General features: G+C 41.7%; 4 protein-coding genes across 4 annotated transcripts in view; 1 reads left to right on the top strand and 3 right to left on the bottom strand.

Annotated features, from left to right (window-relative positions):
* Nucleotides 1–23269, top strand: part of F12 (coagulation factor XII) — a 24002-nt gene extending 733 nt beyond the window's left edge. The window contains exons 2-15 of the mRNA XM_070937139.1: nt 2622–2658; nt 4746–4845; nt 5046–5116; nt 5354–5461; nt 6787–6921; nt 10029–10133; nt 11185–11356; nt 11987–12087; nt 12484–12570; nt 14599–14872; nt 15599–15735; nt 16308–16451; nt 19026–19174; nt 22799–23269. Coding sequence (XP_070793240.1) covers nt 2622–2658; nt 4746–4845; nt 5046–5116; nt 5354–5461; nt 6787–6921; nt 10029–10133; nt 11185–11356; nt 11987–12087; nt 12484–12570; nt 14599–14872; nt 15599–15735; nt 16308–16451; nt 19026–19174; nt 22799–22954 — 1776 coding nt within the window. The 3' untranslated portion in view covers nt 22955–23269. The remainder of the gene's footprint in view (nt 1–2621; nt 2659–4745; nt 4846–5045; nt 5117–5353; nt 5462–6786; nt 6922–10028; nt 10134–11184; nt 11357–11986; nt 12088–12483; nt 12571–14598; nt 14873–15598; nt 15736–16307; nt 16452–19025; nt 19175–22798) is intronic.
* A 9823-nt stretch (nt 23270–33092) lies between these two features.
* Nucleotides 33093–34841, bottom strand: LOC139312392 (alpha-2Da adrenergic receptor-like). The gene has a single exon (XM_070937138.1). It carries the CDS (start codon nt 34353–34355, stop codon nt 33147–33149), a length of 1209 nt encoding a protein of 402 aa, XP_070793239.1. The 5' UTR covers nt 34356–34841; the 3' UTR covers nt 33093–33146.
* A 5899-nt stretch (nt 34842–40740) lies between these two features.
* Nucleotides 40741–61299, bottom strand: SLC34A1 (solute carrier family 34 member 1). The gene is made up of 12 exons (XM_070933787.1): nt 61200–61299; nt 60519–60698; nt 52459–52587; nt 50465–50608; nt 49244–49355; nt 48637–48832; nt 47982–48077; nt 43998–44100; nt 43686–43853; nt 43406–43522; nt 41773–41897; nt 40741–41295 (listed from the first exon to the last, which is right to left on the bottom strand). Exons 1-12 carry the CDS (start codon nt 61297–61299, stop codon nt 40741–40743), a joined length of 2025 nt encoding a protein of 674 aa, XP_070789888.1.
* A 21530-nt stretch (nt 61300–82829) lies between these two features.
* RGS14 (regulator of G protein signaling 14) lies at nt 82830–108559 on the bottom strand. Its single transcript, XM_070933786.1, has 15 exons — nt 108429–108559; nt 102886–102907; nt 101248–101402; nt 100747–100839; nt 99712–99855; nt 99324–99473; nt 98852–98972; nt 98618–98736; nt 95524–95727; nt 93025–93101; nt 90712–90838; nt 89151–89232; nt 87871–87917; nt 87424–87535; nt 82830–83510 (listed from the first exon to the last, which is right to left on the bottom strand). Exons 1-15 carry the CDS (start codon nt 108471–108473, stop codon nt 83218–83220), a joined length of 1791 nt encoding a protein of 596 aa, XP_070789887.1. The 5' UTR covers nt 108474–108559; the 3' UTR covers nt 82830–83217.
* Nucleotides 108560–144179: the final 35620 nt, after the last annotated feature.

The raw sequence follows: 144179 nt of genomic DNA, 5'->3' as shown, positions 1-144179 counted from the left end.
CTCCTCCAAAATAAAACCACCCACACAGATACTAAATTCCAAATAAGAATTGGAAAACTTTCACAAGGCTATTTCCTCCTGCACAATGCTTTACTCTTTTGTGAGCTTTTTAAGAGCCATAATAGGTATGCGTGTTTTAAGAGGCATAATAGGTATGTGTGTTTTGCCTTCAGCAGAAGTGATCTCGCTATGCAATTTGAAAAGTAGCAGAAAAAGGGCTCCTGCGGCAAAAAGGCCATTAAGCTTCACATGTGTTCTATATGGGATGGAATTAGATAAGCAGACTGCTCAGTTCAACGTCCGTGCACGTGTTTATGCATATATGTATGAGTGGCGGGTGGTGGTTCTGTTTCTTCTCTCCGTAAGTGTCGGTCTTGTGAGGTAGTCCAGACAACAAGCATACCCAGGAGTACTAGTTTTGTTTTTATGGTAAGGTTATGTTAATAGAATCTTGCTGAAAGTATATCTCTTCCCCTTTTGCCTTTATACTCCAAGATATTAGGGAGCGTCTCTTCTGAGACTTTTGCACGTTCCCATTCTTTTTGCAGACTCAGCAGAAGGAATGAGATCCTGCAACTCCCAAGATCATTCCTTCATACCATTATATTAAGCCATAAGTTATTTTGCTGTCATCCTGTTTGCTTCTTTCCGGCTCTCTTCAGCTGGAGAAAGAAAAAGAGGTTTTATCTAGCAAGAATGGGAAATGTGTAGTTTCTGGCAGTGACATTATCTGCTGGATTCCACTTCCCTGCTACACAGCAGCTTTCTCTGACAGGGATGGAAATTGTACATGTCTATATTACGGAAGGCAGCTGTAAAAACAGCTTACAGAGACAGCTGTTACATATATTCACTTACTACATTAAAATTTACAGACAGCTGTAAGACTTTGTAAGTGGACAATATTTATTTATTTTAAAATTTTATATAGCCGCTCATTTTATAATCAACTCTGGGTGGCTCCCAACAACATAAAAATCATAATAAAACTATAAACAACTATAAAACTAAGCATGTTAAAAACACTGAAAACCTGGCGCCAAGTGATATCGTCTCTTATGCCAGCACTTCAGGGAAAAGCCAGATCTTCAAAGTTTTATGGAAGGCTAGGAGGGTGGATGTTAGCCGAACTTCTGGGAGAAGGGTATTCCATAGGACAGGGGCTGCCATGGAAAAGGTTTCCTAGCTTCCATCAGATATTTAGTGGAAGGGACTAGCTAGCAATATGCCCACTCTATCTGAGGAAATGTAGTTGTCCTTAAGGAAAGGTGATCCCACAGATAACCTGGCTGGACTAACCTGGACTTTAAAGGTGATGACCAGCAGCTTAAATTGCATCCACTAAGTCAGTGCAGTCCAAACAATGAAGATATTACATATATAAAACTAGCGGTCTCCATTGTGTGCGCACTGCTGCATTCTGAACCAGTTGCATTTTTTAAGTGGTTGCTTGCTTGTCTTAAAATAAAAGGATGCTACAAATGAACTGTAAAATACAGGTAGTTCTCACTTACCAACTGCAATTGGGACCTGCAGCTCCATTGCTAAATGACATGGGCATTAAATGAAACTTCCCATGATCATACTCAACGTATTACATTGATAAGTACATTTATATTTTATTCTCTCTATGGTTACATCAAAGTTTTCTTTTTTCCATATTCTACCTTTCTAATCAACACATCCATAAATCATCAGTTCATTTTTTAAATTTTTTCAACAAAAAGTCCATTAGGGATTTCCAGTCACTAATAAATGCAGTAGTTGATCTTTCTCTAAGCAAATGAGTTAATTTTGCCATCTCCACTAATTCTATCATCTTCACCAACCATTCCTCCATTTAAGGAAGAATCTTTCCATTTTTGCACATACAGTGGTCTCATAGCAATGGTCATATATAAAAATAATCTTCCTTGGCTTTTTTCAAGTTGGCTGACCATTAATCCCAACAAAAATGTTCTGCTTCCAGTTAAATCTTATTCTTTGGAATTCTTTATATCACTGTATATCATCTGAACTCAAAATTTGTATGTTTTTTTACAAGTCCATCAAGCATGATAAAATGACCCCTTATGTCGTCCACATTTCCAACATAAATTGCTGGTTTTCCTATTGGGAAGGTCACAAATCATGACTATGGGATGTTATGACTGTCATAAATAGGTGCTGGTTGTAAAACACCGTCCTTGTGATTATGTAACCATGGGGACACTGCAGTAATTGTAAATTCAAGGACCAATTGTAAGCATACTTTTCAGTGCTGTCATAATTTTCAACAGTTACTGAACTGAGGATTACCTCCAAGTTAGAAGAAATACTAAACAAAAATGTAAAATAATGTGGGACGTTTAATAAAAAACTGATAGCTTGTAGAAAGGGACAGGAGAGAAAATGTGTAAATACTTTATACTGCTTTTCTTACAAATAAAGTGGACAGCTTTTCAAGATAGATCTTACTGAAACCACGGATGATCTCTTTGTTCCTTTCCTAGTTCAGTGTAAGGCTCTTAGCATCTTTCAAGGTGTTTTGTTATCCTGGAAAGAATGGAAAGTTGCTTTGCACAGAATGTAAATCAAGTTTTGTAAGGTTGCCGTGACACGGCCATTTGCTTTTTTGGCAGGGTGTAATTGGTAAGCCCCAGAAGGCGAAACATGAATGTGAGTATGGCTTTCCTAGTCTATAACATGTCTGAAAGTTGGACATGATGGAAGGGGGAGGAGAGGGGGAGCGGAAGGGAGGGAGGGAGGGGGGAGAGAGATTTGTGTCAGTCAAAGAAAGAGAGCAATCCTAGAAAGTTCAAGCTTGGAGCTTCTGACTCCCTTCAGCTCAGCATAAAAGTGGGAGTTTCCCCAAAAACGTTTTCTTGAGGGCTGCACCACATCTTTCACTGTTGGATCACTACAACACCATGAGCAACACCAAGAAATTGGATCTTGCCTCCATCATCTCCCCATTAGAGTTGCTTGGAAATCAGGACAGTTAAAGCAAGAGTTGTGGCTAGGCCACATTTAATAGGAATAGAAGAAGGGGGCAAAGAGGGTGGGGCAGGAAGCAGGCCAATGTGCTGATATACCGGTAGCAGCCCAAAGTATCAGGAATAAGGCTGGGTTGCTTCTACTATCTCCCCACCATCACCACCACATTAGCACTTAAGAAATGCAACAATCTTTCACCAGGGAAAGATGTAAGGGAGTGGAAGCCTCATTACAGGATTGTTGCCTGTGTTTTTGAAAGAGCTGACTGTTTATGACTTCCTGCAAGCAGAGACCAAGTGGGGGCATTTTTGAAAATGGGAGAAGAAGGATCACTATTTATAGGTAAAGGAGGGATGGGGGGGGGGTATAAAAAGGTAAAAGGTTGGTGCTGGGAAAAGAATAACCTGCTGGTATTTTCTCTATGTCTCTCTGTCATTTATATTATTCATTCATCCATCCATCATCCATCCATCCACCTATCTGAACTTGTGAAATAATTGGCAGGAGATGGGATGGGGAGGGGAGATAATAAATGATCAAAATATTTTTAAAAAGAGCAAATGAATGATGCAGTTATTAAAGTGAGCGTTCTAGACTCCAAATCATGTTCGCTTCTGCAGTCTACAATTTCATGTTTTCTGCTCTTTCTGGCAGTCATTCTCAAAAGTCATTCTCATCCAACAAACTCATTTCTCATTGGCTGCTCGGATTTGCTCTTTACTAATTTTTATCCTATAATTTTGGGGTAATTTCTACTAAATTGAGGTCTCCGCCCCACCATTTGCCATGCTTCTATTATATGTATGGATTGTACTATTTGGGTTGCATCAGAATGGGCAGCCAATAATGGAGAGTATGAAAAGATATGTGGGGGAAGGATGACTCAGTCACAGCCATCCGTTCCTCCATGATGTTTGCTGCTGGCCCTTAAGTCAATTTTGCTGTGGATGCCTTTTGAGATCTGTTGTTGAGAAAATGTGATGCCCTTTCAGCAATTATGTTCAATGGAACCTGAATTCTATGAAATACAAGTTGTCCTCAACTTACAACAGTTCATTTAGTGACCATTCAAAGTTACAATGGCGCTGAAAAAGGTGACTTATGACCATTTTTCACACTTACAACCGTTGCAGTATCCCATAGTCACATGATCAAAATTCGGATGCTTGGCAACTGATTCATTATTTATGACGGTTGCAGTGCCCCAGTGTCATATGATCCCCTTTTGCGACCGTCTGACAAGTCAAGTCAATGGGGAAGCCAGATTCACTTAACAATTATGTTATTAAGTTGACATTTGCAATGATTCCAGTGGTGGGTTGCCCCCGGTTCACACCGGTTCACCGGGAGGCTCCGCCCACCAACCCCGACATCATCAAAATACTTCTGCGCATGCCCAGAAGAGAGCACGTGCGCACAAGCAAAGCGAGCACGCGTGTGTAGCCCCGCTGCGAACCGGTAGCAAAGGTAAGTAGAACCCATCCCTGAATGATTCACTTAACAACTGTGGCACAAAAGGTCATAAAATGAGGCAAAATTCACTTAACAAATATTTCACTTAGCAACAAAATTTTGGGGCTCAATTGTAGTCGTAAGCCGAGGGCTACCTGTAATAATTGCATAAAAAGACTTTGTCCTCTTGTTGTAATCAGAAGGTACATAGATATGAAGGGAAGCTAGATAGCCCTGTCACATCACTAGCAGAAATAGGATAGCTATAGGGCAGCCTTTTAGCACAAGAAATAGACCCATCTCCCTTTGCTTTGCAGTGACATCATCCAGTGAGGAATCCTGTCATTTCCTGTTCCGTTACCAACGCAAAATGCACTACTCCTGTCTTCCTGGTGGCTTTCTTAAATCTCAGCGCTGGTAAGTATTGATTAGTCAGAAAAGTATTGATTGCTCACAGAAATAATGAGAACTCGGGAACATGCAGGGAGCAGAAAAGAGGACACTTTGAGGCTTGATTGGCCTTAAACAAAAAAAAAAAAGTCGTCACAATGTGCAAATTGTGGCAGTGGCTCATCTTCCCTGAACACCTTGTATGAGACGAGACTCTTCCCTATCAGGTGCGCCACCACAGAAAACTATGACAGAGACCAACAATGGAAGATTTGTCAGAAAGAGGAAAGGCCAACAGGTGAGTCAGTGGTATTTATTTACTTGTTTAAGCCTGTGTATTATGGCCCAAACAAAGGATTTTTTTCAGGGGCAGCATTCCCTGTGAATGTACCTTACGTGAAACCGTATTTCTGATGTGGCTGCAATCCACGGTGTCAAATTTTACGCCCATGCTTTACTGTGGTTTTTACACAGTCAAATATTAGCTGTATCTATCAAGGATGATAGTTTATACTCCATAGTCATCTCTTTTCAGGGTACTGTGATCCTAACCCCTGCCAGAATGGGGGTGCCTGCGAAGCTAGGAAAGCTGGATTCCACTGCACCTGCACAGCTGGTTTCCATGGGAGACGCTGTGAGAAAGGTATGATTCTGGAGCTATAGCCCTGTCCCAGTGGTGAAATGTAAAATTTGTTACTTACGGTTCTGTGGGCGTGGCTTGGTGGTGGGGCGTGGCCAACTTTTTTTTTTTTTTACTTTTAAAGCCATTTTTTCTACAACCTCTTTGGCTGAAGAGGTTGTAAAAAAAAATGCTTTTAAAAGCCTCTGACAATCCCAGCTGACTTGCCTGATCAGCAGAAGCTTTTTTTCCTTTTAAAAAGATTTTTTCTATAACCTCTTTGGCCGAAGAGGTTGTAGAAAAAATGCTTTTAAAAGCCTCTGATGATCCCAGCTGAGCTGCGCAATCATCAGAGGCTTTTTTTTTTACTTTTAAAAGCATTTTTTCGGCCAAAGAGGTTGTAGAAAAAATGCTTTTAAAAATAAAAAAAAAGCCTCTGATGATTGTGCAGCTCAGCTGGGCAATTGGGGTGGGGAAGGGATTTTTGCTACTGGTTCTCCGAACCACCCACCTCCATCGTTACCGGATTGGGCGATCCAGACCAAACCGGGAGCATTTCACCCCTGCCCTGTCCCCTTCCTGTCAGGTATAGAGGTCTTTGCACAGGGTCAATGTAAGGTCAATGTAAGATCATGCTTTTCCTTCCTGGAGTCTACAGGAGCCTATGGCGTTTCAAATTCATTGACTGATGATAGCCATAACTCCCTCTTAGAAAGAACTCCTGGATTTCATACTATCATATTTTTCTTCCTGGCAGAATAGAGGGTCCAAAAGAAAAGAAAAAGAATTTTATGATGTAGTAATGGGGTTAATGATAGGGACACAGTGGCTAAGATGCTGAGCTTGTCGATTGAAAAGTCTGCAGTTCAGCGGTTCGAATCCCTAGTGCCACGTAATGGGGTGAGTTCCCATTACTTGTTCCAGCTTCTGCCAACCTAGCAGTTCGAAAGCACGTAAAAAATGCAAGTAGAAAAATAGGGACCACCTTTGGTGGGAAGGTAACAGCGTTCCATGCGCCTTTGAAGTTTAGTCATGCCGACCACATGACCACGGAGACGTCTTCGGACAGCGCTGGCTCTTCGGCTTTGAAACGGAGATGAGCACCGCCCCCTAGAGTCGGGAATGACTAGCACATATGTGCGAGGGGAAGCTTTATCTTTACCTAATGGGGTTTTAAGAAGCCGGACAACCTTTAAAGTCTTCCATATTCTAATGAGGCCATAGGCTTCCTCTGAACTGTAGGGTAGGGAGGGATGGGCTGTTTTTGTAAACCTCTCTGATGATCAGGCAGAATTGCTGAAGGTTAATATGAGCTGAGTCCAGTTTCACCCCGTGGCTTGACTTCACAGAAGGCTGCTTTGGATCACAAAGACGGTTGCATGTTGGCAAGAAGGAAACATGGCTGCAACATTTTCCCTTTACTGGACTGAAGGAATGCCACTGTAACAGAAAGAACATTCTCTGCAGGACAGTGCATGGAAAAGGTCAGAAGGCAGATGCAAGTTATGAACCAATTATGTTGAAATAAAGGGGAGAAATCTCTCCATTGAATGTTGCTCAAAGTATAAGCTTCACTTTCTAATGAAGTAGGATCACATAAAGACTTGAATAAAGTAAGGATTACATTTTTCACTGAGATTCAAATAGTAGGCAATACCAAAACTAATAGTTTTAATAGTAGCTGGTAGCATCTAACTGATTTTGGCTAATCTTAAAAAGGTAAGTAGGATTAGGCCTAGTTATTATTTGAGTGGAAGACCAGTAAGCAACCCTATGGCTATTGGCTAGACTGGGAAGTTGAAAAAAGATCAAATTTCAAACTAAAATTAGTCCCAGAAAACAAGCTTGATTTGAAGAAGTTTTATCTTTTTCATGTATCAAGTCAGATGGCACCATTACATTGACGACTAGAAGGCACCCTATGGCCAATTTTGTCTATTACTAGAACTCCTCAGACATGAGTAGCCAGATATTATTCTACCTATATTTGATGAGGCCCAAATGGGTGATACTGATTACATGGTCCTTCCTGGCGGTCAATGTAACTGAAAATTCCACATAGGATATACTCTGTATCCATGCAAGAAGCCATGTAAAACCTCATACATGAGGACATGACGTAATATAATGTTTGTATCAGTCTGCTGTGAGAGCTTAAGGGAAGGTGGACTGTATATATCAGTGTTTCTCAACCTTGGCAACTTTAAGACAGGTGGACTTCAACTCTCAGAATTACTCAGCCAGCAATTCTAGGAGTTGAAATCCACCTGTTGTCAGCATTCCAGAAAACTCCCAATTCCCAGTAAAAACGCGGAAGCAGGCATTTTCCAAAGTGCCTTTTACTAGAATAGGTATACTGGCACATCTGGGAAATCCCGAATCTGAAAAGCCCGGGCTTTCCTTCAGTAATACAAAGCTCCCAAAACCACCCCCTTTCTCCTCAATCAATCACATGCTCCAATCACCGTCCATTCCACCTCGACCCAGCCCCTGACCACTCCTCCTCCAGATGCTGGATCACCCTGACCTTGACCAATAGGAAGAATGCTATTAAGTCTACTAATTCCCCTCTCCTAAATCCCCCCTCCTACTTTCCCACACATGAGGAGGTGGCAGCATTGAAGCTTCCGGCCTAATATGGCTTCCGAGGCTGACACCTGTCTTATAGAGGCAAAGATTGAAATGTACAGGTATATACTATTATAATAGAAGTCATTGCGTGTGTATCTTTCGAAAAATCCCAGAGGGTATTTTTTTAAGAAAAAAATATTTGGGGCTTCATTGATCTGGAGATGTTTGCGTGAGAATGTTCTTACCCCTTTCAGTAGCCACCATCACTTCTCATCCTCTTCTTGAAAAAGTCTTTTTCTTTAAATTCATTAATGCGGAATTCATAGAAGAGGAGTCCTGCTGGATCAGGCTACTAGGATGCATTTGAGACACTCACCAGCCTGGATCAGGTGGACTATAGTCCCCTTCCCCTTTTACTTCTCAGGACCCTATTTAAGGCATCCTGCTGCCTACAACTTGGGAGGTAGTAAACAGCCACCAGTGATAGTGGCCATTTAGAAGCTGATGTTTCACAAAGCTGTTGAATCCGATTGTTGGCAGTAAATTCTGGCAGTAAATTCCGGAAAGCTTAACTGTGCTATATAAAATATTTCCTTCTGTCATTCCTGAATAACTTTGACAAGAGAGGGTGATAACCTTCCCTCTCACAATATGATTTCTGCCAGGCATGGATTTACTTAGTGTACCACTTCGCTCCTTGTTCCCTTTCATTCGAAGCTAAAGAGCCCTTCTTGCTGAATCCTTCCTCAGAGGGGAGCTGCTCCAGCCTCCTAGTTGTTTTGATTGCCCAATTTTGCACCTTTCCTACTTCCATGATACAACTCTTAAGGGGTGGGGACTGCATTCCAAGGGTGGTCTCACCATATATTTCCTTGAGGGTACAGTTTTACTGGCGGTCTTAGGTTTGAATCCCTTCGTAATATTCCAAGCATGGAATCTGCACTCTGTTTACAGCAGTGGCACACATTAAAAGACTGCTGTAATTTGTGCATTTGTTTGCAATGTGTACTTAGGCCCCAGTATTACAATAATGCTAATTATAGATCATGTTTGCACAACATTATTGAATAAACTGATTTTCTTGGTTTATACAATATATCGAATTGTGAGAGCCAGTTTGGTCTAGTGGTTAAAGTTCCAGACTAGAAACTAGGAGACCGGGTATTCTGGTCTCACCTTCAGCATGAAAGCCAGCTAGGTGACTTTGAGCCAGTTTCTCTCTCTCTCGCTCTCTCTCTCTCTGTGTGTGCATGATGTCAGCTCGGGCAACAAACTGGTCAGTCAGGGCTGCCTGCATATTAGGCAGTTGTATTAACCTCTGAGCCACAAGTTCTCCTCCCTTCACCAGTTTGAGCCAGGGGAAAGATTAAGTGTTTTTCTATTGAGGCACCTGGTCTACCCCAACGTATGGGAGGGGGCATTCTGCTCCCTTTCACCTTTCAGTTCCAAGCCAGGAGCTGAAAGGCGAAAGGGAAGCATAATGCTCCCTCCCACATGTTGGGGTAGACCAGGTGCCTCAATAGAAAAACATTTTATGTATGTATGTATGTATGTATGTATGTATGTATGTATGTATGTATGTATGTATATCTTCAACATAAGTATGTTCCCCTGGAGGTTCTCCACCACTTCAATTTAATTTTCTCCTTTTTTCCCTGTGTAAGTGGGCAACATGAGAGAAAGCCACCCATTAAATAATTTTGGAAGAAAGCCTCTAAATGTCTAGGTGGGCCAATGACATATTGGAAGTTCAAAGTGTTGCCTTGCTCTATAATGCTAGTTTCCCCCAGTTTTTAAAATAATATTATTTTTATTATTTTTATTATTTTAATATAAAAGAAAAAGTAATGAAATAAAATAAATCAGATCAGGAGTGGTAGAGGTCCTGGGAGGCCTCAAGAAAGGCGGGCTTGTTGGAAATCCAGGTGCTAAGTCAACACGAGCTACCAAATGTGAGGCCTACCATTGTTTGAGCTGGCATGACAGCTTCTTCTGTATCTTTCTCTATTGGGACCCACAGCTTGCAGAAGCAACCCCTGTCTGAATGGAGGTCAGTGCACACAGCTGGGTCAGAACTTGGTCTGCAGCTGCCCTGAAAATTTTTCTGGACCACTGTGTGACATAGGTATGTTTACAGTCTTATTTTTCATATATCCATCTTCCCAGCACTAAAGCTGTGCTAGAGAAAGGGCCAAAAAACCCAAAAACAAATTGGCAGATATGTCATATGCCAGCATAAAAGAAAAGAAAATAACAAAGGTGAAATTATGAGCCCACTGAGAAAAAATAAAATTGTTATATTTCTGTCTTGGTTTTGGCTTCTGTATAAAATATCTAGTCAATGCAATTATATTTTATAGTTTCCTAGGCTGATGTTATGGACAGATGGGCTTCCAGTGCTGGATGTATGATAAAGTCAAAGAAACTTTTGAGTTGTGGGCTTTGAGTTACGAAAGCGTGTTGTGTCCAATAAATGTAAAAGAAGAGGGGCAGAACTGATTAGGACGATCCATGTAATAGAAACACTCTAAATGAGGGCCAACTTTATTCCTCTGGCCCAGCATTAACATCCACTTTCTGTAAAGCTGTTTCAAAGAACAGAAAAATCAAGTGCCAGCACTATTAGCAGGCAGCAGAATGATTGCCTCAAATGGGGAAGGCTGGCAGTTGGTCATATAAAATGTTGACAAGGAAGAAAACAGAGGCATTTGTTCTACCCAACTGCTGTGGCCTAAAGGTAGAGCTCTTGCCTCACAATCAGGAGGTTGTGAGTTCGATCCTAAGTAGAGACAGATGTAGGGTCCCCTGCTTGGGCCCTTGGGCCTTCAAGGTCCCTTCCAACTCTGTTAATCTATTAAATTCCATATTCCTGATCAGATAGTACCTATTTATTGATTTAATTGCCAGTCAGAATCTGTATGTGGGCCATCACTTGAAGCCAGGGGCATTGTGTGTGTGTGTGGGGGGGGTTATTAAGAAAATCAAGGTCACAATCTTGGCCATCATCTTGACTTATTTGAGCCCTCCTTGTGGGTGCTCCTCTCTCAAGTAACAAAATATGCCCTCTGTATGTAACCCAGAAGATGGAGAACATTCTGAAATCATGGTAAGGAGTCAGATTCCTGACATTTTTCTTCAACATTTTACAATCCATCTCTGATCTCTTCATGCCCTAGATCACACTGAAATCTGCTACAGTGGGAATGGGCACCTATACCGAGGCATGGCTCAGAGTAGTTCCTCAGGGGCACCTTGCTTACCCTGGGACTCCCCGATCCTGCTTATGGAGTATTCCATCAAACTCAGGAATGCAGTAAGCCTGGGCCTAGGGGAACATGCCTTCTGCAGGTGAGACCAAGTTTTAGGGTGGACCTTTCCCCACTGGTGAGTTGAAGGATTATCCGCCTACCCTTGAGTTGTCATAAAACGATATTACCCCACTGCCAATCTTCTATTAGGTCTGTTTCAAGTCACTGCACCCACTTCACTGCCCTCTAAGGGTGACCAAGCCAAACAGAGTGTACATATTCTGAGGACATCCTTGAAAGGTGTCAGAATAAGGAGGGAAATACTTCTAGAGTAAGTCAGCTAAGGATGACCTAAGGCAGTCTCATCAATGAAATTGAGACTAGTTGAAGGGAACTTCATTGGAGCACAAGAAAAAAAACGACATTGATGGGACATGATGTATGCAGTAGTTAAAGGTACAAATGGGCAAAGTAGATCCATTTAATGAAAATCAAAGAAAGAGACAATATATTGTAAGCTGCCCAGAGCTACCGTGTGGTAAGATGTGCAGCTGATAAATTTGATAAAAGGGTTGAAAAAGGAAAGTATCCAGGGATGTAGAAAGTCCAACTGCTCCTAAGCAGTAGAACAGATTAAAGAAAATTTCAATGAAATTGTAAGAAAGGGAACACTATATTGTAAAGGAATGTTAGTCTAACCTGAAAAATCCTAAACATTTTCTTCGGGCAGAAATCCAGATAACGACACCCAGCCATGGTGTTTCTTGCTACAAGACAGAAGAATCACCTGGGAGTACTGTAACATTACCCGCTGTTACCCCCAAAGTGCTGGTAAGACACATCATTCTCTCTGAAAGAGCTGAGTATGGCTGAACCCCATAAGTGAATGAGTCGGGTGTGTTATATTGTATAGCTGAGGCAAGGACGAGGCGACTGAGGCATGAGTTAACGTTATTTATTAACAGGAACCAACAGCAACCGTACCGTAACAGAACTGCTTGTCTGTAGATGACAGCTCTTTTATACTCCGAGCTGTCAGCTAACTACCCAATCAGAACAGTCAGAACTCCCGCTTGTTTTTAGCCACTCCCCCTAGCCAATCCCTAGTCAGAGTTCTTGTTGTTAAGCCTCGGCGAATCACAACACTCCTTCACCCCTGGATGGAACATACGTAGTCTTTTAGGTATTCCGGGCGCTTACGCACTCGTGTCGATCGTCTCAGTGCAGGTGCGGTCGGAGAAGAGGCAGGTTCTGCTCCAGGAGGTGGCGCTGCGGATAACTCCCCCTGGTTGGTGGAAGGTGTGGTCACAGGCGGTAAGTCCCGAGATGCCTTTTGATTTTCTGGCGCGGAGGGTGGCTGGTCGGCAGCTGGAACTGGCAGGGGAGTAGGCTCCTCGTAGAAGGTTTCCCTGTCCTTGACCATCGGGCGTGTTGTTTGGCGTACCCTCAGTTGGTCCACGTGTCGGCGCCACATTCTGCCATCATTCAACAGTATCCTGTAAGAGCAGGGGCTGGTTACCACAGTCACTAGTCCTGGTAGCCATCGTGGCTCACCCCCAAAGTTCCGTGCGTATACTAAGTCGCCCTCTTTTAGTACCCGAACCCCCTCCCCGTTATAACAGTAACCCTCTGGGGCATAGGTGGGGTGTAGACGGTCTAAGACAGTACGTAATCGCCGACCCATTAATACTTCAGCGGGGCTTAGGTGGGTGGTAGGGCAAGGGGTCGTGTGTTGGGAGGATAAGTAAACGGCCACCTTTTCCTGCCAGTCGGCGGGTGATATCCGGGCGAGCGCCTCTTTGGCCAATATAACGGCCCGTTCAGCCAATCCGTTCCCCACCAGGTGATAAGGGGCAACCTGGGCATGGCGGATCCGTAACTCTGCTAAGAAGGATTGGAACGTGGCGGACATTAGTTTAGATAGTAGCCGATGAAGGGGTTCAGCTCCAGTGGCTTTATGGGGCAGGAACACATTATAAAAATTTAACAGCCCCAGGAAAGATTGTAACTCCGCACGGGAGGTAGGTGCGGCTGCGTGTTTGATTGCAGCCACCTTGGCCAGAGTGGGATGGATTCCGCTAGCATCGATGAGGTAACCAAGGAATTCAGTTTGGGTAACGCCAATTTCACATTTGCTCTTTTTTAATTTGAGGCCAGCTTCGCGGAAGCGTAGAAGGGCAGCCCTAACTCGCTCGATGAGCTCACTCCAACATGATGCAGAGATGAGCACATCATCGAAGTAGGGGACCACGCCTGTCAGGCCATGGAGCAACCTCTCCATAAGATTCTGAAACAGGCCTGGGGTCACGCTCACCCCAAACTGCAATCGACGACATTTAAACGCACCCCGGTGGGTTACGATGGTCTGAGCCTCAGCCGAGGCATCATCCACCGGGAGCTGCTGGTACACTTGGGCCAAATCCAATCTGGCTGGCCCAAGGGAATGAAGATGGAGCCTGGCCCAAGGGAATGAAGCAGATGTTGGACTACAGGGACAGGGTAGGGATTTGCCTGTAAGGCCCTATTTAGGGTACACTTAAAATCGGCGCAGATGCGCACAGAGCCATCGGGCTTGATGGGAACAACTATAGAGGTCTCCCATTTCAAATGGTCAGTTGGTTCTAGGACCCCCTGGGAGATGAGCTTGTCCAGCTCCGCGTCCACCTTTGGCCTGAGCGCAAAAGGGACTCTACGGGGTTTGAGCCGGATTGGGGCTACCTTCGGGTCTAGGTTGAGAGAAATGGGGGAACCCACATATTTCCCTAAGGTGCCATCCAAAACGTCGGCAAACTCATCCAACAGGCCATCAAACCCCTCCACCGACATAGAGGGCTCCCCTTGAAGAGCACTTGGAGGCTCCAACTGGTCCAGAATGCGGCCGCGTGGGTGGTTATGGGCGCAACTCGTTGTGCCCACGTGACATCCCTCCTGCGCGAGCTGCACTGGCTCCCAGTGGTCTTCCGGGTGCGATTCAAGGTGTTGGTTACCACCTTTAAAGCGCTCCATGGCATAGGACCCAGGTACCTTCGAGACCGTCTTCTGCCACCAATAGCCTCCCACTGGCCAGTCTGCTCCCACAGAGAGGGTCTCCTCAGGGTGCCATCGGCCAAGTTATGTCAGCTGGTGACACCCAGGGGGAGGGCCTTCTCTGTGGGAGCCCCAGCCCTGTGGAATGAACTGTCCCCGGAAATACGTAAGATCTCCAACCTCCGGGTGTTTCGCTGTGCACTGAAGACCCTGTTGTTCCGCCAGGCCGGGCTATCAACTCCCCCTAGCAAATCCCTAGTCAGCGTTCTTGTTGTCAAGCCTTGGCGAATCACAACAGGGTGGTTTTTCACACAGGTGAACTGATAACAAAAGCAACAGGAGCACCTCTGGAAGAGATGACCACGAGCCATGTGATTAGCAAACCCAAGTCTGCCACTCGCTCAGCTCCCGTTTGTGGACAACGCTATACAAAAGTTGTTTCCTCACGCAGCCGTATCGTAGGGGGTATGGTAGCACTTCCTGGTGCCCATCCCTATCTTGTTGCTCTCTACATTGGAGAGCAATTCTGTGGAGGAAGCCTCATTGATTCCTGTTGGATCCTGACTGCTGCACATTGTCTGGAATTCAGGCAAGTCTCAATGTCTTTTCCATGCTATGACTATTACTCACCTGTTAGGAACTTTGGAATTTCAGCAGGATCTTATTGATGATCTTGGTGACTAACCAAACCTGCAGTATAATAGCAAAGATAGACTGCCACAAGTTGTCCTAATTCTAAGTTGTTTAGGATCTACCTGATTCAATAGCTAACAGGCGGCCATGAACTTATTTTAGTTTTAGTGTAACTCCTGCACAGCTCTGCACAGCTAGGTGTCCTATTCACAACCTAGCTATCACATTCTACCTCAGCTGCAAGTTCCTGATCAACTGGAAGGACAACCCTGGCATTTAACATATGATAGTTATCTAAGCTTTGGATTACTGTTGTGTAAACAAAAGTAGCTGAGTGTCCCTGCCCCTTGGCCTAAGTAGATGAGGCCATTAGCCTAATTCAAAAGGCCTTGAAGCATTCATTTGAGATCTCTGGCATTACTGATCTTTTCCTTTCTTGATACATTGGGTGGAAAGATTAAAGGGAATATCTGCCCCCACTTTTAGCTTTGGCCCTGCTGATTTCCCCCTCCCTCAAAAGACTGTCTAATTCTGCTCCAGAGAAGTTTTCCATAACATGCTGCTCTCAAGATGTTGGAATCATGGGGTTTCTAATTAACACATCATGCATTGTTAAAGGCTCCTTTAGAGAATCTAGTTCTCACCTCAAAAATTTCTGCTGATCATACATTTTGTGCTGTAGGCCAGATGTGTCTAGAATTTCAGTGGTGCTTGGCCAGATCTTCTACAACACCAGCACTGAAGGCACTGTGAAGTTCCAGGTACAGAAGTATCAACTGCATGAGAATTATTCACAAATAACTAAGGAGCATGACATTGGTGAGGACCTCTTCTTTTAAATCCAGCCCTCAAGGGTTACAAATATCTATTTCATCCACACTCTTCAGCTTTGGAAATGAACATGTCTTAGCTTCCAGTGTCTCCCAGATTCAGTACAAGTTCATCTTAGATTATCAGATGAAGTACAAGTTACAAGTTCACCTTAGATTGTCCATAGAGTGTTCATTGCATATCTCAGTTTCTGTCAAGGGCAAGCAGCTTTCAGAAGCAATTCAAACCTAGTGGATGGATGATGAATCGATGGAATTATTTTGACTATGGTAGCTGGGTCTGATCAGAGTGATAATCATTATCTAGAATGGCACAGTTTTATTGTTGGACTCTAATCCATGCACTGTAGTTCTAGCATGCTATAGTAAAAATAATGCTGGGTTTTGCAGAACTCGTCGTATGCTTCTTGATGAAAGAATCTTATTTTGGTCTAAGTCTCCATGCCTTCAGCCATACTCCATTAGGAGCAAGACTAGCCTTTTTACTCTTTCATTCAGTCTGCCTGCTTCCTAAAATCTTCATATTTTAGCCCTAATTCAGTTTTGGCCTGTTATCCCCAGCTTTGGTGCAACTGAAGGAAAAGTCCCCAGGACATTGTATTGGATTTTCAAACTCCATTTCACCTATATGTCTGCCTGGTTCCTTGGAGACAGCTGACAGCAATGGACACTGCCAAATTGCAGGATGGGGACATATGTATGAAGGTAAGGAGGCAATGCTAAACAAATAACAGATAAGCTAGACTTGAGGGTGGCCTGATTGGCTGACCATCATTCTATATCAAGCTTCATCCATTCATTAACTTTGTTAGGGGAAAATTATGTTTTCTCATTTTGTCTCCAGACCCTTATAACCTGCTTGATGAGCCTATGTAACCCAATATTATGTTCCCAGATGCAGAGCCAGATAAAATGGCACAGGAGAACACAAGGGCCATAGCCTTCTTATGCTTGAGTTTTCCAGTAATTGGCATCCAGACGCAACTTGCTTTTGATTTAATATTAGACAAGGCATGTAGCCATTACTTTTATGGAAGCAGAACAAGATAGGGCTTACAGAATGCAATTTACAGAATGATTTTTCCAATCTTAAACTATACCAGTACAATGACTCATTGAAACTTGTTGGTCTTCTGCTGAGATATTTGCTTTCAGGTCTAGCACGCAATGTCCTTAAAACAGTTTTCCACTCTGATACTCCCTAGAAAACAAGTCCAATTTTGCTGTTTAACAAGTGTAGGAATACTAGATTGACACATCTAGAGAACACGATGTCAAAGAAAGGTGCTTTAAAAAGCAGCAGTCATTTCATTTACTGTCTGGTTAGTAAAAACATTTCCTGGAGAACTAAACTAAATTCTTCCTTACAAGAGCAGTGGTTTGAGTATTGAAATGTATGATACTCAAACACCACACCATCCACATAATGATATGTATAAATTAAAAAAACAACAAAAACTTGATGGAAAAAAAAAGAGCAGTGGTTTGAGGCTGTCAGCAGTCATATATTTTTGCAATGGCCATATGGTACAGTAAATGAAGTTGGTAGGGCCGAGCTGACTTAAAGGGGGTCATTTTTTCCCCCAGTGATGGATCCTGATACCCAACACTCTCTTAGGAGAATCTCCATGCAGTGGAGTTTTCATTTTGCAGTTTTCTCTGAGTATTTTCACGTGTTTTGTTTTGATTTTTTTCATTCCTGGAGACTTCAGAATTCCGAGAACAGGCTGAGAATACCAAGAGCCAAACAGTTCTCTTTTTTATTTCGTCAAGCATGTATTTTATGACAGATACAAGTGTAAACATAATTATAAATACATGAAAAGGATACAAATAAAAGAAAACATTAGGACAGGGATGGTAGGCACGCTGGTGCGCTTATGCACGCCCCTTACAGACCTCTTAGGAATGGGGTGAGGTCTATAGTAGACAGACTAAGATTAAAGTTTTGGGGATTTGGGGAAGAAACCACAGAGTCAGGTAGTGCATTCCAGGTGTTGACAACTCTGTTACTGAAGTCGTATTTTCTTCAGTCTACTTTGGATCTGTTTACCATGAGTTTGTATCTATTGTGTGCTCTTGTATTGTTTTGGTTGAAGCTGAAGTATTCATTGGCTAGTAGGACATTGTAGCAAATGATTTTATGTACTATGCTTAGGTCAGACTGAAGACGGCAAAGTTCTAAGTTGTCTAAGCCCAAAATTTCGAGTCTGGTGGCATAAGGTATTTTGTTGCGAGCAGAGGAGTGGAGGACTCTTCTTGCGAAATATTTCTGGACTCATTCAATTGTATCAATGTCCGATATGCAGTGCAGGTTCCAGACAGATGAGCTGTATTCAAGAATTGGTCTGGCAAAAGTTTTGTATGCCCTAGTTTGCAGTTCAATATTACCAGAGAAGAAGCTACACAAGATTAGGTTAACAACTCTTAATGCTTTTCTTATTAACCAATAGAAAAAAAGCAAAAATCATCCTTCAGTCAATGCCTCACCTTCTCTCTAGTTCCTAGAGTAAAAAAATTCCCCCCTTGTCCGTGTTCTCTGTAGAAGGGAAAACGAATAGCATCTATCTCTTCCCGGTCTCCCTGTTTCAGTTTTCATGCTGTCTGAGCAATTTGCAAACCTGACCTATGGGTGTGAAGAAAAAAATAGGCTGGCCCTCCTTCCTTCTCTTCTAGATAGATTTAAATTGAAAACTGTGATGATGGCATACTGCAAATTTGCACCCAGGTGTTTTCCTTAGCAGCTTCATCCATGAGTATAGGTTTCACTGAAGAGACTCTGTATATGTGTACGTGGGTGTTTCAGAGAGAACAATGGTTCATTTGAGCCCAGAAGCTGCAAGGCACGGTGAGACAGGACTTCAGTGCATCCTGTTTAAAGAAGCAAGGAATGTCAAGCTGGGTCATTTTTACAGAAAGTGTGAAGGAAAAACCTGATTAGAGAATTAGGACTGAACTTGCTAAAATATTGCTTATGAAACCTACCAGAGAGCTCTGAGGCCACGGGAGGTAGTGAGGCAAGATGTCTGGTGAACGGCAAAACAGCCCAACTCCTACAGTGCTGCAAATAGAAAAAGAGAAGATTTGCCCTTTGAGCTGCATTGCAGCCAAGCTAGAAGAAAAGGGGCTGATCAAGGGGGACAACTTTGTGGAACACAAATATGTGGGTCCAGTACCAAAACTGAATAAAGGCTACCAGTATGTGTGAGAGATCCTGACAAAAACTGGAGCAAGATCTTGTGTGTGTCAATGTGCTTCTTTCTTTGGCTTCCTCTTTAGGAGCTGACAAACTCTCTGTATATCTGCAGGAGGCAGATGTGCCCATCATTCCCCATGAGCAGTGCCGTTCCCCAGAGGTACATGGGTCCCAGATTACCCAACACATGCTATGTGCAGGGTATCTGGAAGGAAGAATTGATGCATGCCAGGTAAACCGATTCGAAGTAAAGCCAGCTTGCAGGGGAGAATTCTGAAAGTCTAGCCTTTGGGGCAGTGGTGGAATTCAAAATTTTTTTACTACTGGTTCTGTGGGCCTGGCTTGGTGGGCGTGGCTTGGTGGGCATGGCAGGGGAAGGATACTGCAAAATCTCCATTCCCACCGCACTCCAGGGGAAAGATGGCTGTGGCCAGGGGGGCTTTTTATCAGGTTCACCTGATCCACCAGTTGCATCCCTTTCTGGACCAGGACGCCTTGCGCATGGTCACTCACACCCTCATCACTTCCCATCTGGACTACTGTAATGCTCTCTACATGGGGCTCCCCTTGAAGAGCACCCGGAGGCTCCAGCTGGTCCAGAATGCGGCCACACGGGTGATTATGGGGGCGACTCGATGCTCCCATGTAATACCATTCCTGTGCAAGCTGCACTGGCTCCCGGTGGTCTTCCGGGTGCGATTCAAGGTATTGGTCGCCACCTTTAAAGCGCTCCATGGCATAGGACCTGGGTACTTATGAGACCGCCTTCTGCCTCCAATAGCCTCCCATCGACCAGTACGCTCCCACAGAGAGGGTCTCCTCAGGGTGCCGTCAGTTAGACAGTGTCGACTGGCGACCCCCAGGGCGAGAGCCTTCTGTGTGGGGGCACCTGCCCTCTGGAACAAGCTGCCCCCGGAGATTCGTCGGATTCCGGACCTTCGCACCTTTCGCCGCTCTCTTAAAACACTATTATTCCATCAATCAGGGCTGGCCTAAAGTATTATTTTAATGGGTTATTTTATTTTAGATTATTGGCCAAACTATTTAATAATTTTAAATTGTTTTTAACTTTTATATTGTTGGTTTTTATCTTGGCTGTACACCGCCCTGAGTCCTTCGGGAGAAGGGCGGTATAAAAATTTAATAAATAAATAAATAAATAAACAAATAATAAATAAATAAATAAATAAATAAATAAATAAATATACTGCGAAATCCCCATTCCCTCCCCCTCCAGGGGAAGGATACTGCAAAATCCCCATTCCCACCCCACTCCAGGGGAAGGATACTGCAAAATCCCCATTCCCACCCCACTCTGGGGCCAGCCAGAGGTGGTATTTGCCAATTCCCCAAACTACTACACAATTTCCGGTACCAGTTCTCCAGAACCTGTCAGAACCTGCTGAATAGCACCCCTGCTTTGGGGCAGAACCTGTCAAGTGGGCCAGGAAGGGTGTTTTTTTTGTGAACTTCCCATAGAGCCATACATTTGGAGCCCCTTGTTCAATCTTTGCATCTCAGTTCAATCTCAGTTTGCACCCAGAATGTATCTATTTATTATTTTTACTTATTTATTAAATTTATACGCTGCCCATCTCATGCTTTGAGGTGGAGAGAATAGAATAAAATAGATTTGAAGAAGAAAATGTTCCATATTATAACCTACATTTCAAAGACAGTCTTTCTGTAGCACTCTCTAGGGCTAATAGGCTACCTTGCACTTCTCTCCAATGTTATTCTTCCTTTTGAAGTTCTCAGCTAAATCCCACCATATCAACAAAATTATACTGTAGAAGTTTGTGGTGATATCAAGAAATGCTTATCCCAGTTCAGGTTCTTAATAGCTGCTTCAGACAAAACTTACATATTACAGAGAAGTGAAAAATGGGTCTTTCCCCGTAGTCAATTGAAGTGCTATTCACCTATCTCTGAACTGGCAGAAAACTCTAGAGCAGGAGTGACAAACTGGAATTCTTCAAGGGCCAGATCAGCATTGTAGTTCTCCGTGGGCTGGCTGGGGTGGGGGAGATGCGAGAGACGGGACAGGACGGACACCTCCTGCAGCACTCTGCCGGCCAAAACGGGGCAATGCGGGCTGGGTGTAGACATCCCGCACCTCATTTTTGGCCTGGATGGCCTCCTTCAGCACTTTGCCGGCCAAAACAGGGTGCAGGGGCTCTGTTTTGGTCAGCAGAGTGCTGCAGGAGGCCATCCAGGCAAAAAAAATGGGGTGTGGGGGGCTTATATGCACCTCCCCCCATGCCCCGTTTTGGCTGCCAGAGGCACTGTGGGCCGGTCTTTTGTTATTTCCAAGCTGGCCCTGTGGGCCAGATTTAGCCACCCCTCGGGCCGGATCTGACTCACAGGCCTTGAGTTTGACACCCGTGCTCTAGAGGCATAAAATCTTCTCTCCTCACTGCTGAATCTTATCCTGAATGTCTTCTTATTGGGTAGTGGCATTCTAATTTTTTCACACTTTCAGGAATGTAGGGTAGGATAAACTATTGGCTTATCCCTCTATCTTTGTGTTAATTTCCCTTTCTAAATGCCATTAGCTGGTAGGAAGCATTGTCTTTACTTATCAGATGAGAAGATCTGAGAGTTTACCATTGGTTAAAACCAGGTATCTCTCCCAGTACACTAAACAACTGACCTGTGGGTCATGAGTGCTTTAGTGAGTAATTCCCCCAGTAAACTGATTTGTTTGACAGTGGTTTCATTATTACTTTGTGCTGGTTCAGACACAATGGGGAACCTGTTGATATGTCACCCATGTTGTCCAATGGCTTCCGTAATGATCTCTGAGAATTTCCAGCTTTGGGATTGTTGTTTTTTGTTAGACTTCACTGGTTCAGGTCTTCATGTCTGCTAGGATAAGGATTCTTAGTAAATCAGAAAGCTAAGAGACTGAGCAGGCCAGATGATCCAGCGAGTTTTTGCTTCTGAGTGATTGTATAGGAAACCAGTAGTTGGAAGGATATGCATAATTCATTGCTGTGTGTGGTCGTATCATTTCATGGTATAGTTTGGATGGATTGCTACACCTCTCTATACCAGTTAGGATGGCCTGCCCCTAAAGACTTCAAGAATCAAAATGATTCTGGATGTTTTGGGGTTTTCCAATGTTCCTGGTGAAGCCCTATGGTGCATATGCTTTGCTTATGTTCACCTGTAGTAGTACTTTTTTGGCTTAATGTTACTAACCAAGTTGCTAAGAATAAAGAAGTTTATTATTAAATTATATTTCCACATTTGTAACTTCTGTGTTTATGAAGAGCTTTGAATACTCTGTAGCAGAAAGGATGATCTTATATTCTTGGAAGAATGGGTGTGAACTCTAAAAGTATGAATGGACCTAATATGGACCTAATATTTCATTTGCTGAAGCTTATGCATCAATGTTCCTTCATATTATCCCATTTTATCAATTACTTCTCCCATTTTTAATAAACCTATTTGATTTATCTTGTAGACATAAAGAGGTACAGAATTATTGCATACCTGCTGTTTTGGGATTTTGCTTCAGTGAAATCAGGCACCCTTTTAAGGTTTTCTGGGGACATAAGAAAAGATCCCGCTTAAGAACAAGCACTGCAGCAACTTCGTAGAGAGAGGACAGGGTTCAGTCTTGTTCAGTCGTGTGTGGAGTCTTGTTTTTGAAACAAAATTACGGCAATCAAAATCCCCACAGCCAGGAGCCACAAAATGGTAGTTTACCCTCAGAAAGTAAAGGGACTGAAGCAGACTAAGGCAGAAGGGTTTGCAACCCCTACCAATTTCATTAAGAAAAGTTGAAGGGGCAATACATTTGATGCTGCCCTTTGCTGATCTATCTTTCTCCCCTTCTGTGTTTTAGGGAGATTCTGGCGGGCCCCTGGTATGTGAAGAGCGAGGCAAGGCCACCATCCGTGGCATTGTCAGCTGGAGCACAGGCTGTGCCCAAAGGAGCAAACCTGGGGTTTACACCAATGTCGCTCGCTACCTCAGCTGGATTCAGAGCAACATGCATTAGCAAGCCAGAGAGTGGAAAGCCAGTGAAATTGAAATCCTGGGTCATGCGGCAGCTCTCCCCATGGGCTTGAACATCTTCTTCTCTCTTATTGTATGTGCAGTTCCCTAGGCTAGATGCTGAACGTTACAGAATCAGAGGATACCAGTTGTGTGGGTTACTTTTGGGGATAATAAATCAACCTGCACCAAATGTTCAGACTCCATGTTGTAGGCTGAAAAATGGGAGGCTTGAGTTCGACTGCTCCCTCCTCTCTGCTAGGAAGGCTATAAACGCCAGAAGGGTGGCTGCCTGCACTGTCTCCCGAAGCCTCACATTTGTTCTCCATGCCAAATACATCTCAGCAACAGGCATCTCTTTGGTGTCATTCTTGAGGAGACCCTGAAAAGGTAGGTTTTCCCTCCCATGGACAGAACCACGAAAGCTGGAGTTCAGTTAAATGAAGCCCTTGAATACTGAACACTGAACTCTCAGTAGAAGAACATTTTCACACAGGAATATCAAAATTATGAATCTACTTTGTGTTTTGAGTGACCAAGTTCAGCAAAATATGCTTTGGGTAGAAGGTGGGGGAAGGGAAGACAAAACATTTTTTTTCAACAGAGGTTATTAATCTCCATAGTCTCTAAACAGCAGAGGGCACCCCATGTCCATGTTAATTCTGTAAGGAAAACCAGACGCATGGAGAGCAAATTTTCTCTGGCCCTGATGAGAAACTCCTCAAAAGCAGGCTTTTTGCTTATCTCATGACATAAAACTAAGTCTTATGTTTGGCAAAGACCATGTAGGTTTTATGAGCTAGTTGTTTTCAAGTAACTGAGAGCTGCCACACAACATGGCTGGTTCCCTATCCAGAGAGCAGGAAAAAATGACACAATGGAAATAAATGGCAAGAAAAGGAAAGAGTGAACATTTTATTATAGTCATAAAAGTTAAAGCAACCAAATGCAATAGGAGAATGCAGAAAAATCTGATAAAGTAAGTAAATTACTTAGCACTGTTATTAGGGATCAGCATAGCCAGACCTTATGGCTTGGACAAAGAATTTAGCAAATGTATAAGTAATTTTGGAATGCTTATTTTAAAGAAAAAAAATCTAAATACCATTGGTCTGGAGGCAGCCTATCTATTAAGGATTAGTTGGGAGCACATTTGTCAAAAACTCAGAAAGCTATGTTCAAAGAGGTGCAGGGACATAGTCTGTGGGCAAGACAACAATCTAGCCAAATATTAGAAGAAACTTCCTACTGTATGACTTTTGAACAGGCAGATGTGAATGCACTAGGCTCTCCTTGTTTGGAGATATTTAGAGCAAGACCAGAGGGTCAAGTATGCAAGTATTTGTCTGCAGAAAGCGGATCTAGTATGGAAACTGGGGGTACAGACAAATTCCACTCCCAATGATCCTATGCTCTAGTGTCTTAGAAAGAACTTAACGGATTTAGTATAATGATATCCATTAATCATCACTGTGTGTGATCCGTCAATAAGCTTAGAATCTTATTACCTGCCAGTCAAATGCCTTGCAAGATAACTAGAAAAGTTACTGTATAAATCAGATGTTTGGATTAGATTATCTTCAAGATCAAGCCATCTCTACAGGTGTTTTCCATTACTAAGTGAAGAGATTGCTAAGTAGGAAATCATATGACTGCTTTCCTTTTCCTCACTTTTGGTGAGCATACCTTTTGGAATGCTCACCTCAGCTCTGGAATAATGATCAAGGAGAGTATTTTTGTTTGTATTTACATTCATTGGAGAGGAAGGGATTGCAATAGAGTAAGTAGGCACACAGTGGGGAATGCATATTGAAAGCAATGTAGTGGCTCTGTCAGCCCGAGCGTGCTCTGGGCTGGGAGCCTCAAGTTTACTGTGCAAACAGCTCTGTTTATTCTACATTGTGTGGCTGCTTATTCTCTTATAATCCCTTCTTTTCCAATCTCTTCACTCTGTAAAGCGGGTGCGGGGAGAAGAACAAAATGGGTCAGACACAATATAATGCACCCTGGTTGTAATAACAATCACTTGACTGAGGGATACTGCCAAGGTCATAAAGTTATATTTTCAGTACTATCATAACTTCCAACAATCCCTGAATAAGGCAGGTGGTAAGTGAGAATTATTTGTACTGTCAAGCACCAGGAAATTCATAAGATCCAGGCAGTTCAAACGGGTATAGAGATTTATTGCAAGCTTAAGCTCTCAACATTAATCTGAACTACTAACAGCCCAAGCAAACTGATTGTAGATAAGAGTCAATGAAATTCAAGATCGGCTGGACTTAAATCTCTTGCGGGTGTGAAGGGACTCATAACTAATGATGAGTTGACCATTTCCTCGGGCTCAGCCTGGTCATCTCCTACATTATTATTATTACATGATGTACAATATGGAGCTAAGCTACAGATTTTCTTGATCAAGGAATGCTGACAAATTTGATTTATTATTTGCTTATCATGTCAGGAGAATTCAATGTAAACATCTTATAAAATCAGGAGAATCCCTGTTTGCTGACCTGAGTACAACTTTCCAATTTTTCACTTATATTCTTCCCACCAATTATTAAAAAAATGTATATTATAGAAGTAGCAGAAAGTGGCACACCTACAACTGTAGTAGCTCAATGTGTGTGGGTGCATGAGGTGATTTTTGATTTGCTGCTGGTTCAACAGACATCTCATGTAAAATAATGTGAATATTTATGTTTGTTCTGAGTTGTGTCCAAAACATTTGGAACTACAATTGCATTTGGTTGTTGTATGCAGATGGCTGTGATCTTTGTTTTAGTTATGGTTACCTATAAACACCATGTAGATTATGAAACTTCTACATGATTTGTGCCTCAGATTCACATATTGGCTTCATATGGGGCCAACAATGTAGATCCAAACTTTTGTATATACAGTTTAATAGTATCAAAAACCAAAAACCCATAACAGATAAGGATTTTTCAGATAGCCCCTATATGTAAAACAAACCCATGAATCCAACTGTTACCCTGATAAAAGCACTCTGAGGAAAGTTTATACTTTATGGGAACTGATACCATGACCCTGTTGCGCAATAACTTTAACTGAGTCTAGTGAGAGCTAGTTTATTCTGTAAATAGTTAAATCCACTTGGTGTTGGGTTTAGAGCAGTGTTTCTCAACCTTGGCAACTTGAAGATGAGTGGACTTCAACTCCCAGAATTCCCCAGCCGGCTGGGGAATTCTGGGAGTTGAAGTCCACTCATCTTCAAGTTGCCAAGGTTGAGAAACACTGGTTTAGAGGGAATTTACAGGTAGTCCTCGACTTACAACAGTTCATTTAGTGACCGTTCAAAGTTACAACAGCACTGGAAAAAAATTACTTCTGACCATTTTTCACTCTTACGACCGTTGCAGCATCCCCATGGTCACGTGGTTTATATTCAAAAGCTTGACAACTGACTCACAGTTATGACGGTTGCAGTGTCCTGGAGTCATGTGATTCCTCTGGCGACCTTCTGACAAGCAAAGTCAATGGAGAAACCAGATTCACTTAACAATTGTGTTACTAATTTAAGAACTGCAGTGATTCACTTAACAAATGTGATGAGAAAAGGTGTAAAATGGGGTAAAACTCACTTAACGAATCTCACTTAACAACAAAAATTTGGGGCTCAATTGTGGACATAAATTGAGGACCACCTGTATTTTACTCCAAAACATCCCTGGGATTGTTTAATCTGTTCAATCTTAGCCATATGATAGAAATAGGAAAGGAAGGGTTAACAGAGGGTTAACAACTTTCTCTTCCTGCTGCTGGCAGACAGGGAGAGTCCTAGAACAACTCTGCAAAAAAAAAAAAAAAAGGAGCTGCTATAGCAATATTTTTATTCCTATTTTTCTTTTCATTCCCTTTTCAGTCACATGGAGGATAAAAAGGAATGCAATTGCTTTTTTTTCCAGTCATCCTTAAACACCACAACTGCCTTCACATTAATAGGCTTTCCCAGGTGAAATCATTTCACATTGCTAAACATATTCAGCTTCGTTAATGATCACCTTGGGTAGGTTCACATGAATCCGGAAATTTGGTTATTTCAGTTATCAAGTTAACTGTGTGGAATGAATGCGGCCTGTGGATATGGATATGTATGAATATTCTAAAGTGAAAGAAATGTTACTAAGGTTTGCTTACTGAGCTCCTCTATGATAATAACTGAAAGAGAGTGGAGTCCATCATCCAAGCCCAGCCTCAACCCAACTTGCACTCTGAGGGTTGTTCAGTACAATCTCCTCCCGAAGACCAGCGACTCAGACAAACAACTGCACAAAGCTTGGAAACTAAAGGGTGGGCTGGAGCTTGCAGTTAGGCCCTCTGGCTTGTGGAATCCAGCTCCCTTGGCGCCAACAGCTGTTTTTAGATAGGTTGAGGGTCAGTGTTTCAAGTTTTTCTATTTTCAGCCCCAAAGCTGGGGAAATTACTCTTGCCTCTGCATGTCTGAGCCAAGAGGGCTGGCCAGTCTGGTCCTTTCAGATCCAAATTGCATTCCACCCTGCCTCTTGAGGAGACTTTGCCTGCTCTGTCACTTAATCTTCTCATGCCCCTTTGCATCGCCGTCTTTCCACACATACATCACAGCCTCGTCAACTTCAGCTACATCGCCCTGGTGGAAATGTTGTGTGAGAAATCCCATGTCATTGGACTCTTTCAGAAAGCTGCAAGGTCTTCCCTCATAGGAATTCTGGCTGCCTCTCACCATCCATGTGCCACCTCACCATCTCTCACCTTCTGCCCTTCCAGCAGCTGCCTTACCAACAACTTCCTGGAATGGGACTTTGCTCCAAACACGGCCCAATGGCACCAATAGAAACAGCACAAAGTAGCTACAGTGCATCATCATCTAACTTCTTAATCTTCCATTTGGTGGAAATTAAAACAAAAACTCCTGGCAAATAGTTGGGGAAGAAATGGAGGTAATGACAGATTTATTTTCCTAGGCTCCAAGATCATGGCAGATGGGGACTGCAGCCAAGGAATTAAAAGACGCTTGATCCTGGGGAGGAAAGCTATGGCAAATCTAGACAGCATACTAAAAAGCAGAGACATCATCCTGCCAACAAAAGTGCGTATAGCCAAGGCTATGGTTTTCCCAGTTGCAATGTATGGCTGTGAAAGTTGGACCACAAGAAAGGCTCGATTCCCTTAGAAAAATGGCAACAAATGTGGGGGGGAAATATTAAAATGACTACGGCAACGTCTTTTAAGGAAAATGCATATGAAATGTTGTATAGGTGGCATCTCCCACCAGCAAGAATTGCTAAAATGTTTCCGGGTGCATCAGAGTTATGTTGGAAATGTGGGAAAACCAGAGGTACGTATTTCCGCTAATGGTGGTCTTGTATAATGGTGAAGAAGTATTGGAGAAGGATGAAGAATTGGATTAAGGAAATTATTAATGTGGACCTCCAATGGAAACCTGAGATATATTTACTAGGTATTTGCCCAGAGGGGCTGAATAAGAAAAAATGGTATCTCGCTCTACATATTTTAGTTGCAGCTAGAATAGTGTTCATCCAACAGTGGAAAGGAAAAGAGATACCAGCTAGTACCCAAATTATAAATAAAGTTTTAGAGTGCGCTGAGGCGGACAGAATGATGTTTATGTTGAAGAAAAAGAAGATTCCGAATTTTTTCAAAGTTGGGACAGTTGGTACTGGTGGTTGAATAAAATAATTGAGACGAAGTGAGGGCCTAGGCAATCATCAGGAGAGATATATTTATTTAGATTGAAAGATAATTGTATGAAAATAATATCTAGGGATTACTTACCCTACTCTTTGTTGTGGGCATAATTATTTACCAATGAGGGCAGGGACAATATCTGCCGGGATAGATGTGTTTGTATGTTTAGTGCTATGAATGGGTGGGGGAGGGAGGGAGGGGAATGTATGGTTGTTGTTTTTAGGTATAAATAATGTCTTTTTCTTGTGTTGATTTTAATCTGGATAAACTAATAAAATTTATTTTTTTAAAAAAAGAAAGGCTGAGCACCAAAGAATTGAGACCTTTGAACTAGGGTGCTGGAGAAGACTCCTGTGAGTCCCTTGGACTGCAAGGCGATCAAACTGGTCAGTCCTAGAGGAGATCAACCCTGACTGTTCTTTAGAAGGCCAGATCCTAAAGATGAAACTCAAATACTTTGGCCATCTAATGAGAAGGAAGGACTGGAGAAGAACCTAATGCTGGGAAAGATTGAGGGCAAAAGAAGAAGGGGACAGCAGAGAATGAGGTGGCTGGATGGAGTCACTGAAGCAGTCGGCGTAAGATTAAATGGTCTCCGGGGGATGGTAGAGGACAGGAATGCCTGGAGGAACATTGTCCATGGGGTTGCGATGGGTCAGACACGACTTTGCAACTAACAACAACAACAAAACAAAAATGGTTACAGCGATAATAACCCATCAACAGAAAAGAGAGGAAATGAGCTTGAAAAAGAAGAGTAAATATTCCCCCCCGCAACATACAGACACCCAAATTTCATCTTTAAAACAACTGCATGACTAGTCTTAATAGCCAAAGTCAAAACTGCAAAAAACTGGATTCCCCATTTCCCATCTTGGCCCAATGATGAAACTCAGGACTCTCTGTCCCAAGGTGATACTTCCATAGGGAAATTGAAGAATAGGGAGGGATATAAAATAACAACTGGATCAGGAAACATCCTGAGAACATACTTCTCTTTTTGCTTCCTTGCACCATCATTTTAATACAGCTCCCTAGGGTCCCATCTCCCTCCCTTTTAGATATCAAAATTCATTTCCAGCCCTATTCTCTCCAATGCCAGCTGGCTCCCTGTAACTCAGAGATGTCAGAATGGGGAAGGGCCGTTGCCATAAATGTTTTAATGCAACCCAAACAAGCTCCATCCTACTACCTAGGATACAAATTTATTTATACCTGCATGATCCAGGTATTTAATATTTGTCCAAATCCTGGACAATCCCAAGGGCCAGATGGAAATCACATGAAATGCAGCCTTTTCGCTTAATTTATACTTAAATCACAGAATGTAGGCAGGTCTAATTTGCCTATTAAAAAAATGAACAACCCCCATCCCATTGAAAATAGACCATAGACAATCCAGGAATTCATAGTTTCACAGAAGATGTGGTAGCAGGACTACATAATACACACAGAGTTTCAAAAGATAATCAGTGGAGATGATCTGGAGCACTGCTGTTTCCCCCCCTCCTTGGTGTTGCAAAGGCCATTCTGTAAAAAAAAAAAAAAAACCCAATTTTGCTAAACTGACCAACCACATAGTGGTTCTGGATGGAAGTCTGCATCCTTTAATGATTCCAAGTTCAGTCCTGTACCTCCTTGCCTTGATCCCAGCATAGCTCAGGGCAATACTCCATAGAAGATGCTTTCTGGACCTGTCCAGGCTGCCTTGAAAGGACTGTCCATCATGTTGATCAAATGCCAAAGTTGCTCCATTAAAAAAAAAACAGGGAAAAAAAACCCAAACAAAACAAAATTAGACCAACCCTTTATTAGGACTAAACAAAACATCATGGAAGAGTGCAAAATGTTAATCCTGCAGAATTAGTGGAAAAGGTACAGAGGAGACATCCCAGGAAGATGAAAGTGAAATGTGAGAGACATTTTAATGCACTTCTGGGTAGAAAGAATAAGCAGTGTAGACTTCCAGGCTGGGTGCTGGAGTTCATTTGAAGCATGGCAGGTAACATGCTTTATAATGAAAAGGTAACTTTTAGTGTCGGGGTTCATTGAGATGTTAGAAGAAACAAGCATTCTTTCTTTCAGGTTCTTTTTCCTTTCAGTTTATCTCAGTGGTCAATCTGTACATGAGAACATAGCTTACCCAAACTCTCTGAGAGATAATAGTTAGACACCAGCTGCCCTTCTAGGTGTCTGGAACTGGAATGAGTAATATGGAATTAAACGGGCCTATCTCCGTGGATACCTGCCTAATTTACGCCATCCTTGGTTTGCTCTGTTTTCTGGGAAGAATGAGCTGCCAGATGTCGCTCTATTAGCTGGCAGAAATGCTTGCCTTGTTTGTAGTTTTATTATTGGATTGGTCTCCTTAGCAACATAATCAGTAATGCTTACAGGAAGAGAGACTTCACATGAAATCACCCTCATTGATAACTATTTATCACAATAGAACAAGGCAGTAGACCTATTGGGGGCTTAAAGCCATGTCCACAGACTATTATCCAGTCACAGGTGACAGATGAGTAGAAAAGTCATTTTATATACAGGGAAGTGCATTAAAGAAGCAGTCCTGTGACTGCAAAGTATGCTCTGTGAATTGGCCTTGGGTTACAACTGTTGCCTCTTTTTCTGTCCTTAAACAGTCTCTAAGACATTAATTAAGTTCCTGGCAAACAGAACTTGCCTTGCTTCGCTGTCCACCCTGCTTCCTTACAGTACCAGGAAGAAAATATTATGTTGAATGCCTGTTAAAATTAAGGCTGGAATATGAGGCAGGAGCCCAGAACCTGAACTTGTGCCTCAGTTGTAATTCAGGGCAATGGCATGAGTTACCCTGCTAAGCATATGAGAGATTTTAAAAAGAGTTGATTGTTGGGGAGAAGTGCCTAAGAGATGGTAGGTGCTTGGCTATGGCACCAGCCTCAGCTTGAGAAACTAATCTCAACAAACTGGAACAACAGGAAAAATTTAATTGCTGGAGGCAATATGGAAGACACCTTTACTATGATTGACAGGAACCTCTTTGCCAAGATTTATGCCTGGCATCTGCCCAGAAACAGGATCAGGGTAATGTTTCCTCAAGCCAGATGGTTGAGTAAGCTTTGCAGTATGTCGCTTGTTTAGCTCAGCTTCCTCTGAGCTCGCAGGCAGGCTAGCCAGAGGACTCTGAAACCGGCAGCTTCACACCACCAAGTAATGTACCATCATCCACTGATTCTGCAGGAAATATTCTCCCTCTCCCTCTTGGTCTATCCATCTTTCTGCAATCCCAGGGCATCCCTAGGATAAGTCGGTTCCTTGGTCAAGTCATCTACTGTCCTTGGAAAAGTTCTTCCCATCCCATCAGCCTTCAAAATCCCCAATCAGTGAGACCAATGGCTGAGCATATGGGAGCTGTGATACAGAGGGCTCTGGGGATTGGGAAAAGTTATTTTAGGACGTCCATGATTTTGCTCCTTTCCTGTTCGTTCTTTCTGTGGAGGACATCAGCCAAACTTCAAACTGCTCAGACCCAAAGTAACAAGGAAATAATGTTCAGAAGCAGAATGCTTCTTGCTACAATTATGCAATGAGAGAAAACATGAGGATATCATTGTGATTATATCGCATTCTGTTTGTGAGTTTTTCCTTCAAGGCCCCCTAGCTGGCCAGTGTTTCTGATGGAGTACCAGACCACTAGATGGGTCTTCTTGTGATTTTAATAGGCCCCCAATTCCTCCAAATGCCCCCACCCTCGTTTGGACAAGGGACAATATACGTGAGACAGAAAAATACGCAGCTGTACATTTTTAGTTCCAGTACCAAAATAGTCAGCCTGCTGAATCCCCTTTAATAGAATCTGTTTCTGTTTCCCCTTCCCACAGAGCAGCTGGGATAAATGAACGTTCCTTCCAAAGCTTCTCTGAGTTAGAACTGGTTTTGGAGCAGACTTTCCATTTTAGGATTAAGGATAGAGCCCAACCACTGAGGTGGTTCAATATAAATGGCACCCTTAAACCAAGGATTAGGGTTAGCATAACCAAGAACATACATTTGCTGGTTTATTATAACAATGACCAAAATTTGGCGTACGTCTGCATCGGGAGTCAAAGCTGCTATAGTAGTCATTACTGTACATCAATAATTTTACCTCAGCCCCCCTCTGCTCCCACTACCTCAGTTAATTAGCTTAATTACCTGATTACCTGAACAACAGATCAGGCAACCAAGCAAGCTAGAGAAACAGGCAGGAGTGTGAAACTGACTCTCGCAAACCAACTGCATGCCAGTAAGTCACAGAAATCTTGCTTCTTGTGGCACTTCTGCCCTTCAAGCTACATGCAAGTCTGGGGTGGGAAAGTCTTCATTAAAAGGCAGCTGCGGAAATACTCAGCTCCCCAGCCTCCACTAGTTACCTTCCCTGGGACCCCTGAGGGATGTTCTGTAGCCATCGTGCCCTGTCCATCGTGCCTCTCTTGGGTTCCAATAACCCTCTAGCAGAGTCCTCATTTTTGGCATAGGAAGGAGTGGGCAGGGGACAGGAGTTGCTGGAAAGCTCTGCGGAAGTCCCGGTTAAAGACTGTATAGATGATGGGGTTGAAGCTGCTGTTGCAGTACCCAATCCAGAAGAAGAATTTGAAGAGAGGCTCGGAGATGCAGCAGCCTTCTCCAAGCACAGATTCCAGGCTGTAGGTAAAGAAGAATGGGAACCAACAGAGGACAAAAGCTCCAATGATAAAAGAAAGGACAAAGGTGAATCTGCGCTCCCGAGCCTGCATCAGCCGATTTGTGGAGAGGGACATGTCCCTGCTTCTGCGCTGATGGGGACTGGAGGGAAGTGACCAAGAAAGCCTTGGGGTCCTTGGTGGCCGAGCACTGCTGTTGCCACCGTCATCTACTCTCCACTGCCGAGAGAGCCGTGGCAAGCTAGGCTGGGGATGAGGAAGGTGGCCAGACTCCATTCCCACCTTCTGCGTTTCCCCAGGAGGCTGGGTGCTCTGCCTGCAGGGATTGTACTTGGCCACAGGGATGAAGTTGGGGTAGGACAGCCGCCGTGCTGCAATGACCATGGAGTTCCTGTGTTTGGCCACATGATAAATCCGGCAATAGACTGCAACCATGATGAGACAAGGGGCATAGAAGGAGGCAGTGCAAGAAGCCAGCACATACCAGGTGTCGTCATGCAGGAGGCAGACCTGATCCTGCTGTCTGGACTTAAACAGTGGTGGCAGGGATACAATGGCAGCAATGGCCCAGACAACCCCAATCATACATTTGACCCTCTGGGGGCTCCTTTTCAGATTATAGCGGGCAGCTCGGGTGACTGCCCAGTAGCGATCTAAGCTGATGGCACACAGATGCATTATGGAGGCGGTACAGAACAGGACATCCAGCGACAAGTAGAAACTGCACCAAAGACCCCCAAAACACCAATAGCCCATGATCTCATTGGCCAAGGAAAATGGGATAATGAGGGTGGCTACCAGGATATCGGCTGTAGCCATAGACACCAGGAAGAGATTCTGTGGGGCCCGAAGGGCACGGCTAGTGTACACAGCTAATACAACCAGCACATTCCCTGTAAACGTCACAAGAGCCACAGTCAGTCCTGCCACAAGGATGAGAGTTGTGGCCAGAGGTGAGTATGGAAAGATGGTGGGTCCCTGCTCACTCTGATTGCTAGATCCATTTTGCTGTGGCTCCATCCCATTCATCCCCAGACCAGGCCATACCCCGACTGCCTGCACAAGGTTCACCAGCTCCCAAGTCTTGCTCAGGTAGGGCAAATTGTATAGTCAGGACAGCTGCAGAAAAGGATGGCACTGCCACCAACCTTCTTCTCAGTAGGCACCATTCTAAGATAGGAGGCAACAGCACAAACCTGCAGTGGCACTGCAGAATCCAAGCTATCAGGTTGGATGTTGAAGCAGAATCACAGTCTTCAAGAAGGCATGACGGACCTTGAAGAGTAAAATGGATCCCGAAGAAGCCGTCTGGATTCCAGAATATTTTGAGATAGGCGGCAGATCTGATAGTTTCCCCAGCTCACTCCAGGTATTATCACCAGTTCTTCCTGTTGCTGTAACCTTTCCAGATTTGGGTTATTGGGAATATCCAAGACAATATTGGTGAGAAGACAGAAAACTCCAGTCTTCTTGGATACTTCCTTTTTGTTGAAATGATGTGAAGCTCAGCTGGACTGTTCCAGCTTGAGTCTCTCTGAGTCTGGTCTTTGCGCTCCCTGTAGAGGAGGGAAGGGAGGGGCTGACGGAGTTACTGTTCGGCCTGCAGGCACCCAGCCAGATTTCGCTGGTGGTGGGAGAGGCTATTTGCTACCAATGTTAATGAGCTTCAGAGAGTCTGAGTTGCTTAGTATTGCCCCACCTGGTAAGTGCAAACTGGCAGCAAAGGGGGAAGGACTGTGCCCAGCTGCCTCAGTCACCTATTCCAAGCTATTTTTGAAATTATAACTGTGCAGATCATTGTTCTCAACATAAAGCCCTTCTAAGAAAGTGTATTGGGATTTGCAATCCTTGTTTGTCCAGTCAGGGAGAGGAGAAAAAAACTCCCAAGATCTTTATTTTCTAATCTTCCTCCCTACCAATAAAACTTTTTGCTGGAACAGAAATATGTAATTGGCTTAATGACAGAAACAAGCATTAACTTCTCAGAGTATTGTCTTTCTCCTTCAATCTGTTAGAAGCCCACATCCATCTGGAAGGAAAGCCAGCAAGTGTACACATTGGTAGGAGTTGTAGTTGTAGGAGTTGAGAGGGTGGGATGTCTCTGCAATTCGGCAGTGCTGGCCAACTTTGGGGTCAGATGCCAAGCACAGCTAGGCCCAATTAGGACTTGGAGGGGAGCTGTCCAGAGAATAGCAGGGTTGGAGGCTCCTTTGAGAAGTAGAGAAAGACTTCCAGGAAGATAGTAATGGCAAGCCACAATCATGCTGTTGCCCCAGAGGTGGTATTCAGCAGGTTTGACCAGTTCTGGAGAACCAGTAGCGGAAATTTTGAGTAGTTCAGAGAACTGAATGTCACCTCTGACTGGCCCTGCCCCCATCTATTCTCTGCCTCCCAAGTCCCAGCTGATCGGGAGGAAATGGGGATTTTACAGTATCCTTCCCTTGGAGTGGGGAGAGAATGGAGATTTTACAGTATCCTTCCCCTGAAGTGGGGTGGGAATGGAGATTTTACAGTATCCTTCCCCTGCCATGCCCACCAAGCCATGCCCACCAAACCACGCCCACAGAACCGGTAGTAAAAATTTTGAATCCCACCACTGTGTTGCCCCCTGCCCACCCCAAAGAATGCATTCTGGTGGCATACCATCCCCGGGCATCAAGCACCACTTGAAGGAGACTTCATTATGCTTCTAGTGGGCAGGGGGAATAAAAGGGGAAAAAAGATGGCTAGGTTTTGTGAGGAAAAAAAACCTCCTGGATTCTGTAGCTGTGATTGCTTAGACCTGAAATCTGTATACCTCTGCACATGCTTAGCGGAATCACCTTCATTAATCCATCAAGTTCCTCAACTGAAGGCTGTATTTTAAAGGCTTTGGGGGCAACCTCATATTAGCAGGATCTGAAATAGATCAATGATTCCCTTGGTTCTTCTCAGCTATCTGCATGATTTGATTGCTTATTAGTAACCTGTGACTATCCCTAAAGTGTTGTATCTTATGTTTCTTGATGAATGTATTTTTTTTCTTTTTTCTCCTTTTATGTACACTGAGAGCATATGCACCAAAGACAAATTCTTTGTGTGTCCAATCACACTTGGCCAATAAAGAATTCCATTCCATTCCATTCCATTTCATTCCATTTCCTATCCTACCCTACCCTACCCTACCCTACCCTACCCTACTCTATTTCTATTTCTATTTCTATTTCTATTTCTATTTCTATTTCTATTTCTATTTCTATTTCTATTTCTATTTCTATTTCTATTTCTATTTCTATTATTTCTATTTCTATTTCTATTTCTATTCTCATCTTGCTTTTCTTCAGCAGGATCCTTACACAGCCCCAAACCCACCTTTGGTTCCTCACTGGCAAATTTACGGGGCCCATCATCCCAGCTGTTTCAGCAGAGCCCTGTGGCCTCTGCTCCTTGGCTAGCTCTTCCAGGACTGGAATTCAGATTCCCGTTATCCCACATTGCCACCCAGTGGCCAGAGTTGTCTATGCACCAACCTCACTACCAAAAGAGGCGGCTGGCATAACATGTTATAGAAATAGTGCCAATTAAAGGAGTAGGTTGAATTTTAAAATATAGCTCGCCTACTGACAGGCATTTGAGAGGAGTGGGTGGCTGAATCTTTTTAAAGGTATTGTTTGCCAAGGGTCTTTATGAACCATTTATAGCAATGCAGTTTCTTTCTCAAATCCAGCCTGGGTATTAGCAATGCAAATGAAGTATCTCAGGGAATTTTCCTATGCTATATTAAATACCAGATTTGCCCAGAAGAGACCTACAAGCAATTAACAAGACTGCCTAAGGTGTGAAATTGGAAGAATCCTATTTTTGTGCATAAACCTACAAACAAATGAGGGTTTAAAGATCACAGGATACTATCATCTATTTTGTTTCTCAGAAGAATCTTTGAGACATGTTTCACTAAAGATGGCAGTTTTTCATGGAAGCAACATTCTTTGGGATTATTTCTGAACCACTGTAATGACAGATATGGACTAATTTGGGAGTTCCCAACTGTGGGTCAGGACTGCGGGGTGTAGAAGAGAGAGTTGTAAGCCATATAGAGAGGATCACAATTTTCTGAAACCTGACCAGGTTTGTTCCGGCACAGTGAAAGTTACTATCAAGATTTTCCTCTCAGTTTTGCTTGATTTTTCTGCACAAACCCAAAGTACACAGTTATGGTGTTTCAAAGTTTGGAAATCTTATAATGTGTAATCTGTATAATGAAATTATTAAAAGTAAGTGGTACCGTTATTTCTTTCCCAACTCTAACCCAATAAAATAATTTGTTTAATTTGTGAGGTGGATATGTGTGTTTTGCACATGTGTATAATTTTATGAGCTCACAACACCAGAAAGCTTAGGAACCTTCAGAATGATTTCAGATGTTTAGGAAGGACCATAAACGACTATCAGTTATTTAGAGGTTCCTTGTTTTTAAAAGACGTATTTGTTTTAACTGATGGGTAAGGTATCTTCAGAGATAGTTAAAGTTATACAGATTTTTATCTGAATTTGGACATAGACCAAAAAGTGCCATACTAGAAAAGGAGTATCTTCAACAGCCCATTTCTGCTTTTTTAGTACCTTAACACATTGTTAATTTATTTCCTTTGTAAAATTTGGATGCAAGATTAATCATTGTCATGAAAGAGTCCGCGCATCTGTATCTTTCATGGTCAGGCATGTCCAGAGCATGTCCAGAGCATGTCCAGAGGTTTTATGGGGCATGCAGAATGCTGGAAACTCTGATACAAAATCTGTGCACATATGGTGCTTTGAGGAGGAAGCACCAAGACCACCCTAAGAAATGGAAAAGCGATATAAAACAGCCCAGGCATGTCTGCTTTATATTCCCAAATTTCAAGGACTCTGCTGCACCTTAGATGAAGACAGGTAATTATCCAATTATGCTAAGGGCTTTGCTCAAAATCTTTCACTGAAGTCTTCTTCCCACTGTTGCTTTGTGGCAGGGAAATGTACTTCTCCATTAAGTTCGCTTATTGGAATAAAACACCTCTGTATGTTTGAATACTGGTGGGAATAACTTCTTAATGAAAAACTACTGTCAAGGATTCTGCTACCCAATTACAAGAGACAGGATTTTGCCTTTGGGGGCACTTTTTCCAAATAATATTGTTCCATTCACTTGCACAGCAATACAAGTAATCCTTGACTTGTTGTAGCCATTGTTTAGTGACCATTTGACGTTACGATGGCATTGAACAAAAGTGACATGATCCTTTTTCATACTTACAACTGTTGTAAATGGAAGTGTTGTAGCATCCCCGTGGTCACATGATCAAAATTCGGATGCTTGGCAACTGGCATTTATTTATGATGGTTGTAGCATCCCAGGGTCATGTGATCACCTTTTGCGCCCTTCTGACAAGCAAGGTCAATGAGGAAGCCAGACAACTGTTAATAACCGTGACAAGAAAGGTCGTAAAATGGGGTAAAACTCACTTAACATCTGTCTTGCTTAGCAATGGAAATTTTGGGCTCAATTGTGGTCATAAGCCGAGAACTATCTGCAAATCATAGAATGGGTTTCATAATGTGGCTGGGTGATTACAATATTGGCCACAGGCAGTGCATTCAAAACCCATTGTGTAAACAAACTTCAGTTCCTTTGAGTTCAGATGCCTAAGGAACTGTGGTTAACCAGGAAGAAAAGCTTGATCTTCTCATTAGGTAAAAAAGAAAGAGAAGTTTGGATAGCAAATCAAATAGTGCAGTGTATTAATACACTGAGTAACAATGGTTTCTATTTATGCCCGTAAACTAGGCCCGTACTTTCTTCTCCAAAAAGTAATGCTATTCTTGGGACCTCGTCATTCAAGAAGTAGAAAAATATATACTGTAATATTCTAGCTGGCTTAAAGAACAGATTTATCAGTGAATTTTATTTTTGAAGGAGTAATTTAGAAACACATCTGGATGCTCAAATTATGCAACAGGGGACACAAATCTGAAAGAAACTCTGCAAATTCAAACTCGACAGAAGCAGAAACACAAGCTGCCCTGGGATTATGTGCTAAAGCAAAGGTAAAAATGACAGAGTGCACATTCTGGTGATATAATCATAAAGTAAATGTGAACATGAGACACGAAGAAGATCCAGGGAAGATTACAAAGATTCGTAGTGCTTGCAATTTTTTTTTTTAAAAGCAACCAAAACATCCAAAGTGGTGGCTGAACTCCTAATTCAACCCATGTTCAGGGTCTGCTAATGAGATAGATTCACTCCCTCCCCCCAAAGTGATTTTCTTATGTGATCAGTTTCTCCGTTAACATAGAGTTTTCTATTCTTAAAAACTTAAAAATCAAAGGAAATGGCTCCTGTTTTAGGACTGTTAGTTGCTGATCTGCATCATGTTATTGGTTCAACCTCAGCTGAGATTCAGCGGTAGCCAAGAGAATATTGTGTCATATTTTATAAATAGTACACATCATATTCTTCACAATCTACATTTTCACTGGAATAATGAAAATTATGAGAACAGTTATCTACCGTAGTAAAAGTACAGAAACAATGTCTCCCCAGTTTTATTTCTAGAATTTTTCTGGAACCCAAATTGAAGTGATCTATAACTACCCAGCAGAAATATAAGCGGTATAAATGTAGCGACTGGTTGCTTAGTGATTCCAAAATTATTATTATAGGGACTATTTAAGAAACACCATTGTATCAGTTTCTATTACTTTCTTGCTCATAAAGAATTTGATGGTCAGAATCTATTAAGACAATACTATAAAATGAAGTAGATATTCCACAGGTTCAAACAACCTCTACATGGTTTCTGCTTCCAATTCCCACCAGTTTTAATTAGCACATATAATGATTTTGAGATGATGTGAGTTGTCATCAGACATCTGAAGGACCTTGTTGTCAAGTTAAAAAGGAAATATCTTCCAAGCACCATTATGAGTAATTCTGCAAATGTGTTGCACATTGAGTAAACAGTACTCAGGGAGACCTACAGTTCTGCTACAAAATAACTTCTGAATATATGGGGCTCCTGTTACACAGATGCTAAGGGCAATCGAGAGTGGCGTTTTTTGCTGCATTGTAAGTATTATAAACTCTCCCGCACATTATGTATGACCAGACGCTGATTATTTTGCACTCATTCATTGATGCTCATGTCAAAATGATATGCACAGTGATTACCAAATGACAGTTATAGGCATATTTCCCATGAAAAGTTCTGCCCATTGAGACATAAATCTATATTGGCTGGAATACACAGGTGGCAAGGGCAGTGCTCCAGTGAGGAGGGCAACCATCGGCACAAACTCCAATATTTGCACTGATGCAGTTCCTTGTCATGCTTTTTCTTTTATTATTGCCTGTCTGCTGAGCACCGCTGTCTGCAGAGCTGTGCTCCAGCACAAATCACAGGCGGCTAGCACGCTGCATTGGCAGGATATTCAGCTGGGGTGAAAGTCTTGGTGGTGGAGACCATTCCTCTAAGAAGAAAACAGAAGGCTTCGGCAAGCCTCTTCTGACCTTAACCTCTGGCGATTTCTTTTTACATTCCTCTTGGCTACTTGAACAATGGGCAGCACAACACGGCGTGGCTCTGGTCATCAGCCCATCCAAGGGCTGCAAAGAATGGAGCCAGTATGGCAAGAAGTCCCAACTCCGAAGCCACCTGGGCAGTCGGTTGGGGCTTCGTGACTGCATGATGTTGATAACGGCCACACAAGCTAGAAGGATCAGGAATGGAGCTCCCACTCCAACCAGCACCTGCCACCCTGCCACGGAGAGTCCGAAAACCAACGACGGCAACAAGAGGAAGCAGATAATCAGGTAGAAGACAGCAAACCAGCGGTACTTGGCTGTCTGCTCACCTAATGCTTCGGCCATGCGGATTGGAAGGCGAGTACAAGGTAGGGGATACCACAGCAAAATCCCAGAGATGTTGAAGAAGAAGTGGCAGAGAGCAATCTGAGAAGGGAAGCCAGAAACATAGCAGTGCTCTCGGGCGCAACATTAGGAAGAAATGCATACCAGCAGGGGTGGGTTCTACTTATCTTTACTACCGGTTCGCAATGGGCTGTGCACGCTCATGCACAGAAGCATCCTGATGATGTTGGGGTCGGTGGGCGGAATGGGCGGAGCCTACTGGTTTTACTACCGATTCTTGTGAACCGGTCCGAACCGGGGGCAACCCACCACTGCATATCAGGCACGGGGTTTGGGAGGAGAGCAAGGAAAGGAACCTAGTAGTAGCCCTTTCACTTCTGATTCATTCTAGTGCCTCTCTGCTTTGCCATTGCTGTTCTTTCCGGGGGGGGGGGGTTGTTTATAGAGGATGGGAATGGCAGTCCTTAGTGGCATGTAAAGACATCCTTAGGCTGGGAAATCTATTGCCATAAGCCATCCTCTCTAGTTCAACAGAATAGAAAGAGGGCATCTCCTCACCTGCAAGGCACTGGCCAATTTATCCCCTGGACTGGCCAGGGCTGCTAGGATAGCTGTAGTTGTAGTTCCAATGTTAGAACCAAGAGTGAGGGGATAGGCACGTTCTAAGCTAATCACTCCGAGACCTGTCCCACAAAAAAAAAGAGGAGCTGGTCAGAAAGCAACAACTTCCTTCCCCACAATACATACTAGAGCAGTGCAAAGGGAGCCCTCCTTATTCCACAAAAGCAGAGTTCCTGAAGATGAGTCCAGTTCAGAGGTGGGATTCACTTACCTTCCCTACCAGTTCACAAATGGGAGCGCACGCACCACCTTTGCCCATGCACACAGCCTTCTGCACATGTGCAGTAGTTGCGCATTACTGTTGTGGCCCCCACCCTCCGAGCCTATCTCATCGGAGGAAGAAGGCTTTGAACATGAAGAAGAGGAGTCGGCCAGGCCTCCCTCTCCAGGCCCCTCCCCTCTGGCTCTGCCTCAAGTGCCGGCCGAGGAAGAGGAGATTAGCCAGGAGCCAGGTGTCTCCGATGAGAGTGATGGAGGCGATCTGTCGTTCCTGGATCCACACCAACAAAGGCGTGATAAACGGTTGCAGCAGTTGAGGAGGCGTGCCAGGGATTAGGCTGAGTCACTGGACCACACCCCAGAGATTATATAAGAGAGTGTGGTGGCCATTTAAGACTCTGTGACGGACAAAAACTAACTCTGGCTAGTCACTTGAACAACGCTTAAAGCTGCCGAAAGGTTTCTTGTTTGGAACTGGACTATTTGCAATTTGTATGTATTTTCTGTTTATCTGATGAAGTAAAGCCCGTGGCAGTCGATGCTCGTATAGCTGCCAAGTTTTAGATAACAACCTGTGTGCATGCCAAGTGCTTTCTTAACCCTCGGCTGACTGTGTTTGTGTGTGTGTGGAGACGGGGACAGAACATTTACATCCGGGTGGGTGGGCGGAGCCTCTCACAGTTGCCGCTACCGGTTCGCGCGATCTGGAGAGAACTGGCTGAATCCCACCACTAGTCCAGTTACTCGTTGTCCCTGTTCAGTCATCTCATTTAACCAGGTTACTGAATAAATTATCCGGTTTTGCGTCCTGTACTAAGGAGAAGATTAGACTAGATAACCTCTAATATGGACTATTCCTTCCATGTTTCTATGATGTATATTCTGAACCAAGCAAGATGGGTTTGCACCCACATTAAGCCATGAAAAATCACCAAACTGATCACTTATCAAGGTTATTGCTTATGCACCTGCTAGCTCTTAACTGATCTGGCTAAATATGTTATATGAATATAGATACAGTACCTTGTATCTCAGTAATTTCTGAGATAGCTGTGCCTTCAAATCATTACATCACTACGTCCTGTTTAAGTAAGATAGTAACATCTTGCTTATTTATTCCATATATCCCAGAACAGCTACACTCTTAAACCCAGGCTGACTTCCTCCTGCCATGGTGGATGGGACAGATGTGGCTAAGAAACATTGTTAGCAGATTGGTGTTTCTCTTGCAGGGGGCTAAAAGTCCACAGTAAATCTCATCCAGAGTTTCTTTTGTACAACACAGTCCCTTCTTCTTGAGTTGCTACTGGGATTTGGGGGGGGGCAGAAGGGAAGATATAGAGGGACTTACCTACAAGAGGGGTGATTGCTGAAGTAAAGACAGAGCTACTTTGCATAACAAACGTCATCCCGGCACCAACAAGCATGGCAAAGTAACCGGTGGCCCATCCAAAAGGTGATGGAAGATCTGCCCAAACCAGTACAATGTCAGAAACAGCAAGGAGAAGAGAGGATTCACATAGGTGGGCTCTACTACAAGAAGAGTAGTGCCCTTCAGAGGCCCCACTTCTAAACTTTTTGACCCAAGAAATCTCCAACCTGGTGGGGAGAGAACCAGTCTATCAGCCTACCTGTGTTAATGACCTTCTGGATAGCTCTGGCCACTTGGCCTTTGAGCACAGAGTTTAGTAATTTGACCAACATCATAAGACAGGTGCACAGTACAGCCAGGGATCCAGCCAGCAGCATGAGTCCTACAGCCAAGTCTGGCAGAGAGGAGTCCACAAACAGATGGTTGCCTGGACAAAGGATCAGTATTCAATGCAAGAGGCTTCCTTCTCCCACCCTCTTACTTTTGTGGCCTGACAGGAAGAACGGGGGCATCTGTGGCATCTGTAGCCATTTCTTTCAGAGCTTTGTTGCATGAAGTTGCTGGTGCTTACATTTCTGTGGCATGGCACTGCTGAAGTTCCCAGCAGTTTCCAGACTGTTTGGCATAAGGGAGCTGCAGTTTAGGGATCTTCCTCTTGTGCCTGCTGAAGAAATCTATAAAAAAAGAGGGTCATCATAACATTGTGTAGGAACTTTGGGGAGATGAATGAGAAACCCCCCCTACTCATTTGCAGCCAAAAACAGCTTTATTATAATGCCATTAATACTTAGCCATTCAATCCTTCTATCTCATTCCTTCTGTTCATTCAGAAGTGATCCTTGCAGGCAAAATGTTGCTAAAATGTTAATTCTAATACCAATTAGCCTCCATAACAATCTTCATATTTCATCCATCAGCACTCATTTAGCATCGGTTCCAAGGCAGTGACATCTGTTTAACTCCCTTGGGAAAAAAGACATTTCCCAACCTCTTGTTCTGCTGCTGTTTCCTTCCTTGGGTTTCATTTTTCCCAAAATACTTTTTCAGTGACTGCACTCCCAAAGTTACCCTTGTTCCGAGCAAGCAACGTTTTGCTGTGTATTGCGCAAGCAGTTTAAAATTAAGAAATCTGTTTGGCAACATCTGCCCTACCCCACTTTTGAGTTCCTGAGGAAATTTGCAGGCAGCAAGGCCATACATCTATTTGGGGATGAGGTTTAAAGGGCACTTCCCAAAGGTACCATTCCTCCTCTCCAAATCTCTCCCAAAGCAGATCCTTTCCTATAGGCCTCCAAATGCAGAAAACACAACATACCAATCTATAGTCTCTTTCCAGTGGGCTAATAGGAATATAATGAAAACATAATTCAGTCCTTGCCACTTCTCAGCTATTATTCCATCCGGAACAACAATAGAAAATGCCTCTGCCTCATTCCAGGCAAATCAGAGATCAAAAATTACAAACACTCCCACCTCCACTTGTATCAGAATATGCCATATGGCATACATTTGGTCGAGTGGTAGGTTTCAAAATTTTTTGCTACCGGTTCTGTGGGTGTGGCTTGGTGGGCGTAGCATGGCTTGGTGGGCGTGGCAGGGGAAGGATACTGTAAAATCTCCATTCCCACCCCAATCCAGTGGAAGGTTACTGCAAAATCCCCATTCCCTCCCAATCAGCTGGGACTTGGGAGGCAGAGAATAGATGGGGGTGGGGCTAGTCAGAGGTGTTATTTACCGGTTCTCCGAACTACTCAAAATTTCCGCTACCGGTTCTCCAGAACTGGTCAGAACCTGCTGAAACTCACCTCTGACTTGGTCTTTTCCCAAAAGTTCTGAGCATTTGTAATTAAGCAGAAAGTAACTGGCTACAACGCCACAACTCTTCTGTATTAAAAAATCCCACAAGACCTATGCAAGTGACGTGAAGTCACATCATCTATTCTCCTATCAGCTGGCATCTCCAGCATTTTGAACTATGATTGTGGTCAGCTGATAAAATGCAGACAAAGAGGCAACGTTCTAAATAAAATGAACCCTTTCTGGGCTGGGGGAACTAGAATCCACTTCTCTGCCATTGTTCCCTTTCAAGAAAAAGAAAGGGAAAAAGAAAGAAAGAAGAACAAGAAAAAAGGAAGGAAGGAAGGAAGGAAGGAAGGAAGGAAGGAAGGAAGGAAGGAAGGAAGGAAGGAAGAAGAAAGAAAGAAAGAAAGAAAGAAAGAAAGAAAGAAAGAAAGAAAGAAAGAAAGAAAGAAAGAAAGAAAACCAAACCTCCCAAGCAGCCTGCCCTTTGTATGTCCATTGTCCCTTGCTCAATTTTATTGTGCTGAATCCAACCGGGATTCCCCCGTAATACTGTACAGGGGCCTCAAACCCACACAAGCTATGTTAGACAGTCTACAATGATACTCTGTGGGCCCTGCTGCTGCTGGCAAAAGAGGAGCACTGTCCTCAAAGTTCCTCAAAGACACACAAGCCTCACAGTTCACTTTGGCTCACTCTGACAACCTCCTGACCACAGGGGACCTGGACATCTGGTTGACCACAATCAATGTCCCGAAGACTCTCATGACAATCAGCAAGAGCCTCTGGGAACCTGGGTATTGGGTGGCACTGGGCTCTCTAGGCAGAGCTGCTAGGGCTGTCTAAGGAAAGGAAGGAGGAGAGCCAGGTTTGATCATCCCACAACGAGGGTCTTTCTGCCATGACTGGTTCATTCTCAAGAAAGACCAGGAGCGAGTAAACAAGCAAGGATGCAAGGAAGATTTCTCTGCTAGAAAGGCAGCAGGACTCTACTAGACAGGAGGAAAGGAGAGAAGGGGTGGGGAGGACAGGACAGGAATATATCAACCCAGAAATTAAAGGACATTAGAGTATTGTAACTAATTTCACTGCTGTCTATTTTACTATGTGTGTGTCTATGTGTGTGTATACATACATATACATATACCATATTTTTCGGACTATAAGATGCTCTGGACCATAAGACGCACATTAGCTTTAGAGGAGGAAAATAAGAAAAAAAAATGCCTCTGCTGCCCAGCATCCATCTGGTATTCATCTGGCTAGTGTCCTTGCAGCAAACAGCAAACATCCTGGTCAACTTCAGCACATTATCACAGCCCCAGCATGTGGCTCATCAGGACTCCACTCTGTTGCACCCACCACAGCTGACAGTTGAGCAACAGCTGGATCCCGGCTTCCCGTAGCCCCGTCGATCAGTGAGCTGGCCAACTGGAAACGCTGCCATTGCTGTCTCCTTTGTGTCTGCTGCCTCTGCCGGGAACAATGGAGCCTTCGCTGCTGAACAGCTGATTGGAGGTTGGATTGGCCTCCTGGAATACTGCTGATCAGCTGTTCTAGGGGGCAGGGATCGCTACCGCCATTCACCACCACTGTTCGCCATCGCTGCTTGCTGCTGCCACTGTTTTTTGTTGCCTAGAACAGTTGATCGGCAGTATTCTGGGAGGCCGATCCAACTGCCAATCAGCTGCTCGCTGCCCCACCAACCCCCCTCCCCCCCCCAGCCACAATATTCGCTCCATAAGACACCCAGGCATTTCCACCCACTTTGGGTGGGGGGAGTGAGTCTCATAGACCGAAAAATACGGTACATATACTTACACACACACACACACACATACACATACATATATTTGGGTGTGTGATAAATTATACGTTTAATAATATGCCATGATATTCATGTTTGACTCATTAGAGATTTTTGGATCAATGTATAAAAACGTTTCAGCACAGCAGCCCTTTGTCCAAGGACCTACTCCTGGTGACCCATTTGCTATGGCAAGTTGAGCTTGAGATCGGGGCAGGGTCAGAAAGGACTGCTAGGGGGCAGATGCTTTGGGGCCAGAGGGAGCTGGCAAGAATCCTTCCTGGTGGGGAAACAGACCATCCACGTTTTCCAGAAAATTTCACGATTGAAAAATGAAAGAGAAGAGTTTTTACAGTGTGGGGTACAACACAGCTGAGCTGGAAATAGATTGGTTCCATATTCAGATTCAAATGATGCAATGGGACTTTGGAATTTGTGCACAATCCTCATTCAGAAGTGCTCTAAGCTTTCATTCCCCACCATAATAGAAGTGCGCAACTATAAATAACTATGAATGTCTTTCTTTTTAAATCTATATCCTTTCATCACTGCGTAACTACTCATTTAGTTACTGGATTTAAAAAAAAGCATCTGAACTAGCGTAGATAGAGAAAATTAACATATTCCAAAGAGAAAATTAACATATACCAAAGAGAAAATTAACATATTCTAATTCCAATATGGAACTCTATTAGGAGAAAAAGCACACTGAATTCATTGGTGGCTGAAATGCATGTCAAAATGTTTTCCATTCATGCACATTTACAGAGAGGCTCCATCAAATGAGGTAAATAGACTGTTAATCAGAGAGAAACCTTCTCAGTGGTGGCCTCTTTATAGGCTAGAGAATCTGGAACATCTTCTGCATGGTATTTGCTGTTATCTCTTACATTCTCTTCCCCCCCCCTTCCCGGTTGTATCCTTTCTCTTCTTTGGCACAATTCTCACCTGTGGAGCTGGCGCTTCACACCACACCCGAATCAGACTTCTGTTCTGCAAGCTTTCATTGCCTGTGGCAATCCCTGTGATCACTGACTTATCCAGCTGAAGGAAACAAGAAAAATCCTTAAATTGTGGCAAGAGTGGGAGATACCTCTCTCATCCCCACCTCCCCAGGTTACTGTACAAGTAGTCCTCAATTTATAACCACAATTGGGACCATAATTTCCATCGCTAAGCAAGTCACGCCTGACCTTTTTGCCACTGTCGTTAAGTGAATCCCTGCAACTGCTAAGTGAATTATGCAATACTAAGTGAAACTGGCTTCCCCATTGACTTTGCTTGTTGGAAGCCAGCTGGGAAGGTTGCAAATGGCCATCACTTGACCCCAGGATGCTGCAACTGTTGCCAAGTGCGAGTTGCCAAGTGCCTGGATTTTGATCATGTGACCATGAGGGTGCTATGCAAGGACCGCTCCTATGTCACTTTTTTCAGTGCTGTGGTAACTTCATTAAAGAAATTGTTGTAAATTGAGGACCACTTGTATAGAAAACCGAGAAGGAGCTCCCAGGAGAAAGACCAAGAATTTAGATTAGTTTTTCCCAAGCTGGTACCCTCCAGATCTTCAGTGTCATAATCCTCCACCTTGGCATAGCGCACACACCTGGACAATAAGGCCAGTGAAGGGCTCCGTGATTACTTTCAGAAGCTCTGGCGCATCCTGTCCACTGCGCAGGTTGAGAGTTGCCACGGAAACTTTGGTGATGTGGTGCAGATAGCCACTGGCCACTTCCAGAGGCAGCAGAATCAGTACTGACAACCAGTTGAAGCAGTCATGCACCGTGGCCCCTGCAAAGGCCCTGTTAGACAACAGAGAAGTTCTTGCTGTTGTGAAATATCGGAGTTGCAGCATAGGGTATATGGATGGGTCCTACCTGAGCATCCATCCAAATCATATGTATTGCAGAAGTATCTCTGAGCCCCACTTCTGCCAATTTGTTTTGCTTACCTGAATTACCAATTACTCCTGGTTTAACACATGCCTGTTCTTCATTACTCCTGACTTAGGTTTGTAGCCCCAGAACCCACCAACCTCAGCCGTCTACTGGCATCCTCCTATAATTGATGAACACTTTCTCCTTCGGCCAGCCTGCTCCTGTTCTTCATCCAGTTCTGCCAGACACTGCCTTCTTTCCAAGGCAGAAGCTGGCTACATTCTCGATCTCCATCTGCAGTTACTGGACTCCCACCTCCCACCCAATAATACTTGCCTCTTAAATTCACTTCTGTCGCCAGCTTGCATGAGTGCCACAATGGTGTTGGTGACTGAGGTCCCTATATTGGAGCCCATGATGATGGGGATGGCTGAACCTACCTCCAGCACTAGAGAGCAAAGGGCAAAGAGCACCTGGTGAGAACTCTGGCTTGAAGATGCCACCATAGCATCATAAACAGAATGAGAGTTCGGGCACACTTTTCCTCCTGGCCAGACTCTTCCTTTCCAGTCCTATGTATATCTCCATCAGATACACCAATGTATTACCGTATTTTTCGGAGTATAAGATGCACCTTTTTCCCCCCTAAAAGGGGGTGAAAATTGCAGCAAACAGCAAGAAGAAACAGCTCCTTTTAGCTTCAGCACATCCTAATTAGCACAAGTTGATTGGATTGGCCTCCCGACTCTCAGCTGTTTTGCGTGGGCTTCTGCTGCTTGCTGCAAGGAGGTAAATTGCTGGAGCAGATTTTTTTTTTTCTTTGTGCTAATCAAGCTATGCTGAAAATGAAAATGAAAGTAAAGCAGGCTGTTTGCTGTTTGTTGCAACGAGGCAAAATTGCTGGGGGGCAGAGGCAGATTTCTTTTTCTTCTTTTCCTCACCAAAAAAGGTAGGTGCGTCTTATACTCCGGTGCATCTTATAGTCCGAAAAATACAGTAATTCCCTACAATTGCAATGACGGTATTATCAGGCCCTGTATGTGATTATCAATAAAAAATATTACCAGAAGCAAAAAACCTGGGACCTCTTACAACTAGATACAACTCTAGGACTGTCTGATTGGGAGTACTAGGAGTTATAGTTCAATGACATCTGGAGCAGTGGTGACATTTAAATCTTTTTACTACCGGTTCTGTGGCCATGGCTTGGTGGGCGTGATGTGGCTTGGTGGGCGTGGTAGGGAAGGATACTGCAAAATATCCATTCCCACCCCTCTCTGAGGCCAGCCAGAGGTGGTATTTGCCAGATCTCCGGACTATTCAAAATTTCCACTACCGGTTCTCCAGAATCTGTCAGAACCTGCTGGATTTCACCCCTGATCTGGAGGCCAAAAGTTCCTATCCCTGATAACAAAAGAAGAATAACTACTAAAGCTATATAGCTATGCCACAAGAAACTAGGAAATAAGAAAGGGTAAAGGGGGGGGGTCAGGGGAGCCACTTGTTTCATATATTCATGTAGCCAGATTCTGATTTTAATCCATCAGTGTTACTCACACCCTGAGGAAACCATGCTCACGATGATGGAAGTGGAGGTGCTGGAACTCTGTACAAGGACAGTAACAAGGACTCCTACCACAAGCCCTGCCACTGGGTTGGAGAGGATAGCGTTATCCTTGAAAATATCTCCAGCTACTTTACCTGGGGGGGAAAAAGCAGAGAGTAGCAAAACAGATCTGAACATATGGCACCAAGTCTAGTCCAGCTTACTCATAAAGCAAGTTTTAGTCAGAGTCTGTTAATTACTGACTGAACATATAGCTTGTGCATTATTACCCCCAGTTAAAAGATTCCGGTTTAAAATGAGCTCTTTCTGGAAATGGGATGGGGAAATCTACAGGAAGTCTATGAAAACAACCCTTTAAAAGCTCTTTCTTTTTGTAAACGAAGAAAACATGAAGTTGGTTTCTCTGTATCAGGAGCGTGAGCAGTACTGATACCATAAGCAATTTCTCATTTCTGCTAGTTCTGTGGTGCTTAATTGAAATTCTAATTTAAAAAAAAGAGATCCTGAAAATTTGAGGAGAGGAAAATATGGTAGAATTATTGCAATATACTGTAGCTGATATGTGACGGAGCTGAACAAATGAGGATATCCTCAAAGCATTTGCTAATCAGAAGTGACATTTTCCTTTCGTGAACAAAATTTACCCTTTTGGAGAAGAGATTATGGACTTCTCATTAGGAACAGAAAAAACATCTGGAGGGGAGGGAAGGGGTCACATGAATCTCTAGTAAAATTATTGAAATTCAACTTTACACACACCAGCTTTCTGCCCTAATAAACATACTGACCCCATTGATGGGAAAATAATTAACCAAGGTGTCTTCTGCACCTTGATCTCCTTTCTTGTCCAAAAGACTTATTTTGCATGATAACATGCTTCCTAGTCACACTCCCAGGACTTTCAACCATTCCTTCTACTCCCAGATCAGCTCTCTTCATCTTCTGACTTAGACCTGTGCAACAACAGCACTTCCCTGACTGACCAGCCTTGTTTCCACAATGGAGGGCAGTATGCTAAGGTTTTGAACTATTTTTTATTTATTTATTTTTATTTAATTGGACTTATATGCCGCCCTATCTCCACAGGACTCAGGGCGGCTCACAACAATAAACAAAACAAACAAACCGTTAAAAACAAAGTCCATGATAAAATTGACAAAAATCCAATAAAACCCCATTAAATTCTATTAAAAACCCCATCAGTCTAGGGCGGCTAGATGAAATAGCCACGTTTTCAGCCCACGGCGGAAGGAGCGACTAACAACTATTATTGTTGTTAGTTGAAAAGTCGTGCCCAACCCATCACGACCCCATGGATAACGTTCCTCCAGGCCTTCCTGTCCTCTACCATCTTATGGAGTCCATTTAACCTCATGCCTACTGCTTTCTATGGAGAATAGATCTTTACAGCATCGGACTTTCCTTTCACCACCAGATGCAGCCATAGCTGAGGATCCTTTCGGCTTTGGCCCAGTCCCTTCACTCTTTCTGGCGCTACTAGTACTAGCCCTCTGCTCTTCCCCAGTAGCATATTGGACACCTTCCGACCTGAGGGGCTCATCTTCTGGCGTCATATCTTTTTTCCTTTTGTGCTGTCCATGGGATTTGAACTGTAGATGGACTTAAATAACAAAGGTTTTCCTATCACCTTGTTATTCCCTAAATAAATCTTGTCTATCTTCTTTTACCCAAGATTTCTTCCTTACAACACTTATACTCCTTCTAACTTCCATGTTTCTCACGCCACCTATTTCTTCCACTATGACAAGGCTGTCCAGTGATGACCCAGTGTTGCCCTTAGCCTCTTTCTTCAGAACCCAACTCCAACAGCACCCACGCCAGCAGCAGAGACAGACAGGAGGTGGAGGAACCCACACAGAAGGACATGTAGCACTTTCGTTCTGAGGGATCGTTAAGGAGGAAGGGATGGAGGATGGGTGGAGAGGAGGAGAGGAGAGGCAGGCAAGTATCAGGGTGACCTCACCTCCTGCCAGCTGGAAAGCGGAGCTCAGCACATCCAGGGAGCACACAAACAGGTATAAAAAGGCAAACATCAAGGGGACCTTGAGAAAGGAAATAAGGATGGATCTGGTTCTTGCACATTTGCCAAGGGCTGCAAAGGAAGAACAGAGATTAAATACAGTCATGCAGTAGATTCAGTTCAACTTTTATCACCCACAGACTATCCAACTGTATCCTGCTGGTGCTCCATTTCATTTTTTCCACAACACTAAACTTTCCATGTAGTTGCTGCACACTGGGAAAGCTTATGTAGGAGCTCCAGATGGCCTTTTAAATCAGTTACAGTTAAGTTTCATCATAACTAATAAATAACAACAACAAAAAGATATATCAGTGATTGTGCCTCAAAAATAGAAAAAAAATCTACATATATTACAGAGACTAAAGTTAAAAAAAGAAAAAGTAACTAAGGGGAAAAAAGACCTATGTAGTATCAGTATAAAGTCAGTTACATTTTGTAATTAAATCTAGGCCACATAGAAACATATTGCTCCACCGTCACATTTTTAGAACATGCTGACATTTCAAAAATTGACAACGAACATGTATCTCAAATCCATTCCTGAACTTCAGGAGAATAGGTTTCTCTACATTTACATAAACTTAATGTCTTCCTTGAGTCACAGCATGATCAACACACTGCTAACTCCATATTTAATTTCTTCAAGTGCTCTCTTAATTGTAGAGGATATGGCAACCTGGTTGTGATGCACACATTAAACCATGACTTTAAAGCAGCTGCTAATTAGCTACCAAGCCAGCCTCAAGATTTTGCCTTTGCTGTTACAGAGCTGGTGAATCGTTACATTTTCCAACCTTCCCAGGAGAAAATGTAGGATGATTTTGTTTACTCGCCCTGTCTTCCAACTACCTTTTTACTGAACGTGGATTGTTTAAACATTGTTTTAATGTGTACAGGTTTAGTTCGTATTACTTTCACTGTTTGTAGTGCTTTGAAGTGTGATTGCTTGGAAAGACTCTGTGATTATCTTAAATACAATATTTTACAAAAAGATTAGGGAACTTATACTCCTGAGACAGGGGAAGTACAGTTCATCTCTCACAACCCAACAACAACTGAGAGTTGAATCTGGAAAGCCCCTGATTTCCACATCCCCAAATTCCAAACCCTGAGAGGAAACATGAAATTGCTTTGGAGACTTTGTTTTCAGTCTCCAAATGGCCCCTGACTCTGCTTGCACTCAGGGTAAAAAGAAACTTTTTGTCAGCAAGGGGGAATGTGAAAAAGAGGTATCCATCCATCCATCCATCCTCCAGGCATTCCAAGCCCTATACAAACACAACTATTGCAACTCCTGCTTGAGTTGCTTAGTAACGGTAAAGAACGTGCCGGTCATTTTTCTATAAATGGCAAATGCTTCGCAACGTAGAAGGAGCCTGAAGTGGGAACAGCACTCCCACAGTCAGAAGAGTGGATTGAGAAGGAAGCTACAGAACTAAACCTAAACACTGACGCCACTGAAGACCAAATTTCACACGCTACAGTTTTTGAAAGAAGGTGGAAGGACCCTGCCAGATTGTTCTCCTTGTATACCGTGAGTTATCAGTTGGAAACATATAGCATATACTGTGGTGGTGTTGATGGTGGTTATACAACCTTAATGATTTAGTTCTGACACATACAGAGTCATTACCAATTCATGACCAAGTCACGGGTTTTTTTATTGCACAAAAATTACTCAAGTACTCTGACCATTGCTCTTGCAGTGCTGTGGTATTTCAGATTCTGAGTTTGTCTGTGAGTAATAGGATGTATGGTAGGTCAATATTCAGGGTAGGAGAGGAAGAATATCTAGCTGTTCAAGGGTTGTAGGATTTGAATTCCAGCAATTCATATTGCTGGCCACATGACTGCTGGGAGGTGGGATCCATTAACATCTCTGTTAGATAAGAGTTCTCCATCCTGGTCTATAGCAATGGTGAAAAGCCTAAAAGACACATTTGCTGCATTGCGGTTGCTGTTACTGAAGCTGCATCCCATGTTGCAGTTGGCAGAAGAAAGCATATCTAGATGGTTGCCATAAAATAAATAGTTATTATCCAAGTGTTGAGCGATTGCTTATACTGGGTTCAGTACGCAGAGCAGAACAGAAACCCACAAATCTTTAAGTGGCCACAAAACAACTGACACAGGTTAGCTGGAAGAAATCCCCAGCTTGGAATTACACTTAATTTGCTGAGCTCCACCTGAATAGATCTGCCATTGGGAAGAGTCTGCCTTCGATGTATTGTTGTTCTTGCACAAGTTCACTCAGCTTCCCTAAACAGGCTAGCATTTGAGATTAGTTTTGCATCCACAGAGTGTCCATATTTGTATTTGTTCCTGTTTTTAAAGATTGGGTGCTGTCCTTGGGGGTAAAACTCCCCCAAAGTGATATGTTGAAAATTATCCAAAAAAATCAATTGGAAAGAAGAAGGACATACATTTTCCTTCTGTCTATGAAGTGGCCCAAATTAAACCAACATAAACTTTCTCAGTCATTAATAAGGTTGTTGAGTGGTGATGCCCTATTTACTTTAGGTAAGTTAAGGTAGATTAATTGGCAGATTCATTCTCAGCAGGGAAATATTCACCATTTGTTCTCCCCAAGACAGGTTGGGGCAGGAGGAGGTATGACTTTTAAGAGATGAGTAGTATTTTATCCATCTCTCAAAAGTTAATTCATTGGGTAGGTAGGGCTTTTCTGCTCCTGCTTTCCCTAGAAACTCTTGGCCATCCCATGGATTTCCTACAAGTGAAACTGTTTGGTAAATCCTGCTTCACCAGGTACCGTCTGCCATCCATGAATCAGACATTGTAGGTGACCTGTGTAGGGGGTACTAGAAATGTACTTTTGCTGCTGAGCAATCTGTCTGTCAGTCAAAGCTTTCTTTTTATGTGTGATGACCCATGTAGAAAGCCATGGACAGGCTAATCGCTCAGTGGGGCACTCCAGGCTATCTGCAGCACCCATAACACACAGCCTGCAGTGCAACTAGGCAAATCCTAGGTAGAGCCCAATCATCACCAAATAGGAAGGTTGTGCTGGAAGAAAATGCAAACCATCACCTTCACACTAGATCAGTAAACTCCAATATTAGGTGGCCTTGGCTATGGAAGATGAGAAGAAAGGATGTGATCTTATATGACGATTAGAGGAGCACCTTTGAGCTGAAGTTAGGGGATGTGTGGCTGTTTCCATAACACCCTAAGTAGAGCCTTTGAGTCTGAAGCTGATCTAGAAGGCTGGACCAGTCTCCAAATAAACTGGATGCAAATTGTCAGCACCTTGAAGTGGGCTAAAAATAGCTATTTATTTATTTATTTATTTATTTATTTATTTATTTATTTATTTATTTATTTATTATCAAATTTCTATACTGCCCTACTCCCAGAGGACTCAGGGCGGTGAACAGCTAATATAAAATACAGATAATACAAACATTAAAAATCCATTAAAATTATTAAATATTTTGGCCGAAAACAAATTTAAAACACCCAATTTGTAAAACAGATTAAACAATTTAAAAATTTAAAAGGGAGAGTTAGGCCAGGCCAGCCTGCTGAAATAAAAATGTTTTGAGAGCACGACGAAATGTGTGCAGATCTGGGATCCTCCGTATCTCCGGGGGGAGCTTGTTCCAGATGGTAGGTGCCCCCACAGAGAAGGCTCTCCCCCTGGGGGCCGCCAGTTGACACTGTTTGGCCGACGGCACCTGAGAAGCCCCTCTCTATGGGAGCGTACTGGTCGGTGTGAGAGGCTATTGGTAGCAGAAGGCGGTCTCATAAATATCCCGGTTCGATGCCATGGAGCGCTCTAAAGGTGGTAACCAAAACCTTGAAGCGCACCCGGAAGACCACCGGGAGCCAGTGCAGCTCGCGTAGGAGGGGGGGTCACATGGGAGCGCCACACCGCTCCCATAACCACCCGCGCGGCCGCATTCTGGACCAGCTGGAGCCTTCGGGTCCTCCTCAAGGGGAGCCCCATGTAGAGAGCATTGCAACATAGTGTATTTTTCATTCTTGGTTTGTGGGCTTCCGGGGTTCAGTTTGATGCTTAAGATTGATTCATAGTGTACTCTTTCTCTTCCTTTCCATTAAAGATCTCCTTGGGTTTGGGAACCAATTGTTCCCTTTTAGAGAATTCCAATTTTCCTATACTTGAGAAAGGAAAAGAAGCCTGTCTCCACACTTTTGCTCATGCTGGTTTTCTATGTGACATGACAAGAAGAAGTATGTTGAACTTATTATATGTTCTGAGGAAGACAATCGGTCATCCATGGTCATCAAAAGTACTTCATTTAGGCATTATGTGTGTGTGTGTGTGTGTGTGTGTGTGTGTGTGTGTGTGTATAATCTTTCTAACATTTTTCACTCCATATTGTCTAGAATTTTACTTATTTATTTATATTTATTAAATGTATATGTTGCTTATCTCACAATCCAAACCCACTCTGGGAGGAATATAAATTTAACATAGGTAGGATTACTAGGAATCACTGTCCAACCTATTTGCAGGGAATCAGATTGCTATGTTTGATTCTTATATGCATCCTGGATTAATTTAGCTACTTGGTTTGGACCCTAAGTATTTTGCAGAGTTAGATCATCTCCTCATTGGCTAGCTTCTTGAAGTCTCCTACAGTTTATTGGGCTTTTTTTTCACAGCTGTGAAAAAGCTCCTCCTAGTGATGAACTCAACTCAGGGTACAATAGTGTCCAACTCCTATTGTTTATTAAGCAGCAAATGACATTTTTTCTATCTCCCAGTCTTGAGGTTCCTGCTTGCCTCCTCTGTTCAGACATCTGTGTCTTCTGTTGTTAGGAAGACGTATTGCACTCCCTTGCAATATGAGGGCCATGGGGCACAAATAGAATCATAGAGTACATGAATAATAGTACATGAATAATAGTGTTGAAAAGCCCCATTTAGCTCATGGAGTCTAAAGGCCACTTAGTGCAAGAATCCAAATGAAAGAATTCCAGCTTGTCCAGTTTCTGCTAGAAGAGAAGACATCCAATGAAGGAGAAGCCATCACCCCACTGGACCATTGGCTTCACTGTCAAACTATTCTTACTGGTAGGAATTTTTTTTCTCACTTTCCATCAAAATCTTGCCTTTATGTTGTTTAAAACCATTATTTGCCATAGTATGGAACGAAAAATATAACAGGTCTTGAGCATCTTCTGTGGGACATTCCCTCAGGTATGTTCCCTCAGGTAAATTCATAAGCTTTGAATATAGAAGTTCATCTCAGCTGCAATTCCAGATAGGGCTGGGCTGAAAAATCTCCTTCTCAGAACTCAAACCATCAATAATGGCCTGGTGGACCAATAGTATCAGGCTGCTTCCACTGATCCATCCACCCTGTTTAAACTTTCACTTTGGTTTAGTCTCTTATAGGCACAAAAACCATAGACAAATGGCAGCCTCATGGAGGAAAAAAGATGGATTCTCAGCCATTCAGCCTCTCAAATTTTACAGCTCTGTCTTTTCTAACCATTTGGCACTGATTTAAAATGTTTTAAATGGCATATTTGGGGGGGGGGAGGAAACAAACTGATATGGTCATACTTTGGACCCCGAGAGACTCTAATATATACAAGGGAAGACTAGGTTTCTGCCCTTGACTGCAAATGTCTTTGCCTTGGCTGCTTGTTCTTGTGTTTTTAAATGACAAATAAAGCCATGATGCTGAGGGTGCAGAGGGCTGTTGGTTAAAAATCACAGTGTCAACTTAGGGAGACCTGATGTGACACAAAAGAAATCAGTAGGGAAAGCTGTGGAGAACACAATGCTAAGCATTTTCTTCTGCTGCAACTGTGGATCATTAAAAACACAATGACAGGGGCAGAAGGAAGCTGTCAAATGGCAGCTTCATGGAGGAAAAAAGACTTGATTGACGTGTTTTTTATTGTTACCAAGCAACAGTACTAAAATAGCTAAAGTAATTCTACCACAAATAGAAAGCTTGAATTGTAGCATACACCATTGCAAGGTACAAATTTATCTTGGAAACATTGGTAAACAATATCTGATTTTTTTTTTTTTAAAAAAAGGTATTTTTGTCTGTTGTTTGAATCCTTGTCCATAAAAATTGATTCCATATTAGAGTTCTTTCACATTGCTGAGATCAGCTTTTCTGCAATTTGCTGGACAGAGGATTAAGGTGGAAGTATCCCACGTGCAAATAAAATCTATCTTTATTAATGAGAAATAATGGTTTTCATGGCCGTGGTCCTCCTAATAAGTGTGTGGATGTATGTATAGACCCTATTCTGCACAAGATTTCCATTTCTGTTAATTAAAGATTTCTTATTTCCATACTTGATAGTATTCTGTATCTTCCTTTTCTTTTATTTCTTTCGTTAATTTGTCCTATCTATCAAGTATGGAATAAATGGTACGATTGGTTCGAGATTAGGGAAAGTAAATGTGAATAAATGATGGAGAGGAGAATGTGACAAATGTGTAAAATATTGTAAATGAATAAAAATTAGATATAAAAGAACGATAAAGATAATTATAATGAAGGATGGGAAAAATGGGGAATGTATAAAGTATAAAGTAAGAGGAATGAAACTGATATGTAAAAAGAAACACATATTATGTGTTTGTGCTATGTGTGTTGTGTTGTGTTGTGTTGTTGTAAAATCAGTAAAAAAAACTTAAAAAAAAAGATTTCTCATTTCCAGTTAATCCTATTTTATTTCATCCTGATTAACTCAAGTGTATTCCTTAAAGAGCTTCTTCTCATTCCCCTAAAGTCAGTGAATTTTTTGTCTTCTTTCAAAAATGATCCTTCCTTCCTTCCTTCCTTCCTTCCTTCCTTCCTTCCTCCCTCCCTCCCTCCCTCCCTCCTTTCTTTCTTCCTTCCTTCCTTCCTTCCCTCCTTCCTCTCAAGAGGACCTGTTAACATTTGTTGTCTATATATGTACACTTGTCCTAGACTAGCACAATAAAGGCCCACATAGCTTCTGAAGAATTTTTTAAAATAACAAAATGTCATAAGGTAGACAAATCCATTTCTAACCACAAACCATGTCATAGTCCAGTATTTAACAGGAACACTTGATGTTAACAATTGCAAGTATACTGCATACAACATTCTCAACCATTAGACGTCAATGATTCCAGCACCCAATCATTTCTGTTGGAGTTCTGGCAAGCAGAAAATTCTTCAAACTGTAAAAATATTAGCTTAAAGGAAAGAAATTGGGATCCAGGCCAATGCATGAACAACAGTGCAATGTAAGTAAATTTTACTTTAAAAAATTCGATCTTAGAATATTAAATTCAGGAAAACCCCTGAATTTAGACCTTCACCTGACACTTCACCACACACCACACTCCCATTTTCAGTGATTATGGAGGAATCACTGAAAGCCAATTTGACACCCCTGACCTAGGTCATTTTGGCTGATTTTGAAAGCCTAAGTAGGGCTGGTCCAGTGGTAAGTTTCAAATTTTTTTACTACCAGTTCTGTGGGTGTGGCTTGGTGGGTGTGGCATGGCATGGCATGGCATGGCATGGCTTGGCGGGCGTGGCTTGGTGGGCGTGGCAGGGGAAGGATACTGTAAAATCTCCATTCCCACCCCAATCCAGGGGAAGGTTACTGCAAAATCCCCATTTCCTCCCGATCAGTTGGGACTTGGGAAGCAGAGAATAGATGGGGGCGGGGCCAGTCAGAATTTTTACTACCGGTTCTCCAAACTACTCAAAATTTCCCCTATCGGTTCTCCAGAACTGGTCAGAACCTGCTGAAACCCACCTCTAGGCTGGTCCTAGCTAATATCACCAGGAAATACTTAGCCTGTAGAGACACTGGAAAGTAAAAAGTAATTCCAGAAGAAAGAAATGAAAATACACCTCTATATTGTTGCCAATGGTTCTGCCTATACATGTCCTTGAAATCACCAGAGCCAAACCTGACTTGAAAGTGACATGATGTTACAAAGAAATGAGAGGTCTGGTACACTTGCTTGTTTACAGCTATATCCCTAGCTTCGTTTCCCTTACCTGGTTTCTCTGCTTCATCCCAACTTGTGTATGGATCCCACATCTTGGAAAAATGAATGTTGATTTCATGGCTCTCCATGCTTTCTGCCAGCCTCCCTGAGGAGCCAGGGGGAAAGTGCTCAAGGTTAGAACTGACAGCGGGGAAGAAATATTCTCTAGGATTCGGGTTCATCTGTAAAACTATGGAGAAAGGAATGTTTATTAAAGACACTGCATCTCACAAATGATAGGATCTTCTGCTTCCTGTATCACTTGTGAGATTTTCTAGGACACACTTCAAAAAATAAGAGGCAGAAAAGCCTACTGTGCCATCCCATGAAGAGCCAATACCAGCTCTTGCTGGAACTTTTGCAGTATCTGTACCTCGGAAGCATGTAGCTTTCTTTAGCTATGTGCAAAAATGGGCTACGACCATAGTTCTTCTATAGACTCCAAGAACCTCTACAGTACTCTGTAAATAGGATCTTCCATTTATAGAGAAAGCACCTGCTATGATCACTTTTTTAAGGACCAAAAAAAAAAAATCCCATGGGAGTTACACTGAACAGAAAAGAGACTAATACCCAACTGGCCCAAGAATACACGGAAAAGCATGAAGAAAGTGAAGTGAAGGAAAGAATAAAAAGGACAGAACTTCAGCTACAGTGCTCAGAGGCTGCACAAGACTCTCGAGTTGAGTACCTTGGAGGTTATGGCCGACGGGAAAGGGTGGTGCCTGCAAGACTCTTCCTGTGGATTGACAGCATTGCACTGGATTTTCTCTCCCATAAGGTAGCATCATAGCCTGCCAGCTGAAACAGACATTGACAATGATAAATGTGACGCTTGTCCTGACGTCATGGTTTCAAGGAAATTCCAGATGCTTCCCCTATGTTCAGCAGCCAAGAAGCCATATATCTTAATCATTTATCCAGGGTAATGGATTAGTATTGCAGATAGATACATATCTATTGCTTCTACCGGTACCTATATTTTTATTGCCATTGAGGCCATATCTAAGATTCTTCATTGTTTGGAAGAGAGATTAGACAGGTGCTATGTTAGCCAAAAGGTCAGAAAATTTTGCTGGGTTGGATCTATGCCTGCCTTGATACAGGTATTTTTTTTACCCTGGGTTGATTCGATGCTAGGTCTTAAGAAGTAAGAACCTGCCCTGGAATGGGCTGGGTTCAGATGCCCAATCCATGTCTGTTGATGCTACTTCAGGCTCTTGTTCCTTTGTGTTCCCTTACCTGCTGCAGGTGAGATACCCAGGGGAAACATCTCAAGCTTACAGTCTAGGTCCACAGTCCCCTTGCAGACAAAGTAAGTGGAGAAACACTATGTCCTTTATACACCAGACAGGAGCAAAGTCTAAAGGGTTGTGTGTTGCTTCTTACATCAATTGCACAGTCCCCCCACTCCCTTCTCAGAAATTCCTTTAGTTAATTGCTAACTTCTACATCATTCAGAGTTATGGACTCAAATGACCTCTTGCCCTGTTGGTACGGTACATGCTGAGTCCAAACTGCCCAGGATATCAATCTAGTTCTGGCTGCAGGACACTCAAGCTACTTTTCTAAATATGGGAGTGCTTAAGCCTCAGAAATGAGTCTAGTTTTTGCTTTTCAAAGAACTTGCTCCACAGTGGGCTGTGGAGAGCTAACAAAATGTTTCCAATTAATTTTCAGTAAGATAAAGCAGTGGCAGAGAACTTTTCTTGGCCACTAGCTCATTTGAAATAGAGTGATAGCATCTGTGGTGGGTTCACAAAATTGTGGTATAGAAGCCATGGCCAGTGATAAAACATCAATTTACCAGAAAGCAAAGTAGCACCTCCAAGTATACTCTAAAGGACTTAGCAATATCAATAGCACTTAGATTTATATATCACTTCAAAGTGCTTTACAGCCCTCTCTAAGCAGTTTGCAGAGTCAGCATATTGTCCCCAACAATCTGGGTCCTCATTTTACCAACCTCAGAAGGATGGAAGGCTGAGTCAACCTTGAGCTGGTCACAGCTGAACTCTTGGCAGTGGAATGCAAAGTTAGCCTTGTTGTTGTTAGTTGCAAAGTCATGTCGGAGCCATCGCAACCCCATGGACAACATTCCTCCAGGTTTTCCTGTCCTCTATCATCTTGTGGAGTCCATTTAAGCTCACGCCTACTGCTTCAGTGACTCCATCCAACCACCTCATTCTCTGTCATCCCATTCTTCTTTTGCCCTCAGTCTTTCCCAGCATTAGGCTCTTCTCCAGTGAGTCCTTCCTTCTCATTAGGTGGCCAAAGTATTTGAGTTTCATCTTCAGGATCTGGCCTTCTAAAGAGCAATCAGGATTGATCTCCTCTAGGACTGACTGGTTTGATCACCTTGCAGTCCAAGGGACTCGCAGGAGTCTTCTCCAGCACCATAGTTCAAAGGCCTCAATACTTTGGCGCTCAGCCTTTCTTATAGTCCAACTTTCACAGTCATACATTGCAACTGGGGAAACCATAGCCTTGACTATACGCACTTTTGTTGGCAGGGTGATGTCTCTGCTTTTTAGTATGCTAAACTTAGCCTAGTGCATTCCAATCACTACGCCACCACAGCCCCTAGAAGACCTTTGTGAGGCTTATAAGCAGTCCTTCCATATATAGCATGCTTCCCCACACATGACTATCTCCCAGCTTCCTTTGCAGCACCCAAGAGAAGTTCAGAAAGGGCTGCTGCATGGCCAAACATCTTCAACTATGCATTGCTAGTGCATAGGGGTAACTTGACCGGCCCAGAAAGCACCTGTCTGCTAGTCATGTCCACTAGCTGAGAATGCACATTCCATGCTGTTGCTCTGTGTGGGCCTAAAAAGTAAATTATGGCAGATTATATTAATTATAATGCTACGTATAGGATGGATGGTGTGGTCACACTTGGAGAAGTGCATTCCTTTCTGACCAGTTTATGGTACCTAGAAATATATATATGGCAGAGCTATAAAGAATGCAAAAAAAGTTAACTAGAATGATGAAGAATAATTTTCTTATCAATGAAGATTAAAGTGTTTGGTGCTGCTTAATATCGGGGGGGGGAAAAAACCCCGTTAGGCATATTACAGATGTGTGACTTTATTTTAAAAATGAAGAGTGGGATATTTTCCCCTATTCCATACAAGAATGAGAATGTATAATTACTTACTGAGTAACTAGGAGTAGATGTTGCCATTATTTTTTATGCATTGCGCCTGCCCTTTTCGTCCTTCCTTTGATTTAGGAAAGGCAAAAGAAAGTACTTCAAAGAGTTCACAGCCATGAAATTCCCTGCTGCAAAACATGGTAATACAGTGTGACTTCAGTAAGGTTTATTTAAAGAATGCTCAACACCTGGAATGCACTACCTGACTCTATGGTTTCTTCCCCAAATCCCCAAAACTTTAACCTTAGACTGTCTACTGTAGACCTCACCCCATTCCTAAGAGGTCCCTAAAAGGGCATGCATAAGCGCATCAGTGTGCCTACCATCCCTGTCCTAACGTTTTCTTTTATTCATATCCCTTTCATGTATTTATAATTATGTTTACACTTGTATCTGTCATAAAATACATGCTTGACGAAATAAATAAATAAAATAGAATAGAATATCCACATTCAGAGGCAGTCTAGATATGACTATCAAGCATGGGGGTGGGTTTTGGACTTCCAGTGTTAAGAAGTGTGGGGATTGGCTTTTTGGTCCCCACAGGAGCAGAAATAGATGCCCCCAACCCAGTGCCCTCCCAATGAATAGCAATAATTACTTCTAGATTATCCAGTTACAATATGGCCAGGTTGACTAGGACTGATGTACAGGCACAGTTGGGGAAAACTAACTTTGATTCTTGGTCTGATTCAGTGAGGGCTTTTGTAGTTTTCATCCTTATCACAATCTCCATTCTTGTGTACTAAAAACAGAATGGTTTGTTTATGGAGATGGAACCCATCAAGCTGGGTACTCATCATTTTACAGGTATGCAGATAGAATATATAATCAATTTTATTTGATTTAGAAGCAAATCCCAGTGGATTTAATGTGAGGGAATTCTGTAGAAAATATTACCTCATAAAAATCAGCTAATGGTCATGTTTAGGTTAATTAAATTTCAATAAAAATTTCAAATATGTTTTCTAGAGGTTTTCCTTTCTCAGGCTTAATCCAGTAGATTTTAGAAGAGTCAGATATAGAAGCCAACACTGGACAATGCAAAAATCCAGAGCATTAAATAGGCACAGAAGGACACAGAAAACTATAACACAAATGTCCAGATTTTTGCAGTTAATATCTGGTAGCCCTCTTAAAAAAAGGGGGGGGGGAATGAAAGTGCTGCTTATTTTTTTAGCAAATGATCTTAAAGCAAAAATCAGAAGCAAAGGCATATATAGAAACAAACAGTCAGGCTTTTGTGCACAGGACTCCTCACTCTCCCATTACTTAACTGACAATGGTAACCCATCCGGTGAATGTCTTCAGTGGTGGCCCTGAAAGTATTAAACTGCCCAAACTTCCATCAAGCCTGGGCTTTGAAAACGCCTCACTTTAATTGACCGTTATCTTCAATCTTTACTCTGACACAGATTTTCCATCCATGAGAGAAACTCTAAAACGACAACTGAATGCTAAACCTGCAGCCAATGATATATTCTGTGTAGTCATATTGTATGTATACCAGGGGTGAAATCCAGCAAGTTCTAACAGGTTCTGGAGAACCGGTAGCAGAAATTTTGAGTAGTTTGGAGAACCGGCAAATATCACCTCTGGCTGGCCCCAGAGTGGGGTAGGAATGGAGATTTTGCAATATCCTTCCCCCAGGAGGGGAGGGAATTGAGATTTTGCAGTATCCTTCCCCTGCCACGCCCACCAAGCCACGCCCACAGAACCAGTAGGGAAAAATTTTGGATTTCACCCCGATATATACTGTATATGCTTTCAAGCAATCTCTTTTGCCACAAAAAAAGGCACACATCCCATATCTTTGTATACATGAAAATATTTCTAAAAGGAGATTTGGGTCAAATTGTGTTAAAAGCTTCAGCTAAATTAAAAATAATTGGGTGAGGGAGCACAAAAAAAAAAAAAAGAGGAAATCTTACATTTGGAACACATGACAAAATTCCTAAGTTAGCCAAGTTCCTAGATAAATATTTCATTGTATCTTATTATTTTTTAAAATGTTCTTCCTTTTTTTGATGTTTTGTTTTGCGCCATAGAGTTGGTCTTGACTCCCAGACAAGTCCTTGAAGGTTTTTTTTGGCATGCTTTTTCAGAAGTAGTTTGTTTTTGCCTCCTTCCTAAGGCTGAGAAAGTCATGTTGAAAGTCCCAAAGATGCTTTTTCAAAAGGCAACTGGACTTTCTTTATTTTTCCTTGAAGATGTTTCGCTTCTCATCCAAGAAGCTTCAGTTCAGAACTGAAGAAATTTCTTGGATGAGAAGCAAAACATCTTCAAGGAAAAACAAAAGAAAGTCCAGTTGCCTTTTGAAAAAACACCTATGGGATTACCACAACCTGGATGACTGAGAATTTCCATAGTGATGTCTAAAGCTGCATTAGAACTCACAATCTCAGTGCTTATTGGTTACATTTATATGCCGCCCTTTTCCGGAGACTCAGGGCGGCTTACAATGCGTTAAGCAATAGCCTTCATACTTTTATATATACCTGCTTAGTAGGGCTTTCGCCCCCCCCCCCCCCCAAGCAATGCTCTTTTTTATACAAAGTCAGTTTATTTCCCCCACAAACTGGGTCCTCATTTTACCTACCTCGGAAGGATGGAAGGCTGAGTCAACCTTGAGCCTGGTGAGATTTGAACTTGCAGTAATTGCAGGCAGCTGGTGTTACTTAACAGTGCTTTAGTCTGCTGTGCCACCAAGGCTCTTATTAGTGTTGAAGATTAGAATGATAGATTATAGAAAGAAGAGTAATATGAAGAAACTTTAGAGAGAGTCGTCAAAATATATTTGTACTTATAATTGCTGTGAATATCAGAAACCTTTATACTTTTTTTTTTTCAGAAATCAGAAAACTTTATACTTTTTTCCTTTCTTTTCTACTTTCCTTTCTTTCTTTTCTGGTACTTTCCCTTTCGTACTGTCTACTAGTTTGTATTAGTTTTTACCTTCTTGTTTAAAGGTTTTAGTAAAAATTATAATGAAAAAATTGAATTTACAATTCTCAGGTTTTCATCCTAATGCATTAAACACTACACCAAAATGGTCTTCTTCCTTTTTAAAGATCTTTTAGTTAGGGCTGCTAGATCTGGGGTTCATAAACCCAGATGACCACTAGATAGTGTCAAAGAGAGAGAGTACAGTACACTTCCTTTGCTGCCATCTATTGGTCAACAGAATATATGCAGTTTAGATTTAGCAGCCTTGACTTGGTGAGGAGTGGCTAAAAATACAGCTAAAACACACTAAATAAAATAGCATTTGATATACATGTGCATTTGTACATATGTTAAAACTCCTTTTTATTACATTATTCCATGGCTTATGTTATTTGTTTGTATGATTTTGGACATATCCTGTTCTTTATCTGGTTTACATCACATATGCTTCATTATTCCATAATTGGATTGTTCTTTAGATTTTGGAGGCAATTTTAGGCTTTGATTTGTTCTCAGATGCAGTTACCTAACCAGACACATGCCTATTTAATTCACAGCTTTCTTTGCAGGAAATAAGCAGCCTCTGAAAAATAAAATACGAAAACCATCTTGAAAAGATACGTTCACCGAGTGTGAAATAAATAGCCTTGTGCAAAATTAGAAATAAACAAAAGATTTCAGGAAGAAGCATCTGGTAACTATGTAGGCATAAAGACAGAATGTGTGACTTGAATCATTATGCTTTATTCAACAAACCATGTTCAAAATCAGCTATGGCTTAATGTGATACTTGAACCCAGAGAGGAAAGAAGCACTTTTGTACATATTCAGTGAATACAGTCCACCCCGTGGCTACATAAACATATCTTTTCCTACCTAAATTATTCTAGATGTAGCTGATTGGTATTACTGCTAATGGGAAAGACTGGATCCAGTGGCATGGGAGGGGGAGGGGTTTTTTTCAAACCAGCCAGTCTGACAAAAATGATGTCACACTTTCTCAATGGAAGCCCCACCTCTTTGGTCCACCCATTATGAGTCTGATGTACAACGAAAAGGAGTGCAGTGCTGCTTTTATTATTTTGACAAATATTGACTCAATCTCCAGAGAAGTACAGTAGTGCTTAGAAATACTCAGGCTTATCCCTTATATAGAGATTTTGAACAATGATTTTAAATGCACTACCCACCATAGAGCTATGAATCAAAGTGTTCTATTCCATTATCGATATACCTGTGAGATTCTTCGAATTGCAAGAATAATTATTAATAGTGATTTATTTCTGTAGAGGTTTCAAAACACTAGCATGTGGTGGTACTTGAAGCACTTTATAAACTAGCAGAAAGAGTCTGGCCAAGAGAACTAGATGCAATGCTTCCCTGCCAGCAACATGTCACAATCATTAATTAATCCACCCTGCCTGAGCCCATCACTCATTGACTGGGCCAGACCAAAGTCCTCTTCTAGAAGGGAAGGTTGCACAGACCTCGTCTTCTGCCCGCCCCTGGCATGCTGAGTCAAGGAGTTGTGAGGGGGCGACTGTTGCCAGTTTTGCTGCCTAAAGGCTCTGTGTATTCTTCTTTTTAGGTTATATGGCATTCAACTATCAAATATTTTGTTTGCATTGTTCTTGGCACAAATATGGGTGCTTGAGAACTAAGGTAGGTATGCAGGTGGTCCTTGACTTACAACGGTTCATTTTGTGACTGTTCAAAGTTACAACGGCCGTGAAAAAAGTGAGTTTTGGTCATTTTTCACACAACCGTTGCAGCATCCCCTTGGTCACATGATCAAATTCAGACACTTGGGAACTGATTCATATTTATGACAGTTGCAATGTCCGGAGGTCATGTGATTATCTTTTGTGACCTTCTGACAAGCAAAGTCAATGGGGAAGCTAGGTTCACTTAACAACCTTCTTACTAACTTAATTACTAGAGTGATTCACTTAACAACTGTGGCTAGAAAGGTCGTAAAATGGGGACAAAACTCACTTAACCAACAACATAAATTTTGGGCTCAATTGTGGTTGTAAGTCGAGGCCCAAAATTTCCATTGCTAAACATGTGAGTTTTGCCCCATTTTACCACCTTTCTTGCCACAGTTATTAAGTGAATCACTGCAATTGTTAAGTTAGCAACATGGTTGTTAGTTGTTTGAAGGTTACAGAAGGTGATCACATGACCCCAGGAAACTGTCATAAATACATGCCAGTTGCCAAATGTCCGAATTTTGATCATGTGACCACAGAGATACTGCAATGGTCATAAGTGTGAAAAATGGTCATAAGCCAGTTTTTTCAGTGCCGTTATTACTTTGAACAGTCACTAAACGAAGGGTTGTAAGTCAAGGACTACCTATATAGGAATCAGGTAGTCCTTTCATAAGACATTATCACTTCCAAATGCAGGTAGGAAGTTGCACAGCTCCAGGAAGAAAGATAATTTTCCCCTTCCAGGCTTTGAGGGGTGATACTTACATGTATCTGGAGCTAGCACATATTCATGAAATGTCCATCTGTGTCTCTATTTAGTTCTGAAAGGGGTTGATGCAAGAGTCTCAGTGATTACGATTTTCTATCCGTTTTAGGGATGAGTGAAACTAAGGTTAATCCACAAAGTGGTGAGGGCAGAAAAGGAGTTCTCTACCCAAGAGCCTTGGTGGTGCAGTGGACTAAAGTGCTGTTAAGTAGCACTTAGCTGCCAGCTGCCTGCAATTACTGCGAGTTCAAATCTCACCAGGCTCAAGGTTGACTCAGCCTTCCATCCTTCCAAGGTAGGTAAAATGAGGACCTGGATTGTGGGGGCAATAAGGTTTCTTTGTATAAAAAAAGAACACCGCTTGGGGGGGCCAAAAGCCCTACTAAGCATATATATATATATAAAAGTGTGACAGCTATTGCTTAACGCATTGTAAGCCGCCCTGAGTCTCTGGAGAAAGGGCGGCATATAAATGAACCAATAAATAAATAAATAAATAAAGAAAGAAAGAAAGAAAGAAAGAAAGAAAGAAAGAAAGAAAGAAAGAAAGTCCAAATTAACCCTTGGAAGAAACAATGGCAACTCACTCCTGCACTCTTGCCAAGAAGACTGTATAAATATGGCTAAATGGTTTAGGTAAGTTTGGATACCAACTAGTAGTGGTTTTCACTTACCTTTGCTACCGGTTCAGAACTGGGAGAGCACCTGTGTGCAAGCGCTTCTGCACATGCGCAGAATCTTCTGTGCATGTGCAGAGTGTCCGTGATGACGTCTGGGCGGGGTGGGCGGAGCCTCCCAAACTGGGGCAAACCAGTAGAAACCCACCACTGATACCAACTCTTCAGACTGCCCATATTGTAAGGCATTCGTCTAGTTACTGGAGAAGAACAGTGAACTTTGATGAGTAGCTCTCAAGGTGAAGCAACCAGATCAAAGCCACAAGGCAGCTGGGTCCCTGATGGTTCCAATATTTAAAGAGGGATTTCTCATTTCTTAGGTACACATGTAACTGGGGCATGGAATTCGATAAGCATGAAACACTTGATGCTTCTCTTGATGCTCGATGCTTCTCTTTTTTTTTTTTTTTTTTAATTTGATTTATATGCCGCCCTTCTCCGAAGACTCAGGGCGGCTTACAATGTGCTCAGCAATAGCCTTCATCCTTTTGTATATTTATACAAAGTCAGCTTATTGCCCCCACAAACTGGGTCCTCATTTCACCTACCTTAGAAAGGATGGAAGGCTGAGTCAACCTTGAGCCTTGGCGAGATTTGAACCCTGCAGTAATTGCAGGCAGCTGGTCTTAATAACCAGCTTAATAACAGGGTGCCTTAAACCCCTGTACTACCAAGGCTCTTGATCAAGAAACACTTGAATTTCTTAAGGAAAAGACTAGTGCACTAAACTGGATGTTTTAAATACAGTAAAAGCAAATAGATGCACCAGAAATAGCCATTTTAAGTCAAAAGATTCCACAATATATGTTCAACTACAATCTGATAAACAATAGGATATTTATTAGAATTAATGAACATTAACGATAAATAACATTGTCTATTTACAATATGGAAGAAGTTGAAAAATCCGCTGGCAAACTGAAAGAGATATTACATGCAACATTTAAATGCAACATCTAAAAAGATGTAGTTCTATTAACAGGTGATTGGAATGAGGAAGAAAAGGAGGCACTTTAATTACAGGAACATTTATATTAAGCAAACAGAAAGGTTAATAAAGCAAACAGAAAGGTTAGTAAAATTTAGCAAAAGAGGATGGAAAAGTCTACACTAAAGCCCTTTGCAAACAGAATGATGCATTTAAAAATGTAGAAAGAGGATATATTTTCTTCTAGAAAGGGCAGTATGAGAGGCAGCAGAACAACTGTTAAAGAGAAAAACACCAGGTTTAGATAAAATGCTCACTGAACTGCTTAAATCTACAAGAAAAGAGACAATTAAAGTGCTAATAGCTGTGTGTCAACAAACATGGAACAAGTCTGGTCTGAAGACAACTTGATTTATATTTCTTCCCTGAAGAAGAGATAGCTTGAGGGATACGTTGGCATTTGTGGCTTTGGCAACAGAAGAGGTGACACAGAAAATGGCAACAGCAACATCATGGTTTGCGATGATGGCGAATATTGTAGCTCGGGTGGAGCATGAGGGTGGAGGTTGATGGTTTCCTGGCCATTAGCCATGATAGCAGTGTGGTGTGGTTTGTAGTCTCCAAATTAGGCCTAGGACTTAAAGAACTCCCAAGATACCATGACGTACCAATAAAGGAGAATATTTGTAGCTCAGGGGTGACATGAAGGGTGACCTCATCAGTGCTAATAAAGAAACTGCACTCCTTATTAGCACTGATGATGTTATCTAGATTGGGTAATGAAACCTCTGCAAGGAAACAAGCAAGCTCAGAGAGCACCAAGGATCCCTCATACCATGAAGTGTCTAATCAATGGCATTTGGTGGATCTGGGAGACAGTACTGTACTGGCAGAAGAAGTCTGGTACTTGAGATCTGTTGTGGACTTCTTTAAAGGCCATTTTGTCTCCTTTATGGTCGATATCGAAAACAGACAATGCGGTGGTCATTTTAGGGCCATCAATTAAATCTGATGTGCCGATGACACCTGGTGGTTGGGCTGGTAATATCTGTTTAACTTATAAAGTAAGTATCTTGAAAGAAGGACAGGGTTGATAAAGATGGCAACAGGAATCAACACTGGAGGGCAAACCAGAAACAACGTGAGATATTCTGTCAATGCCACTTGGTTAGCCTGTAGGTAAATAAGATTTGGAAAACCATTTTATGAAAGTAAACATGGGTTAAAGTAAATATTAAGAAATTTAAGGCTGGAGGCTTAGTGAACTTACAGTTTAATTGAAGAAGTCACAGCAATAGACTAATTTTGCTTCTTAGGTTCACGAATCCATTAAGATGGACGGGGTACTGTAAAAGTCAAGACAAAATTTATGCTAGGAAATCAGGCAGTAAGACAAAAAGTGTAAGGATATTTCAATACAATGAGAATAACAGAAGATCAGGACAGCATGAAAGCTGTACATTGAGAAAGGGTAAATCCACACAACTTTCTTGCCCGCTTATCATGTCCAAAAGTCACTGTCTGTATCTCATCATCCACCTGCATGGAGGTAGTCCAAGGATATCAAGGAATTCCACTACTCTGGAAATGCTATTTTCTCTGCAATCCCACCTCCAGACACTGTGTGCACAACACTGGCCATGTTGATGTGTGTGAAATGATGTTATTTGTCAGTAAAGCTGTGGTTTCAATCCAATTGGCTGGCAGAAAGACCAGAAGGCTGGCTTTCACAATAGCCACGTTTTTGCCTTTTTAAAAGTGGATTGGTCCATCTCGAAGAGTACAAAGCCCTGAAACTGAGTAGCCTGATGTTGGTTTAAAGCATGTAATTGGAGATATAACTTCTGCAGCCTGCTCAGCCCAGAATTCTCTTCCCTGCTGCTGCTTCCAAGAACCCTTCCTCCTCACCCTTCCTCAGGTCATGTTCCTGGGTGGTGCAGATGGTTTGTTACACCTCCCATGCTGATCCCCACAGCTAGCTCCATTTTTTAATCTTAGACTAAGAATAACTTTATTGTAACTTTGAATGTACACTAATCGGCTTACATTAAAATGAAATTTCGTTGCATACAGCTCTCAAAAGTATATTGGACGTATGCATCATACCTCCAATATACACTACATAAACATGACAAAATAAATAAATACAAAATTATGCATATAACCACATATATTATATGACACAGAGAAACAACATAGTCTAGTTCGGATGTATATATGTACATGGCGAGAAAAATGAATCTTGTGAGTTTACCAGAAGGATGGCATAGGGAACAAAGCTGTTATAGAATCTGGTAGTCTTGCTAGAAATACTTCAAAACCTCCTCACAGAGGGGAGCAACAGAAACAGATCGTAAAGTGGGTGTGTAGGGTCTCTAACAATGCTTTGAGCTCTCAGCATATAGCTCTTATAAGCTGGAAGTGAGCTTCCTATAATCTTCTTGGCTGTCCTTACTACTCTCTATATGGACTTTCTATCTGAGGCACTACTTCCACCAAACCAGACAGTGATGCAGCTTGTTCAAATGCTGTCAATCGTGCCTCTGTAAAAAAATAGCCAGGACAGAAGGAGAAATATGTGCTCTCCTCATCCAACAAAGGAAATGCAGACGCTTCACTAAGGATGACATGTGAAGAGACCAGTTCAGATTGTTAGTTATCTGCACCTCCAGATACTTAATACTGTTGACCACCTCTACAGCTGCATCCTTGATACTGAGTGGAATATGAACATGCTGACTCGTCAATTCTTCAGTATATCAATTCAGTTCTCCAGTAACACATACTGAGCAACTGCACATAGGACCAGTTGATGGCAGCCAAAATACTATCTCTTATAATGATGCCATCTAATGATAGATAGGTTAAATGGCTAATTCATGGTTTCAAAGATTTTTTAAAAGTTTACTTAGTTGAGGGTATAACTGAAGAGAAAAAATATAAATGTGACCCAAGAGAAAGAAGAGAGATGTATGTTAAAGGTGTAAGGAGAGTAGCACAACATTAAGGGTGTGTTGTGTGCATCGCAAGAGTCAGGGCAGCATCTTTTTATTCTGGTTTAGGATTGGAGAGAAACTTACCAAAGTAGCTCTGTGGATATGACCAAGAGGAGGAAGAGAGATGCCTCCAAATTACAGATTTGTAGATGTTAGTGTGGATACTAAGAAGAAACAATCAATGGATCCTGGATGAAATAAAGATCCCTTGATGTAATGATTAATAAGCAGAAACTCACATCAGAGGTGGTATTCAGCCGGTTTGCACTGGTTCACGCAAACCGTTGGTGGAAATTTGGCCAAGGTCACCGAACCGGTAGCAATGGCCAGCTGGCCATGCCCCCGAACCGGTCCCCTGGTCGCCGCTCGCCCCACCCACTATGTTCATCACCACCATGTTCTTCATGCACGTGCATCCCATTGCCTTGCAAGTCCAATGGGATGCACAGCAGCTTTTTCCGCGACTTCCAGTACTTTTCAGCGGCCTGCAGCCAGCCACTGCAGCCGCAAAAAGGCTCTCAAAGAGGCAACAGCTGGGAGACTTCCTTGCCAGCCACTTTCCAGCAGCGGCGGCTGGCTGGGGACCTCCAAAAACTCCGGTCAGCTTGCCTTCTGGACTCTGCACTAGCCACCATGGAAGGTATGCAGCCCGAACAAAGATGTGCTGGTGGGGGAGGAAGTGGGGCTAGGGCCGGGGCTGCTAAAGGAGGGGAAATGGGGGCAACTGGCGAAGGGAGGGCGGGGGTAGATAGGTGGAAATTCCAAAAATTTTCCTACCTTTTCCTGTGGGTGTGGCTAGGTGGGGGGTCATGTGATTGAGTGGGTGTGGGTGTGAGTGACGTCAAGTAGGCCATGCCCACTCAGTCACATGCCCCCCACCTAGCCACACCCACTGAACCAGTAGTAAAAAATTTTCAAACCCACCACTGACTCACATACTTTGAGTCTGAAATGAGAGCAAGGGCAGAGTGGAAAAACAACTGGGAGAAGTAAAAGGAAAAGACAATAATGGATAGATGAGCTCATGTAGTCTCTAGATGTCGAGTCTCTCTCAATGAAAAACTAACTTAGAATTAATAAGTCGTGAGACATTATTCATTAACTATGAGGAACTGAAGGGTCCTTCTCTCCAGATACACTTGTACTCACTATTTGGTCATCCCATAGCCATCTTTGCAGAGACACTCCTGATATCCATCAGCATATAATATATGAAAGGCAAAGTCCTTGAACAAATTTAGACTCTATTTCTGCTCTTATACCTCAAGAGGCTGTCATCGTGCAAGCAGCACCTGCATGTCTGCAACAACTGAAAATAAAAAAAGTTCAAACTTTATTTACCTTGATCTCATTCCACTGATAGAACAATTAAACACTGACAGCTGGATAGACAGACCCACAATAACATCCACACGGACATGAAGTTTGAGCAATAATGCAAAGCCAAAGAGTGGCACAACTCCATATTTTGTTACAGGCACCCAAGCAGTTCCTGCTCCTCAGGTCTGCTTTTGCTGAGAGGCATCAGATGGTGGGGCAGAACAGGAGCCCTGAGGAGCACAGCAGAATGGGACAGATTCAGAGGCAGGAAAAACAATTCAGAAATCTCCACTTCTCACTCTCTCAAACACCTGACAAAGTGAATATTTTGAATAAAAACTGAAGTGACAGTAAAATGTGTCAGTTGCTAAGGTACCTTCATTTATGATCATCTCAGACACGTTTTCTTGATGTGAGAATTTGTATATCACAGAAGGAGAGTGAAAACCATCTAGAAACTTGATTAGGTGGATTGTTTTACCCAAATCCTTCCCTGGGCATTACCACCCACATCTCTACTGAGTGGGAAGGGAGAGAGAAGGAGGCAGGTCTCCTGAGACCATCTCAAAAATTTGCTCGTCTAGATTCTTCCATCCTCCCCATAAGACCATTATAGTCGCCTTCCTATATCCTATAAGGGTCCGACAAGTCTGCTTGTTTGTTTATTTTATTTATTTTTAATATGTATTTTTAAATTTTTAAAAGTTTAAAAATTAATAAATAATTTATTCATTATTTCTGTTTGCACTGCTAACTGTTTATACTGCTTTTTTTATGTAGGTTTCACAAATGTCTACTAGCATGGAAACCGGAAACATAACTCTCCTAACAGTTACCAGATTCCTCCTCCTACATTCTTTGAATCCACGAACATGTCTTCTTAAGGACTATCCCAAATACTGATAAATTGCTCATCTAGATGCTGAAAACCAAGCTGAAACATGTGCATTTTTGTCAGAATCATATGCCAATTATAGAATAGATGCCTGAGAATTCTAGAAGAGGCAAAGAAGTTAACCTTGGTACATGGACTTACAGCAAAGTAGAGATGAGCAGATTCTAATTATTTGATGACTGACATACCTTGGACTCATCTCCATCCATCTGATTGGGTAATGACTTCTGTGGAGTATGGAAGGCCTGTAATGAGAATCAAGTACCCTGAGTTGAATCAAGTAACTTTGACTGAGGCTATGTGAATATGTGCAATACCTTCCCATCCAACCATACAGGATAACTAGGAGAGGGTCTTCTTTTGCCTGCCAGCCCCAGCCTGATGTTCTCCAAAATGGCTGGGATTGCAACTAGGCCATGTTTTGGATGCTATTGAGGGAAAAGTTGGAGAAGTTTCTATTGAAGTTTTGTTCTGAAAATATGTTCTGGACTGCATTTTTGAACATCCAATTGACATGGCCCTATATTGTAAACTTTTCTGATGTGTGATTTGTATGGAAAGAAACATGTATTAAATAAGGGGTTTCCAAACTTGGCAACTTTAAGACTTAGCATGGCTGGCTGAGGAATTCTGGGAGCTGAAGCTCATAAGTCTTAAAGTTGCCAGTTTTAAATGAATAAATTAATAAACAAGCAAGCATAAGCAGATTCATCACCAGCTACTGATTCTTTTAACTGGACAGGCATGGATCTTAAAATACTTTGAATTTGGTTGATAAACCAGATGCTTGTGGACATCAATGTGCTGATAGGCATTGCCCTTAGCAACAGCTATTTATCCCACCCAACTTAATTTTTCAAATGATTTTTTTAACTGGAAATGGAGGCAAAAGAAGGCAAGCATGCTGCAAAGCAAAGCACTATTTTCAAGCACCGTATTTATGTGTGTGTGTGTGTGTGTGTCTTGACCCCCATGTAAGACCCACAAGAAAATGGTGAGCAATTGCAGCTCATTTTGAGGTTTGAGACTATGATTCTACCTCTGTGGAAAGAACACAGTGCTAAGATGGATTTGTGGAAGGCAGACCAGATAGCTAGAAAGTTTGATGGCTGGCTTTTTACGAAATGGATGGGTTGTTTTCACTGGCCTAGCCCACTGTGGCAGCCATTTTATAATGGGAAAATTCTTCCCCTGGCACCCATTTGTGAAAATGGCTCTAAAATTTCCGAAGATTCCTACTGGCACAAATATCTTAAGGTATCAAGCTAAATGTAAAGGTTGGATCCTTTACACTTTTTGAGTCTTTCTCCTCCCCAAATAAGAAAGGTTCAGGTTCTGATAACAGCTCTGTTCAGGTAACAGACTTCAGCCTCTGATGTCAGTGGTCACAGGGATTTCTGACTCCCTCCTGGCCCTGAAGTTCCCCAATCATCTCACAGAACAGCACTGCAAAAACAAAGAGGTAGCCCAAAGGGGCTGATCACCCCACTGACCTGGCAAACAGGGCCTAGTCATCCAGGATCAAGAGATAGTTAATTCAGGAATACTGAAAGAGAGGAAAATGGACCATGGCAAACCTTAAGTTTACAAGGTGTAATCTAGTAGCCTCAGTTAATCCAGTTGCTGGGCTTGTTAATGGGTATCATCCTTTCCAACTGAATCAGTGGATTCTGCACATCCCTTGAACTCAAGACAACCTCACCTGATGTTCTGCTTCTTCTTGGTTCATTAGCTCCCCCAGTGAAACATGCCTGCTTCCAGACAGCCAACACACTACCTATGACTCTCACCAAGCATGGTGGGATCTTGGCCTAAGTGGACTTTGGCTGGTACAGTTACCTTCTTGGCAGGCTGCATCTCCTCTGTGGATTTGGACCGAGTTTTCACTCCCTCCTTCTGAGGGGAGCCGGGCTGCTCCTGAAGCACATCCGGGGGCAGGAGGGAAATGTACTATATTATTATGTCACTCTCTTGCACTGAAACCTGCATAATGTCTCATTTGATATACCACTTCTGAAAAGGTTGAGGAGATCATCATGGAATCCCACTCAAGAAGCCACTTCTATAGAGCCTGTCTCTGCATCACAGCCCAGGAATCACATTAGAAAAGGCTATGGGTACCCTGTTTAATTAATGGCCTAGAAAGTGAGAGAGATTCATACCGTGCCCACATAATTGCAGGGTTCAGATGAATACCATAGTAACATAAAACCCCACCAGATGGAGTCATCTCCTAAGCCACCCAGAGAAGTGAATAGGATTGATAGCATTGGCTTTCCTGCATTGGCATTTCTCATAAAAACTTGGGTTAGCATGTCAACCCTCTTGAAATGCTATATAAAACAATAATGTGCTGTAATGTAGCTCCTGACAAGCAGCCCTTTAGTTCAGTGTGAATGATATTTAATTATTTTAATACTGTTTTTTAAATTTTGTATGCTCTGTTTTTACTTAGGCTGTACACCGCCCTGAGTCCTATTTGGAGAAGGGCGGTATAGAAATTTAATTAATAAATAAATAATAAATAAATAAATGACAGCAGCATTTAGGTGCATGTAATATCTAAGACGACTTACACAAACACAACATTACAAAGAACTCTGGAGCAAAACTCTCAGTTTGCAGAATGTTTAACTGATGGGCACCATGTCCAAACTGTGAACTGAGTCCTAGCCATCCTGATCATTATATAAACAAAATTTGGATATGACCAATAATTCACATTTCAGAGGTATCTGAGGGAGGCTCTGGATGGAAACAATTGTATCATCTAGTTAGTAGATAGGAAGTGAAGGGTGAAGAACTGTGGATGGCTTGACAGAAAGTCCAACAAATAGAACTAAACTCTCCATTACTCTTTGTCAACATACTTGCTCCTATACTTATCTGATCAAAATTTAGCAATGTGAGTCCTATGTCATCTCTCTGTAGTTTCCCAGTTTCCTGTAATTCCAATAAATTAACCCCATTTCTATTTGATATATGACGTTTTAGCTCAAGTAGCTTCAACCTGAAAGAGGCTCCCTGTCCTCATTATTTTTAATTATTTATTATAATTTATTAATTAAATGTAGATACTAGAATGTTAGTATCCTGTGGTGCAGAGCACTTTTCCCCCCAAAAAAACATTTCTGGGTTACTGTAATTTTGGAGGTGGCTGCATTTAGATATAGCTGTTGCCTTCTATACATTTAGAAGCATACTGAAAAAATACTGAGGACAGAAAACAGCATTCTGGGAAAGGAGATGGAAAGCAAGGAAGTGGTTTGCTTGTGTTACCTTTGGTGGGATGTGTATTTGTGCTCTGCCTAATCTGTTCAATTGGTTTGCTTGTTACATTTTTGTATCAGCTAATTGTTTAATGGGTGTGTAGTTTTCTTTAGAATCACCAGATTGCTTTCTGTGAACTAATTATGTGATTTGGCTACCTTTGCTGTATACTCAATTTCTTTGGCCAATTTACTTAGCCAAACTCAACATTTCCTTCCTATGAAATGGGCGTTGGGCGCAGAAAACTATTTAGTTTTTATGTTTTGAATGTTTTAAAAGTCTAAATGTCTAGACTGCAGTGGTAGATAGAAATGCACACGACATTCCCTCTGTAATTTAGATATGTCCATTAGCATAAAAATGTTGGAGGTCTAATTTTCCACAGTTTCCTTGTGGATCTTTAGATCACAAGGAAATTATCTATGCCAACCCTTGTGTCTGAGATCACAATTTGTTACAGATATTTGAGATTTAATCTAAGAATCTTGGCGTGCTAATCATATTTATTCTTTCGGTGAGTTCAACTGCTTCCTAAATACACAGAAACACAGAATTGATCCAATTATAATAGTTTTTGAAGAACACATTAGTCCTTAATATACCAGTATTACATTGGTGGAAGCATTTACACACCTAATGATAGTAAACTATCTTTGGAATAGAAAACTGGAGATCTATCTTTTTACTTATAGCTTGTGACATTAATGAGACCTGATGAATATCTACAATAGTGGTGGTATACAAGCAGTGTGTGAGGAATAGTCTTTCTGAAACATAATTTTGGACCTCCCAAGTGTTACATGTTTCCTGAAATACCTTTGAGTTCACTTCCATGGCTCTTCCCTGGTGGATATTTTGAGATTTCTCTCTGATCAGACAACAAATTCTGTAAAGACAAACCATTGGAGAAAGCATCATTTTCCACGATCCATCTTGCTTTTGGAGAGAAGCATAATGCACCTAGGAGGGGAAGGGAATCTTATGGAATATTAGCAGAAGAAGAAATATATCTTAAACTGCCTATTTTCTCAGCCAGCTTCTATGCATCATGAATGTGGAGAATGCCATCTCCTTATAACGGAAGTGCCACTTTAGGTAAGATCACCCATAACACCTCAATGAACAATTCAGCACTAATCTCAAATTAGTTATGCTGTGACTAAGACACCTTTTTTGCCACCTCTTGGAGAGGGAGATTTGCCTTACATTGAGAATTGGGTGATGAGGAAGACATAAAAGGAGACTTTTACTGCATATTCCTATGAATCACTCCTCTGAACATATATTTTTGTTTTTGAAGAATGGACTGATTGCTTGCCAAGTAATAAGGTTAAGAACCTGTCTTTCCTATCTTTAGCTATTCAAAGGTGAGCAAGAAATCAATTACTTGACCACTCATTAAATTATTTGGCTGGGAATATGTTTTCAACTCAGGTACCAAGTTATTTAAAAATGTTGTCTTTTGGAAGGTCATCACAATGGCACCAAAGCCCCCAATGCACCTGTAGGGAACCCACCCAGAAGCTTGCTTGCTGTTATATTTGTCCTCTTCCCTATTACAGTTTTCTTCCTATGCAAAACTCTCCTACGGCGGCTTCCTTCGGTCCGTGCTGTTTGTGCTGGGTATGGTGGCACAGGAATAGAATAGAATAGAATAGAATAGAATAGAATAGAATAGAATAGAATAGAATAGAATAGAATAGAATAGAATTTTTTATTGGCCAAGTGTGATTGGACACACAAGGAATTTGTCTTGGTGCATCTGCTCTCAGTGTACATTAAAGAAAAGATATAATTGTACCCCAATATCTGAAGGACCCCACTTGGGAAAGCTGCAACTGAAAGAAAAGTTTGACTTTTCTTCCGTTTCTCATCGGAACGAGGAATCATCGCTATATAGAATGTGACCGGGCAGGAAAACCTGCGTCGGAAAGCAAAATCCCAACGATATCTGGACCTGTCCCGATATCTCAAGTAGGCTCTCAAGTAGCCCAGTGCAAAACAATCCAGCAATTAAGGCGTCGGGCTAATGACAGCAGCACAGGACTCCATGAAGCAGAACCGGAGATCCTGTCCGCCCAGCAGCAGGCAGCATCCCTCTGGGTAACAAAACTCCTTCGTGGACTCCTCCTCCTAACTATATCCCAAGCGGAATTCTCCGCCATTTGGTGCCACGGCGCCCCCTAGCGCTGAACCGCGGAAACGATCTGCGCGACGGAGCTGGGTAAGTGAAAAACCCAAGCGCCCTCTATTGGCCTGCAGCATAAGCGATGTTAACTGTCGGGAGAAGATCGTCCGTGGCATGAATGAATGGCTCTCCTACCTCCCCCACGGCCCTTGCAAGCAAACGTGAAGCCCGCGGCAGCCGCCCCACTCCGAATCAGCTTATCTTCGCTTACCTGCCTGAATGCCTGATGCGGCTTTCAGAGGTTCCTCACCGCCCAGGAAGGGATCTGCAGTGATTTCACCTTTCTTTCATTCCTTCCTTCCTTCCTTCCTTCCTTTCCCTCGCTGCCTCCTCCCCAACTCCTCTCATTCAGATGTTGAGGAGCCGATTTATGCGGTTAGGGGCAGCCAATGGGGAAACAACTGCTTCCGCCGCCGTTCTTAGCATGCGAAGCAGCGTCTCCGACGGCAGTTCAGTCTTCAGGGACCAAAGGGGGAAGGTTCGGATCCCGATCCTTTTTTTCTCTGTACAGGATCCTGTACAAGTTCAACGCGGCAATGCAGGCAACACAGAACACCCCCCCCCCGGTTCAAGGATAGAGTATGGGATCCAGTGTGGGGGTTGCAGCCATCCAGTGTGGGTGCGTCCAGACTCCAGCCGGAAAAACTCCCCACAATATCGAAAACGGTTTTTAACATTATTAGTCATAACTCCTTCCACACCCTGAATCAAGATGAAGGGAGATCCTTGTGTATGTTTCAGGAAGGATCATTTGCAGGTTTTACAACGCAAAGCTTACCTTTGGATGCTCCAACACTGGAAGTTTTTAAGAAGAGATTGGGCAACCATTTGTCTGAAATGGTAATGCCTGAGTAGGGGGTTGGACTAGAAGACCTCCAAGGTCCCTTCCAATTCTGTTATTCTGTTATACCTAGGCCATCTTAGACTTGGTAGATGTGGATCTCTGTTCACATGTGTTAAAATATATGAATTTGGAAGCAAATGCTAATGCTGATTGGAACTCACTCTATTGTTTCAAGAGGAAGCATGGATTCCCCAAAGCCTCTCCGCTCACAACTGAACAAGAAATGTGTATCTGCCTTGTGGGTTTATGTCAAGGATGAAATCCAGCAGGTTCTGACAGGTTCTGGAGAACCGGTAGCAGAAATTTTGAGTAGTTCGGAGAACCGGCAAATACCACCTCTGGCTGGTCTCAGAGTGGGGTGGGAATGGAGATTATGCAGTATCCTTTCCCCAGGAGTGGGGTGGAAATGGAGATTTTGCAGTATCCTTCCCCTGCCACGCCCACCAAGCCACGCCCACAGAACCGGTAGTAAAAAAATTTAATTTCACCACTGATTTATATGTGTTCATGCCAAACCATGCCACGCCTTCCACCACCAACTGAAACCCATGCACCCCAAAATAAAAACTGAGGACTTAATCAGTAGTGTATTTTACATTTTACAGAGACTGAAAATTACAAACTATATACAGGCAGCATCACCACTAGCCACAGGGTTGTAGTTGCCATTGGAGCAGCCATTGGCAGTTGTTTCACGACATAGAGCAACACCGTACAATAGTTTGGTACAGCAAGTAAGTAATACTGGCACTCTGCTGCCCAGCCAGCATGGGCAGTTAGTGAAAGTCAGCCAGAACATTAGGAGCACACATGTCCATTCCTGAAGACAGCCTGAGAGTCCCAAGAGCTAGATGGGGTCTAGCCAGGCTTCAACCTCCTAGACCAAGGGGACAAGTCTGTGAGATCATGATACTACGACAGAAATCAAACAGGAAAGGCCTGGCTTCACGGCAAAAAACATACAATTGAGGGCCTAGGGTGGGCTGGGGTTCTCACGGAGTAGATCACAGGTCAGATTTCCCAGCAGCAGCTGATGATGATGAAGTTGGTATTTGCAGTGGTGAAGAAGGAGAAACCTGGGGTTGTGACTGCACCTGGGATTGACGCTGAGAGGTGTCAGCCTTTGCTGCCTTGAGGGTGCAATTCTTAGGGCTGGATGAGGAATGGCTTGTGCAGGTGACACCACCTTGTTCAGGCACCTGAAGGAAATCGGGCAGTATTAGATCCTCCTTGGACAGTAGCCCACGCTGGTCATTGACCCTGCAGTTCTGTGCACGATTCAACAGTTCCATTAGCCCTAGGGGAGAAGGAATATTTCAATGTATCTAAAATCGTAATATCATATTTTCGTTAGTTTGTGGTGTGGGCAGAAGAACAGAGATATTAATATTAAGTAAGGTAGACCTGTAGGAAAAAGGGTGGAGATGGATTAGGTTATTGATTGTTTAGTTTAGGAAAAGGGATGTTATGTTATGTTTAGATATAAATATACGTAAAAGATTTGGATTAGGAGATATATGTATGTGGGAAGAAATGGGTAGATTATGAGTTGAATAAACGTTAAATTAGGATTTATTACATAGTTTTATAGTTGAAGGTTGCTTTGAAATGTATAGTTTAGGGGGGAAATAATAATAATGTTAGAAAGAAATGGTTAGCATGTGGGGGGTGGTGTAAAAGGATGGTAAAGTATTATATAATTTGATATCAATCTGGAGTTAATTTTTGGAGAAGTCATGGGGGGTGGGGAGGGTGAGGGGGGGGTTAGGGAGGAGGAGAGGGGGAAGGGAGAAAAGTCTGTATTTGTAAAAAAATTTCAATTAAAAAAAATAAAATCGTAATATCATAGTTGGAGGGGGGGGGCGAGTACACTCAGGATACAGTTGGTCTGCAACTTAATCATTCCTCATGAACCAGACTGATGGGACCTGGAATTGAACAACATCTGGAGAGCCACATGAGACCCAGACATTCTTTGTACTGTCACTCTACAAACAGCAACATTTAGCTCTTTCAACTTGCTTATATTAATTATATATGCCTTTCATAGTCTTAGTTTCTCTAAAGGAATCTTGAAGAGAATGCTAAAACTCTCACAGAGCCTTTGGACTCTTAAAGAAGATATTTTAAATCCCAGATACCCTTGGTATATAGCTATTGCAACTTGGCTTGCAAATTGTGCACCTGACAAGTGCTCCACATGAAAGGGGGCACCAATTTCAAGGGAAAAAAGAGACACAGGAGATGCAATACCAACATCACATGCTTGCAACTTCACACGTATGTACCCAGCTGCTGAGACCAGTGATAGAGCCTATATTCATGATCCAGCAGGCCCTTGCATAATTTTTGTTATGTAATTATATTTAATCCACCCACGTCCTGTTGTATTGCCTCAGTATGGCCAGTTAGTTTATTTAGTTAGTTAGTTTATTTGATTTGTATACCGCCCTACTCCCGAAGGACTCAGGGCGGTGAACAGCCAACAATAAAATACATAAATACACAAAATTTAAAAACCCGATAAAATCAAATTAAATTATTTGGCCAGGAAGTGTTCCTGGGAAAAATGAGCAAAGAATATTGGGAATATATGTATATTCAAGCCACAGTGGCGCAGTGGTTAGAGTGCCGTACCGCAGGCTACTTCTGCTGCCTGCCAGCTGCCTGCAATTTGTCAGTTCAAATCTCACCAGGCTCAAGGTTGACTCAGCCTTCCATCCTTCCGAAGTGGGTAAAATGAGGACCCAATTTGTTAGGGGCAATAGGCTGATTCTGTATACCACTTAGAGAAGGCTGTAAAGCACTGTAAAGTGGTATATAAGTCTAAGTGCTAAGTGCTATATGTATAAACTCCCAGCAGGGTCACACATGGTCATCCTAGGTAAAACTAGTAGGCACCTATATTGGGGAGCAGCAATATAAAAGGATACTGGAGGCAGATTATCACTTTTGTAGACATCCATTCATATTATGTGAGACAATTCAATAGTAAATCTCTGCTGTATTTTACCAGGAAGAGCACATGGATATAACATATAAAAGTGAAGATAAAGTGTTGGATGATGGCCCGTCAGGTCAGATGATACTCAACATCTTACTGTGGAAAGGCTGCTAATCTTTCGGAATACTAATTGTGTTTATAATGTGGCTAGACTAAAACCCTTTGGGATATCTTGTATGTTCACTTTGCGATACATGTATGAAAATCCAAAGCTGCAAGGGCAGAGTTAGAACATGGTACAGAAACAGCATAAACTTGGGAAAGCTCAACACAGTGAAAGATGAAATGAAACAACTACAAATTCCAAATATTTTTGGAATCAATGAATTCAGATGTTGAGATTGAAACTTTCAGTCAGAAGTTCACACAGCTTAATGTACAGGACATGAAAAAAAAAAGGAACCACATTTTTGTATAGCTTGAAAAGACACAGCAAGAATAGTACAGGTAGTCTTCAATTACCGATGGCAGTTGGAACCAGAATTTGCTGTTGCTTACTGGCATGAATATAAAGTGTGACATCATCTAACCGCTTTGCTTAGCAACGGCAATTCCAGCACTCTGAGTTGCCATTGCTAAGTGAATTACCACAGGTTGTTCAGCAAGGATGCCACATGGTCATCATTTGAGACCTCCTGCCAGCCTCCCCATTGATGTTGTGTGTTGGAAGCCAACAAAGAAGGTTGCAAATGATAGACATGTGACTGTGAGATGCTGTGATGGCTCCAAAGATCATTTAAATATCATTCGTTCTATGCTGTTGCAAATTCAGAAAGTTCCTGAATGAGTCGTTCTTAACTAAGGATGACCTGTACTTGACAGTAATGTAGTCAACAACTGAATAATAACAACTAGACTTTCTAAGCAACTCTTTAATGTGACAATTATTATGCAGATGAAGAGGAGATTGATGAATTTGATGATCAAGTTCAGTCTGAAATCAACAGGACATGCAAGCAAGATGGGCTGCTTGTGATTGGAAAGTGAAAGGCCAGAGTTAGAAATAATTATGGAGGAAAATGTTAGAATGTATGGCTCAGGAAATTGAAAAGAAATAGGGGTGTGACCTATCAATTTCGGGCACTTCCATGATGTCTTCATTGCCAACACAGTCCTCAAACAACCAAAATGACACTTCTATACATGGACATCACCAGATGGACAACACAGAACTCAAATAGACTGTATAATTGCTAAAAGGTGGAGGAGATGCTCAGTTATAAATCTAATAAATAAATAAATTTCAAAACATCCCTGTTCTTTTTACATTGTTAACTGTTTGGATTATTTTGTTTTAATTGTTAACTGTTTCTTAATTGTTTTATGATTGTTTGCCACCCAGAAGCTCTTGTTTGAGGGGAGCAGCTAGTACATAGTGAAACAAACTGGAAGAGAAGAGCATGGCCACATGGATAGACCAATTTTTGTCATGGAGAAAAGCTATCTGTATGGTTGCTAAGGGTTGACACTGACTTGATGGCACATAATTGATCATATTTAATAAATGTTGAAAATTAAAAAGGGGGAAGTCTAACTTGTATGCCAACAGTGCCTTTGGGACAGGAAATGACAAATTTAGTTTCAATGCAGTTTAATCTGTATGACACCTCCAGTTTTCTTTCCATTTCTTCCCTGCCTTTCTGGCCGTCTATTTCTCAGTAGGCAATGTGATGTAGTGGTTAGTGTTGAACTTGAATCAGGAAGATGTAGGTTTGAATTCCAATTTAAATTCCCAGATTCCCTCTGTTCTTGCTTTCCAAATTAAAGTGCTCCACAGCTCTACAGTTTGTTAATTTGCTGCCAGAAATTATAATTTATAAAGATATATCCAAATTAGCATGGCTTGGTTCTGTTTAATTTCCTAGAGTTACTAATCTTTTAAAGAGCCAGTCCGGTGTAGTGATTAAGACATTAGACTACAAACTGGGAGATTCTGAGTTCTAGTCGTGCCATAGGCTCGAAACCAGCTGGGTAGGATGGTTAGGCCAGTCATTCTGCCTCAACTTTGGGAAGCAGGCAATGGCAAGCCACTTCTGGGGGTGGGGGGTGGGGAATTTACCAAGAAAATTGCTGAGGCCAGGCCCAGGAGTTAACACTGACTCAAAAGGTATGTACACACACACACACACACACACACATTTATAAGCAGCATCTCCTTGACCTCCTCAATTTTATTAGGTTGCAAGCAGAGAGAGAGATGCTTTACCTTCCATATCATACGTGTGGCGGTTCTGGTTATTCTTGATGGATTTGGTAAAAGAACAGGACATTGCTGGGAATGGGTCACTTTCAGACTCGGTCTCCAGAGTACTGTCATCCTAGAACCACAGTGGGAGAAAGCCAGCCTCAGAAAATGATCCATTTGTATGTAAGTCACAACTATAACCAAGGTATAGTGTATCACAAAGGAAATAGTAACATCATTCCTAGCCTGTGACCATTCACAATAAATGTACGGCATCCACATTTTGAGCAAAAAATAAAACAATTATCTGCACATTCATCCTGATCGTTATCAGGAAGAATGCTAGAGAAGGAATAAAAAAAAAATTATATGCAGTGATGCATTTTAAAAGTCATGGAAGAGTTAAGATTCCCCTTGAAGCATGAAGCAACTTAATAAAGTGTTATTGCTTTCATGATCATTGCTCACCTCAAATTGCTCACAAGTAGCATCTGCTACCATGACAGATTTCACTTCTGCAATAAAAGAGATGGATGTTAGAATTTCTGGAGGAAAGATAGTTGCTTTATGTGGCTGCATGAGAGATACTGAACTATGCCTTAAAGGACAGCACAAGTCAGCAGAAGGATATACTGTGTATGCCAGCATATCCGAGTCTAGAAAAATTGTGAGTACTAGGTAGGGGGCAGGAAATAAAAGCAGAGTTACCATTTTTATTCTGCGAAGGCCCCCTTGTAGGAACCCATTCAGCAGGTCTACCATATTCCATCACATTTTCTCTTCCTTCCATTCAGCTTTTATAAACACACATTTTATAAACTATCTTGTTTTCTATCAGGTAAGCAGGTAACATCCTCTGTGGTCCATCATGTGAGATTGGGGGTTATTAATTGATGTGAATGTGGAAGAGGAAAGAGGATGGAGGAGGAGGAGAACCTGACCCACCAAAGCAGGGAGGCAGGTCCTCTCTCCTAAGGAGGTCCTTCAGGCAGGACCAAGAAGAAGGCCTTCTCCATGGTGGCTCCCTCCCTGTGTAACATTACCCCTGCACAAATAAGTTTAGCCCCGATCTTGACATTCTTTCACAAGGTCCTAAAGACATGATTCTGGCTATGGACCTGGGGACCCGATATGGAGACCATCAAGGAACAATGCAAATTGCTTCTTGTATTGTTTTTGTAATGGGATTTATGTTTGCATGCTGACTGTAATCACTGAGAGTGAGTTCGGCAGCCATATAAATTTTCTTAAATAAATAAATGACAAGAAATTTTTATTTCCATGTTCTTTATGGCAAACATCCCAGCATGTAGGCAGATCTATGCCGCACATGGGAAAGATGTTTCATGTGCTTAAAACAGCTGACCTGCTTACATTAAGTGGCCTATACCTAATTTTCTCCAGAAATACCCTGCATCCAACACTGAGCAGGTTAATAGGGCAAAATGCACAACATTGGCATCACAACCCTGAGTCACTTTTTCAGAGGGAAATGGGCAGCAAATAAATTCAATAAATTAATTAATTAAATCAGTTGCAACCATTGCTTATGGTGAATAAAAAAGAGCATCGATTCACTAGCACTGATGGGAAAGAAAAAGGTACAAAGAATATGTAGTCATCTCTTCTTGGGAACCCTCTTCAAATAATTCTCCCTAGAGGAAAAGAGTTCTCTCTACAATAGAATTAATCAGGCTTAGGAGTTACAATCCTGCACAGATAATTATGTTCCTTTGAGCATCACATACCTGCATCTGAATCTAGAACAAGCTTCTGAGCAGCCACTGCACTAACCTTCTCTTCCAACTTCAAAGTTTGGAGTCCCCCAGACTGCAGGAGAGAACAAAGTTAACAGAGGAAAAAAAAGGCCAGGATTGCACAGGGGGAGGGAAAAGAACTGACACCCCCCAACACACACACACCGGAAATGGATGGCCCAAATAGTAGTGTATATATATCCTGCTAGAGTGGGCGTTGCTTTTCAACAGAAGATTTACAAGGAAATGGGACTCCAAAAAGCATGGACCCAGAGAACAATGGGCATTTTCTTCTCACCCACAGAACAAAACAGAACTCCAGTCTAGGTAGCTGTCTTTTTAGCTTGTAGCTCTTACTCCTGACAAATCGCCTTCTGATGAGATGGGCAGCAGATAAATTTAATAAATAAATAAAGTGGAAGCAGTGTCTCTAGTGCAGACCAAGAATTGCAGAGTGCAACTGGGAGCAAGCTGAAAATTCAGAATTACGCAGCCATGTCATATTGACAAATCCCAGCTTCGTCAAACACTGCAGATAGTGTTGTGGTCCGCCAGCAGCCTGCGGACAGCAATGAGGCTGAGGAAGAACATGGGCCAGTCCTGGAGGCTGGGGAAGACCCGGATGAGGGCTCTGCATCGGAGGCAGAGATGGGGTCAGGGCCATTGGGGAGTGATGCGCGGACTTCGGAGCCTCCAGAGGCTGACAGTAGAGAGGCAGAGGAACAGGAGGAGCCTGTTCCTAGTGCATGTATGGGAAGAGCTGACAGAAGGCAGGAGCAGCTAAAGCAGAGAGGACGACTCGGGAGTAGGGCCAAGAGATGATTGGCCCCTCCCATAAGGCTTAAAAGACCAGCAGACTGGCCTTTTTACCGGAAAACAACCATTGAGAGATTTGCTTCATGTATTTCTTTCTTGTCAGTGTCTTCTGTTCCTGAACTGTTGCCAAGAAAAGCCTTTGGCAGTTTGCCTAATTATCCCAAGGTCAGAGATAAACTAAAGGTGTTTTGAGAACTTTGCTTTCATTTAATTTGTAATAAGATGAGAATGAATTAATTCTCAGCTGTTTTAATAAAATCTGTTTGTTTTTTGGAACTGTTTTACATTTAATATTAACTACGCGGGCCTGGGTCACAACAGGTAAGTCCTCAACTTACAACAGTTCATTTAGTGACCATTTGAAGTTACAACGGTATTGAAAAAAGTGACTTATGACCATTTTTCACACTTTTGACCATTGTAGCAAGCCGATGGTCATGTGATCAAAATCCAGATGCTTGGCAATTGGTTCATATTTGCAGTCCCCCAAGTTCATGGGATCACCCTTTGCGATCTTCTGACAAGCAAAGTCAATGGGGAAGCCAGATTCACTTATTAATGATGTTATTAACTTAACTGCAGTGATTCATTTAAACAATCGTGGCAAGAAAGGTCGTAAAATGGGGGAAAACTCATTTAACAGCTGTCTTGCTTAGCAACAGAAATTTTAGGCTCAATTGTGTTGTAAATCTAGGACTACCTATATTTACCCATCCTATTTCATGATGGTTCTTACCCGTTTGAGTGACACTTGTCTAATATCAAGACTGTATTTCTCCAAGATGGGCTGCAATGCTTCTTGCAAGGTTTTAGTTGATTTTGCCAGAATGCGGACTGTCTTATTGATAGGTGTAATGTGCAGCCTGTAAAAAAGAAGGATCGGGTTGAGGATAGATCATACTGGAGAAAAAGATTATCTATTGTGGTTGCTAAGAGTCAATATCGGCTTGATAGCACAAAGTGAGAAAACCACTATAAATATATTAAATGGGTGTAACACATTACATAAGTCATAGGCAAATTGCAGCCATCTTTTGCATCGCCTCAATCCTTCCTGAATTCTATATGCCTATTTACAGATCATGGCAAATACAAAGGAAAATGAGAAAGCATCTTAAGAAAGGGGCAGAATATGTGTGTGTGTGTATGTGTGTGTATACACACACACACACACACACACACACACACACACTCACACACATGTATATATGTACGTACACACACACACACACACACACACACACACACACACACACCAGAAAGGAAAATTTTCATATACTGTAGATCCACTGAAATGAATTATGAGCTCTGAATTATTTATACTAGCATAAACATTGATGCTAAAATGGTCACATACCCGGGGAGAAATAGCATCTCATAGTGTAGCATAGATAGTGGCTTTCTGTGCTGTTAATTTTCAACCACTAAAGCAGGGGTCAGCAACCTGCAGCTCTGGAGCTGCATGTATCTCTTTCACCCCTCTGCTGCGGCTCCCTGTCACTCAAAATATGTGTCACAACCGCCAATGTGCAACACCCACCAACACACGATTTATTGAGCTTTTCAACCCCCGGTAGGCCAACAATAGATAAATCCAAGAAAAGAAAAGTTTCAGAAGAAAACAAAACGTTTAATTCAATTACATATGATAGTTTTGTGGCCGCTCAAAAAATAGTCAGGCACGAAAAGGGTTTTGTGGCTCCTGGTTTTTTCTTTTCTGTGGGAAATGGGTCAAAATGGCTCTTTGAGTGTTTAAGGTTGCAGACCCCTGCACTAAAGTCTTTTTCTAATTTGAACAAAACCAGAAATAAAGCAATACCGATAGCACTTAGACTTATATACCACTTCACAGTGCTTTACAGCATTTTCTGAGCAGTTTACAGAGTCAGCATATTGCCCCCAACAATCTGGGTCCTCATTTTACCGACCTCAGAAGGATGGAAAGCTGAGTCAACCTTGAGCTGCTCAGAATCAAACTGCTGGTGTATGGCATAATTAGCCTACAATACTAAATTCTAACCACTGCGCTGCCATGGCTCTTATGAACGTGAACATCTCTTGGTGTGGGTCTTCAATCCGCGTGTGAGACATCAGAAGTTATTTTTAGCTGAGCTGCCTATTGGCCACGTGAAGTTGGTGAGGGGACAACCCTTCCCTCCAGACCCCAAGCACTCTTCTGTACCACTATTTTCCTCCCTGCTCTTCCTTGTGGAAATTGTTGAGAGGTGGCTGGGTTTTATCTATTTATTTAATTTCTATGCAGCCATCTCACTGAAGCAGCAGACTCTGAGCAGCTTTAGGTTTTAAAAGGGCTACATTTTCTTACTTGTGAAACACGGCTTCATTCCTATGTGCCTCAGCAAGTCTGTTTGCTGTTCAGTGGACTTGGAAGTTGGAGAACAGACCCCTACTCTCCTGGTCTGCCAGGCACAGTAAAGAAGAGAGGCAGGCCAAGGCATCTGCCTTATCCCAAAACCCCATCCCAGTGCCAGCCTCACATTCCCTGTTGTGACTGATGGATGGATTCCTTCAGACTTCAATGAGTAGGAAGGCACCATAATTTGTGTGATTAAGCAACCTCTTTGCTTAACATGCGTTGCACACCCGAAATCAGGGCATTATTATTTGTTGGCAAGCCAAAACGGAAATAATAGCTGTGTGATAGAGATTGGTAAAGGAAATGGAAAATGTTATGCCAGGGATACAGGGTGGGGTTGGTTTTGGTTCTTGTTGTTTTTGCCAATTCAAGATCAAGTGAATAACACTTGAATTCAGCATTGAGAGAAGACTCTAAGTCTACTTATTCAACTATCAGTACCAACATGAAGGCTAGGCAACTTAAGCTCACTTTTAGTTCAACCACATACAATCAATAATGAGTACTATTGAACTGCTGTATGCATGCCCCCAAAACAGCAAAAGAGTTGTTTTCATCTGTGTTGTAAAAACAAATGGGTCACTCTTCTGGGGCAGGAATCTCAGCCTGGTATTAAGAAAGATGAAGCAAAGCCAACCCAGAACAGAAGGAATTTTCACTGATCACACTCACTCAAAGTTGACCCTGGTCTCCAGCTTTACCTCCTGGTCCATCAATACTAAACTGTCCTGGTTCAACGCCAGCGGCTTCTGTGAAAAGTCAAAGAAATACAGAAATATCGATACAGTGCAAAGAAAGAACACTCATGTAGGAATGTGCATAAAAATGTTTGCTAATGTATGATATGATTCTACATCAACCCACAGATTAATTCATTGCAGCTAGCCTTGACTTAGGTCATTTAACAACCATTTGGAGTTACAACCATGCTGGAAAAAGTGACAACTGGTTCTTGCACTTATAGCATTCCTGTGGTCGCATGATCAAAATTTGGACACTTAACAATCAGCATATATTTATGATGGCTGCAGTGACCCAGGATGACACGATTGCCATTTACTGTTGTGGTCCGCCAGCAGCCTGCGGACCTGGCAGTGGAGTCAGACAGTGAGGAGGCTGGGGAGGACAACGGGCCAGTCCTGGAGTCAGGGGAAGGCTCGGATGAGGGCTCTGCGTCAGAGGCAGAGATGGGGCCAGGGCATCTGGGAGCAATGCGCGGACTCCAGAGCCTCCAGAGACGGACAGCAGAGAGGCAGAGGAACAGGAGGAGCCTGCTCCTACTGCACGCGTGCGAAGAGCTGCCAGAAGGCAAGAGCAGCTGAAGAAAAAAGGACAACTCGGGAGTAAGGCCAGAAGATGCTTGCCCACTCCCGTAAGGCTTAAAAGAGCAGCAATGGCTCTTGGGATCTTTGTAGGAAAGCAACGTTGATTCCCGTGCTTCTTGTCAGCGTCTCTTGAACTTTGTGGGATTTCTGCCAAGAAATGCCTTTGGCAGGTTGCCAAAGACATCAAAGGTTGGTGATAAGGTTGACGGACTGGTTATTAAGAATTTTGTTTTGGACTAAGCTGAGAATGAATTAATTCTCAGCTGTTTTAATAAAATACGTTTGTTGAGGACTGAATTGTGTTTGGTAATCACTACTTGGGCCTCGGTCACAACATTTACGTCTTTCCCAACAAAGTCAATGAGGAGAGCTGGATTCACTTAATGACTGTGTGATTCATTTAACGGCCATGGCAAAAAAGGTTGTAAAATTGTGGAAACTCATTTCATAACTGCATTTTTTAGCAATGGACATTCTGGTCTTAATTGTGGTTATAAGTCAAGGACTATTTGTATGAAACTATAAAGTTCATACAAACTTTATATCAATGATGCAATTCTGGGAAAATAGCTTTTAAGAAATTTGCAAATAATACTGGGGAGAGATATTTTTAATTGTGGTAGGATAAAAATGTTTCTAAACAAAGAAATAGATATAATATCATTAATCATGATACTAATATTCTTTGAAAACTGAAATTGCTTGTTGATTTCACCTAATATATGCACATTCTTTAATCATCCATGGACTAAAAATTATTTGCCCAATATAAATATGCCGTGGAAAAACTTAATGCACAATCAGGTTGGATATCTGAACTATAACTTTGGATATCTAGATAAGTATATTTTTCTCTAGCCCTTTCAAAGAGGAAAAACAATAAAGCTGTATTGAATTTAAAAGATGCTGAAACTTAAGCCTAGACAAAAGATACTTTCTATAATGAACTCAATTTCATTTGAAGAATATTTATTTGTTTGGCTTGTTAACAATATGTGTTATGTGGATAGATACTTAGAGAATATAACTACTATCTCTAGTTAAAAGGGACTCCAGTGACCTATTTTCATAAGCCAACCAGGCAATTAGAAGCTATAGAACATAGAAATAAAAGTTATATAAAATATATAGAATAAAACATCCTAGTACTCCCAGCTGGCATGGCCAATGGTGAAGCATACTAGAAGTTGTGATGAACAATCTCTAAGGGCCGATATTCCTTAGCCCCACTGCATAGGACTAAGAAATAGAATTTCAGGGAAAGCTCAGCCAAACAACAGTGAACTCTCAATCCAACAGAGAATTATCCAAAGAATTACACCCAAAGCCCATTTTCTGCTCAATTAAATTAGATAAAGTAGATAAATATTGCATGTGGAGATTACAAGTAAATTGGCTTAAAGTGAATTTGTAACCACAGTAGATTTTCTGTTTACAACTTCTGAATTCACAACTTTACCCTGTTTCCCAAAAAATAAGACATCCCCTGATAATAAGCCCAATCAGACTTTTGAGCGTATGCACTAAAATAAGCCCCCCTGAAAATAAGCCCTCCCCGAAAATATTTAAATGCGAAGCTGGTCCCCGCCATTTCCTCTTCGTGCCCCAAAATAATAAGTTCTCCCCGAAAATAAGGCCAAGCACTTATTTCGGGGTTCAAAAAAATATAAGACAGGGTCTTATTTTCGGGGAAACACAGTAATTATGATGTTACCTTGGTACATATTGAGAGAGATTACAGATGTTCCAATCTAAATTTTACCTAGAAAAATCCCTTTCTTTTAGGTTCCTAAAGTCCTGTTCTTCCAGTTATGTTTCCTTTTTGTCTAAAACAAATTGGACCTACCTTTTCATTTCCCATTAGGTAGATCTTTACATCAGGTAAATTGAGACCACGACGCTGACAAACTCCAGCCAGCATCTCCTGGATAGAGAGGCCAGAACGTACTGGGGCCAGCGATGCAGTCCCATCAGGCAGATAAATGCAACAATATTTAATGGGATGGTTCTGACTGTCAGATTCTGAGCCTGTCAGACTCTTCCTGTGGTTCTGTAGAGAAGAGAATTTATCACATTCAGCTCCATTTACTAACCTACTACAATCTCAATCTGAAAGTACAGTCTTCACAATAGACAATTACTTGAGATCAAAGATCATTAATATTGTATATCTATCAATGCATGCACTTATGGTAGGTGTGAGCTTGGTAAGGCTTTTAGCCAAACTTGCAATTTAAAAAAAATTACATATACTTTTTCCTATACAGTTGGAAGACCTGAAAGACCAAGTTAAGAGCGGATTATGGAGAAAATCTATATATATGGTTGCTAAGAGCTGACAATGATTTTATGGCACATAATCAATCAAAGCTCTTCTCTCAATTGCTTTCTCTACAGAATGATATAATAGTAGGACTTTGGGCCACAGTTAAGATGGAGTTTTAAAGAAAATTCCTTTATGGATTTTTGGTGATTTGAAGCAACATGGTGAAGAAAACTTGCACATCAAGAAGAACATCTAGTATTATAGAAAGCCTGATGTATCAAAAAAAAGTCCAGATATTCCCACTTTACATAGTGATTGATAACATTGCTTGAAGAAACTCAATAAGCATGAACTATTTCCTATTATTCCTCAGCAATGTTAAATACTAAAAACAATATTGGGAGCTCTTGTACCAGCCAGCATACATAATTCCTTTATAAAACCATGGAAGCCAGCAGCTGGCACTGAATCTTGAGGCAGTGAATATCATGGTAATTACACTTTATGCAAATATGTACATTTTCTCCTTTTTGAGAACAGAATTGAAATGCTCCTTTCTTTCTACCAGCAGTTTGAAGTAATTCAGCCAGAATTCTGCCAACTCAACTTGCTGTGTCACTTGCTGTAAAACCATAGATCTGTCAGATAATCTGTTTATTAGACAGCGGGAAGCATTTGGTTTCAGCTTCAAGAGCTGTACCTCTCTGTGGGCAAATTTATTATTATGAGCCAGGGGTGAAATCCAGCAGGTTCTGACAGGTTCTGGAGAACCAATAGCAGAAATTTTGAGCAGTTCAGAGAACTAGCAGCGGAAATTTTGAGTAGTTCGGAGAACCGGCAAATACCACCTCTGGGTGGCCCCTGAGGGGGGGTGGGAATGGAGATTTTGCAATATCCTTCCCCCAGGAGTGGGGAGGGAATGGGGATTTTGCAGTATCCTTCCTCTGCCATGCCCACCAAGCCATACCACGCCCATCAAGCTACTCCCACAGAACCGGTAATAAAAAAATTTGGATTTCACCACTGCTATGAGCTACCATGGTAGATGGGGATGCGAGTAGAATGTTTCATTCTTTATTTGCATGGTACACATACTTCAAAAAAATAACCACCCACAACCAAGGAGCAAATATTTATTTGGAAAAGACTTTGACTGTACAAAGCTCTACCTGGCATCTCTGGCCCTTCCAGAGACAGTTTTGGATTTGTCTCACTACATAAAATTAATATGCTTGGAAAACAAAGTTAGCATCTTTCTTGCACCAAAACGTGTTTGTGCTTTTTTTGAAACTGGAACAAAGGTAGAACTTAACTCTCTTTTTCTTTCTCAAATTACCGTATATGAATAGCCTTTTTTTTTGCCATTCCTTCTGGGGCTCAGGGAAGAAACAGAGTAAGCAAGTAGCAAAGTAATCAGTGGCAAAAGCAGGAGTTGCAACCATAGAATTGCCTCTTTAACTTGCCCCATTGGGATGGGGGGGGGGCAAGCGGTGTGAACGGGTAACAGAATAAATTGCTAACAAAAAATGATGGAGTGGGACCTGCAGGAATACAGGCAGCACCTGACAAGCATGTTCCTGCCCAGTCATTTTTTGCCATCAGACACTATGACTGTGACAGCCCTACCACTACTTCATCCTTCTTCTTTCCCTGCCTGGAGCATGGATTTGTAGATATCTACATGGCTATGATAACAGCAGAAGCATTCAGGCCCAGGTTGACCCAATTCCTGCCACTGCTCCCATCTCCATGCATTCATTGGGGCCTTGACTGTAGAAAACTGGGAGCCTATCATTTCATTTGGGGGAGGGGAGCCAGGAAGATTTCCCCTCATAATAGCACAGAAGCACAGAATTTTGGGCAACAGGCCAGAATGCACAAAACATGTGCTAGAAACATGGGAGGCTGTACTGTATGTGTGTCTGTGTGTACATACACAAAGGAATTTGATGATGGGAAGAGCAACAATAGCTCAGGGCAGAGTATTGACTGATGACATACAGAATGCAGCCTACTAATAGTCAACTGGAAGGAACACTGGCTGATTTATGGTGATCTCAATGTAACCCCCTTCAGCATTTCAAGGTCAGCAATCAATGGCTGTCTTCCCAATGATGTGGAGGGATTTGGTTGGGAAACAGAGCGGGAAGATGCTGTGTCAAAGAGCACAAAGTGGTTTCCATTATGTAGCTGTATCATTAGCCAAACTCTACTGTCCCTACTAAGCACATTGTCCTGGGTGGGTTTTTCTTTTGCTAGCGGTATTCTCCTCTGGATAATTTCATTCTCCACTTTTATTTTATCGGCCATGATGCTCAGGAGAAGGGCTGCTTTCCCACCAACTGGGACTCCCCCTGGCATTCTAAGCAACAACTTTCCAACAGTTTCAAGGTAGGGCAACCTTGAGAGAGGCTTAGAGAGGGGATACAGCCATGAAAATGCCAGCATGCTCTCAGTAGCAATTGCAGAGATCTCTACTTTGTAGAGAACTCCTCCACACGAAGCACAGTCATAGCCTATTATAGATAGAGTGTGGGGGCTGGGTAGAACCTATGATGTAACAGGCATGGCATACTGTTTAAGCAAGACAAGAGCCAAGCGCCCACATTGCAACAAACAGAGCAGAGAATATTTTCACAAGCTGCAGCTCAAAATCTAGCTAAACACCACTCACCTCTGCCTGCAAGCCACTGGTTGCATAAGATAGGAAGCCCAGGTCCAGACTAGCTGAGGAATTCAAAGAGCCTTGGGAGTCACGCCAGGGGGATGGTCCCTCACCACCATTTCTCTCCTCTAGGACAGATAGTTAGCAAGGAGTTAGGACTTTGGAGAATACTTGGCCAATTATTAATCATTCCTGTTCTGTCACCTCCTTCAACTGTATCCCTACTTTCAGCTCTAGACTCACCTCCCCAGGGACGGTCCCTCCGGTCTCCTTTCCGAAAGGATCTCCGAGGACTCCTCCCAGCCAGGTTACCAGCTGCCTCCACTCCTAACGGTAGCGATTTCCCTGCCTTTAGTTTTGTTTTCTAAGAGAAAACCAGAGAGTATAAGAGCTCTAGATCTATTGGACTTGCTTAAGTAGCATTCCCAAATCCCTCCAAATCAGGGCTCTCCAACCTTGGCAACTTTAAGACTTGTGGACTTCAACTCCCAGAATTCCTCAGCCAGCAAAGCTTTAAGACTTGTGGACTTCAATTCCCAGAATTCCTCAGCCAGCAAAGCTTTAAGACTTGTGGACTTCAATTCCCAGAATTCCTCAGCCAGCAAAGCTGGCTGAGGAATTCTGAGAGTTGAAGTCCACAAGTCTTAGTTGCCAAGGTTGGAGACCTCTGCTCCAAATCACACTATCTTCTAGGCTGGAAGTAAAGGCTTCCCACCTTGCTATGTTCGGTAGGTGGGCTGCCAGTCTGAGAACTGGATCTCAGTTCTGGCAAGGGCTGCCCTTGGTTTTCTGCCTTTGCACACGCTTGGTACAATGCAGACTTGACAAAACGTGCGTAGCTGTCAAATTTCATCAGGTTGAAAATCTGTAAGAAGCAAAGTTGAGTATCATTAGTGTCTCTAAAGCTTGGCACTTAGGTGGCTTCATCCAACAGGAATCACAACATTCTGATCAGAAATGTACTTAATTATTAATTGGGGAGCAAATTCATATCTGCTATACTTCTCATAGCTATATAATTTATTTCTATTCCGCCTTTATTATTTTTTACAAACATGTATTTTATATTGGCATATCAGCTAGTGGACATGGACTGTTCTCACCTGAAGTTGCTGGACATGAAACATTTCAGGAGTAGGAGTGGACAACATCTCCTCACCAATCCACGCCTGTCTGTCAATGTTCACTGGGTTTACTGAATGACTTGACAGAAACTCATCATAGATCTTCCTAGCTTCCTGAGCCAGCTACAAAGAAAGTACACGGAGTGAGAATCACAATATCACAATAGTGAAGAACAGAAATATCCAGACCAGCTGCAGCAATCAACATGGCTTGTATTTTCTCCCTAAGTACATAATATAGAGAGAGAACTGTCTGGGTGCTCTATTCATCTCATAGGTTAGTGTGCTTTCAATGGTTCTCAGCAAAAAATAAAGAAATATCAATGCTATTCATTTGGGTGAAAAATTCAACAAGAGCTCCTTCCTTTCTTCCCTCCATCCATCTCCCCCATGCTTTAGAGCAAAAAAGGCAAGATTTGTGCCCGTATGGATATGTCAATAAATTTGAAAAGCGGGGGTATAATAATGTATCTAAATCCAAGACCAGTTAAGTAGGATTTCCAATAATAAAAGGAAGAAAATTAATACTCTGCACTGCATCTCCCCAATGATAAGGAAAAGGGGGAAATGTAGCTAAAACCAACAGGGTTCAATAGTGAATATATCTTACAGAATTTGGTTTTTTTCTTGGTAAAGAATATGACTTCCCTAAATAACATATTAAATAATCATCACTCTCCTCTTGTCTTCCTCCTTCTCATTATGCTTGCTCTTGCTATTTATATAAAATTCTGTTCTATGCAGTTTGAGGCTGTGGGGCATTATATTATTCCTTGACACATTGCTGTCTGTTGTGAAATTACGGAATTATAAATCATACACAGAATTTGGTTTTATGAGGTTCACAGTCTTCGTTTTATAAATTATATTTCAAACCTCATAATAAGATAAAAGTTGAATATTCTGTAGAATTCCAATTAGGATCAAACGTATCTCATACATATCAATTACATACATTTTCTTAGCACAAAATAAGTCCACATAATGTGAAATTTGGTCTTCTAGAAGACTTACCTTTTGAGTGCTATTAGCTGGTATCTGCTGAAATTGTTCACAGGCTTGCCAGAAATATACATTCTCAGCGCTAAATTCCTTTTTCAGGAACTCCTGGAAAGAAAAGGATAATAATTCCCTATCTATTGCAACATTATCATAATCCAGAACTCTGGAACAGCCAAGGGGGAAATCAAAGGATTCAGGCAACATTAAGCGAAGCCAAATTATTATCTTTGCCCAAAGTGCAAGATCACCATATAAGTTGTATTGGGTAGCAATAGCCATCAGTAAGCAGCTCTACTCTCTAGCAAACCAGTAGAGAGGAAAGGAGTTCTGTTTCAAGGTTAAAAAGACTAGAGAGGAGAGATATGGCCGCACAATTTCAGACTGGTATAAAGCATATAGCTCTAAACAGCTCCAAATACACGCCATCTTAGAAGGGGGGGAATAAATAATAGTAAAAACGGAAGAATGTGCAGTGAAAAATCAAAGGAAACAGAAAGGTGATATGGAACTCACAGTGAAGTATGCAACACCAAGCTGGTCCTGTAGCAGTGTCTCAAAGGACTCAGCCCAGCGGGCCACGGATTGCCCCAGGGAGGGAGTGACACTCTGAGTGCACGGCAGACTGTTCACACTGTTATTACTACCCCGGCTGCCAGAGCTGTTTAATTCTGTGAAGCAGAGAAAAGTTTCAAGTTTTTCAGAGGCCTCATATCTAGAAAGGTGGTATGAATCTGGAGTATTGAAGTACCAGGGTAAACCAAAACATTTTTCTATCTGAAATGACCAACAGGATGTCATCAGCTCACTTCATGTACAAAATCTATTCTTAATTCAATATTGGTTATGGGACAGTGACCCTGAGATCTTTGTAAACGAGCGGTTTCTCTTGCTGGAGTTTCTATAGACAGCTACTGTAGGCTGATAGTTAATTTCCCATCGTTGGAAATCAGAAATTTTAAGCAGAATCTCTGAGAGGCAAGACACCTTGTTTCCCATCTACCAAGGAGCTGCTCAAAATCACCAGTTCCTCCTGCTAACAGCAGCAAGGAATTAGCATCTTGAAGGAACCACGGGGACAAAGGAAAAAAATGATAAGGTATTCCATTTCTCCCAAAAACTGTTGCTAATAACTGATTTTCTACAGGTAAACCCGTGATTTTGAACAGAACAATAGAGAGAAGGAAAACCTTATTCCTGTCCCTCCTGATGACATTGTGCAAAGGTCTGGTTTATTCCTATTGCTGGTGGTTTGTTCATTCTCATCAGCTCATTAGTGAAGAACAAATTTCTAGCTTGATAGCTTCTTATTACTAATGGCAGTATAAAACCAGGGGTCTGTCTATTCCCCAGTCAAGCATCCTAGGATAGTTTGGTCAAACATTTGTTTTAGCATCTAATCAGTGGTGGTATTTAGCCGGTTCTATCCAGTTCGGGCGAACTGGTAGCGGAGGCTGCAGGAGGCTCCGCCCACCCGCCCGGATGTCATCATGTCCCACTTTTGACGCTCTGCACATGTGCGGAGGGTGGTGCATATAAGTGAACCGGCAGCGGAGGTAAGTGAATACCACCCCTGCATCTAATCCCCTGAAAGTTGGTTTATTTTTTTAATTTTTTTTTTATTTTATAAACAAACAAACATACAATACATAATCAATCGTTCAGTGCTTCATCTGAGTACATCTTTTGTGACTTCTTCTTGTTCTCCAATGTTAATCATTTCATAATATCATCATTTCATTTATTATAACATTTCTCCCACATTTCTTACTTTACTATTAATATATTTATCTTCTCTCTCCTCTTTCTTTTTCCCATGTTTCATTACAACATTACCCTATAGATATTTCTTCTCTAATCAATGGTAAAATTGTCTCCACTAAGTAAGTAATTGTATATTTTTTAAATTATTTTATCATCTGTTCCTGTGAGTATCCTATCCAGTTCTGTCATTTCTAAATAAAAACCTGAAAGTTGTTTTATATAGTTCAAAGGGCCAACATTCAACTAGGAGGTAACGGGTAATTCCCTGATACTGTGTTTATCAACCTCCATATCAAGCATATCTCCAAGTAGCCAGCAAAATCTTGTGGCCATTATTACACACTCTCTCCAAAAGTCTAATAACATTACCCAGTCACATGTCCCACCTACCTCCATCGGATACCGCCAGGCCCTGCAAAAGAAGGATGAGAGCAGTCAGAGTACTTTATCAGAGAGAGATTATCTCAAAAGAGGCATCATCTTTCTCCTCATTGTCATTATGATATTTACACCCAGGCTTTCTGCTTGTATAAGCATACCAACAAAACAAGACACATTTAAATTACAATAAAACAAGATAGTTAAAATGACACTCAAAATCAAGACCATTAAAATCAGTTAAAAGCCTGATGAAATAAAGTGTTTTGGTTATTTGGTTAACCCTACTAAGCAGGTATATACAAAAGATATGAAGGTATTGCTTAATGCATTGTAAGCCGCCCTGAGTCTCCGGAAAAGGGCGGCATATAAATCAAACAAACAAACAAACAAACAAACAAACAAACAAATAAATAAATATTTCCCAAAATACTGAACCAGTGGAAACCAAATTCTCCTCCCTCAGAGACAATTTTCAAAGGAGAAGAAGACCCTTTTCTGCCTACCAGATAGTCAAACTTCCCACAGAAAGGATGCTTCAAAAAGACCATTCCTGCTGATTTAAGTCATCAGACAGGATCATAGCAAGAGATGTGGCCCCTCACTAAATCAGATCCCAAGTTATCTAAGAACAAAAGTAAACATCTTAAACTGTGCCCAGAAGGTCTTTGGCACCTGCTGCAGAACCATCAATGTAAGCATCACGTCACCATCATATCCTGGTCTTCTTATTTTATTAATTTATTATTTATTGTATTTTGTTTATGTGGCTGGCTGTTTGCCAAGTAGGTATTGTAAAAAACCAGAAACGAGGGGGGGGATAATACATGCAAATGCCTATAGTGCTTGGATCAATATCAATCTCACACATATTAGCATATTCTGCTGGCTCCCACAGTATCCTGGCCCAATTCCTAAAGGAACTGAATTAACAGTCTGGGTGCCACATTTTGTACCCATAGCGGTATCCAAAACGCATATAATAGTTTCTTGTCCAGTATCAGATAATCTTACATATTAGTTAGCTAGATACCGATGCAAATATAGGATGACCATCTGTTCTCTCAAAGAACAGTCTGACTATGCCTCATTCCATCTCTTAGGTACACATTTCTAATATGGAAACCTATGGTTTGGAAAGTCTCCTACAAGCAGCATTTTTTTTTTCCTTTTATATTAGAGATTTTCATTTGAAAGAGAATCCATGAGAATTTGACAGGCTATGGCCAGAATTAGTTCCACAGCTTAATACAAGGATTTTAAAAACCCTGTGTCTCGAGGGCTGTACTATATTTCTTTGAGAACAAACTATACGTGTATGAGTGAAGGGGGGCAGCGCTACATTTTTCTTTATGTATTCCTTCCAAAAATGTTCTGCTTTCTTCCCAGCATGCAACTACCGAAAGAACATATCAGTTTTGCCAAAGGGTGAAGCAATATGTTGCAGATTACAACCAGGGGTGAAATCCAGCAGGTTCTGACAGGTTCTGGAGAACCGGTAGCGGAAATTTTGAGGTGTTCGGAGAACCGGTAGCGGAAATTTTGAGTTCAGAGAACCGGCAAATACCACCTCTGGCTGGCCCCAGAGTGGGGTGGGAATGGAGATTTTGCAATATCCTTCCCCTGGAGTGGGGAGGGAATGGGGATTTTGCAGTATCCTTCCCCTGCCACGCCCACCAAGCCACGCCCACCAAGCCACACCATGCCCACCAAGCCACGCCCACAGAACAGGTAGTAAAAAAATTTGGATTTCACTACTGATTACAACCTATTTAAAGAAATCATAATAAACAGCTTTTTTCCCAGTTGCATATATTTCATGGAAGAAAGATGATAGCTGAAGGAAAATATCATGAAGAGCTGCCAAAGCTATAAAGACTGGGGTTTGCGTGGGGGGGGTGGCATTTGGAAGATACTGTAGCACTGGGAGAGTTCCTTGTCCCTAATTAAATTAAAATATAAAAATTAATTAAACTGAGGAAGAAAAAAGAGTTTTAACAATTGAGATGATACTAAAAAGCAAAAAAATAGTTTCCTTTATTTCCTCTCAGCTTGAAAAATTGCCACAGAAAGTTTTCTTTGATGGGAAATTGATAGATAGTAGTTTGATTTTTAAATATCTATTTGAAAGTTAGTTTTATTTCTGATGATGAGTAAGCATCGTCCCTATAATTTGCCTCATTATAAATTAAATTTTACAAAATTATTTCTAATTATTTCTTAATTGGTTTATTTCTTTACTTGTACCAGGATTACTGAAAGTTTCTTTTCTGTTGCTTTTGTTGTGCTTAGTTCCTTACAAGAGAAATTTTTCAAATGTCCTCCATCAGTCATTCCTTTGGAATTAGTCCTTTGGTTGTTTTTAAAATATCCATTTCAGAGATAAATACACCACTTGTTTTGTTGACAATTTTTTCCTTTACATTCTGAAGGTACAAGAGAATCATAAATGCTTGATTAGTTAAGGAAATATAAGAAGGTAGAAGGTGACCACCTCATGCTGGAATTCCTTATTTTAACAAAACTAAAACTGGGTATAGTCAAATGTGTATCATCGATTTTTTTTAAAAGGAATTTTAATAGCATCTCATGGCCAGAGAACTTAATAGGAAAAGGAGCTAAAAATAGTAGAACTGAAGACAGTAGAAAAAGCTAAAGCCAAAGGAAAAAAGAAAAAGAAAAAGGAGAGGGGAGACCAATCAGGAAAAAAAATTACGAATATGTAGTTCTGAATAGTAGCGCTTATGTCAGGGACGCCACATAAATTGAATTTAGAAAGGATACCAAGGGTTTCTTTGGGGAAGTTCAGAATAAAAGAATTGGCATGCCAGCCACTGTGAGGTTATTCTGTTTTTTCTACAAAAATGTTTGAGATCAAGTAGAGAGGGAATAGGGTCTCTTTTCCGGGATGCGTTCAGATGAAACGAGATGACTTTAATTTTAAATGTATTTCTGTTATGGTCAGGATTTGGAATATGTTAGCTGCCAACATTGATATTACGTCAATTTAGGGTGTAATATCTTTTATTTTTTCATCACTTAAACTTTTAATTAACATAATCAGTTGCATGTTTAATATATTTCCATCGATTATCATTTCTAATCATCACAGAGCATATCCTTTTATTATCATTTCCAGCAGGGATCCCAAACTTCCGTGTGCCTTATGTGACCTTCCCATCACTTTTTCTGCCCAGTGACAATCTTTCATTTGTAGACACTGATAAGGCTGCCAAGCAAGACTAAGGTGCTGTGAAGATCCCAGGCTGGGCCACAGGAAAAGCCACTCCAAGCATAGGAGCATGGCAGTGGCACATGACTCCCAGCTGGCCCATGCAGTTGGCATTTCTTACACTATCCTCAGGGAAACTCCACCTGCTCTCATGCTCCATGAAAGAGGCTACATTTAAGGTGGCAGTGAGGACTCTGGGCAGGAGCCCTGGTAGGGTGGGGGGCTTGATCAGAAGAGAAGGGCTGGGAAGGTATGGTTGCCCAAGGGAGAGAAGGAAGAGGCAGCTGGTTGTCTCTGACTGTCCTGCCATTAGGGTATTTTTGCCAGGCAAGGACAGCGAACAAAGAAGCAAGATCCCTCTGCTTGTGCAAAGGAAGAACAAAGGGCTCTGCCAGACAAGAAAAGGCAAGATGAAAAAGACGGAGGCAGGGGGGGGAAAGAGCAGGATTGTGGCAGCTCTAGGATGGCTTTCTTAGACTGTATAATCTGATCTTGAACAACAGATTATATAACAGCCGAATATTAAAACCAAACAAAGGCATTCTCATTAATGAAAAATAACTACTAGTTAAGAGATAAAAGGAAATGGTGCTATGGTACAGCTATTTCTCATGCAGATTTGTTTTATGGTAAAGTTGTTTTTAATTTAATATATTTATTTTTAATGGCATACATGATACTACATCTTCAATTTTTGACTCACTAGAAATGTTAGCATCAGTGTATGAAAAGGCTTCCGTGTTGGGCAGATGAAGTAATTCTCGTGTGGCACTTCTGATGATTGGAATTTACGACTCCTGCTTTAAGGTGAACTGTCTCATTTGCTATGCTTTAATCATTCTGGGTATAACATATTATTTTATTTTTGTATTGTACAATAACATTTAACTGCTATTTCAATAGATTTTTCTTTATTTTGTTTTTGAGTAATCCTCTTATACTGGTCACTGTCTATGTATTCACATGGACAAACAGAAATACAAGGAATACAGAATCATATTAGGCAGAGGATTACCCAAAACTTAGACTAGAGACATAGTCTCCCACCCCTGACCCAAGGTAAAAACATTCTGGTTTGTTACTAGTGCTGCTGACGGAATTTGCACAAGTTATCACGACTCCTAATAGTCAGATTTCTGTTGAGACATTTCTGGTCACATTAATCATTCTAAAAATGAGTAATGAAAGTTGCATAGATGGGACAAGACTAGTATCTAGATTGCAAAGGTTTGAATTACCACAAGATAATAGTAAAGAAATGCAGGAAATACTAACTCCTTGTCGAGATCGATAGGTCTTCTGGATTTCTGCAGCCCAAATAGGCTGCAGTAGGTAGGCCTAGTGTGATTACCCCTGTCAGTTCCAAGGAATCCAAACTAGAACATAAACAGTTATACTTCCCTTGAAGCCCAAAGCTGCCCTTGCCAAAACTGGTCTGAATCTGTCTGAACGCTAAATGATCATGAACAAACTATATGAAAGAACTCCTTATTTCGACCTCAGTCCACTAAATCTGTGCATGGGCTGTGCCAGAAGGATTTCTGTAAAGATAACCCAATGAAGACATTATTGTTCATGCTTCTTCCTATTTAGAAAAGCCAGAGGCAATACCATACCATTTTCCAAGTAGGAACCTGATTTCATGAGATTAATTTAGAGTAAGTTCCTTCTAAAAAGGAAGGATCGTTGCACAAGGTCCCTGGACAAGTCAACATAACCTGCAACAGCTTTTGCTGACAGTGAGAGGCTCCTGCATTCCATGAGGTCGATCCATCTAATCATTTCATTACATTCATTCCTTTTCTGTTTGTGGCTGCCAGTCATGCTCAGTTGTGCAACCTGATAACAGACTCAAGCCTGCCCGTTCTGTTTCCACAGCAGATTATGCAGTATAACCTGGCAAGTTTGAAAGGCACCGTGATTTCGCAGCAACTCTTCAACATGCAAAAACATGCCCCAGCTAGAGCAAAGCAACAGCTGCTGAGTTTTTACTTTGAAAGAGCCCTTCCTCTCTCAAATAGTTTACAAAGAAGAGGGCAAAATCACAAGGCAGCACACACACAAGAACATCCCACCCTCCCTACCGCTGCAGCAGTAGAGCCGAGCTAAATCCCTCTCTCACCAATCTACCTACGGCTTGGGGAGGCATGAAAACCAGGGAAGGTCACTAGAAGCTTAGCTTATGCTTCCCCCTGAAGGAAAGAGCCCCCAAATGCCAGGATCAGATTTTAGGAAGGAGCCCTTTTCATCAGGAAGACCAGACGTTCCTTTGCAGCTGCTGGCCTTGCCTTCCCCCAGTAGCAGCTGAAGTACGTTCACTCACCATTCGGCCATTTTGGACACCCAGATGTTTGGGTTTTCCCAGCATGCCTCTCCTGCTGTTGTCACAGGTAGACTTTAAAACCCAGGACCATCAGGCTGGGAGCAGCCCCTCCCTGAGGCTGCAGCCGGCCTTCAGAGCATCCCCGGCTGGGAGAGAAAGAAGGAGTGGAGCTGCTTGCCACGCTCACAGTGCAGCATTCACTACCTCTTTTCTCTACCACAGGAAGTGTCACCATGGAAACCAAAACCACAGCTCAAAATGGGGTTTGGAAGGGAGAGACTCCTTCCTTATGAGCACAGCCCCACTGACACCTCCAGCCCAAAGTGTTGAAAATGGTCCAAGGCTGCAGCCAAAGGCTCCTTAAAGGATCCCACGCCCTGATAAGGGACCGGGAGCATCTGTGGCTGGAGCCAAGAATTTTTCTAGCACCCCCAGACACAGCCCTCGGGGGATGCAACGGATAAAGGCAAGCTCCAGCAGATACATCGAAGGCAGCAGACGAGCACAAAGGCAACTGGCTGACAGGCACTGTGGCACTCTCCAAAGCCAACACACTGCCATCCACCTAAAAATGACTGTTTCCTAGCATTCTTCAACAGCTGCAGCTATTATGCACAGGACAGAATAACAGAATTGGAAGGGACCTTGGAGGTCTTCTACTCTAACCCCCTGCTCAAGCAGGAGACCTTATACCCGTGATGGCGAACCTATGGCACGCCCTTTCACCCCAGTTCAGCTCCACTGCGCATGCGCACAAACTCCCCACCGGCCAGCTGGTCTTCGGGTGTCTGCTACGCATGTGCGGGGCACAGGGCATGTGCGGGGGGTGGATGTGCAGTGGGACGCATGCGGGAGGGCCCTGTGCGCATGCATGGAGGGTGGTGCTTACAATGGTTGAATTTCTAAAATGATACTGATTGCGAGTGACTGCTGTTTAAATAAAGAACAGAAGCCACTAATGTCCTATTAGTTTCCTATGGCCATTTGTAAGAGATACTGTCTAATAGGAAACAAGAAGCTTCTGTTTATGTATCTACCATCAGAGATGGGTTTCACCTACCCTCACTCTGTCAAGGACCTTGGAGTACTCATATCTAATGACCTAAGTGCCAAAGCCCACTGTAACAACATTGCCAAAAAGGCATTAAGAGTTGTAAACCTAATCTTGCGTAGCTTCTTCTCCGGTAATATCACACTCCTAACCAGAGCATACAAAACATTTGCTAGACCAATTCTCGAATACAGCTCATCGGTCGGAAACCCGCACTGCATATTGGACATTAATACAATTGAACGTGTCCAGAAATATTTCACAAGAAGAGTCCTCCTCTGCTCGCAACAAAATATCTTATGCCACCAGACTTGAAATTCTGGGCTTAGAAAACTTAGAACTATGCCGCCTTCGGTATGACCTAAGCGTAGCTCATAAAATTATCTGCTACAATGTCCTACCTGTCAGTGACTACTTCAGCTTCAACCACAATACACGAGCACACAATAGATACAAACTTAAAGTGAACCGCTCCAGACTCTATTGCAGAAAATATGACTTCAGCAACAGAGTGGTCAATGCCTGGAATGCACTACCTGACTCTGTGGTTTCATCCCCAAACCCCCAAAATTAAGACTAAACCTAAGACTGTCTACTATTGACCTCACCCCATTCCTAAGAGGTCTGTAAGGGGTTGCATAAGAGCACCAGCGTGCCTACCTTCCCTGTCCTAATGTTTCTTCTATTTGTATCTACTTTATGTATCCAATCCATGCTTATACTTATTACCAAATACATTCTTGACAAATAAATAAATAATAATAGTAGTAGTAGTAGTAGTAGTAGTAGTAGTAGTAGTAGTAATAATAATAATAATAATAATAATAATAATAATAATAATATCATCATCATCATCATCATCATCACCATCACTGGACAGAGCAGGCAGTATGTGAAAGACTGATCCATTTTAACAGCAGGTCCCTTCACAAGTTTGAGGTAGCTGGAGCCTAAGGCAGGAGTGAAATCCAGCAGGTTCTGACAGGTTCTGGAGAACTGGTAGCAGAAATTTTAAGTAGTTCAGAAAACCGGCAAATACCACCTCTGTCTGGTCCCAGAGTGGGGTGGGAGTGGAGATTTTGCAGTATTCTTCCCCTGTCATGCCCACCAAGCCACCCCACCTCCACCAAGCAGTGCCCACAGAACCGGTAGTAAAAAAATTTGGATTTCACCACTGGCCTAAGGTATCTATATACCCTCTGTATCTATATGGTTCATGCTCTTAGCCTATTTATTTCCCTCTATTCTTGTGACATCTGCTGCAAACAGAATCCACTTGACCCCCAAGTGGGTACACTAAATCATTCCCAAACAATCAGAGAAAGAAACAGCAGCAGAAATTAATTCACTAACACATTTGTCTGAATTTTTAAAGTTTTGGACAATGATTGTGGGTGGTTCTCTCTCACTTGGCTATGTTTTGTATCTATATATAGTCCTTCAGCAAGCACTTAGTATTCAGGCTTGATATTCCAGAAAATGTTTAGATTATGTACTGAATTCATTTTTAGAACTGAAGCAATCAGGGGACTTTTTTCAGTTTCCCATGTTTTAGTTGCTTTATATTTTCTGATACTATTAGCTTGGCTTGCACAGAATATCAGATCCTATATGTATGTTTTCCTGCGTGTCTGTGACTTTCTCAATACATTTCACAGTATGCCAGTTAAAGTCTTAGCAAATGAATGAAAATTTGTGGAGTGACTGTTATGCACAGTGAATCACCTGTGATGTGATGCAAGGCCTGCAATTTCCAGTGGGCTACTATATATTTATTCATCTTTTGCATGGAAAATGGCCTTTATTGTGAAGATTTAACAATGATTACCTACGAGTTACAGGTTTACTTAGAATAATTGCCATTAGTCAATGTTGGAAGAAATGTCCATCTGGGCTCAGTTCCAAGTGGGGAGAAAGACACTGGAAACATGGAGGCTGCTTGGAAGGATGGTTTAATGGTGAACCAGAACCACCAAGCACTTGTGATTCTGGGTAGAAGAACACATGGAGGAGAGAGAAAGAGATATTTAAACCCTCTTTTGGGCCCCGTTTTAGAGCTTCCTGTTCCTGTGTAAGGGCAGGTATCCCATTGGTTGCTGTAGGGGTCATGTGCAAATCCTAGGAGTTTGTCTGAGATAAGTCTGGTTGAACTGTGGGCTGATGTAATGTCCCTAGGCGATTTTGCAATGCAGTGAGCCCTGCTATTAGATGGGTAGAGGACTAATCCTATCATATCCTGAGGGCCATGTCTTAATCCCATCACCCTAGAGCTGAAGTAGGGGGAGCTACTTTGTCTTTAAAAACATGTTTATCCTTTTCTCATCCAGGGAAATACAATATTCTGCCTTTTTAATATTTGCTAGAATATTTCTTTCTTCTAAGCGGGGTTGGTGTTAACTTTCTTCAATCCCCCCCCTTTTTTTGCCAAAATATGTGGGTAGCACCCATATTTTATTGGCAAAACATTAAAAATTGATCAGATCAGGGAGACCTGATGGGTGCTTTTAATTTTTCTGATGCAAAGGGCAAGGCATTGATAGAGGCAGCAGAAAAGGATTCCTTCAGTGGCTCCCAAAAGGAGAGCTTTCAACTCATGAAGGTCTAACAACCAGGGCAAAAGTTCTGGGAAGAAATTTACAGTATCCAATTTTCTATGCCAATTATTTTCAGATGTTAGATGTCACTTTCTGTGAGCTTACAGTCAGGTTTTAAGTAAGCAACAAGTCCCAAAATTCTTCACAGCCATGGTTTTCCTTTAAATAACTACAGGCTACCCATTTCCAAGGGTTGTTTCTTGAACCTGCCCTAACTCTTACTTTTATGAGGCCAAATTGAGGTTAGCTATTGTGCAATCCAGGCTATTTAGTATTTTTAAAATTACACACAATGGGACTCTTTCTCATGAGACCACCAGTGCAACATATCCTGTTTTTAGTGGGCAGCTGGGCAGCATCCTTTGTGAGTCACAATCAGGACTTGGAGTTTGGAGATCTCTTTTCTACTATCTCTTCAAGTGAGGAAATTGCCTGAGGGGAATGCCCCTCTCCCATGGAATTAGCAGGGAGATATGACTGCTTGGGCCTTAGTGCCACAGAGCAAAAAATCAACCTAGAAGGAGCTTTGTGTGGAGATAGGTGAAGGGGATGGTTCTGAATGGGGTGTCTCTCTGTGTGTGCGTGTGTATGCAGCTACTTTCACAATACGGGCAATACAAACATGCTGGACAAATTTCCCTCCCACCAGACAGAAGTCCAAGGTGTTCATAACTTGCTGTGCCAACCACTCCCAAATGCAATCCCTCCAAGAATCCATTTAACTGATTACAACATAAATGAGACAAGAAAGAAAACCTTACAATGAATTTCCACCCTCCCCCATAGTCTTTCCAGCTGTCTTCTGGGGATTGAAAAGAGTCTTCTAGTCTTTACTTGTCCATCTCAGGGTCCTTTCTTTCAAGTTTGTTAGATTTGGCTTCGTGATAAGGCTTGGGAAGGTCTGCTCCACTCTGGTTGCTGTGATGACTCTTTTGGTGGCTGGATCCAAACCCAATTCTCTGGCTCAAATGAATGGAAGGTCTCCTCTGGAATCAGCATCTGTTTCCACATGTTACAGAGTCATCTGCGCAGGGCTGAAAGACATGAGAACAAGACCCACTCCCCCCTTTGCTGGGGATCCACCCAGGAAAGGAATAGAGGAGGATTAGAGATGAGGAGGTAGAGTGGGGGTGGGTAGATAGCTTGCAGGCAGGGTTCGAGGGAGAAAAAAAACACATCAGTACTGCAATTAGTAAACAGATAAATCAGTTTCAACTGATGGGGACATAACAGATGAGAAAGAAAAAACTGGATTCACATGCTTCAGGAAAAGGATGGACAAATGAAATCATTTAAACAAACAGTAAATGCAAAAATGAAATTTTTCTTGTAAATGAACTTAAAACATTCCTTCATAACCTTGGGCTGTTCTTAATGGTGCAGAGGAAAGGAAAAATGAATTCAGTTTTCTTCACCCTGTTTTGTGGGCCAGACAAAACAAGGTGAAAGCAAGCTTTTAACTCTTTCTAGCAATTTAAATTTTTTGTCTTTTGGACTGGAGACATTTTACAGTTACAATTACCTTGAGGGCACACAGAGACTTTGACATAAATACACACACAAAAGCAAGGAGAAAAAGAAAGGAAAACAGAACTCTCAGGTTTATACACATACACACTGGTCATTCCCATCATAAATCTCAGTTAAATTAGGGAAGGCACAAATCTTAACAAACATATCATGTGATTGCATGGAAGAAAGAGAAGAGAGACAAACAAACAAATGCCCCATTCCTATTTATATGTTTCCCTTTTCTTTTAAATACCTTTGTTTAGCCAAATTGGTTTTCTAGCTTCATCCCTGAGCAAAGCCCACTTCTTTACACAACCTTTTTCCTTTTTCATGCCCACCTGGACAGGCAACTGCCTCTTTTCATCCCAGGCATCAAGCAAGTCTTCCACAGGGGAGTCTCTCCTGACCCTCGAGCTAGAGCATCCCATGTTTCCCTTTCCGATGTAGGGATTCAATTCGGCCCTGCCGGGTCCCGATGAATGGAGCTTCCTAAACGAGACGCCCCCCCCCCCCCCGCCAGTAGTTTTCAGACCAAAAAAGGGTCCAGGAGGACTCTGGTTCCCTATCAGAGTAAGGGCCCCTCGTTTGTAGGGAAACATCCGCTGTCAATTTGCAGACTAAAAACAGTCCGGGAGGACTCCACTGCTCCCTGCAGTGAATAAGGGCACCTCCTTCCCTGGCCATTTTCCTTTTCCCGCCTCAGTTTTTGGACTCACTAAAGTCGGGGGGGGACACACCTCTGCTTGCTTCCCAGAGGTAAGCCCCCCCCCTTTTTTTTAGGGCTTTGCTCAGTGACTTCTTAGCTAGTTGCTCAAGTTTAACTCTCTCATTCATTTTTCCATTCCATTTTCACACTCTCTCTCCCTTTCCCTAACAGAAGGTCTTGTGCTCTGGCCTGACCTCCTATACTTTCCAGGCTCTGTTGGTAGACCAGAGCCTTTCTGTGGCTGGGAAAGGCACAGAGAGAGCAAGATCCAGCTGTGATTAAGAGAAGGGTTCTCTCACTCACACACACACACACACACACACACACACACAAGCATACACACATTTCCTTTACTTTTCTGGGCTTTAAAAGTTAAAAAAAAACAGAGGTACTCACCTTCTTTCTAAGCAGCCTTTGAGCTCAACACTCAAAACCCCTTAAAACCTGTGTTCCAAATGTCCAAGGTCCAGGAAAACTCACCCACAGACTCAATGGGTCTGCTGCCAGCAAGGGAGGCTTACCTGGGCCAGGTCCTTTGGTTAGGTTAGCTTGGAGTCTCATTTTTGGGTGCCAAATTGTTGGAAGAAATGCAGTGGTGGGTTGCCTCCGGTAGTAAAACCAGCGGGAGGCTCCGCCCACCAACCCCGACCTCATCAAAACATTTCTGCGCATGCAGCCCTCTCTAAGCGCGCGGCCCCGCTGCGAACCAGTAGTAAAGGCAAGTAGAACCCACCCCTGAAGAAACGTCCCTCTGGGTTCAGTTCCAAGTGGGGAGAAAGACACTGGAAACATGGAGGCTGCTTGGGAGGATGGTTTAATGGTGAAGCAGAACCACCAAGCAGGTGTGGGTGTTAACTTTCTTCATCAACATGGCTGTTCTTTGAAAATGGGCATTAAATTGTATTACTATTTTAATCATGCCTACAAGTAACAGCTATTTTGTAAGAAATAGCCACCTTTCTCATTTTTAAAAGAATATGGCAACAAATATTCCTTTCCTTTGCACTATAAAATGCATATCTGAGGAAGAGAAGAGGTTATCCTAATTTCAGGGAGGGTTCGTCTTTTCTGATTGCAAGGGTATGCCAGTGGCTGACTGAGAACAAGACTGCCATTGTAGTTACTGTTAGCATGCAGTTCCCCCACCCCCAAGGTTTATAAACACAGGTTTATTTTCACCATGGAAAGCTACTCTGTGGATTTTTTTAAAAAAATAAAGATCAATTACTCTGAATACACTACAAACATTATTTTCTATTTTAAAAACGGTTGAAACATAAGTACATAACGTAGCAGAGTCTTGCCCAAACCAGTGCTTTCCCAATGTTTTGAATCTCAACTCTCATACTTTTATTCTATTTTCAAACAAAGAAATCCCTGAAAACTCACTTTCCTGGACTCTTCTTCTCTATCACATTCAATTCTTGCAATCTTACTGTGTGCTGTACTTAAAACAATCTCACCTTCTCCCTCCCAGACGGGAGAAAATAATTTTTTCCAATAATCTCTTTTTTTTTTTTTACATAAAATCATGAATCTGCATCAAGAAAAAGAATAGTTAAGCAAAAGATATATGGAAAGCATCAGAGGAATGTTCCAGCCTATCGTAATTCCTTTTGTCAATCTGAAGTTCCTGACCACATTTTTCAGAATGAGGAGCACTATGGTCATTTCCTACTCACAGAAATTTAACAGCGCAATTTACCATTGTTTATATATTGTTCTGTCAAATCAATGGAAAAAGACCTTTCTAGATTTTCATGCAGTCAAGAGATTATGATCTGTAATAGTGTGCAATTTCAATTTGTATTTCTTGACATTCTGCTCTATGTCAATGCAAAACAGTATTTTTTTCAGAAAAAATATCAAAATTCAGACACTATACTTTGTTACCATAAAGAGTCATGACACTTCCCAATTAATCATCAAAATTTTTAAACTGTGTTTAACTGTGTTTTCTTTCTCTACTTTTAATGTAGGTATGAAAATTGTAAAAGTTTAATTATTATAAAGTAAAACATAATGTTAGCTAAACAACATACTGGAATCTGGAGTGAAAGTTACACCATTATTGCTAGCCCTGGTTTAGGCCTTTCTAAGTAGGGAATGCCTTCCTTCCTTCCTTCCTTCCTTCCTTCCTTCCTTCCTTCCTTCTTTCTTCCAGTTAATAATAAAAGAGAGAGAACGAAAAAGAGAAGTTGGAAACAGATTCTTGTTCTTCAGGGGACAAGTGCTTCTTGAGAGTCTAATTGTATTTCCTGTCCATATGTTGCTTATTTCTCAATGTGTACCTTTGTAAAGATTCAGCTGTTGTCACCACTTCCTTCAGCCATTCATTTCTGATTCTTTCTCTTTACTGAGTAAGAAACAGGGTAAAATGCTGCCCAGGAAAAAGCTTCTTGTATAGGGGTGGCAAGTGGGGATATTGAATTACAAAACAAGCAAGGTAAATCAGGACAGCCATTTTACTTTCTCTCTTATCTCACTTTATTATTCCAACAGAAGTTTTGAGAAGCATGAATTGTTCTTTCCATTCCCACAGCTGCTTCCATTCTTAGAACTGTCTCTACTATACCTCTTTGTGCCTAGATCCCAGGCTGAGGAAAACAGCCTAGTCTCCACTTATGGATATTAAAGCACTGAGTTCATCCATGATGTCCCATAGAAAAAGACCTCTTACTCTTAGAAATTACTTTTTTTCTTTGTCTTTTTTGTCTTTTATTAGATTTATATACCGCCCTACTCCCGAAGAACTCAGGGCGGTGAACAGGCACAAAATAAAATACATAAATACAAAAGTTAAAAGATATAATTAAAACCAGATTAAATAATTTAGCCCAAGACAATTAAAAAATGCCAATAATTAAAAAAAAATTAAAATTTCGATGTAAAAGAATTTTAAAACAGGGGAGAAGCCAGGCCAGGCCGGCTTGCTGGAATAGAAGAATCTTAAGAGCACAGCGGAAAGTGCGTAGATCCGGAATTCTCCGTATCTCTGGGGGGAGCTCATTCCAGATAGTAGGTGCCCCCACAGAGAAGGCCCTCCCCCTGGGGGCCGCCAGTCAACATTGTTAGCTGATGGCACCCGGAGGAGCCCCTCTCTATGAGAGCGTACCGGCCGGTGGGAGGCTGCTTGTGGTAGTAGGCAGTTCCGTAAATAACCAGGTCCTAAGCCATGGAGCGCTCTAAAGGTAGTAACCAGAACCTTGAAGCGCACCCGGAAGACCACCGGGAGCCAGTGCAGCTCGCGCAGGAGAGGTGTCACACGGGAGCGCCATGTTGCTCCCATAACCACCCGCGCGGCCGCACTCTGCGCCAGTTGGAGCCTCCGGGTGCTCCTCAAGGGGAGCCCCATGTAGAGAGCGTTGCAGTAGTCCAGGCGGGAAGTGACGAGGGCATGAGTGACTGTGTGTAGGGAGTCCCGATCCAGAAAGGGACGCAACTGGCGAATCAGGCGAACCTGATGAAAAATCCTCCCGGTCAAGGCCGTCAAGTGCTCTTCTAAAGATAGCCGTGAATCCAGGAGGACACCCAAGTTGCGAGCCCACTCCGTGGGGGCCAGCGATTCGCCCCCAATAGTCAGCAATGGCGTCAACTGACTATGTCGGGACGTCGGAAACCACAGCCACTCGGTCTTGGATGGGTTGAGCCTGAGCCTGTTCCTCCCCATCCAGATCCGCACGGCCTCCAGACACCGGGACATCACTTCAAGGGCATCGTTGGGGTGGTCCGGGGTGGAGATGTACAGCTGGGTGTCATCAGCCTATAATTACTAAGGCATTATAAAAACATAGCTGTAGCAAAGGAGACAAAAACAAGTGTATGACTCACAAAGGAAAGATTACTTAACTCAGAAGTTGACTGAAACATAGTGAAACATACTCAGGAAATACTTCTTGGTCATCTATGAATTCAAATCACCAAAATATGGTAGAATGTATCCTAAAATACTGAAAGAATTTGCAGTGATGATTTAGTCAAATCTGTAAGAAAGTCTGGCGAATGGGTGCATTGCCATATGCCTAAAGAAGAGCAAAGGTTGTCTGTATCTTCAAATATAGTCCAAGAGAGGAGCCAAGAACTATCGAGCAACCCATTTTGTAATAACATTTAGGAAATTTCTACAGCAAAGTCTAACACAATAAATTTGTCAATACTTTTTTTTTTTATTGAAAAAGTTTTCAAATACAAATTTTTTCCCCACATTTTTCTCCCCCCCTCCTCCCTAACCCCCCCTCACCACCCATCCCCCCCATACCACCCATCCCCCCCATGACTTCCTCACAACAAAAGCCTAATTCATAACAGATTATATAATATTTTACCATCCCTTTACTCCCTCCTCTAAATACTGACCCTTATTTACTAATAATATTATTAATATTATTACTTCCCCCTTTTACCATACATTTCAAAATATCATTTTACTATAGCATTGCACATTTCTAACAACCTTCCCTTTTAAAACTATGTAATAAATCCTGCTTTAACATTTAATCTTTTATATATATTAATATAACATTTCAAAGCAGCCTTCCCCATAAATCCTAATTTAGCATTTATTCCCTTTTCTTAAACTAAACAATCAGTAAACTAACCTATCTCCACCCACTTTCCTACTAAGTTGCCATACACCACAATTCTTAATATCTTTAATCTACTACCCACCCTACTACAAAAAAAATATTCCATTATATAGAATAAATCAATAACTTTAAGTTTATAATCCATATAATATCTTCTTTAGTATCTGTCCACTAGATTGTTGAGTACATCATCCATATTAGGGTAACATAGCATCCTAGGTGCAACAGATTGTTCCAAATCCTCAGTTGTCTTCTGCCCCCATCAGTAATCATTCTCCTCCTATATATATAAAAAAAGAAAACAACCACCCGAGTGACATTATAATTATATTCCATACAATATCTGTAGTTGTGGTTTTCTTCAGGATTATTAATTCCCATCATCATAATGGGTAACAACCAGATCTTCTGCATGCCCCAGCGTAATTCTCTTGCCTTATAGCTTGACATAAGTATAATACATTTATCAATAAAGAGAACTCCAAAATAGATAATTCCAATCCAACCAGTTTAAGGCTCTTTTCACATCCCAGAATTACGGCATTGCAGAGGTCTGTCACTCTCCTCAGGATATTGTTAACCAATACTTCGCCTCAACTGTCTTTTCATATATTCGTTCATTTTTTATTTTTTTTTTAAACTGGCGTCACTGTTGCTTAATTTAGAAATTTTTATTTTTGTGAGACCTATTTCTTTTTCTCTTTTCCTTTTGTGGGTTTGTTCTCCATCCTAATTTCCTTTCTGCAAGTTGTATATCGACTGGGCGATTTTCATTCTGCTTTATGACTTGATCTTGTTGGTTTTGCTTTAACTCATATTTCTTTTCTGACAATTGTATATCAGCTAATTGATTTCCATGCTTGTCTGTGACTTGATGAGTCAAAATCACATTAGAATCCGATGCCACTTCTCTTTTATTTATGAATAATCCAGCTGGGGTGTCTAAAGAATCCAAAGGCAATTTGTCTACAGAAACCTCTATAATTCGATGTTTTCCCTTTATTTCCAATTCCTTCTGCTTATCCTGTATTGTGCATAAAGATGTTGAATTCATTTTCAAAAATTTTTGATAAAATTCTTCCGCTTTTTCAACAGTATTTAATTGATATCTTTCTCCTTGATATCTCAATATAATACCAACTGGGGCGTCCCGCCTGAATAGAATATTTCTTTTTTTAAGTTCAGTCACCAGAAAACCAAATTTCTTTCTTTCCAATAACATCTTGGGCGGGAGCTCTTTGTATATCCAAATCTTTCTTCCATACCATTGCAAAATAGAATTGTAAGAATTTTGCACAATATTATTTCTTATCTCCTTATCTGTAAAATAAATCACCACATCTCTAGGCAGTTGCCTTTGCTTTGCAGTCCAGGAATTTATTCTATAAACTCTGTCAATCCTGCAGAATACTTCCTCAGGTTGAACCTTTAAAATCCCAGCCAGAATTTCAGAAGATATTTTCCTTAAATCATCTCTGTTGTTTTCCTGCAGCCCTCTCAGTCTAATCGCATATTCAGTGAAATTATATTGCATCATTAAAACTTCTCTTTCAATCCTCTGTTGCAAATTTTCTACATTGCAAGTCTTTTGATCAGCCTCCATTTTAGGTTTTTCTTCTGAGCTATTATCTTGAGTATTTGTCAAATCATTTTCAATTTTTTGTATTCTATTATCCAAATTGTCCTCAGTTTCTTCCATTTTAGACTCTAATAACTTAGTATTTGCATCCAACTGGATCATAAATTTTGAAAAACCATTAGCCACTTTTATAATCTTTCGTTCCAAAAAATCAAACTTTGATTGCACCAATTCTTTAATTTCCTGCTTAAATTTTTCAAAGTGCTGATTCATAATCTCATCCCTTCTTACAATTCTCTCTAAGAGAAATTCTATTATGTTAAAATCAGGTTTCGGAAACTGGAGACTTAGAACTTGTTCATGTAATTTGTTAATGGGGGAATCCCCCCCCCCCACTGCTTGTTCGTCTGACTTTATAAGTCTCAATGCCATGTTTCCGCCCAGACAAACTTTTTTAGAAAAGAGAAGAAAAGCAGGGGAAAAAAAAAAACTTCTTTCCAACCAAGATTAATATCAAATCTCCAGGAGAAAAAAAAACAAAAAAAACCACAAAAATGAAGTTTTGTCTTCAATTGTAGCCAAGAGTATTTATTCCGCTACTTTGTAGTAATAGAGAACGGAAGGACTTTCCCTTTCAGCCCCTTCTCAAGCCGCGGCAGTCGCCATTTTAAAAAATCTTTTTTTTTCCTTCTTTCTTTCTTAAATAACTTTTGTAGAATAAATAAAATACTTGCGATTCAGGATCACAGGTCCAGCTTGCGTCTTCTTTAATTAATCTGTTAAATTTGTAGGCTTGCTCTTGTCGCCTAGCTCTGCATAAGCAGAGGTCTCCCAAAGCCCGGAGCAGCGGCTAGGGATATGGGGAGTCTCATCTGCTCCGTCCCAAAAGTAAAAGAAAAACTTTTGGGGCTATGCAGAGAGCTCTACCCACCCCAGCCGGCTCTATCTCCATTTCCTCATGGAAACTGAGTTTTTTCGAGCCGCCATTCCGTTGTGAAGGCGGCTCTTACAGGCAGTGGGGCTGGCGATCCCGAAAGATCGTCTGGCGGCGACAGGCAGCAAACCGGAAGTCCTCAAATTTGTCAATACTTTGAAAACAATGCAGTGATTACTAGAAGTCTACATAGATTTGTAAAGAACAGATTTATTTCTCATTTTTTAATTGGATGTCTTCCTTAATAGTTTGTCAGAATACTATGAACATAATACACATTTGACAAAAGCTAAGAATTTGATATTTGTTCATAACCTTCCAATTAGCAATCTAATTATAAATGGGCTGAATGACATATCTATTTGAGGTGAATCTCCAACATGTATAGAGGTGGGGAGACTAATACTTTAGAAGATAAAAATGAAAAAAAAAACATACCTTGAGTAAAGAGTAGGCTAAAAATAACAAATTGAAATAACAGACATGAAGTCAAAAGTTCATTTAGGAAAAAAAACAATTAAATGCACAGTTATCAGACTTCATAATAGCAAGCATGAATCCTGTTCTGAATAGAAGTCAGCAGTTTGCCATAGCCACTAAAAAGACAAACACAATTTTCAATTGCGTCATTAGAATGATAGTTTCCCAATCACCGGATGTAACTGTTACACAACATTCTGCATTAGCCAGACTCTCCCTTAAGTTACAGAATTCCAGTTCTGATCATGTCTTTCAAGAAATTCAAGACCAAATTCAGAGGAAAAAAAGAATCAGCGAAGTAGAAATAATGTCCTACAAAGAAAGTCGGAGGAATAGGGGATGTTTAGCTCTCAAAGGAGGACTGAAGGAATTATGACAACACTGGAAAGATGTCATGCAGAAGAATATTTGGGTTGGATCCAAAACTTGTAATAATTAAATATATATTATAGCTTATTTGCCTGACATTGCAAAGAGCAGAACGTGACATAACAGCTTTACAATACTAGAAGGCAGATTCCAACTGAATATTAGGAAATCATCTTAGTATGATTTAATTTTTGATTCCTGTCCCAAAGATCCTTTTCAGGAGGCAACTGGACTTTCTTGTTTTTCTTTTGAAGATGTTTCTTCAAAAAAACAAACAAAAAAACCCAACAAGAAAGTCCAGTTGCCTCCTGAAAAAGCACCTTTGGGACAACCATGACCTGGAAGACTGAGAATCTCTACAGACTTTTGGATTCCTGTGTTGAGCTATGAGTTGGGTTCAGTGATCTAAGTGGCCCTTTCCAACTCTAGGATTGAGCTGGAGTGACTTCCTCAACCTTGCATTTCCCAGAAATGTTGGACCACAACTTTCAGGATTTTTAAACAACACAAATCTATGACATCTGGACATAATTTTTAATTATAATTCAACGTATGTGACCCAGATTGGGAAGAGGTGTCTTAAAATGCGGAGACCCAAATTGGTTAATCCCCACTGATCCCCTAAAGCGCTGGGTGAAGGTGGTCTAATCACTGTCTCTCAATCTTGCAGGATAGGTGTGAGAAAAAAAAAATCATGGAAACTCCCCGATGCTCCTGGGGGGGGGGGAAGCCCTATACAATTTTAAAAAGCGCGCATGCCTTCGCAAGCAACAGGGCTGCAGATGCAACTCTTTCCGTCCAGTACTGAAAAAAATCTGAAGCAAGTAGAAATTGAGGTGCTGCTGTTCGGCGGCCTCGGCTGTCGACCCGGCACATCGCATCCTCACGACTCCAATTCGCTGCCGAAGAAACAGTGCTGGGATTAGCTTTCGCCCGCCCTCGCTTCACTTCATTTCCATGGCGACAGGCGGAGGAAGTAAACGAGACTTGAAGCTAATTCCGAGTTCCCAGGCGCCGCCACCGACTGAGACGCCAAGAACTCTGCGATAAATCCTCCAGGCGTATCTGGGCAAGTCTCGGAGAAAGGAGGCGGTGGGGAGGGGGGGCTTCACAGGAGGGCGGTGGAATCACAGTCGTTTGTCATTCTTAGGGAACCGAGATGGGAGACCTGCTGCAAGCGATCTTAGGCGAAGCTGGGAAATTGTGTGGTAAATCTCGGACTGTAACCCCAGTGCTTCCCAAACTTGGGTAAATTACCCCAAACTGGGCAGAAGTGGTTTCCGTTTGAGTAACGACACGCGAACCCGTTACCGTATCACAACAGGGACGTTTTAAATAAGTACTTCCTGACCGGCGGTTTGGGGTAAGGAAGGAAAAAGTTTAAGAAGCACTGCTTCTTAACCCAACAATGCAACTTTTTTTTCAGGAGGAAAAAAAATCGTTTCCTGGCATTCCCTTTCTACACAATGGTTAAAGCAGGAGTCTGCAACCTTAAACACTCAAAGAGCCATTTGGAGCCGTTTCCCACAGAAAAGAAAACATCGGGAGCCACAAAAACCCTTTCTGTGCCTGACTATTTCTTGAGCGGCCACAAAACTAGCATATGTAGTTGAATTAAATGTTCTGTTCTGAAACTTTTCTTTTCTTGGATTAATCCATGGTTGGCCTACTGGAGGTTGAAAAGCTCAATAAATTGTGTGCCGGCGGGTGTCGCACATTGGCAGTTACAACGCATATTTTGAGTGACAGGGAGCCGCAGCAGAGGGGTGAAAGAGCCACATGCGGCTCCAGAGCCACAGGTTGCTGACCCCTGGGTTAAAAGGACTAGATATTTGCTGAAGGGTTTTTTTGTGTGTTTTGGTACACCTGTGCCAGAACATTGTTTATTGTTGAATTTTCATTTCTGGTTATTTCCAAAGAAATCTGGGCAATTTATTTCCATTTAAGATGGTTGTTTGCTGTATTGAGATAAAATTGAAGAGAGGCTGGGAGGATGAGGTGAAGAGGGATAAGAGAACTTCCTTTTGCCCAGACATGGATTATCATAACCTAGTCGTTTACTGAGATGGATTAAAGTTTTAAGAGATGCCACTTTGCCTTTGCTGGCTGCAACAGATTAGCAGAGCCATCCTTCCACACATGATTACATATGTTGCGGTTTTAAGGCATCGGGTGTCATCTGAGCACTGCTTGGACTGCACTGCACAGTTACAGCCATCTTTTTGGCCCCTGTTGTATTGTCTGCCATTCAAGGTTCAGCCAGAAGCCTCTGTTTTGCTTTATCTCCTCTCCCCTCATATCAGATTGATTCACATGCACTTTTGCACTGATTTAGATACAATGCAGTAGGAAAACTCTATGGCACATATAACATTCAGCCTAAAATTGTTTCAAATTATTTTATATTTGCTAACACTGAAAATTTCTCTCTCTCTCTCTCACACACACACAATCTCATCTCACTCGTGTCCTCATGCAGCCTTCATAAGCCTTCCAAAGTAAATTCCTCTCCCACCCCTTATTCTACCTATGTTAAACTCAGCTCTACCTTTGGAAGGAGCATAGTTGCTGATTTCAAAAACATGAGACTGACACATTAAAACAATATCCCAGGGTGAATGTGCGTGTGTGACCACATTCTAATGCCTGTTCTTCATACTATTCTTCATTCCATCTATAGATAATGGCTATGCAAGAGCACCTGCGAATAAAGGAACGTCACCGCTGTTCAATAACAGCTCTTGGCTACCATTCAGCTCGACGGGAATGTCTCACTGGGTTTGAAGGTGAGTCCATGTTGGGAAGGAACATTTTTCTGGGGTTCTAACTTTAAATATTTGCATCTAACTCCACTCCAGAGCCAGCTTCCTGCATCTGTCATGCAATGGCCAATTGGGTCTGAATGGCAGATAATAACATCAGTATAACAGGTCTAATTTCTGTTACAACAAAGATGAGAACAAGATTTAACTTTCTGTATGTACCAAGAAACAGCTTTTCTGTTCCATCTATGCATATAGATGGATGGAATCTATATTTATATGCATATATAAATAAAAATTCCAGGTTCTTCCTGAAGTGAACTCCTGTTCACATAAGTAGCATGTCACCTTTATTACTCTGATAGATGGAGTGATCAAATGGTGGGACATGGAAAGTGGGCACATGACCTTGTGCACCAAAGAACATGCTGGCTGGGTCACCCACTTCCTTTCCTGGATACAGGCACGGCTCCTCTTCTCTGCCTCCAATGACAGCTCTGTGTTGGTTTGGGCTCCAGGTGGTACAGTGCTTGAGCGTATTCTGGTAAGAGTGGCACCTCATGACACCTTAGGACTAGGAATCCAATCATAATAAGATCAGTAATAATGTTTTCTGAAATCACAAGCTATTGTACAGAATTGATTGCAGGAGTTCAAGAACTTTCCCCAACCTCATGCTCACCAATGATCTAGTCACCTTGTATTCACCATGCACTGCAACTTCAATAATCTCCAGCTTATAGCAAACATGGTGTCATAAGGTTATAGAATGATTATGTCAGGCACTTGCCATTCAAGGGTATCTCAGCCTTGAGAATGATTCCCTGGGGATTCTGGGGCACTAAAATTATCTTAGAAATCTGCCTTGGAAGCATTTAGAAGCCATTTAGGATTATAAGAACTTTTTTTAAAAAAATGTCTGAGCTGTTCTTTTAACAAGAGTGGACTTGTCTGCCTGTAGGACTCAAGTGTCTTACTGGTCAGTCTAATTGAGATCACTGAGACTAATTGTGTTTAGATTGTGCTATGACAGTGATGCCTTTCTCAGTCTCTATGTCCTTTAGGTAGAGCTGCCTTCTTTTTTTCTCTACAGTTGGGCTACCCCATCTTCACCTTGGCAATCAGCCTGGCTCGGCATCTCCTTCTTTGTGGCAGCAAAGGACGCCTGACAGTTTTCCCCTTGGATGAAAAAAAAGAATCTGGGCACATAGTCAACATTACCCAAAGCTTTTCTGAATGGACTCACAAAGACATTGTATCCTGCATCACCTGCCTTGACAATCAGATTTATACTGCTGGGTGAGTTTAGAAGTGGAGATAGTTTTCCCCCTGGAGGCAGGTTCAGAATCTAAATATTTTGGATGCCAATAATAAATTACAGCCATTGGTATACCTGTTTTTGACTATTTGGTAATCTCCAGATTTGTAAGATAGGATTTCCCCACCCCTCCCAAATTCCTGTGACCACTTCAACAATCATATTGGCTGGAAGTCATGGGAGTCATAGGAACATATATGTTGGAGAAGGTCAAATAGCTGCTTTGTAATTTGAAATCCTGTGTCCATTGTTGATATTACAAGAAGAGACTTATCAAAAGGATCCCAGAACAGCTCAGCAAAAAAATTTTTAAAAAATAGTCTTGTGGGTACTGGATTGCTCTGAAGGACAATTATGTGAATTACAGCACTTTTTTGAAAATAGAAGCCACATTTTGCCAGTCCCAATAAGGTTCTCTGGTATGCTTTGAGCTGGCTGCTGAAAAGTTTAAACAAAGCCTACTGAATCCAAGTTCATCTTTGGTTGATCATTCCTCCTCACCAATTTCAGGTATGACAAAAAACTGCTTATCTTTGACACTTACCAGACCGCAGGCAGAAAAGGCCTGACAAAGAAGCAGTGCATCTCACGTGCCCACAATGCAGCCATCACCCATTTGATTCTGGTGCGCCAGCAAGAAACTACAAGGTACAAGCTAGATGAAGGACTTGATATTTGGCACATGGCTTTTTTTCTTCTTTGCATCCTTCTACATGTCCACATGCTTTTAGTGGGAACTTTGCCCCCGTTACTGGGAAGGTACAGGCCGAAAGAGGTGCCTTTTCCTCTGAATTGTGTTGTCATAATGGTTGGACTATAACAAATGAAAGAGGTAGACGTTTGGGGAAGGTGTTTACCACAAAGAGGAACTGGACAATTCAGGGTTTAAATAGAACTGCTGGCAGAGAGAAAAACAACTGAACGGTATAAACAGAATTGTTGATGGAAAAAGATTCTCCCCTGGTTCCAACATACTGAAAATACAGCATTTGTTAAATGTGGGGTATTAACCAGCTGCTTGAAAACTCCACTAGCCCTCCATTCACTGTGATTTCCTATTTCCTTGAAGCACTGACATGGGAATTCATTTGCAGGGTGCTTTCGGGCTCCTTTGACCAGACTGTTGGCATCTGGTCCCAGGATGGCAAGTTGATCCAGCGCCTCGGCCCCTTCATCAGCAACATAACTGGACTGTGCTATGTAGCACTCACTGGCGTCATTTGGATTACTAGTGGCACTTCCCAGCCCACCCTTTATGAGCCGCAGTCTGGAGAAATAGTGAGTGACACAAGAGTATTTGATGCAATTCTGCCAATCAGCAGTAACTCAGACTCTGTTGAATGGATTTGTGATTATAAGGAGCCCTCTACTGGCAATGCTTGATATTACAGTTGATAGAAAAAAATAAAGGCAATTACGGGCACTTACCGCACCATTTCACACCCTAAATCCTCAAAAACAGTCAGGGCAATCCATGATTGTCTTTACTTCTGTACAGGGTGGATAAAAATCAATGATTTTTTTTAAAAAAATCAAAAAAATCAGATTTTTTTGATTTAAATCGGATTTTTTTTATTTTTATTGAATTTATTTTAATAAAAAACTTTTGTGGTAAAAATCTATCGTAAGATAGTTTTCTATTTAAGATACATAAATAATTTAGCTTATTCAGCATGAAATGGAGCTTAGTTATGCAGCATGAGGCTGTATATTCTGCAACACTGGGACTATCGGTGAGTCAACAGTGGGTCAAAGGAGTAGCAGAGATGACAGTTGCTCTTTAAAGATTATGATTTAAATCGAGTTGATTTAAATCAAGCCTTTTTACTAGTGATTTAAATCATGATTTAAATCGTGATTTAAATCAACTCGATTTAAATCAAATCCACCCTGCTTCTGTCACTGTGAAATGTGGGATAAAAAGGCAAATTTGCCTTGAGTTGAGCTTGAATCCTTGTCACTGTCATCCACAGGATGGTTTCTCCCCCCCCCCTTTACTTACGAGGCTGACCCTGACCCACCCCACCCCAAGGACCTTCAGTCCTTCAGATTATTCATCCAAACCTTAAAACAAGTTCAGCCCCGTTAAATGATTTTTTTTTATTAAAAAAAAAAAAGGCACACTTGGTTAGGGTTGGTCCTTGGTTAGAGGACTGGAATCTGTAGAGTGGATGAGGCAAGATGTCTCTCCCATGTAGAAAATGGCCATTCTAGCTGCACTGCAACCAAACAGGAAATGAACTTAGCGGTGCTCACCCACACCGCTCTGGAGTTGCTTTCCAATCAGTTCAGAACTTGTGTGAAAGTGGCCAGCCACAGCATTTTCCCACACGGAAAGATTTTGTGGACTAAACTTGGCCAGTTTGCTTTCAGGATTCATGTTTATATAACATAAAACAATTGTCCCCCAAATCTGAGGGATGCACAAATACTTTCCAAATGTTTTGTTAAATCCATGGGGTGAAAGTACATGAGCTATAGTTAAATATCTATTAGGCCAAAAAAAATCTGCCCGTTTACAAATAAGTAACAGTAACAGACTTGGAAGAGACGTTGGAGGTCACCTAGTCCAACCCCCTGCTCACGCAGGAGAGCTGTACTAGGGATTCGAACCACTGACCTTTCTGATCGACAAGCTCAGTGTCTTAGCCATTGAGCCACCTAGTCAGGCTGTACTTTGTCCAAATACTTTGGGCTTGTCAAGCTACAGTAATCTAAACTGGGTAATCCTACAGATCCTTCTTAAACTTACTAGTTGCACTAAGGCCATGATGGCAAACCTATGGCACACGTGCCACAGGTGGCACGCAAAGCCATATCTGTGGGCACGCGACCATTGCCCTAGCTCAGCTCCAGCTCACATGCACGTGCCGGCCATCTGATTTTCGGGCCTTCCCGGCCCACCAGAAGTCGGGAAATGCGCTGTTTCTGGCCTCCAGAGGACCTCCAGAGGGGTGGGGAAGGCCGTTTTCTCCCTCCCCAGGCTCCAAGAAAGCCTCTGGAGCGCTGAGAGCAGGGGGGGTGGGGCGCAGGGGGGCATTGAATTATGGGTATAGGCACGAACGTGCATGACCCCCTCCACTTCCCCTGTTTTTGGCACACGATGGTAAAAAGGTTAGCCATCACTGCACTAAGGGATCTCCTGAGGGCAGAGACCATTGCTGAATGATACATTGCATGCAAAAGACTCACAGTATAAGTTCTGGCCATACCAAACGACGTCGAGTATTAGATGTTTTAAAGATTTATCTGTCTGACTCTTGACTTCTAATCCATATAAAGCAGCTTCTTCTTTTCTTAGTAGTTGTTCAGCAGGAAGGATTTTTCTGTGAGGGAGTAAAATTTCATCCTTGTCCATTCTTAGGGAACAAATTCCTTCACATTAATGACTTCGTCTTACTGTTTGTGAAGGATGTTTCTTGTAAGTGTGTCCCTTGCCTCTTGAGAGCTTAGACCCATTTTGCCAGATTAATGGTACCGTATAAATGACATCAAGACTGCACAGAACTATTTTATATTGAAACATTATGATGCTCTTTCAAATGTCAGCAGTAGATATAATTAAGATTAAATTCTAACTGCCTAAGCTGTGGCTTAGCTGTTGTTTCTTTCCATCATTGTGAACAGTGTTTTTCATTTGTGGTTTCTATTGAGTCGGTGTTTCAAAGGCTGCTTGGACTCCTCACTTGTTTTTCGGGATCTTCCAATTGCTCCAAGACATGTTGAAAGCTCATATTTTTAAAATAAAAAGTTACAATTCAAGAATATTGTTTATCTTTCTGGTGTTCTTTTCTGTAGCTGTGCAACTTCATTTGACAAGAGCTTTTCAGAGCACTGCCACAAATTTATCTTTTTCATTTCCTCACAGATAAAAAGGTTTTGGCTACACATAAACAGTAAAACCATATTAAATAGCTATCTCTCTTTCAGGTTTCACAGTTCATATCCACCTTCCAGGACAATCAGAAGGATGAGCTGGTTCTCCAGCAGCTCCTCAGCCTGCCAGACTCAAGGCATGTGATTGGTGAGTACTCCAGCAACGCACTGATACCTCTTCCGTCAAGATTTGCAAATCAAAATCTCATCTGGCCTTCCAAACCTCTTACCATGGATTCTGTCTTCATATCCTATAAACCAGAGGGCTCCAAACTTGGCCACTTTAAGACAATCATGCTGGCTATGGGGAGTTCTGGGAGTTGAAGTATACAAGTCTTAAAGTTGCCACATTTGGAGACTCCTGCTATAAACCAATCCTTTCACTTTCTTAACATAAAATTACATTTGTAAAAGAGTCAAGGAAGACTTGATGTAATGAGTAAACCAGTTCACCTCAATCTGATACATTCCACATGTGCTAGAAATGCATCTCCTACTATTTGAGGCATGGTGGTGCAGTGGTTAGAATGCAGTACTGCAGGCTATCTCATTGCTCACTCTAGAAATTCGATTCTGAATGGCACACGGTTGACTCATCCTTCATCCTTTTGAGATTGGTAAAATGAGGACCCAGATTGTGGGGGCCAATATGCTGACACTGTAAACCGCTTAGAAAGGTCTGTAAAGCACTATGAAGTGGTATATAAATCTAAGTACTATTGCTATTCCTTGTAAACATAGACAAACTGGCTGATAATTATGGGATTTACAACCTCATCAGATCTAGAATGTATCAAGTTCCAGAAAGTTAGGTCAGAGTATTGTATGAAAACTGCTGGAGATCTAGTTCAAACCATTCAGCAATAACGTTTGATAATCTTGAGTCTGTCCCTGTTTCTCAGCCTAATAGTCTCTATAGTTACTTTATAGGATTAACGTGAGGATACTATGAAGGAGAAATTTGTAATGGAGGGAAGGCAAGCAGAATATAAAGTCACACCATCAATTAATTTAGCAGAAATTAACTTGGAGAAGATAGAATTTTCCCAAAAGCTGAGGCAACAAAGTTGAACCATGCTTCGAGAACTGAGTCTTGATTTAGGAATGATATCGGCAGTGCAATTCCAGACTAATTTCTCTGCTCAGCTGAATATCACTCCATTCACCTGCTTTGCAGGGATAAAAGATGGCTAGGAGGATAAACAGGAGTGAAAACCTTTGTCCACCGACCACCTTATGAACCCACTTCAGCTGACTGGAACTTCTGCTGCTAATTCTAGGAATTGTAGTCCCAATAAAAGTGGAGAGCATAAGATTGAGGAGAGTCTCATATGTTTAATTGGCACATCAACAAATTCCATTTTCAATATTTCTTTTCAATAAGAAGTTTCTGTTCTGCAGGAATATAAATTGAACTGATGATTATTTTAAGTAGAAAAATTCCAGCCATAGCCTTTCTCTTTCTCGAGGTATTATATAATCTGGTGGCTGGTAAGACCTTTTAGAGCAGTGGTTCTCAACCTGTGGGTCGGGACCCCTTTGGGGGTCGAATGACCCTTTCACAGGGGTCGCCTAAGACCATCGGAAAACATATATTTTCAATAGTTTCAGGAATAATTTTATGGTTGGGGGTCACCACAACATGAGGAACTGTATTAAGGGGTCGCAGCATTAGGAAGGTTGAGAACCACTGTTTTAGAGTAATCCAAATAACCTTAAGCAATCCCAAAAAGATTATTTTAGGTAAATCACATTAAATGTTGTTCTCTTCTCTTTTGAGGCATAGCAAAACCACAGCAAGTGGTGATCTGGCGCTATAGTGAGTTGGGATGTTTAACACTGCTGCCTTGCAAATACTCCCTGGAATGCCTTGCTTACGGTAAGTAGCCATGCATTACCCTGACTATCTGCTCAGCCTCAACCTGCACTGGATCAGGGAGTATACGTTTTATCAGATGCAACAACTCATAGCCAAAATAACCTTTCGAATGAGTCAAGCCAGCTAGTTAGTATTTGGGCTGAACTTTTTTAAAAAAAAATTTATTGAAATTTATTATAATACAATACAGTACAATTAGTCAGACAGTGTTATTTTTCTACACAGATTAGATTGATTCTTCTTTTACTTTTCATCGTAATATAACGTAATTTACATATGCATCTTAAGATTTGGGCTGAACTTTATGTCATCTCCTCAGCAGTAAACTCTGCTTGTGCTCCTAGTGTAGTGGCCTAGAGGTGGAGCTCTTGCCTCACAATCAGAAGGTTGTGAGTTCAATCCTAGGTAGAGGCAGATGTAAGGTCTCCTGTTTGGCCTGGGGGTTGGATTAAATGACCTGCAAGGTCCCTTCCAACTCTGTTAATCTGTTAAATCTGCTTTATGAGGTCCAGGTTGCTTTTGGTTCACCTTCTCATTCTTATCTTTATTAGCCAAAAAGGAGCCCATTTTGCTCTTTGGTGGGGACAGCAATGGAATGTTGCAAAAATGGGAAAGAAGCTACAGATCTCCCTTCATTTACAGGTAAAGGTTTATCACTACATCCAGGAAATACCTCCAGGCACTGATATAATTTGTCCAGAGATTTCTATTGCCCAGAAATGGATTACTAGTGATGTAACTAGTTATATAATGAGACCTGCAAGCTGCTGCTGATAAAAAGAGGACACACAATCCTTGCTGATAAGATGCTTAGCATATTAATGCTGGGGTTTTGCTAATTTCCAGATTTATATAGTCTAATTGCTAAGCTTTCTATCTTCATTTGATCATTATCTTCAAGAGCCCTTGTCCATGAAAGGGACACAAGGCTGCAGTGTGCTATGATCTACAAAGGATCTCACTTCCATCTCTCACTTAGATGAGTCTGCCTCTTTCATTTGTACTGTATAAAAAGTGGGTGTCATTCATCCTCTTTCCTGTCTCCTCTATTCGTGTTCTAACCTGCTCTAGTCATACAGCAGCTCAGCCTTAACCCCCTTCACCCAGCTCCACAGCAATGTCTCTGGTCTTTCTTCTCTTGTGGCTCTGTTCACACAATAGTTTGTTTACTGAATTAATTTATTTTGTGGATTTGCAAAATATGCCGAACTGTAAAGAAACTAACTGAATACTTCGATTCACACGTCGTGCTAAGCCATTAAACATCCAACTACCATTAATGTTAATCAAATTTAGCAGGTTGTACAAATGTATCTGCGAGTTATTTTTTAAGAATCTGACTAAGTACATAGTGTGTTTGTTACATTCAGCAGGGAATCCTTCCATCTAGACGAAGTCCACTTGGAGCGACGAGGACCTTTGGCTGATCAGATGGAGAAAGGCCAGCAGAAAGAATCAGAACCTTGTCCAGAATCTGCACAAAAACTGAGGACTTGCAGTAGGCTCCGAAGTTGTTACAGCAGATCCCAGACCACAGCCAAAGGCATAGAAAAAGAAAAAATAGGGTTCACTAGGTATCTATCAGGATCTGGTCTCTCTGGATACAGGCTACTATAGCTGAACTAAGAACATTAGACTGAGTTATTTCTGCCTTTTCCCCTAGAGATGAGATAGGCCTTTCTCCATCTGTGTCATAGATTGGTGCTTTTTCCTCTTTGCTATGCCAGATAGGGTCTTCAAAGAGATAGTAACTATAATACAGCACCTGCACATATACAAAGCTATACAGCAATAGCAATAGCACTTAGACTTATATGCCGCTTCACAGTGCTTTCCAGCCCTCTCTAAGCAGTTTACAGAGTCAGCCTATTGCCCCCAACAATCTGGGTCTTCATTTTACCATACTAGGAAGGATGGAAGGCTGAGTCAACCTTGAGCCTGGTGAGATTCGATCTGCCAAACTGCTGGCAGCCTGTGATCAGCAGAAGTAGACTGCAGTAATGCACTCTAACCACTGCGCCACCACGGCTCATTCTAAAAATATGAATTCCAGGTATATTAGTAAAGAAAGAAGCAGACATTCTGCGAGCTCCGGAACTTAAAATTTTAAAATAATTAATTTTGAAGTTGCCTGGTTACAATTGCCAAGTCAATTCTTTAAAAAGAATCCACACCTTCTTAGCTGCTGGGGGAGTGGGGGTGGTATGTGCAAGAAAAAGGATGGAAAAGTTGGTTTGAGTTTTCAAATCAGACCTTGAATGCTGATTTAGGGCAGCTTTGATAACCAAACCCTGGTCCTTGACAGGGTCATCTTTGTCGAACAGCTGGATATTCTAGTGATGTCAGCAACTAACGGGAATATTTATCTCTGGGAATTTGAGACCTTCATCCCAGGTGCTGAGCCCATTGTCCAGGTAAGAACAAACCCTTCTTCCTGTGATTGGATGGAAGGCAGTCAAAATCACATCTTTGTCAGCCATCTTCAAAGAGTAGTGACTTTACCTTCCTACATAGGAAAGCTACATCAGAGAGAAAGACATATAGCTTTAGGGGAAAAAATAATTGACTCTGAACAAAGGGATAGTGATTAGAGGGATATGTGGCCTAACTAGTAACTTGGACTCTCTCCCAGGGACCACAAATTTACTTTAACATCTGTGGAACTGACAAGTGTTCCCTAACTTGATAAACATAATAATCTCCAAACTTGGACTTCAATTCCTACCCTTCCTAGTTATTATAGAAATACTGCCATAGTAACTAGAAACTGTAGGACTTTAAGTCCAACAAATCTAGTAATCATAAGGTTGGTGAAGGCTGCAATAAACTCATGGGTGCATAATAACAATATCCAGGTGAAAGATTTATTGCAAAAAAAGGATTCAGGAACTATTTGATATTTTTCTTTGTGCTACAGCAAAATATTTCTGCATTGGATCAAGACTCCCAAACACTAGGAAAAGATTGTGCCCAAGATGAGATGGTCTATGACCCTTCAAGCAGCTGTATCTCAGGTAAAAATAATTCAGAATGGGTTAGAAATTTCAGAGGCATCCCAAAAGAAGCATTGAATGATCTATTGCTGTCCAAAGGCATTTTTTGTAGTGAAAGAAACTGAGGCACTGTAAATGTGGGCTGTTATCAATTGTCTGAGCTATTTTGAACTAAACAGGGTGACAAATAAACAGGAGACCTGAACAAAGAAAGCCTCTAGAACTTATTGGGTTGTTCTTGTTCTTGTTGTTTTGTCTTCTTGTTAGACTGATCAAACAGATCTAGGGACTAAATTAGATGACAGTGGGCTTGATGAGACATAAGAACTACAACATACTATAAATGTATGGCACTATAGTTTTCTTTTATATGCGACTTTGAGACTTCTTCCCTGCTCTTCATTGGCATCTACCTTCTGTTTATCTTAGCAAATGACTTTTGCAGGTTGTCATTGCCAGGCTAATGTTTCTGTATTTTAAAAGAGCCTATAGGTGGAAAAATAGAATATAAATCAAATTGATACTTGTCATAATAGTAGTGTCAGTTCAGTTTCATCATGGTGGAGTGATCTCTCTTTTCTCTTTTCAATCGCTGTTTCCCTGTCCCATTACTTTAAACAGATCTCATATGCAGAATAGTATTGTGTGGACACACTGGCATGATTACAGCACTTGCATTGGTGACAAATGAGAATGGCATTCACGCCCCTTATCTGGTAAGTGGAAGGTTGGAAAAAGATTATATAAGATAGATGCTGGTATATGACCCATGAAAAGAGAATAAGATTATATAAACATAGACAATTTGCACAGTAAATGAATTAATACTTTGTATCACTTAAGTGCACTATATCAGAAAAACTGTTTTGTGACTGTATCTGGCATACAAGTGTTAACTATAAATTTTCATTGTTCCTGCTGGTCTCCCACTTGATGAATCTTTAGCCTTAAAATGGCTTTGAACTTTTCATTTTTTAAAAAAAGTGTATGGCATTAGCCAGGAGACTACAGTGTTAATACAGAATACAGGTAGTCCTCGAGTTACGACCACAATTAAGCCCAAAATTTATGTTGCTAAATGAAACTTTGGTTAAGTGAGTTTTGCCCCATTTTATGACCTTTCCTGCCAAAGTTGTTAAGCGAACCAGTGCAGTTGTTAAGTTAGTAACACAGTTACAGTATTAAGTGAATCTGGCTTCCCTATTGGCTTTGCTTGTCAGAAAGTCGCAAAAGCCCAGAACATTGCAGCCATCATAAATATAAGCCAGTTGCCAAGTATCTGAATTTTCATCATGTGACCATGCAATGGTCATAAGTGTGAAAAACAGTCATAAGTCACTTTTTTCAGCAGTGCTGTAACTTTGAACCGTCACTTAATGAACTGTCATAAGTCGAGGACTACCTGTAGTTGTTTGGCTGCCTAAGACTGCTAATCCGTTTGGTTCACGCTTGAGTGCTATCCAGAAGTGCGCCTCAGGGGGCGGACTAGCTCAGCACTATCCTTTTCATAAAGGATACCCAAAAAGCAAGCATTGTGTACTCTGTAAAGTGGGACCCATAACCCTCTAAGGCTCTTTCCAGCAATCTCTTCATTTGATGAGAAGGGAGAGAGTGGGAGCAGAGACAGCCTTCAAGGAATGAAGGTATGAAAAGGGGGTGGAGGGAGAGAGGAGTAAAGGGGGCACAGCCCTGAGAAGCAGGTTCTCACCTGGCCACCTTTCATTGCAGCTCAGTGGGGGATGGGATGGAAGGCTGTGCCTCTGGAATCTTCAAAAGCGCTCCTTTCAAAACACCTTCTCCAATCTGCCTGGGGATAACGGGCCTATCCTGGATGTGGCCTGTTCCCAGAATAGGTAGGTAAACCTTCCTACATTGATTTGATAAACGAAACAGCTCCAATGTGCTCTCAGATGTTAGAAGGAAAATCCATCTGGTTCAGTTCCAAGCTGGGAGAGAGAAGCTGGAAATAACATGGAGGCTAATTGGAAAGAAAGTTTATTGATGAGCAGAACTGCAGCATGCAGTTCTGGAACAGCTGACAAAAAGGAGTTGAGAGTGGGTGGGTTTTTTAATGCCTTCTTGATCCCTGTGGGGCCATATAGGAGTCTTGACTGGCCCTATAGCACGGGTGTCAAACTCGCAATGTCACGTTGTCATCATGTGACATATCATGACTTTTTTCTCCTTCGCTAAACCAGGATGAGCATGGCCAGCGCATGATGCATCTGGCCCATAGGCCACGAGTTCTGCTCTATAGGCAAAAGGGGAAATACAAATCCTAGGTGTTTGTCTGAGCTAATCTTGTCAACCTTTGGCTTGCCTAATTGTGTTGCTTATCTGGAGTTTCTGTCTGACCCAATCTTTTTGAATGGATTACCAAATCTGCATTTCTAAAAGCTGGCCTCCTCAGTTTATGCTTGGGGCAGGGAGACTGGGGCTGTTTTCTGCCTCCCTTAAGATTTTTCTCCATTTCTCCTTTAGGGATAATATTCTATCCTGCCTTTTTAAAATTCCCCAAAATATTTCATTCTCTAAGAGAGTGGGTGGATGGGTGCTGACTTTCTACACAAAGAAGAATTTCATCTTCTGAAAGTTTAAATTGGATGCATGAGTGGAGGATTATAAAGCATCTTCCATGGCAATACAGATAGTGGTACACATAAGAAGTACAAGTCCCTGCATGGCTGGCTCAGGAATTCTGGGAGTTGAAGTCCATAGGTCATAAAGTTGCTATAGTTGCCCACCTCTGTCAGAGAGACTGTATCACTAATAATCTGAGTTTGCCAAGGTTCTGTTATCCTTGCTATTCACAGCCTACACCCACATTCTCATGAAAAGAGGGAATTTGCCTTTTCTACCAGCACTGGAGTTTTCATCTGCACTTTCAGTTTTCATTGTGCTGACCTGGAGCTCATGGCTGAACTCTGTGGGCACAAAATCACAGTCCTAGCCCTGGCATGGCACCCACAACAAAACAAATGGGTCACTGGTGCCGAAGATGGCACCATTCAACTCTGGGTAAGTAACTTTGTTCCCTGTTTCATGTAGTGATAGGTAGGCAGTAGAAAAATAGATTAGCCCTTACAGACCTATATTGATTTTCTGACTAAATGCAAATAGTTCTGCCTGATGATTATTAGAGAATCAAAGGTCACAATAGAATTTCAAAAGTTATATTTGTATAGTGAGGTATATCACTGAAGCTGGGGAATAAGTGTTTTCCTTGATGGTGGAATTTGTTTTTATCTGGTTCTCCTAGAGTAAAGATGGTGGATGTTGTGTGCAAAACATAAAAGCCCATAGAGGAATCACATGTATTTGCATTGACCAGATCAATGGATGTATTATGGCAGGAGACCACGATACTATCAGGTAGCCACAGGGTAAGGCACTTGGTAATAAGGGAAGCGGAAACAAAAAAGGATAGCTTATCCTTGAACAGATTTGCAACTCTGCCTTTTTCTGTTTGCAGGATTTATGACCCCAACTCTGGAGCACTACTGCAAAGTTACACAGGACATCAAGATTCTATCAAGGGTCTCATCCATGTCCCAGAAATGAAGCAGGTAGGAGGGCCACATCCTTGAGGTATGGCCAATCGGAATTTAGGCTAGGGCCAGTCTTTGGCCTACAATTGGATGGAAGACCAATACAGTCAGAAAACTGTAGACAAGGACTGTGGGCAATCAGTATGTTTTATCCAGTTCTTGGAGCCTTGTATAGAGTGTTGCCGCTGCTCCTCTCAACTTACTTTCTTCTTTGATTTTCTGCAGTACGTGTCAGTTTCACTAGATGGCACAGCACGCATATGGAAGGCCTATCATCAAGGGGGATAGCCCAAGTCCCAGTCAACTGGCAACGTTATTATTATCCTACATACCATCTAGAATCCGGATTCTGTCAAACTTTTATTATGGCCTTTGGGCCAGAAAACACAATAAAATATACAAACCTGTAATTATTAATAAAATGTTTTTAAAAAATAAAATGAAATTTACATGGCACATTATTATAATAACTGTAGTACAGATGGCAGGGGCAATCATCAAAGTTTGTACTAAATCTCAATCATAGGTAAGATAGATACAACAAATGGTAGCACAAAGCCAAGCTAGAAAGATAATGGCATGATCCTGGTCAGTTAGAAACAGTGACTGATAGACATTGTGCTCTCTACCATGGTAGTTCTTTAAAATGAGATAAATATATGTCTTCCTAGATTCCCTATATAGAAAGCAACAGGGGAGCACAGCTTCCACAGAGCTATCTCCACATGAGTATAAGCATTTGCTGAAAAGGGATGCACCACTCAAGACAGCAGAGGGTAGTGAAACTAACCTGGCCAAGATAAAAGCTCAATGAAATTTCAGAATTAGAATGGAAAAGAGACCAAGATGATTTAAGAGGAATACATTAACTGTAGGGTGAGATACTGGACTTAAAACTGTTTTGAAAATCAATGTCCCAGATATGTTGTTTAAGATGACTCCTGGCATTTTAAAATATTAATGGACAGAGACTTTCCAAAGAGAGTCCTAAGGACTAGAGTTTGCTATTAGCTTTTGTTAGCCAGGTTGATTTTAAATGATCTTTAGAGCACCACTGGGAGCAGACCCACAGGATAAGAAAATCAAGTTCAACAGAAATTAAGGAGAAAGACCACACTTGGTCAATAAATGTATGTGTCAGGATTCCAAGTAACAGAACCAAAGCAGGGGTGAAATGCTCCCGGTTCGGTAGCGATGGCGGCGGGTGGTTCGGAGAACCGGTAGCAAAAATCCCTGCCCTCCACCCATGCCCAGCTGAGCTGCGCGATCGTCAGAGGCTTTTTCTTTTTTACTTTTAAAAGCATTTTTTCTACAACCTCTTTGGCCGAAAAAAATGCTTTTAAAAGTTAAAAAAAAAAAAGCCTCTGATGATTGCACGGCTCAGCTGGGATCATCAGAGGCTTTTAAAAGCATTTTTTCTGCAACCTCTTCAGCCGAAGATGTAGGAAAAAAAAATGCCTTTAAAAGTCTCTGAAGATCCCAGCTGAGTTGCCTGATTGTCAGACGCTTTTAAAAGCATTTTTTTCTGCAAACTTTTAAGGTTGTAGAAAAAATGCTTTTAAAAGTTAAAAAAAAAAAGTTGGCCACGCCCACCCAGTCACATTACACCCCCGCCACCAAGCCACGCCCACAGAACCGGTAGTAACAAATTTTACATTTCACCACTGACCCAAAGCAATCAAAACTCTGAGGCCCAGAGTTTCCTCAAAGAATGAATTTATTGGGAATGTCATATTGGCACAGGATGACTGTATATGCCATGATAAGGTAGCTTGGAATTGCACTCCAAGATATTTATATGTATGTGCCTGCTCTTTTGAGGTCACTTTGATTTGATTTGTTTTGATTCTGTGAATTTTTTAAAAAAACCACAGATCTGCCAATTCTAAACGTACAGACAACTATTAAAAGAAATGTAAGCCTACTTAATGCCTGGGACAGGGTTTCAGATTGTGCCTATGCAATGTTTCTTGCCCTTTCTTAGCCCCTTATTTTCTCTCTCTCTCTCTCTTTCTTACCCTGTCTTTACTATATACACAGAAAATAGATTATTTCTGAAAAACCAATCTTTGTAAAGAAAACAAACCAAGCTAAATAAGTACATGAAAAAGTTGTGTGGATATTGTGAGGTGGACAATTAAAATGGAATTTTGCCCATGACTATGTTCTCCAACATAAAATCTGAACTTAAAGGCAAAGAACAATTTGTACATTCGTCAAGTCTGAGGGAGGAACTTCAAAGAACCAAACATAGCATGATTAGGTATTCTTAGGCAGTACAATTTGTTGTACGTAGCCATGTCACCAAGACATCTCAGACTTATGTTCATATTCTAAGAAATTGTTGAGCCTAGCAAGGGAAAAATGTGTAAAGTAGCACTTGAATTGAAGAGCCATTTTTGCAAGAATATAGTTTAGCATCATCCAGCACACTATAGTGATGGAAAGCCTGCCTTTGTTAATGTTAGCTTGAGTGATGCTATAAACTGGCACTGCATAATCAGAATGTTTAGTGCTGGTAAGTGTTCCTGTACTATTAGATATTTGCTATAAAAAAGTATCTAGGGAAAACTCCTTCTATGATCTGCTTTGCTTTCACAGAGGTATTGTATTTCCCATCCTTAGATATACTCTGTTTTCTATGTAAGAAAAGTATTTTCTTCAAATTAGCATACAAGCACCTTTACTAGTAATTTATTTTATTTTATTTATTTATTTTATTTATTTGTCGAGAACATATTAGGTAATATATATAAGTATAAGCATGAATTGAATACATAAAATAGATACAAATAGAGGAAACATTAGGACAGGGATGGTAGGCACGCTGGTGCTCTTATGCACGCCCCTTACAGACCTCTTAGGAATGGGGTGAGATCAACAGTAGACAGTCTTAGGTTAACATTTTGGGGATTTTGGGATGAAACCACAGAGTCAGGTAGTGTATTCCAGGCATTGACCACTGTTGCTGAAGTCATATTTTCTACGAGTTATTCATAATAATATATACAAGCATGATGGGAAACCAATGACTATTACTTTAGATTGGAACTATGATGGATGAGTCTATCCATTTGAAATATATTATTCTATGGCTTTTAACTGTATTTTATTACAATGCAAATTTCCACCCAGCATTGAAATAACACTCTGTTGGCTCTGTTGGTAGTCTGTCTACCTTTGACATCTGCCCTGCTTTCCATGGTATCTCATAAGTTTAAGGCAAACTTTCCATGATATCAGGATCATGTTCTTGTTTGGGAACTATTAATTTTTAAGAGCGGCATTCTGGCATTCAGTGCCAGGTCCTTATTGGGAAGTTTCCATTTGGATTATTTTGAGAACTGAGCTAACTGTGGAGTTTTCAGGGAACATTACATAGTCTTTGTGACAAACTAAAAACTACCCACTAAGAAAAACAATTCATGTTCATACATACTGGTGCTATTCAGTCAAATTGTATTAATGATTACATTTCTTGGTTACCTTTCATAACTCAGAACTATTCCAATAGTTAAGGTAAAAATATTAGATAAACCTATTCTTCTTTTTCCATAGTTTTGAGTAGCAGAGTCTTTCGTTACTGACATGATTGTAAACTTCAGAAATTGTACCTACTGACTTTCAGAAAGAATTCCCATCTTCTTAAAAACTACCAGTGTTGTTGGTTAGGTAGCCTTACCACCATTCATTGTTTGACACTTGCATCTCCTGCGGGGGGAAAAACCCAAAAGGATGCCACCTAACCTTACACATTATCAGTGAAGAGGCATGACTTTCCATTGGGCAGGTGGTGAGACCAGGTTGATTTCTCTTTATAGAAATTATGCAAGTTTAAAAAATTCACTATTCAATTTGTTGCCATTTCATTTGTAAAACCTTGATACTGTTTTTTCTACATACGCCATTAGCTTATGCTGGAACTTCATTCTAGGGCACTGGAGCTCTCTCTGAAGCTTTGCATTTTTCAAGACATAAGATGTATGAATATTCTCAGAATCCGCAAATGTTGCCCAATTACACCCATTGTATTGCCAATCTCCAGATATAGATCCCACCATTTTTTTTTCTTTTACGATTAAGTTCTTTTCCATCTCTGTCTCTGAAAACAATAATCAAAGCAATTGGATAGAGATCAATTTGTCTTCAATTGTGAAAAGTTGTGAGATTCTATTCCAGGTAAGTAGAACAAGCAGGTACCAAGGAATGGGAAGATTTACTCCTAGTAAATCTAGATTTTCAACTAAAATGTTGAAAACATGAGTAATTAGAGAGGGCATTCTTGCCACAGTACACAGTAGACAACTATAGTGAAAGAGTGCATCTACTATGAAATAAATGGCAACATGTAAGCTGGATAGCATTGCTTGAGCCAATGCAAGTCAGAAAACACTTGGTGTTATGTGGCAAAAAAGGGGCAGAGAATGCCTTTCCAATGGCTATCTCAGGTACTATCATAGTCTAAGAAAGAACTTAGCTAGGAAAAAATATGTAAAGCAGCATTTGAATCAAAGGGTCATTTTTGCAAGAACATTGTTTAGCATCACCCAGCATCATCGTGGTGATAAAATGTTGTGAACATCTTCCCTTGAGAAATGGGTCATTAGTCTATTCTTGTGCTGGATCAACCTAAACCTAAACCAACTTTAAGTGTGAGGCAATAGGGGATGTCAGCATTATAACCTTCATATAGTATTAAAGCAAAACATTTACTACTAAAGGATCAAAAATAAATTGTGTTAAAATAGCAGACTGCAAATAGGATTCTAACAAGCAAAACATGGTCCTTTCGGTTATTCTTTCTTCAGACCAACAGGAAATCCTTGACCAATATACAGGGTCATCAAAGCTCTATGCAAATAATTTGGAGGAGGATCTAGGACATTGGCATGGAGCAGTAAATGTATCCAATTTAAAAATCTGATGAAAGTGCAAGCTATTCAGATTCTCACATCAAAATACAAAATGTCCATTCAAAGCTGCCTCAATGGTAGTGAAGAATGTCTGTTCACAACAGCATCACTTTTCCACTGGAAATCATTTTCTCTTAATACTTTTTTGAGAAGTAAAAGCTAAGGTTGTTTTTATTGTAAGCAGAACCACATAAGCAATAGCCTAATGTTCCATTTTGATCAGAAACAGCTGCTGCTATGTAGGGCAACTGGAAACAGAGCAATAGGAAAAGGAGGGAAAGATCTCTTTCCTGACGCTTCTGTTTCAATTGGCTCTGTAGGGAGAAATCATTCCTTACCTAACAAGCCACCAGGTGGTTGATGATGATTTTCTATGTAATATAATTTAAACCTAAACTCTTTATGAACAGACCAATATAGAAGATTTCATCAACATTAACGATCTCCAGAGGTAATGGACTTATCATCCCAGTCAACTCAATTGGCCATGCTATGAGAGAATTGTAGTTGCAATACAACCACACTTGGAGAACAGCAAGCAAGAGAAAGCTCTTAGGTACACTTAACTGGAAGTAAGCCCCCTTGAATTTAGTAACTCTTTTAACAGTAATATGTAAAATTGCACAGTAAATTTCACTGAAAGCTGTGGGA

This window comes from Pituophis catenifer, unplaced genomic scaffold, assembly GCF_029215685.1.
Source record: "Pituophis catenifer annectens isolate HBS135680 unplaced genomic scaffold, rPitCat1.0.hap2 SCAF_2, whole genome shotgun sequence".
Taxonomy (NCBI): domain Eukaryota; kingdom Metazoa; phylum Chordata; class Lepidosauria; order Squamata; family Colubridae; genus Pituophis; species Pituophis catenifer.
The sequence above is the reverse complement of the archived record's forward strand: the minus strand, read 5'-3'. Positions and strand labels throughout refer to the sequence as shown.

Bases quoted from the DNA above. Each gene is read 5' to 3' on its own strand.
- LOC139312392 (XM_070937138.1), bottom strand. From the start codon at position 34,355: ATGAATGGGATGGAGCCACAGCAAAATGGATCTAGCAATCAGAGTGAG.
- SLC34A1 (XM_070933787.1), bottom strand. From the start codon at position 61,299: ATGATGCTACCTTATGGGAGAGAAAATCCAGTGCAATGCTGTCAATCC. The intron at 52,588-60,518 runs GTAAGGGAAACG...CTTCCTTTGCAG, and splicing joins GGATGAAGCAGAGAAACCAG to CCCTTGGCAAATGTGCAAGA. The intron at 43,854-43,997 runs GTAAGCACCAGC...TCCTTTGTCCAG, and splicing joins CAGTGCCATGCCACAGAAAT to GCAACCATCTGTTTGTGGAC.
- RGS14 (XM_070933786.1), bottom strand. From the start codon at position 108,473: ATGCTGGGAAAACCCAAACATCTGGGTGTCCAAAATGGCCGAATG. The intron at 100,840-101,247 runs GTGAGTTCCATA...TTTTCTTTCCAG, and splicing joins TTGGTGTTGCATACTTCACT to GAGTTCCTGAAAAAGGAATT. The intron at 83,511-87,423 runs GTAAAGCATCTC...CTTCTCCCCTAG, and splicing joins CCACACGTATGATATGGAAG to GGCTAATGGAACTGTTGAAT.